Below are 144,179 nucleotides of genomic sequence, written 5' to 3' on the forward strand. Positions count from 1 at the left end.
TTTTTATCACAACCCTTTGACCAGAAAATTGTATTGAAACAAAATTAACTATAATTATCAACAGATAAAATCACCAAACTACTGTTGAGACAACTAAAATAGATGTGTTCGTCAATCTTGTATTCTACGTGCACGTTTACGATATCCGAAAAAAACTTTATCACGAAATCGGTCAGTAATGCAATATTGGTTGGTATTTTTAACTACAAACGTATTTGGAAATAGTTTTTTTTCGGGATTCTTAAAAGTTTCAAATTACGATGGAATTCGTCATTGGTATAAATACTTCATCCCAGACATCACAAAGACGATGAAACCAATAAAAAAGAGTAGTTTCTTTGCCAACTCGAACACGCGTTCTCATTGAATAATTACAAGTGGAAGTGGACACCGATCATTGCTCGTGCGCCTTACGAGCACGGTGAGTGCAATTAGTAGCCTTAATGCCACTTTCATGATATTATTGGTTTTCGTATATGCTAATTTATATGCTCAAAAGGGATTAAAAAAGTCCTATTGGGGTCTTTTTTGAAAACGAACTAAATGAATATTTATGAATGAAGACAATAATATGTACACATTAAATGGGATACTGAGTTTGTGTCGCCTGATTAAAAAATTAATAAAAAATGGTATCGAAGCCATAATTCTAAATGGCAAATTCCAAAGTGAAAATATACCCTTATCACAGAGTCCCTCGTAGCGAGTCGAATTCGAATACATTTATATCATAAGCCCCGAACGAAATCTAAAAAGAACTGCCACACAGAAATACTAATTTCGGAGGTTCAAAATTAGCTGATTTGCTTCAAAATAACAGAAATAAATAAAAGCTTGTTTTTCATCTTTCGATTTAGTTCTATTTGTTTTTGTCTTTAAAAATGGATAATATTGCCGTTACAATAAATGAAGAAATACACGAAGACGACCACTTAAAATGCAACGCAACATTTTAAGGGATGCTTTTAGCCCCTTGGATATTGATGACAAAGTATTTTACTAATCTTTTCAATTTACTTTTCTCTAGCTACTTGTGCAGTTAACTCTGTTTTTACTACTTCCCAAAAGGAATTCACTTCCTCCTTAGGGATTTTCGAAAATCTTTGGGCAATTTCATGTTTTTCTTGAAGCATTTCATAAGGTCTTTGGAACTGAATTTTATTTGTGATAACTTTATTTACTTATTAAAAACAAAACAAAATATAGGTAAACACTTTCACATCAAGACAAAAGTAAAACTTACGTCGTTTTTTTCATATATTTAATTTTTATTTAATTTATCTTCGCACGCTAAATATTTTTTTTTTTCGTTTTCAATTGAGCTCAGATCAAAATAACAGTTCGTAGAAAAAATGCCAAGCTTAAAATTTTATTCGGGGCTATTGATACCACTTTTCACGTACTCCGAATCTCGTAGCAATGATACTTTTTTTCGGGGTTCGTACTACGAATCTATTACGATGGGGCCTGTGCTAAGGCTGATTACACCCATTGATGTGCCAATTCAATTCAAACGCTATCAATTTCCAATTAGATTGGCATTTGCAATGACTATCAATAAGTCTCAAGGCCAAACGATGTCTGCCTGCGGCTTAGATTTGAGGACTTCGTGTCTTTTTAACACGGACGTGTGTGTGTTACGTGGCATGCTCTCGAGTGGGCAAACCATCCAGGTGGTTGTATTGGCGAAAGATGGGATCACAAAAAATATTGAACACTCTGTTCCATTAAGGGATTCATATTGTTTTTTGTATTGTGCAGTATTGTCATAATTAGCGATATGTATATAATTTAAAAAATTAATTTTAATAAATTAAAAAAATGTGTTTGTTGATTTGTTATTTTAATATTTTGTCACCGTTTGCAGTGCTCTATAACTCTCCCACTTAAATATCACATCCTTACACACTTCCAATAAGTTATTTACATCTCGCAAAATATTCTCTAAAAATTATTTATATGACAAAACAAACGAGTGTCGGGTCAGATTGTATTTATATAAAATATAGCTTAAAAGTATTACACAAAAATTGAAACAAGTTAACAAATGTATGGATAAAATTTCATTTAAATTGACTTTAATAGTTCTATTCTTTTTTGACCTAAATCTTCTTATCTAGTATATCACGAATAAGGTTGAGTGCCCCGTCTAAGCTTTCTATAAACGCACTTCCATCACGATTTTGCTTGTATGTTGTCGCTATGGCGCCACATTCATCTTCTTGAATCGAATACCTGCAAGAAAGACATAAATACTAATTCCAAATGAAATTAATTGACTTTACCCAATTCCAAGTCCATCAGGCACAGTTGGTCCAAATGATCCGGCCAAGACGGCTGGCGATGAAAGTGTACTTGTACTTATGATATTATAGTTGATCTTTTTATAACTCTCATCGTTGTAAAGATCTGGAATATCGATTCCATTTAACTTAGCCATGTGTAGTAATCCAAATAAATGTCGATCAAATCCCTGACCCATTGCTGCATCCTTTGTCAATTGTCCATGTACCGTCGAACAATTTTGGATCATAGCCTTCAATTCTTCGTTTTGGCCGTTTCGTCCGATGGCCGATTCACAAAATGCTTTAGTTGCCATCGTACATGGCCGAATGGTTTCAGTTCGACCATGTCGAAAAGCTGCTGTACTGCAGGACTCATAAGACCCAACATAATGCCCGAATGCTTGTCTATATGCTAACTGAAAAGCTAATTGCATTATGGAATCCGGGCTTACGCCACTCCGCTTACAAGATTTTTTGTTTATGCCATTTGTATAACGAAGCACATGCATATCGAGGCTATTGATGATTTGATTATGATTCTTACGGGCATTTGATATTTTATCATGAATGAGATCGTCAAATTGAAAATCAATAGAACAAACTGAGCAGTCATTGTCATGTGGTAAATAGGGAATTGTATTTGGATGCACTTGAGGTGATTCGGTTGAGTCTGTGAAGATTTCATTGAAATAACGCAACACAGCTACCCCATCTCCCCAGGAGTGTTCAAAGTTTACAGCTGAAGTACCATCACCACTCACAATAAGCGTGATCGATTTGTCAAACCACCTCAAATTAATATAAAATATAAACCAACATTACTTCTTTTGAAAAAAGATGGATTTTGCTAGATATATTAATTAAAAATTATAATAAAATTTGAATGAAAAATCTCACCTGTTGACAGCATCTCCAGCCAAGAAATGCTTGATTAATTTCTGAGGGTGGGCTTCATCATATTTAACATCGCCACCATCTAATGCCAAGCAGAATAGAGCCGAATCAATTAACTCCATTTGTTTATAATTTCCTATGTTCAACAAGTGTTGTCGAGTTTCGGCCCATACATCCCTATTAGCAGCAGTCATCACACCAAGTGGATGCGTTTCGAGAACATTTCCAGATGGATTCATCTCCATGATTGCCTTCAAGCGACCAAGAATATGATTCGGTGAGATGATTTCGCCATCGGCATCAATTACATCAACCGCAATAAATTTGCCACCGCGTATAACCATGATGTGACGAGAGTCTTCTGGGGCTTCATAAATTTTATCTTTTCCGATTAGTGGAATTCGTGTAGTCCCGAATAGTCGATTATACTGACTCATGTCAAGGGGAAAGGCTTTAAAAGCGTAAGCTACATAAGTGGCAATAGCTGTCGGTGCCAGACTTGTTATTGTTTGAAATCGTTCATTGTCGCTTTTTTTAGGATTCATATGGAACACCTCGGGCTTAAGGACGTTTTCCTTCAGAGAACGCATGAACCGCAACGAACTTATTACTAGATTCGCTGAGCGAATAAGTTGATTATTGTACTCAGGTTTGGAGTCATGTTTCATGACAAGCAATGGATTGTAATTGATTGGCAGGGGCGATCTATCGCTAAGGTACATGTCAAACCATGGCTGCGATATGTAGCTTGTATGCTTGTTGGCAGCATCTGACTCTTTAAGAAGGTCTTGAAGCTGTTGCCCCGTGCCAGTGGCGAATTGAGACACAATAGATTTAGTTTTATTTAGAGATTCTGGCGATAGAATAGGCTCAATGGCATTAAGATATCGCTCGCAAGTCTTCTCAAGCTCCGGAATAGGAAGACGAGGAAGAGACTTCTGAAAGTATGATGTTGGTAATTTGGATTTGTGAAGATATTGGTAGTCGCCTGCGGAAGTAGTCTTGGTGCGTTCGGTTGAATATTTAAGTTGAAGTTGAAGACGTTTTGATATAGCTGCACTACTAATGAACTTTGAACCGGTTGTTCCCAAATGAGAAAACATTTTTCTGCTAATTTACTAAAGGATTGGAAACCCCAATTTTTATGAACACTAGAGCAATTGTTTTTTTATTCGAATAAAATAAGCTTTACTATTTATAAAATAAGAAATATGCTTAAAAATAATAGTAATGCAAATAAAGAGACATAAAATAATAAAAATAAATGAAAGTGATTAATTGACAACCACCAGAAAATACAAAAGTAAAAAAATTGGTGACACAAAACTTCAGAAGCCAAAGACACTAAATAGGAAGAACAGTAACAGAATCCTACTTGTCATTCTGGTTTGCCTTTAAACTTAAACGCACACATATAAAGTCGAGATCAATTCTCAACGAATTTATCAAAAAATCATAATTGTGTTCAAAAACTATGCAATTGAGAAGAATAAATTTTAAAATGCTGATCTGATCTGATATGGATAACTTTTTAAACGTGTTTCAGAAATTTTTTCTGGGTCAGTTACCGACTTTTTAATATGATGTTATTATTTTCGTCCCGGTTTTTCTGCGTAATTTTAACAAATTTTTTTGAACAATTGAATGGACATTTTTTTATGTACTATTATGTTCAGATTTCAATGTTAAATTATTATATACTTGGTGTATACTTGAATTGAAAAATTGTAAGATTTCTAACATAATTATCCTTAGCAAACCTCAACATTTGTCAAATGGCCCAAATTAATTTTGTACATTTCGCAAAGTGTAAAATAACTTGCTCAGGAATGTTTTTTTGTTACTTTGACGTTTTGTCTATTGAAGAAAGGAAAATTTAAGCTTCGTTTGATTAAGTTGTTGATGTGATGAAAGGCTTTTTTGATTGTAAACCCAGAAAAGAAGTACTATTAAAACTAGATAAATCAATGAACAAAATAAGTAACTGTAACTTTAAGTAGTCTTTTGTTATCAATCAAAAAATGTTTTTTTTTTTTAATGAAAACTTAAAATTGTAGAAACGTTATCCTTATTGTTTGTTCTTTTGTAAATTAGTTTTTCATTTAGATAATCCTTATCAAGTACCAATGGAATACTTTTGTCGGTTCCGAAGTATAAGTACCAATGGAACACTTTTATCGATTCCGAAGTATAAGTACTTCTGGTTGCGATTCCGAATTATTGTATTAATAAGGAACAAAAAAGAAGAATCTTATAAAACGAGTAATACAATAAATTATTTATAGTCATAGTTTCTACCTGGGTTTATTTCTGAAACCTAAAAATTGGGAAAGAAGGTTTCTACCTGGTTTAATTTCTGAAGCCTATGAAATGGGAAAAAGGCGAAAACTCGTCGAAATACGGACGAAAATAAGCTCGATAAACAAAATTATAAAATCCTGGCTTCGGGAAAATACATTACAAATTGAGGGAAACATTTTTTTATTATAGCCAAAACAATGTTTTGACATTTGATGAAGACGGATGTATGGAGTTTTTACAACCACTGACATTTGATGTATCATAAAATAAAATTGCCACCATAAACCCTCAAACTGTAGGAACACAGGTGCTGCCAAATTGTATTTGGTTAAAAATGCCGTCAGACATGTTTACACCAGTAATTTGTGTAAGATTTAAACAAATATTATTTCTTTCCAAAATTCATTCTGCATTAGATCCCAGGAACGAGAACTCACACACATGAAAAAGCAAGCAAAGGATGTCTTGACGGAATCAGAAAATCTTTTAAGAAATACACAAATTGCTTTTTTGTAAGAAGAATGGATAGGATAGTAGTTGAAAATGAACAATTTATGATCGTAACAGTGTATATCAATTGTAAAGAATGGATGGATGAGTATGCGGAGCTTTTTAATTTCCTTCTAGAAGAAGGCATGGACAATTTAATGCTAGTTGGAGAATGGAACGCGAGGGTTGGGAACTCGCAGATACTGCAGATGCCGTCCGACTTCATCCCTTTAATAATTAGTTCAACCAGGTCACAATGTGACGCAACGCTTGACACAAATGGGATAAAATTTATAGAAATGTGTGAATCAATTGGTCTGACCATATTGAATGGAAGAACAAGAAGTGCCAAAACTCGTAACTTTACCTTTTTCAGAGGAACTGCCAACTCCACAATAGAATACTGCTTTTTACGTGGAAAGTGACTCGAGTACACAAGAGATTTAACGGTGGAAAAACTGGTATACTCAGACCATCTTCCATTGGTAATTTCTTGTAAATTCACCAAAGACTAAGAACAACCCACCGAAAGTCTAAAAATCTTAACGAAACGCCAGTGGAAAAAAGCTAGAAAAAATCTTGCAGGCTGCTAGTCAGGGCAATCAATTCAAACTCAGCAAAAATGATGTACCAAAACGGAAATGTGGCTTACACAAATCTCTGCAAGAAAAACAAAAACAATATTCCCTTTCCCTTATGGTAAGGATGAACGCAGGGACAGATTGCAGCTATTTTTGGAAATTAGTGCGAGAACTAAATGGGATACCTTTCGTTAGGAAAACTGGCGGTTAAACAAAAGAAAGAACTTTTGCAGGACGCATTAAGAACTGAGCTTGGAATTTTAGGTGATTTTCCAATGTCGGCAACACTGCCCAAACATTTTTTTACAGATCCAGCAAAAACCACTCGAATAATATAATAGATACGGAGTTGGTTGAAAATTTTTCAATTGTTTCACAATTAAAATCTATCTGGTATTATTAGTTCACCAAATTTTGTTGCACGGATCTGACATAATAGACAGTTTACCAATGGCTATCAAACAGCTTTAGAAAGATGTCTTAGAAGCCCGTCAAAAAAGGATTACAAAATTCTTTGAAGTGGGGTTTATAGAAAAATGTCACGCATCGCAACCAATACCGATATTGTGTATAACATGTTAATATCCTCTGATAATAAATAAATTAATTTCGTCATCTTTAAATCCGAATTCATAACATACAACCACCTGAAGTAATTAAAATGACATTTAATTAAATTGTAAATATTTATTATGTAAAAACTAATATAAAATCACCAAATACATCGTCCTTGAAAGTCTAGAAACCATTGAACAAAATTATAGCAATATGATTGTCAATCTTAACTTAAAACTAGTTTTCATCAATGTTTCCTATCAGAAAAAGCCGTCAATAATACTGGGCAATAATACTGGATGGTGTTAAGAAACAAAAACTCGAAAACTGATTTCGATACTCGATATAAATTTCTATTCTACTACAGATGGCTTTTCCGAAAAAAAGAACACTTCTAAATGTATGATGTGGCTAAACCCTGAGACGAATGAATTCATTCTATGTATGTATAAGCACACACATGATTGTTGAACACAGGTAACAACGGGTCCGCAGAATTAAATGGCTACCATTGCTAAGCATCTCCATATGGTGTTTTTGGGCAGGACTTTTCCTATTTCCGATATTCGAATGATTATTAGAATAGAATAGATATCGAAAATTTCCTGAATAAAAATATACGAGTATACATGAAAAATTGTGTTTGAAAATATTGCTAGTTTTTGTTTCAGTTGTTGGTTTATGTAGCTGTGACTTTCTTTTAAATCTGTAAAGATTTACAAGTTTTGATCCGAGAAGTTTTGTTTTCTTAATTTATCGAATATGAATTGTTTGATTCAAATTAAATAAAAAAATAAAAATCTGTATTGCTGTCCCATCCCTGTGTTGATTTCGTTCGGAAACTGTGCTTGAACACAAAACAAAAATTAAAAACAAAAATAAACTAATGTTTTGTTCAGAACATTGACAGATTTTTGTGAGTTCATAAAAATAATTGCCTGGTAAGTAAATTTAAATCAAGTTAAGGTAGGTCAAGAATAGTTGCGTTTTTAGCAGTACATAGGCCCTTATGTTAAATTAAAAATAAAAACGTATCAGCTTTGCTCCATGAACCATTTTTGTTCTATACATTTATATATTTTGTTAGCAGAATTTAGTTTTCATTCCTGTCATATGAGTTCGGGGTATTTTCAGTTTCTTATCATTTCTCTTCGCCAAAATTAAGCTTCCAAAGCACTAACATCCCTAAAAAGAGCTTAAAATACATTCCTTATAAAATCTTCTCCACGCCTAAAAGAAGTAAAAATAAAACTTGCATGCTCAGTATTCTATCTCATATTTTATTGCATATTTTTGTTTGTTGTAAGTAAACTATTTATTAATAATGGATTTAAAAAAAAATAAAAATTAAATTAATTCAGAATAAGTGTATCTATAATCAGAGTTTCACGGAAAATCAATGAAAATAGGCGAAATAATTTTAATATGAAATAAAGACACAAAAAAGATGTACCTACATATTTACACTTGACTAAGAGCTGTGTGTTATTGTTTCTTGCAAGTAAATTTAATTGTTTTCTTTGATTTTATTCAATCAATTCCTTTATTTTAAAACAAAAATTAAGAAGTTTTAATGCTCGACGAAAAGCAAAAAACTGCCATCTGCCTTTTAAACTGTTTAGGTATCAAGTATACAAAGAATTATTTATTTTATTCTTTTAACTAAAATTAAAATTGAAGTGGATTATTGTAGTTACGTCTTGTATTTGATTTGAATGTTTTTGTTGTTAAGCTTCATAAATTCAAGAGGTGATCTAAAAATAAATTGTAAGTTTTTCTTCAAAAAAAAAAAAAAATGTTTACAAACTGTTGCAATCCATTAAAACCTATTTCCAGGCTCATTTTGGGGCAATTTGTATTGTTTTTGAAACTAAATTGTTTAAAAGAAATGTTTGTTTTAGAGTTAATAAAGTCATTGTAATCTTTACATAACTTTTCACAACAAATTATAAAAGTACTTTCATCCGCTTTTGTCATAGAGGGTGGGAATGATGAGGGTCGGTCTTATACAGCTAGACTTTGTTCCCTCGTGAGAGGGCTTTACTACTTAATTGCTTTCTTAATCCAAGAAACTGAAGGTAGACAAAGCCCTTAACTATCTTTAAGTAACGACTGTCGACGGTGACGTTCTGACCGATATGTCGGTGTTGTAGGTCTTTTCTTGTCTTCATTAACAGCTAAACCCATTTTTGCCGCCTCTGTCTGAATATTCGCAAAACCCACACTGACATTACGGTAATTTCTTTCAAATATGACAATGGACAGGTTCAGGCAACATAAGGGACTTCATTTTTTTTCAAGTGTCAGTAATTTGAAATTCAGAACTTTTCTTCGCAAACCTCTACTTTAAGTTCATAGTACAAAAAATACCAACAAAATTACTGTCTACAAAACACTCCCCAGGCAAGATACAAGTCCACCACGATTTGTATTTTGTACTGTAAAGAAATATAAGTTATTTCTTTTCCAAATTGACAAGGAACCCTTTTACAAAAAGGATTAAATGAAGGTGTGCAGAAAATAAATAAATAATAGAGTAGTAAAGTTACTAGTTATCCTACTATAAATATTTGATCCACCGAAATTAAAGCCACACTAATAAGTACCTATCAAGTTGTTTGCAACGAGCTTTAAATAGTCATATATTGCGGCCGAGAAGATTTTGTGTACTATGTAAAGGCGAAGGATTCTTCTATTAAGGTCTAAAGTTCGTTGTCGTTAAATCGTTTGCTTGGGTTGTCAACAGTGAATCTCTTCAAATCTGTGACTTATTGGTGCTTTGCAACTAAAGAGTGATTTTTAGCTATTATCTTTTTAGCAATACTGCTTTAAACAGATGACGCACGTTTCGTGTTGTGTTTTATTGTCAAACATCTTCAGTTTGGTCTAAGTTAACCATGAATCGTCTTAAAACGAACAATGCTTGCAAATTATTGAATTTTATTATCAAAATGCGTGTTGTTAAGAAAGTTCATCGCGTGCTTCTTCCATTTAGTTTTGATCAGCGACAAAGCTCATTTTTTGTCTCTGACGTAATCAGTCAATAAGCAGAACTGTCGATTTTGGAGTGAATATCAGCCAGAAGCATTGCAAGAACTACCAATGCATCCCGAAAAAGTCAGTTTGGTGCTTTGGTGTTTGGTGGTTTATCGGCAGGTGGTATCGTTGGACCGTACTTCTTCAAAGTTGATGCGAATTGTAACGTAACTGTGAATGGTGAGCGTCACCGTGAGATGATATCCAACTTTTTTTGCCAAAATGCATGAGCTTGACTTGCATGTGGTTTCAACAAGACGGTGCTACATGCCACACAGCACGCGCAACCATGAACTTATTGAGGGGCGAGTTCGGTGAACATTTTATTCCAGGTTCGGGACCGGTCAATTAGCCCCCTAAATCGTGCGATTTAACGCTTTTAGACTATTTTGTGTGGGGCTATGTTAAAGCTCAATTCTATACAAGCCCGCTTTAATTGACGCATTGGAAGAAACATTGAAGCATTTATTCTTGAGATACCGGCCGAAATGTTGGAAAGAGTATGCCAAAATTGGACCAAGTGGATGGACTATTTGAGGCGCAGTCAAGGTTAACATATGCATGAAATAATCTTCAATAATTGAATTATATGGACCGAAAGATTCGAAAGTACAATCAAATAGAGATTTCATGCATTTTTCTGAGTTTTATGTGTTTTTTTTTTAACTTTCGTATAGCTTTCAAAAAGTCACCCTATACTTTACGTGGTCAGAAAATCACACTGACGTACGGTTCTTATCCTGGAAAAAAATCCTTGGTTTGAACTATTTATAAGGGCAAAATCTGGCATAACCGCTAACAGACCTTACCTCTGAGTATGTCATAGAACCCTTTCAAGGTGTTTACTTAATAGTTCAACCTGTGACTGTAGACGCCACCGTTGATTTCATCTCGGGAATTCTTCCGCTACTGTCTGGATAACAGGTAAAGTGCATTGGTATACAAACATCGTCCCCCTCTTTCTTTTGCTACTCAAACAACTTTCCATTGGGGTTGGAAACAAATCTCTAATTAAGGTATTAGACAAGCGGTGCTCACCGCGGGGAGGTGACAAAGGTGAGTTTTGAGAAAAAAACTATTGACACTTGTGTCCTCTTGGAGCACTTGTCTAACTTTTGAACATCAACCATTTCCTTGATCGATGCATTTTGAGTTTCTAAATCAAGCCAATGTCGTAAGATTGCTAAGTGTGTTGAGTTTATTTGAGCTCTTTAATTTTTTGAAATAAATTAAAAGGAAAGTCTACCTACAACTAACTCACTCCGATTGTTTTACTTCCAACTTTCTCGATAAAGTACGAGAAGACATCTGAGGAAGTTGAAAAGTATTGCTCGATGAGAAAAATTAAGGTCAATTCGACAATGTTAGTATTCTTAGTCAATATGTTTCAAAAATTGTATTCATATAAAAAAACCTTATCATGAAGACACTCCACTGTCAAATAAATTCTTAATGTTTTATTAAAAAAAAAACTTTTGTTTTTAAACAAATATTTATTTATTTATTTAAAATCAATAAGATGTAATGCACTTCAATAGGCTTAGAAATAATTATTATTAAACCAAATTTATTATTGAATAAACGATTTCAGTGGTTTGCTTTTATTTTAAGTGAATTTAGTTCTGAAAAGTTATTAAAATATGTCTCTATGCAATTTTAGTAGTTCAAATTCGTAAGAGTTTGTTTTTTGTTTTCAGAAATTCTCGTTTCATCACGAATTAACAACAGAATGCAAAGTTTTATATGTGTTAATAATTCGATAATACAGAAAAGGAATAAATAGGGGACGCAATACAAATTACCAAACCAAAAATAGTTAAACAGAAGAGCCGGATGTCTTCCGATGACGGAAATTCATATCAAAAGAGCAATCATCACCAAACGCACCTCCTTCATCATCCCAGTAGCAGCATCCATCACTCCCAAACAACGCTGCCGAATCCCTCATTAAGCTCAAGTAAATACAGAGGGAGTGGAGGATCAAATAGCAATCGCAATTTGGCCCAAAAACATCACCATCATCAGCATCAGCAGCAATCTTCTTTAAAGCAACAATCAATGTTGCTCTCATCGACGTCATCGGCGGTTTCATCGTCAAAATCGAGTGGAATTATTTCTACGTCTCATCAACATCATAACCAACAGCATTCTCATTCACAAAACCTATCAAATAATGAAAATGCATCTAATTTGGCAAGCAATTCCATCAGTCGACGAAAATCATCATTGACTTATCAACATCAACAAATCATGACGGCTACGACATCGTCAGCATCAGCTGATGTTATAGCAATGGTGGATATCGGCGATATTGATGTGGCGCGAAGCCCCAGTAGTTTTGCTTCTCCCAGCCGCTACAGTCCAAATGCGAATGACGGAGCATTCCATCACATTGGATCGAAGCTCTCTATACATCCAATCGATGCGCGATATGACGATACAATGACATGTTGCCTGCCGCCACCGTCTCCAGCACCGAATTGTGATCGTTTTATAATGGGGATTCCATCGCCATCGAGCTCTATTAATAGCAGTAGTCATTTGAATGATACACAGCCATCTTCTGCATCGGCTTTGATAAGTGGATCTCAATCATCCTCATCTTCCTCCACAACACAGCAGCAACAATCAATTGCGGGAGCGAATATCACACACAAATATAGTGGCGTGGGTATGAATAGCTCGATACAACGCTCAATGTCACCAAACTCGCGCTATCGGTTGCCCGAACGTTATCGTGAAATCTCGCCTAAGTGTGATAGATTTGTGGCATCACCTCATTTTCTATCGAACAGTACACCTCTTGTTTCGAATGATATTTATTTGTCTTCAAATGTGCATACACCTGTCAAACGCTATGTTCCAACTCCTCCTCCAACAGAAGTTTATTCAGATATTACCCATCATTCTACATCAACGTCATCGGCTTCTGCAACTGGCGCAAACTACCACACTCTCGTTAAAAGCCCAAACCTACCTCATCAAACACAATCTTCATCCCAACAAACACAACAACATAACAGTGTCAGCACTTTGCCGTATCGTTTCCGCATGAAATGTTGTATCAACGAGCAGCCAGTTTCCGTTTCCACGAATTTATCCACATTGAGTCAAAATACTCCACATCATGAACGAATTGCTGCAGCAAATAGTTTTGCCACATCACCCCGTGTTCGAAGTGGTTTTAAGTGCTCAGCTACTAATGATACCACTGCCTCTGAACTGTCACCGCAAAGGCAGAATGTTGCAAGCAGTTATCAGCAACAGCATGCAAACTCGGCAATACCAAACAATCTGCGTACACCTCGAAATAGTTCGTGCATTCTCAACGATTATGTTTCGCGTACACCAAGTATAGAATACATTGGCTCAAGTGTTGGACGTATCTTAACTCCAGTAAGCATACTCTCAGAGCCCAGCATCGGAGCATGCTTGCATTGTAATACAATAAGGCGAACGACCGGTGTACATCAGACAACTCAAACAACAGGTCCTGTCAGTCCGGTACCATTGCAGAATTTGCCGGAGGTTTCAGACTTGGCTGAAAGTGCTACTTCAAATGAGCTTACTTCATCCACTTCCACCCCATCCACAAATGAATCGCACATTTCTCCACTGTCCCCATCACAGCACTATCAACAGCATCAAGAACAGTTGCAAGTTTATCAGAGAAACCCAGAAATTATTTGCGGGGAACAACAACGGCGCGTCCACACACACGTCAATCGGAATTTCCAGAAACAACAACTAGACCAACATGAAGAACTTCTTCATTATAAAGAAGCCATTGATCAGCCAAAAGATCTGCTTCAAGAACAACAGCAGCAGCAACAACAACAGCAACAACAGCACCAACAACAACAGCAGCAACAACAGCAACAACAACAGCATGAACATTATTTGCAGCAACCATCGCAATACCAACAGCAACAGTTACAACTTCAGCACTCTCAGCAATATCATCAGCAGCAACCATCGCACAATCATATAAGACACATTGTAACAACGAACAATGTAACAGGCTCAGGAGTTGGAGGTATCCCCAACTCTTTGAACTCTAGGCAGCAATTGCAACATCGATTTTCTCGCAAGCAACGTCTCAATCAATATGTTCGCAAGCAAATATCAAAGTTCTTCGGTGTTGATTCTCAAACTGAAAATGATGAACGTGCCATATGGTTAGGGCGGCAACGACGTTTCGCGATCCGTCGCTTTGGTTCTCTAAAAACTGAAAGTGAACTGAACTCTAACAATGGTCGAAGGCATAATGTTGTACAGCAGCCACCTACAGAACGACCCGATATTCTACCGGCACAAACCGAGGAGTCGCAAGCCCAGTCGCATATTAATGTCGCCGACTTTAACCACGGCCAGCATGTAGAGCGCAAGGCATCGGTTCCCACCATGATAATTTCAGGAATGTCATACATAGTGCAGACGCTAAACAAGCGTCAGCACCGCAACCAGCGTCTTTGGTCACGTAGTTTTGCACCAGCGCATGTTACGGCTATCAATGGTGATAACCCGAGTGATATCTGTGAAGGTTTAACCACGTTGCAAGAAGAGGATGTATTCTTTGATTCACCGGGAAACGATTCAGGAAATTTCAGTAACGTCACTGAAGGACGAGTAGCCAGCGCAAAAATAATAGAACACCAGCGCCAAATTTACATGGGTGAAAGAGTTCATGGATGGCGAACCTCAGCTATTATTGACCAGCAACTTAGCCAGCAACAGCAAACCAATGGTGGCAACGGATTAGGACTAGGAAACGCAGTAGGAATGCAGCACCAAATTGGTAGCCGAGGTATTAGAATTTCATCGCAATTGCTTGATGGAGTTCTTGAAAATTCGAGACGTCCAGTAGCCCGAAAAGTCAAACTGTTCTCTGTGCAGGATCTCGATGATCGCAATGATCACCGGCCTTTCTTCACGTATTGGATTAACACAGTACAGATTCTTGTCCTGATATTGTCTTTGATTTGTTATGGAATCGGCCCCATCGGCTTAGGAATAGAACAAAAAACGGGCCAGGTCTTAGTGCCAAGCCTGAGTTTGCAGACAGTGCAACACCATGAGCAACGAAATGTTTGGATTGGACCAAGAAATAGTGATTTAGTTCATATGGGAGCCAAATTTGCAACTTGCATGCGCAAGGACATAAAAATAATGGATGTTATATCAAAAACAAGGCGTCAGGAACGTGAGACTGCTTGCTGTATTCGGAACGATGATTCGGGATGCGTACAAAGTTCACAAGCCGATTGTTCCGTTCGAGGACTCTTTCCAACTGTAAGAATTGTCGTTATTTTTGTTTGTTTATTTTTTATTTGCTTTTGATTACAATAATTCAAACGTTCAAAAACCGTTGAATATACATTTTTTTATGTCTGTCAATTTAAAAAAGAAATCTATTTCCACATGGAAGAAATGGTCACCGGGAGAGTCCGGACCAGGTGGCAGAATTTCCGGCTCAGTTTGCGGACTCGATCCGAAGTTTTGTGATGCTCCAGCTTCAATAGCTCCATACGAATGGCCTGACGATATTACCAAGTGGCCGATTTGTCGCAAAACCAATTCGTTTTCTCAAAGATTTCGTTTTAAGGACCACACGGCTGAGCATATGGTATGCGAGGTGATAGGCCATCCGTGCTGCACTGGAGTTTTTGGCGAGTGCCGCATAACCACTCGAGAATATTGTGATTTCGTAAATGGTTATTTTCATGAAGAAGCTTCTTTGTGCTCGCAGGTAAGATCAAATCCATTTTTCTGTGAAAATATTTTTTCAGTGGATGTTTTTTCTTGTTTTCGCAGATTTCGTGCCTCAATAATGTGTGTGGCATGTTTCCGTTCTTTTCCATAGAGGTGCCTGATCAATTCTACAGGTTGTTCACATCGTTGTGTCTACACGCTGGCATCCTACACTTGGCCATAACAATTGCCTTTCAGCATGTCTTTCTTGCCGATTTAGAACGCTTAATTGGTCCAATACGAACTGCAATCGTCTATATCGGTTCTGGGCTTGCAGGAAATCTAACAAGTGCTGTACTGGTTCCTTATAAGCCTGAGGTAAACGCACAAATTCGCAATATTCAATTTTATTTTTCTTTGATTAGTTTGTGTTTTATTTTGAGGATATTAAAAAGTAAGGTACTTATCTTTTTTTTTTTGCTTGCATTTAAAACAAATTTGGGCAATGAATCTGATAATATTGTAGTGACCATTAGAACCTAAAAACATAAACTACCATTAGAGTTTTGAATTAATGAGAAGAAATGAAATTTTAAATTTGTCTGCGTTCATAAATTGAAAAGAGAAAGATTCAAGAAAGAGTAATTTTACGGGCTGTGACATAACAGAGCCCTAGAAAAGTGAAGTCCTATAAATGCGGTATTTGAAGAAACATTAATTTTACAAACCAGGTTTTGGGTTCAATCCTTGCATATGGCACATAAAGTTTTTTGGGTACTGCCTCTTGCGAGAAATTGGCAAAGTCCAAGAGTAATTCTTGCCATAAAAATGCTTTCTCAAACTAGCCGTTCCAATTCGGCATCAAAACTGTAGTTCTCCTCCACTCCAGAAATTACTCGCACACAGGAATGGTTGATAATTGTAAGTCACTAGACCCTAGTTCTCTACACACTATTCCGTCACCTATTTTTTGTTTTGTAAATTTACATACACAAGTCGAGATTGATATACTTTCAATTTTTTGTATAATATCGGAGGTAAGTATTTTCTGTTATTGTTTAAAATTTTAAATTGTTTGGTTACTTAATTTTGTTTGTGGGTTGGTTTTACCTTTTTGGGACTTAAAAATAATTTGAATTCAAAACGGATAAAAATAGGGAAAGACTACGCTGTATTAACAGGAGTCTAAATAAGGAAAACACTTTTGTTTTAAGAAACATGAATATAATAAAGATAATTATTTTGGTTTGCTTACCACAACTTCGCGTTCGGTCGGTCGAGCTTTGAGGTTATCCGAAATTTTACCTCAGGCCTTGCGAAGGCTCTAACTCTATGGGAAAAAAATGAACGTAAAATTAGAAAATCATAAGTTCCTTTTTATAAGTAATTAAAGATTCCTGTTCAGAAATCTGGCACCCGGCTTCATGTTTCCCATTTACTTATATATAATTAAATTACCAAACTACCAACAACGGCAATATTATATACATTGTTAATTATTAATCGGTACAAACATCAAAGCTCTCATAGAAATGTTATACAGCGCCAGAGGTTTGAACCTGCAATTTGTTTTGCACAGCGTTAGGCTTTTTGACACATACAATCCTAATACGATCAAACGCTCAATAACGCCGGTTTTGAGATGTGATTTAGCTATAATTTCTCGAAAAGATGATCACAATAGCCCACTGGGAAAGATCGTATGATTTAACAATTACACTTTTCTTTGAACGTGAAAGGTAAGGTATATGTCAATACTCTTCAATCAAGAATATAAGGACCATACATTTGCAAAGCTAACGACGAAATTTATCAAAAGGATATTACATTACATTACAATACATACTACTCAGAACACAAATGTACAGAGTAGAGAAAGAAACATCGTTTTTGTTTAATATACAAATTAAATTATTGATAAACCCTGTGTAAAAACGTTTATTTGAATCAAGGTGGTTATTAATGAATGTGTTGCATTCAGAAAAAAATTAAAAAAATTAATAGCAAAATAATATTAGGTAGCAATTTAAGATCTTACGGTCTATATATTTCCCTTCTTTGTTTTCAACTTTCACAAGTATTTGAGTTAACTTTTTTCCAATCGATAATCGTTGTTTCATTAAAATATTCCGAAAATTGAGGGCTCTATACTGTTAACCTCAAAGCTGTATTCAAAGAAACCCTATCTTAAGAGCGTTAAACGGTAGACAAGAGCGATAGGAAATAAACCGAAAAAATCGATGCGATAAGCACGGGAGCAGTTGTATGATTTGATATTCTAAAGTTTTTATTTTATTTTTATTTATTTTTTTTTTTTAAGTTGTTTTATTTTATTTTTTTTAAACATTTTGTTTCAGTTTTATTTCAACCTACCTTTTAATGTAAGGAATTTCTCGGTCAAGGTTTTTTGATTTTATTTGTGTTCAAGAAAATAATTCTTTCGATGGAAACAATCAACAATAATTACGTAAGTTTTCATTACTTTAATAGGTTTACTATTCACACATTGCAAACATTTGAATTAGGACAAGTTTGTTATCAAACAAATTGCATTGGAACAAAAGAATATTTTTCAGAAAGGCCAAACGCTAATTGGCTATATTATACATGATACAATTTTTTACTACCTACTTTGTAAAAAAAAAATGGTCCGTATATTTATGTTAATGTACTTCCAATACTTTAATTTGTCATATATTTATTCTATATATTTGATTGAATTTATACAACAAGTAATTGCTTTTTAGGTTGGACCACTTGCTTCTCTCGCTGGGGTAATCGCATCGTTTGTTGTTCTTTTGATTCTGATTCACTGGAAGCAACTGCGAAAGCCGCATTTAGCTCTTTTTAAGCTTATTGTTATCGGCGGTATACTATTTGGAATAGGAACTTTACCATGGCAATTAAACTTTGCTGGTCTGCTGGCCGGCATTTTCTGTGGAATATTCTTGACTATTGCATTAGTGCCATTTGTGACAATAACTAAATATGGCCGCAAGACAAAGGTTTGTATTAAAAGTTTAATATTTATAAAAAAACTGGAATTAACTTGCACTTGTTCTTTTTTTCTCCACGACAGATCAATCTCATTTGGACTTGTATATTATTCCATTTATTTATCTACGCGGCAATGTTGGTTATTTTCTATCTATTTCCAACTGAAATTACATCGTTTAATTTTGGAGACGTCATAAATAGTGGTTTCAATTTGAACAGTGGCAGTATTGAAAGTTTCCGTAATATTCATGCAACGGCAAATAACAACAATAACAATCATCATCAACAACAACAACAGCAGCAACATCACCATCACCATCATTCGGATGATATTATAACTAATACGGTGTTAAGTGCACTGACAACAAATAACGACAACAGTGCGGTGAGTTAACCGTTTCCATTGTAATTGCTTAATTGTTTCAACATTATTTGATCAAACGATTTTCTAATGCATAATTAGCTGCAATATCAACAGCAAACGTTACAATCACAACAAAAAACATTTTATCATCGGTTGTTCAATAGTAACAATCACAATCTCACCACCATTAACAATTATTATTATTACAATAATAATAATCGCAGCAATAGTAGAAACAACAATATGTAGAATGATGGGAAACTAATACAACACAATAAATATGGATTACGAAAAAAACAATAACATCAAGCTGGAGAACAACAAGATCAACTACAGGAAAAACAACATCAACCAGGGGCCTGATTATGGGATTCGCGGCGAATCGTTTTGCTTTCGCTTTGTGCCTATAGTGCCTGTCTATACGTGTTGTGCTCACAACGTTGTGACGAGAGTTTGTGGGCAAGCGAGGAGCTGAGTAAAGGGACGGAATTCTCATGACTGGCTGTACAGTTCCTTTCTCATTTCGTTCCGAATTTCCCATTTACCGCGTTTACAAGGAGAATTGAATCCGAATTGAATCAGAATTTAAGGCCGTATAGACCTGGATCGGATCGAAATAGGATTACTCGATCCGATCCCACTGAAAGAGGTGAATCGAATCGAAAATTTGTTTGTAAACCTGAATCGGGGAATCGAGTTATTGGTGTGTGAGGTCTTGCTTGTGTGCGTGCGATAAGTTTTTTCTATCTTGTGTGTTCTAAGCAAAAATACTCCATTTAAATGGAGTATTTTTGGTTATAAGCTGAATTTAATTTGGCGCTCGTCTTTGTGTTGAAAGCATTGTTTTAAAATTTGAAAGTTATTCTAGTAGCAGTACGCACATAAATACAACCCAAATGTCATTTCGATTCCATTTGAATTCGATTCCTCGATTCAGTGCCACCATATACCTGGATCGAAATCTCAATTCGATTCGATTCGATTCCTCGATCTCCTCTTGTAACCAGGGTAATTATTTTCTGTTCGTCGATGTGAAAGGTATCCTTGTTTTGCTCTTCGGCTTTGCACATATTGTATACACTGGGCTACATTGGCCATTTATTACCTAATTTGGTCAAAATGTTTTTCACTTGGTCAAATGGTAATTTTTTATTCGATTTGGTCATATTTTTCGGAAACGACAAAAGATGTTTGAAAACTTGAATAACGAAAACGTTCTTGTAACATACTCACTTGGCTAAATAGAAATACCTGTTAAACTCATTTAAGCAACTTTCTGCATATAATAACTTTATTAAAAATATAAACTCTTGATCTGAATTGGACTTAGGGAACAGAGAGAATTATTTACGCATTACACACGAAGTAAAAATTCTGGAAATCGAAATTGTTGTAAAAACTTATATACTGTGATCTCATGCTCAAACGCTTTGTTTTTATATTTCGTCATCTGTATTTGAGTTCATCTAATTTAATAAAGTATGTTAGGGATTTTGTGAGTTTATTTGTACGTAATTAAAAAATAAATGTCATCTGCATAATATGGAAAATATGTTAAACACAATATGATGAATTCATTAATTTGTGTAAACAAATTTTCCGGACTTGAATTATGTTGGTCATTTATATTTTCAAATTTGAAGAAAAACTTTTTTATTCAAGTGGGAACCGTGATAGTATATAGATGCATGTCGCTCGGTAGTATTACCGGGTCAAAATTTCAAACACAAATGTTTCAAGTTTGTCGTTCCGCATCACAAATGGAAAACGGGTCATGAGTAGTCACAACACATGTAGACACATAATGTTGTGAGCACAACACATGTAGACAGGCACTAACGAATTCGAAGGCGAATTTAAAATGTCATAATGTTTGTTGGTGAGTTGACATCCGACAGCTTTTTTTGGCGGATTAAGAGACAAAAGAGTTGTTATTATTATTCATAAATTAATTGATTTATTTGATTTAAACTAAAAGGAAAAAATACTTCCTCAGTTGAAGGGAGATCTAGAAGAGAAGCTTTGCTTCTTAGTAGTCTTCAGGACACCCTTTCAGAACAATTAAACACCATAATTGATTCCATTTTTAAAATTTAATATTGTCTATTGAATAAATCATCGCAAATTTCAAAAATTCAATCAAAACAAAACAAAAGTGTCAAACCGCTGGAATGAATATTGGAAGAAAATGTCAAACCATAAGTGTCACTGGAATATAGGAAGAACTATTTTCGCTTCGCTGCGAATTCGTTAATAAGGAAATACGACGCGAGTCGAATTTGAATGGTCGAATTGAAAATGATCCGCCGCAAACCTAGCATAATCAGGCCCTAGAACAACAGCAATAACAATAATAACAACTATAACAATAATAATAATAACAATAAATATAATAATAAAAAACGCTGGCGATACATTGCTGCTGCAACATCAGCAAGGAAAACTGCAACAACTAAGCCCTACTGCAGAACAATCAACATCGTTGGTATTTTGAATATATAATTAATACAAATTAAACAACAGTAATAATAATAATTATAATGATAACAATAATAATAATAATAATAATAATAATAATAATAATAATAATAATAATAATAATAATAATAATAATAATAATAATAATAATAATAATAATAATAATAATAATAATAATAATAATAATAATAATAATAATAATAATAATTATAATTATAATAATAATAATAATAGTAATAATAATAATAATAATAATAATAATAATAATAATAATAATAATAATAATAATAATAATAATAATAATAATAATAATAGTAATAATAATAATAATAATAATAATAATAATAAAAATAATAATAATAATAATAATAATAATAATAATAATAATAATAATAATAATAATAATTATAATTATAATAATAATAATAATAGTAATAATAATAATAATAATAATAATAATAATAATAATAATAATAGTAATAATAATAATAATAATAATAATAACAATAATGATGGTAATAATACTTACAACGATAACACTGGTCGAACAAATTAGGTTCTTTTTTGTTGCACGATCAAAAGAATAATTTCTTTTTAAGGATTAGGTTGCACTTATTTCAAATCTCGAATTTAAATTTTTCTATCACATCATCGTTTTAAAATATGTCCCTTTAAAAATGCTAAAACAAACGAAAACGGGTTTTTAAGCCTAAGTTAAAACTCAATGTATCTCTTAACAATATATTGTATGAGGATTTTGAAAAGTAAACATTTTTCTCTTTTAGATAAAATTTAAAGCATTTTAGTATCTTACTAAGTTTTTTGGACATTCCCATTGGTTATGAGTCTTTATTGAGCAAAACTTGAATTTATACTTTAATAGTTAATTGTAGTACCCGTGGCGTGATGGTTAGTGCGTTGGACTGTCGTGCCAGATGTCTTGGGCTAAATCCTTGCCTGTACCATCTAAAGGTTTTTTCACGGGTACTGCCTCTTGCTAGAAATTGACAAATCCTTCTTAAATTAGTCGTTCGGATTTGGCGTGAAGAAAATAGTAGATCTCCCTTATTTCCGACAACATTACTCGCACACAGAAAAGGTTGAGAGTTCCCAACGGCCTGTCGCGCCACCTAATTTATTTTTATTTATTTTTATTTATTTAGTTTTGGGCTTAATATTTAGTGCTGATTTTGAATTCAATTTTTTTTTTACTATTTGCTCAAGCTAAAAAAATACTCGTTTTCAACATTGTTCTTATATTATTTATATCAAAAACTTGATATAATAGAGTAGACAAAAGATTCGTAGAGGAACCAAACTTACTTTAAAACCATGTTGCCTTTTTCTATTGAAAAACATCTTTTGAAGTCATTATGAATAGTATATGAAATATAATAAATATTTCAACTGAAAATTGTAGAAAAGAATTAAAGATTTGAAAAACCAGCACGGAATTTATTGAAAGAAGAACTACTTCATAAATTTAGAGAGCCTCAAAAAGCCCTGTACACATGTTTTTTTTGAATTTTAAAAAGTAATATCTCAAAAACTTGACGTGATACATTAATTTTGGAGTCGGAATTGAATTAAGGCCACCAAAATCCATTGGAAAAGTGCAATTTTGATTCCAGTTATAAAACCATTTCGGCCAGTGTAATCAAAAAGAAGCAGAATCAACCGCACTTGTAATCGCAGCAGCAGCTACCATAACAGTCAAGGCACCCAGAATTAAAAACGAAAAACAATTTCACTAGACAGAGAAGTATTGTTAGTGCATGACATGTATTATTTCATTGCTGAAATTTTGTATGACTATTGTTGTAACTTTATATATTATTAAATTGATTTTAAATTTTAAATTTGTTTAAGAACTATGTCATTTTTGAACCAAAAAAAAGGATGAATTTAAACGTATACATTGTAAATAATTTGTATAAATAATACAATTTGAAGAATGAAAAAAATAGTCTCTTAAGGCTTAATCTTTTGCTGTTAACTTGAAAAATCTGAGTCCATATTCTCGATATGTTTGAATTTTAATTCAGTTTTTTTTTTGTTATTTGGGTTTCTCAATAATACTTAATTCCAAAAACCCTAAATGAAATTTAGTAATTTAAAACCAACATATATATTCAAATCTAAGCTTAAGAAAATAACTTTAAAATATTATGTTATTTTAAGTCGAAGTGAGAACTTTAGTTCGATTAGAGTAAAAATAGATACAAAGAAAAGCAACATTTGTAACACATAATATGCGTTCTTTTTTTCAGTTATACTAAGCTTTTCAAGAAAAATACTTATCCGTATTTAGGAGTCAATGCACCATCATACCTTTTATATAGAACATTACTTTTCACAATCGGAATGTTTTCATCACCTACATTGAATGTAGCTAAAACTTTTTTGCATGAAATAAGTGGACTCAAAATTTTGCTTAAATTATAATTTCCTTTAATTCTAAATGTTAAACAGTGTTCAATAATGTTTCCATATTATGTAATTTTAATTGTATATGAGAATTCATGCAAGATGGTCATTCGCTTTGAACTCTTCTAGTTCTTGACAAACTAACACTTTTTGCACACATCAAGCCAACAATCAAATTTCCCTGAAAAAATCAAATCTATGAATAAAATCTATAACTAAATAAAAAAACAAAAAGAAATAAAAACTATTTAAATGTGTTCAAAATCAAATCAAAATAAAAGCAGTTTGTTGGCTTGAGGGAAACTTATATAATATCGAAATTCCAAATGCAATTTATTTTGCATTCATTATTTTCGAATCTCGAAAGCAAGATATAATATAAAAATTACAACAAAAATAAAAAAACAGTAGAAAATAACATACTATCCGCTAAGTAAATTAAAACTGACTTCAAATAACAAAAATTCATTGTAAGCTATTTAATTTATCATAATTATTGTTACAACTTACTTTACTGATTATATTATTTTGAAAATTTCGAATTAAACTAAAAACAAAAATGAACTGCCATATTAAATAATTTCCTTCTAATTGAACTTATATGATATAACAATGAAGTTCTAAAATATATTTTTTTCTGAAACTTATCAGCGTTGTCAGAAATTTTAATTTTATAAATTTGGGCGGTGTATTTTGGAAATTTTACCGAATAAATAGACTCGCTCCAGTATGAAATAGAAACAATGTTTTCAGGCTAACTTTCTTTTCTAAAGTAAATTTTGCACCAGTGTTTTAAACTTGAACAAAGGATAACACATATTAAAGAATGCGTTTTAAATATGTGGGGGGAATATATATATATATTTATATATAAAAAGGCAATACCTGACATTTTTGTTTGTACAAAACTTTTTATTTTATTATTATTATTATTTTTATTTTTTTCTTTGTTCATACTTCTAGTTTGATATCAAATGGCGCCTGGAATTTGAAATAGTAAATTCCAGGGAGGTATTTGATATCGAACTATAACTATAGAAATTCAAAATAATATTGACGGAGGATTTGATGATAAGTGTAAGTTCAAGTTTGTATGACTGTCGTGATATTTTTTTTCTTTTTTTTCATAATGATGCGGGCTAATTGAATATTTACTGTGATAATGATTGACTAAAACAAATGTTTTCAGAAGAAAAAGTTAATATCTTAATTTTTATTAACAAATTAAATTGTTGCGCTGACTGACGATATCAATGCCATGCTTTAAAACGTATTCAATGTTTAAAAATTGTTTACTTACAAACTATAATATGAGTTCATTTTCTGTTAAACCAAATTTAAATACTCTATAATTTAATTTATTTATTTATGTTGAAATTTAAAAACAAATTGGACGTGTTATTGTTGGTCTTATTAATTTGATATTAAAATACATACAGTTCTTATGCCGAACCTGAACGGCTAATTTGAGGAATCACTTTTCATGACAAGAATTAATCTAATTGAATTTTTTCCACGCAAGATGCTGTACCCAAGGAAAATTTCAGGGATTGAACTCAAGACCTCTGGCATGCCAATCAAAAGCACTTCCTATCGCGCAAAGGGTTAATTTATAATTTTCAATCCATACAGAAGTTTAAAAAACAAATAGAAAAATTTGGCTCGATAAAAAATAAAAACCGGTTATTTCGGGGTAAGCCTAGTTTTTTACATTTAAAAAATTACTAATTTTTAAATGTAAGAGCTGTTTGTCTACTATATTAGGATTGTCTTCAAGAAGGTTAAAAGTTTATTGAAAAAGTTTGATATGCGAACTTAAAAAACAATTAAAGAAAAACATTTCTCCTTCATAAAAATGATAAAACTTGTTTTAATTGTTTCCGTTGTTTAATTATATTCTTTTTAAGAGTGTTTCTTTCAGAAAATTTCGGCACTTACCAAGATAGTGACTGGGATTTAAGTAAAGAAATATTCAAAGCAGAATCTTAGCGAGAAAAGCGACGGTCTTTTAGGAAAATTCTAGCCCAATACATTTTCTAAATAACATATTTTTACAGTAAAAAACCCAAAATTTACTCAGAAACTTTTGATTTTCTTCTGAGACACCCTGTAATCACGCCTAAACTACATAACCGATTTAAATGAAATTTGTTACAGAGATATTCTAGGAGCCTGTGAAAGGACATAAGTTAATACTAAAAGAAGACTGGAAGATGTTAAAATAGGTAATGAAAGTTTGTATAAAAATTGCGATATTTAAAATTTGGAAACAAATTTGGTTATTAAATAGTTCAATAATTTCTGTTTGAATTTGATCAGATAAGAAGAATTTTAGAATTATAATAAAAACCGTAATCCTAACTGAACTGGCAAAAGGAAAAAATGTTTGGTTTCTCGAATTTCAATAATTTTGACTGAGTTGCGAATTCAGTTTAAAAGAGTGCAGCGGGTCCCCTGTTTATGTTTTGGCAACAATTTAAATAAAATTAAAACTTTGTGTGTAAAAATGTGCTAAAATAAGAAATTTGCAGTAAAATATTGTGCTAGTAAGTAGTTTATTTTGTAGCAACATGGAATGCGGACAATCTTTTACTTACAACATGTATCATAATTGAATATCTGTTTAGAAATATAGCAATAGCAAAATAATCGTATTATTATTATATATCAATGTATATGTTATTTATTTAATTTGATCCCAGTAGTAGGTCCGTACAAATTTCTTAAACATTCGATTATTGATTTTCAGTTATCAATCAATAGAAAGCTCTCAGAACAATTCCGATTATGTCAATAATTAACTCCAATTCTACTCTAATTTGCTCCGCGTAAAAAAGCTATGAATCTATTCCTAATAAATAAATTAGGTGGCTTGCGCAGTTCAGAACTAGGGCCTAGTGACTTATAACTCTCAACCTTTCCTCTCTGCGAGTAATGCTGTCGGAGATGGAGGGGATCTACAGTTTTAAGGCAAATCCGAACGAATAATTTTAGAAAGTATTTTTCATGATAAGAATCACTCTTGGGGGATCCTGTTAATTCGTCGCAAGAGGCAGTGCACATGAACAAAAAAAACTTTAGATGGCTCAAAAAGGAATTGAACCCAAGACCTTTAGCATAACATCCCTACGCACTAACCATCACGGCACGAGTACTACAACTAAAGCGAAAAGTTGATTCATATAGTGATTAAATGTGTGCGCAATGTAATGGGTGTTTAGATCCAGATGTAACTTTCAATAAAAAAAAACTTATTTTCTGAAGAAGTGAAGAAAATGAAGCGCCCACAATGAACCAACCATAATAACGCACCCAGTGTAGAATTTAAACAAATGTATTACATAAAATTTATAATTGGATTCGTCATTCAATATTCTGATTTCTAAGGTTACTAAAGAAAAATCGTAAGAAAAGATATGCAATATAGATATATATAAAAGTTATCTTATATATAAACGTGTTTTATTTCAACCCTACAGTAAGTATGATTTTACCTTAAAATATTATTACACCACTAGCACTGTGGAACTTATAGCAAAACCCTGTAAGTTCGCGGACAACTCTGGACCTGGCAAATTACAGACAGTTTTATTCAAGTTTCATTCTATTTGAATGAGCTGACGCTATTGCAACACTTTGGTTGGCCGACCGCCGCCGCCGGATCCACACTTTTGATCAGGGGGGGTAAGTTACACACTTAACATATAGACGAGTTTTTAGTCACCACTTAAAAAAGTTCTGTAAAGGAGGCTAAACAAATTTAGCTAACAAAATAATATATATCTTAACCTTACATTTAAACATTTCAAGGGCTAAAGTGACTATTTTAGTTATTAAATTATTTTAGAACACTTGTCCAGCAAAAGGTATAGTATTACTATTTAATTTTGACGACTCCCTACAAATGAAAGCATTCCAAGATTCCAACAGTTTTCTAAATATGCCATATTTAAGAGCTAAAACCCAATAGTTTAGAAGGTTTTTGTTGCTTTCCCGCAGAAATTTAGAACATTGAAATGTAGCTGTTTTCCAAAAATAATATATTTTCTTTTTTTTTTGTTGCGAAATCTGTTCACGCAAAAACACTACAAAAATTCATCAACCCAGAAAACGAAATATATCTAATATTATGAATTGTCTGTTTTTTTTTAACTAAGTTTTTTCGAACTCAATTTTCGGAAGTCAACAAAACTTAAAAATTATAGAGAGAAAAATGTTTGGTTCTTGAATTTAAGGAAATAAGTGTATTTAACTACATTTTTTCTCTAAAAATTAAATAAATCAAATTAAGGTAAACAAATAAATTGGGAAGAAACTTTTGTGTGGCATTCACAAATTACAAATTTCAGAATCTTTTTCACTTCAGTTCTCAAGAAATTTAAAGCATTTATGTATATATTTATTGCGTTTCTCAATTAGCCATTACTTTAACTAAAGTGTCACTTTGGCGGTTTTTGGGACATTTATATTCTTGAAAATCGTGTGTAAATCTTAGTTCTGGTCTAAAGCAAATTCACTTTAAAAAAGAAGAGTTGTTTAATTTAAAAAAAAATTAAAGTTTTTGTATTCCACAGAAAATTAATTTTGAAAGATGTAAAATGCACGACTTGGTCGCTTGAACTTATATCTTCCAAAAAGTCTGTTTCAAAATATATTTTAAGATTTGAAAATATACTTGTAAAAATTGTTTTAAATCGTATTTTATATCTCAAAGATCCTTGATTTGCTTATTATTTTTTTTGATCAATCGAAATCGGTCCATTAGTTCGTGAGAAAAATTAAAAACAAAATAACGGTTTTATAAGGATAAAAAGCATCCTTCTCGAGCAACAACAAACCTCGAGTTATTTTTTTTTAAAGAATGCAATACTTGCCATATAGTTCCTATATGTGTATCACAAGCAAAAATCACTTCAATGTTCAATATTTATGTGCGTGTGAAATTTAAAACTTTAACTAAACTGCATACCAAAAACATTTTTAAACTAAAATTGAATACATTTTTAAAATAAAGGAAATATTTCAAAACAAACTCTTTGGATACATACGCAAGTTAGTACGACCCTACCGTGTATATTATTTGAGCATAAATTCACTGCACATGATTGGGAGTCCTAAAATAATGAACACGGAGTTTTAACCTTGAGATATTGATGGCAACAATGTTGAAGAAATCGAAATTGTGATAATGATAGCGATGATAATGCTTCAAACTAAAGTTCAAAGAGTTAGTCATTATGCGAAGCTGTATTTTTACCCACTTTTAGTAGTATTCATTTTTTTAGGTTATTATATTTTGTAAGAAATTAGTTGTTACCGATTTTTCTCAAAGTTTTACTAAATGTCAACAAAGTTATTCATCGTCGCATTCAATTTTTTCCAAAGGTGATATCATTTCTAATTCGTACATTTTTCAGGTGATAAATATTTTGTTTCAGTTTATTTAATTTTTTTTTTACTAAAAAACGCTGCCTCATTTACGGTACGAAAATCTATTGGTTCTTCAGCAATTTCAACGATTAAATACGAAAATAAGAAGAAAAACAATGAAACGCAGTTACGAGTTCCAATATTTCCAAAAAAAGTCGTTGCAACCGTAAAATTCAATAACGTCTTCAACAAAAAAACGGTTTTTTTCAATGCATGTCAAAAGGCTTATGAACAGGTCTACAAGGACAATTATTGCTACTTGGACTCAAGGCCGGCCCCAGCCAAACTAGCGCCCTGTGTAAAAATTTGTAGGAAACACCCCTTATTTATATTTTCACACATTAACTGATACACAAGCATAAGCCTTTTCCACATTAGCTAGGAGTTATTCCTAATAGGCCTAGAACAAAACTAAAACGCAGCAAGGAAATGAGCAGAGGGGAAACGTTTTAACTTGAAAACTTACTTTTCCAAAGAATTTAATAATTCCTTTTTATTGGACATTATAGAAAAGCCTACCAATCTCTCTTGAGTCATGGTTGTCTTATGATAATTTTTAATAATTTTAACTTTAGAAAAGACACGTTCTCCTGAAACTTGATACTTGATGAAAAACTGATATTATACGAATAAAGCTGTTTAAATCTTTCTGTAATTGATTGAATGGCTTGATCAAGTATTTTGAAAGAAAAATCTACTATAAATCTTTGTTTCAGTTTTAATATAGTTTCAGGACATTCATCAGCAAAAAGTCTTTTTCTTCGTTGAAATCGCAATGATCAAGCTGCAAGAAACATATTTAGTATTTCTAGGGAACTAGAAATACGCTCGGTTAATTGAACATATTCATTAAATTTTTCATCGGAACGCATTAAAATCAAACTGTTTTTTTGTATTGTCTTACACTTTTATGCCAGTTGACAGTTTAACGGCCGGATTTTGCTTATATTTCCTAGTTTTAATTATATTTTCTAAAATATCAAACCAAATTAGCAGGCAGAAAATAAATGTAAAATCAAAAATTTTATTTCCCAACCATTCCGCAATGTTTTTTGGCTCTAGATCTCCTATTTCAGATATTTCTGTAAGGGCTTCATATATTTGTTCTAAATTTGTTTTTATAGACCTCAATGCATCTAACCTGCTCTCCCTTCTAGTCTCAAAAAGGCGATTCAAAGTAAGACTTTTTCTTATAAATATCCCAATGCTTCTTTTCCTTTCATATTCGAACCATTATCATAACTTTGGTTTCGGCAGTTACTCATTAAAATTACATGTAATTCAAGCTTTATTAAAACCAACTGAGTCAGTTACATTCCGGTCTTATCTTATCACAAAATAAGTCACTTGTATTTAAACTGAAAGCTATTTATTTAATCTTAATTAACCAACAAAGGGAAAAAACAATTAAAACAATCTGCATTTTACACCAGACTAGATATACATTAAAAGTAACAGTCATTGGGCCTTACCAATAATTATTGACTAAACAAGCGTTTAGATAAAAGTCACTTTAAACTTTAGAGACGAGTTTAATTGTGTGTTAACCAATAACCAAATTAAACACGTATTTAACTAAACTGGGCTCTATTATATCATCTACTACATTTGTTGCCAAACAGACAGCTGCTGTCGAAATGACATTCCCCACGTTCGAATCCAAAAAATTTCAGATTTCTTTTGGGCCTTACCAATAATTATTGTCTAAACAAGCGTTTAGATAAACGCCACGTTAAACTTTAGAGACGAGTTTATTTGTGTGTTAACCAATAACCAAATTAAACACGTCTTTAACTAAACTCTGCTCTATTACATTATCTACTACATTTGTTGCCAAACAGACATATGAGTGAATTGCATTGGTATCAAATCTCGCATTATCTAATTGGAAGTCCACTGACAACATTGCAGATATTTCAATGTTCTTTGGGGGTGTTCACCAGTTTCCTTCTGAAACCGACTGAACTTATTTTGCTCCTGGATTGCGTTTTAAAGGCAATAGCCAGTGGCATTTAACATTTCCTGAAAGCTCTGTCAAGCTTCAAATTTAGCTTTGAGTGTTTTTCCATCCTTGAGTTTACTCTCCCCTGTCATAGAAAACGGCTTCACTGCTTCAACCAGCAACTCCTTCATTGCTGGTGTCCAGTTAACGGACCCGACTTCGCTTTATTGCCATTGGAATAACAATTTACTCTGAAATAAATTGAAATGTTACTTATATATTTAAATAAAAAGAAACTAATCTATTTGTTTATTTTAATTGCTAATTTTTATGAGCTCACGGTCACAGCCAAAAATCAATTTGCTGCAGATTAAAGAAACATACGAAAAATTTCTCTTCCTGCCAACTATCAGAATGACAGCACAAACATGACGTTAAATCTTAATCACGAAGTTAAACAAGCGTTGCTCTACTCTTAAATTTAAAGTGACGTTTAGTGTTAAGCTGACTATTAAATTTATTATTGGTATGGTTCATTATTTAGAGTCCACTTAAATATTTAGGTCGTCACTAAATTTGATTATTGGTAAGGCACTTTGTGTATTTGTTGCATCAGCGACATTGCAGATATTTCAATGTCTATCTCAGAGTCAGAAGGTTCTTTAGGGGTTGTTCCCCCACCAGTTTGCTTTTGAGACCGACTGAACGCACTTATTTTGCTCCTGGCTTGCGTTTTTAGCCGATTCCATTGCATGCTGACTATTAAATTGATTATTGGTATGGTTCATTATTTAAAGTCCACTTAAATATTTAAGTCGTCACTAAATTTGATTATTTGGAAGGCCCATTAACTTAAAAAAAAAAATTCCTGCGCAAACAATTCGACTCTTCATAGAATCATCCCTCTTTAATTTGTACACTCTATGCTCCTTTTCCATTATATTAAAAATTTCATCTTCTGTAAATTGGCACTTAAAACTTGAACATCCATTGACCATTTGTAGTACTAGGTAGCACAGCAACCTACCTGGCTCAAAATCACAAGGTTGCACATTTCAAAATTGGTTTTATGACAAAAAGAAATTGCAAGGTAAAATGATGACTTTTAGCTTATACTGTTTTAAAATTTGTATATTAATAAACTTTATTAGAAGTATTTTTTAGTATTAAATACCTAACAGAAACCATCAATTCGGGAATGTTTTTCTAAGTTTGATATAATCAATAAGGACAAAACAAAGCACATAATTTAAGCTTTGATTTATAACATACGTGTATTATGTATGTATCTATATTGAATAAGCAATAATGAAAACAATACATACAAAAACTTCTACAAGGAAAATACGTCAAATCATGTCCGGGAACGTTCCCGAAATGACCGTTCAGGAAATGAAGATTTAAAATAAGAGCACCCTTTGATTATACGGCGGCCATCTTAAAAGCGATCTGACTTTGTCAATAAGAACATATTGAGTTTTCTTTTTTATTTTGAGTCGTAAAAAAGAATTTCATCAATAATTAAATGTAATAAATACGTTCACAAAATGACGGTATATTGATGTACGCTCTACGAATAATGAATAGAAAGGTACTTAATATTTTGATATAATTTATTTGACGAAAAAAACTCTGACAGCAGGCTTTGTTATTGTTCTCTTCCTCGACTGACGTTTGACACCGAATGGCTGGATTTACTTAAAATTATTTTTGATCGATTATCGATATGTTCACTGAAATGACTTTTGCGGTATTGGACAAACTATTTTTGTAGTTAAAAAAAAGAGGCTGGGATGCGACCGACACTGATAACTTCCCATCCCGTCTGTCGATTTACCTTGCTTAAAAGTTTTTCTATATGTACTCGTATCAATTTTTACCAAATTTGCGTACTATTTTTTGTAAATTTTATTTTTTATGAAAAAACGGATTGTTGGATTCTTATATAAAAATTACTGAATATTGAAAACAATATTTTCTAGGAAATAAAATAAGTTTGAAGCCAATATTTAAATTTAGTATTGTTTTTTTTTAGAGTTTTATTTTTTTTTTTAAACTGTCAATTCGAATTTTTTTAAAATTTTACCATAATAAAAATTGTATCAATATAACAATATTTCTTATAAGATAAAATTAGTTTGAAGCCAATATTTTAAAATTTTTGAAGAGATATTTGAGTCGAAAATCAACCAACTTTTATACATTTTTTTTAGGTTTTTAATTTTTTGTAAAAAAACTGCCAATTCGATTTTTTCAAACTTTAACTGAATGTTGACAACAAGATTTTTGAAAGGTAAAAGTAAATTAAAGCCAATATCTCAAAGTTTTGAAAAGATATTTGAGTCGAAAATCAATTTTTACCAACTTTTATAAATTTTTTTTTAGGTTTTTATTTTTTGTAAAAAAACTGTCAATTAGATTTTTCTCAAAATTTTATCATATGTCAAAACATTATTCTTCATTGCACAAAATTGTTTAAGAGATGAAATCATATTTCAGTCGTTAAATTTTGGGGGTGACAAATTTTATTTTTCAGTTTTATTGATTTATAAAAAAAAACCGTTATATTGATTTTTTTCAAAAAAATATAGCTGTTTGGTATGTTTACCTTTTTTTCAAACACAAATTAAATCAAATGGGGTGGCGCAACAGTCCGTTGTGAACCAGGGCCTAGTGACTTACAACTCTCAACCATTCCTGTGTGCGAGTACTGTTGTCAGGGATGGAAGGGACCTACAATTTTAGGCCAAATCCGAACGGCTAGTTTGAGAAAGCACTTTTTCATGATAGGAATTACTCTTGAAGGATTTGTCAATTCCTCGCAAGAGGCAGTACACGCGAAAATTAATTTTTTTAAATTAAGGTGGCACAGGCAGGGATTTAACCCAAGACCTCTGCCATGAGAGTCCAACGCACTTTTTTTTAAATTCATTTTTATTAATTTATATATTATAGAACCTCGTTGGAATAGTAATGCACATAAGAAGATTCGGCTATTCGATATAAGCCGGTACAGGCTCGTAAACACTTCCAATGCATAAGCATTATTGAAGAGTGTGGTGTGAATGTCAATTGCCTCCATCGGTAAATTTCTTAGTACAACGTTGGATATACCATCGACACCTGCTGACTTTTTCGTCACTAACAAGGAACTTGGTTCCGTTCGCTCTGCGATTATGGCATTTGCCAAGGAATCACTGAACCAACTCATTATTCTGTAAAACAAAATTTATTTGAAGTCGATATCTCTATACTGGTTCTTGAGATATGGACAACGAAAAATGCTTTCGAACGTACGAACACGCACACAGAGACATCTCCTTAAAAAGCTATTATTAAAATTCTATGTAGCTTGAAACGTCGAGAAATGTGAAAAGTTTTAATTTGACAATGACTTCCTTTGAGAAGTTAAAAGAAAATGTACCGCATGTGATATTGGGTTTTCGCAAAAAGGTATAAATGTTTATTTTTTCTTAATCAAAATAGAATAAGAACTTTTAATAAATTGATGGTCTATTTCAATAATGACTGTTAAAAAACTGCGAAAAAATAATATCAGTGGTTATACACCGATATAATGTCATGCAAGCCATGAAACAGTTTATTTAAAACAAAAATCGTTTCGCGGTCCGCATTTTATACTGCTTTTAAAAATGTCTTTTGTGTTCTTGCTTTAAGAATTTATGTAAGCTCTTTTGACCAAAACTTGGAATTGACCTTTTAAACCTTATTATTATACCTTGTTTTCTAATAAATAGTTTTCTTTTATTTTTGTTACATTGGCTTTAGGTCAATTAACGTCAAACGTTCATAAAATCAAAAAGAAAAAGATGCAATCTATCATCGTTAATCGTTAACACTACAAGCTTTTTTTGCAGCTTATTTAGTATAACCAACCTTGTTTATCATGTTATCGTGAACACCACGTTATCCACAAAAGAATAAAATAAGAGAAAATTGTACAAAGCTTATCTGTTTGAATCCTTTTTGCGATAGAAAAAGCTTAGACTTAGACTTTTCGGATACATTTTTGCCACCATGGACGAGTATCTTTCGCACATATAAATTCAATAAGTATCTCTCTTCCTTTAGAAGTGTATCTCGTTGATTCCAATACCTCATTATAAAAGAAGAACAACTCTACGTTGTATCTTTCTGTATCCATGTATATTTGGAGTTGTAGTTAATTTTGTTATACTCATAAATAATATAAAAAAAATAAAAATTGTTTTACAAAATTAATTCACAAAAATAATAATTGTAATGGAAAAAAAAGTGTTTTATTATTTGTTTATTTGATTACTTTGCTTTAAAATTGAAAAAAAAAAATTGAAATTGAAATTGAAACAACCTCATCTCCTCAAACTTCTCTCTATTTACGCTTAAGAATAAAAAACGACGAAAACGAAACGAAAGTCAGTTATATTCAACAATCGATTTGGTGCGTTTCGGAGTTTTAATATTCATGTGAATTTATATGCCAAAGTATACAGACGCTTTCATTTCTATAAGTGAGTCCTTCAAGTGAAAAGAAAAAGTTAAAAGTGTAGTATCCTTAACAAGAAAAAACAAATTTGTTGTTTATTTTATGGACTAATGTCATGTATAACCGAACAACTTTTATTTGATTCGAAAAACTAAACCAATTAAACAAAATAAAAAACAAGAAAAGGGGATAAACATCTTTGTAACCATTATATAAGAACAAAAGGTAAGGGTGGTGCTGCTGATGGTGGTGAGTTTTATATACGCGATTAAAATACAAATACTTAAAGTTTAAATTAAAATTAAAATTAACATAGTGGAGATGTATTATTTTAAGAATAAGATATCAATTGCAGTCCTTATTATTCACTAATCTTAACTTAAGTTATTTTATTCAATCGAAGGACCTTTATAAAAAACCATATGATTAAGGAAAAAATAAAATGTTAATATTGTTTTGCGCACGGTTAGAAAAAAAGAGGGTGTGCAGAAGCAGATACATGAATTGGGTCCGATATGTGTATCTATTGGCAGAGTCCATTTGACCTTCCTTTGCCACGAAATGGCATTTTTTTTATTTCCACTCTTAGGAGAAATTAATTTGTTGTAAACCTTTTTTATGGTAGATAAATCTAATATCTTATTCTAATCATTTTTAAAAAACATATATATGTATAGTTATTAGGTATACATTACATAGATATATTTATATTATATGTTTACATATATATATATAGATATATTAATGCACATTTATATATCTAATAAATTTATGTTGTAAATGCAACCAAAATCGATTCTTATAAAACAAATCAATAAGTAAAACTATCATAATTTGCCTAATTTACTTTTTATTGAAGCAATACATTTTGGTTCATCAAAACAGAACATACATAGGTACAACTGAAACATTTTCAAATATGTATTTCAACACTAAATACTTCAATTTTGTATTTTCCAATCATTTTTTTTTCATTTATAGTAATTCGAATTTGATTTTTCGAGATAAAATAAAAATCCTTTTCTTGCAATCATCTTTGTATTAAATTTGAAAGTTCTATGTAAAGCTTAAAAACTAAGCAACCTGTAACATGCAAATGGAAGCTGTTTGAATTAGGGAGCGTAAATTTACCTTTAACTTATTTCTTATTTTATAGATATTAAAAAACTGAACTATATATTCATAAGTGTTTCTGCAAGGCCTAATTGTATAGGTAGAGTAAAAGTGTCCAAGAATTTGTGTTTTTGCTGTTAAGAAATTTAAATTCTTATTGTAAGTATTTTTAAATTTATTTATTTTAGTTTAATTTAAAGAATTATTTGCAAATATTATATACAAACTGACTAATTTAGAAGATCTATAATATTTCTTTATGAGTTAGAATACGTTATGAATAATTCTATCTTAAAAGAATAGTAGCTTTATAAGTATTCATGTCTTCAAGAGACAAGACTTCTGTGGGAAAAGTGGTAGTGAAATTAAGCTGTATTCGATTCTAGACCAGCGCGTCGTGTTAGCTCAAAAATTAACTAAAAAAACCTCCACAATTAAAAATTGGCCTTAGAAGTAAACATCAAGTTATCATATTAAAAAAAAAAGAACATTTGTTCCATTATCTGTCACTGGATCTTTTTAGTAACAATCGAACCTGTTAACTTTTGCATTCAAAACACCCCACCATCAAAGACAGCGACAAGCATCAAATCATCCAATTAACACGCTTTTTAATTACAGCAATAACATAATCCACACTAGAACAGCTGCATAAGTAAAAACAACCCAAGCGTCAATAATGGATACTTTTTTTAGGCTTTCATTAAAGTAATCCAACATAATTTGAAATATTGTTTTCATGCATTATTACGATTTTATAGATTTTCATTATTTTAAATGGAGATCAAAAATCAAAATAATGAAGACATTTGCGAGCTCTTAATGCGGTAAAATTATCGAATTTCAAATAAGGCGGCTCATTAAAAACCTATTAATCCAAGCTATAAAAATCAACATTTATGAGCTCTCAAAAGATTTATGAGTGATCATCAGTATCATTCTCATTGTTATGTTAATTTTTTTATTTGCACGATGTACTACTTGGAGAAATTGTGTATAACATGAAAATTATTTGAGTTATGAGCCCCATAAAAGTGTTCAAAAATACAGCCCTTTGCAAGAAAATTCATTCCAGCTGTGGTGTGTATGTGTATATTGTGTTTAAAGCTTGTACGATGCGCAGAGTTATGCAACAAGATATATCTATGCGTATATACGAGTATGAAATTAATATTTCAAAAAATTGCTATCTTACAAATTTATCGATTTAAAAGTGTTTTCATTGTAATAAAAATGTTTGATTGGTCTTACAAGTCGAGACTAGATAGGGACGAATTTTTTTTTCTTAACTTATAACTACGCTCTTAAGAAACTAAACTACCTAATAAGAAAATATGCAATATAGTAAATAAAATAAATAAAGTTTTCTTTAGAAGAACATAGACGACAACCCGGTTTATTTTAGACCTTCAGTTAAATTCATTTTGGAAGATTAAAATAGGAAAAATATATTCAAAAAAAAAAACTGAAAAGCAGCTGGCGACATGTTTGTTTCAATTAGTTGCGTCCATTTCTCGGCTTTCAGCTAAACATTGAAAAATGGCAAAATTTTAAAAAGTTTCTAAAATTTTAGAACGTTATATTAAAATATACATATGTATATCTATATGTATTGTACATATGTATGTACTTTAAACTATTAGATTTAACATAAGCACTTTAAGTGTGTAGCGCCTAAGCAGTCATTTTTTTGACTAATTTTATTAATCCATCTTAAATTCTAATCTTTTTCATTTTTAAAATAGGTTGCTTACATTCTTTGAATGAATTTGTAAAAATATTTCCTTGCTTAATTTTTGTGTTTTTAACTTTCATTTTAACATAAACAAAATCTATTTTCTTAAATAAAAGCATCTTTAGCTTACATTCATATTAGCTGTAAAAGTAATTATAAACTTACGATGTTTTAATTTAATTTAAAGCCAAATTCACCAGATTTTACAAATTTAAAGTTTAAATTTGTAAAATCAGATAACCCATCACGCCTTGAGAACACCTTCGAAGGCTGGCTACCTGACATCTTTTACAACGTTTCTCCCATATTTTTGAAAAACTAAGATGCATTTTTTGACTTTGTTTTATCTAAACCCCTTTTTACACCCCTCTCAAATTTTCTTTTTCCATGCTTCCAAAGTGTTTTAAAAAGACTCCTAAGCATTTTTGGATTTTGTACTATCTGAAGCCCTCTTTCTATTGGATTGAGATCAGACTTTAAGCTGGTAAAACAGGTAACTTTTCAAATGGTCGATCCATACGTCTTCTGTTGGCACTATATGGCCAACACCTTGCTAGAATTGCCTTCCCAATCAGTTGCATTTTTGCTCCACGCTTTAATATCTTCATTGTGTACCTGGGATTCAGCTCCTAGTCACATAACATTTGCTATCTGATCCAAAAATATTAATTTTAATTTTCCTCAAGGTTTTTCAAATTTCACGATTAAAATTAGTCTTGGTAAAACTCAAAATTTAGTAATTTGTTTCCCTTTTTGTCATTTAAAAAAAAACAATGTTGTACATGACATTTGCCATCTGATCCAAACATTTTAATTTCGACTTATACCTCCATAAATTTTTTAATGTTCTGCGCCAACTCCAAACAACAATTTCAACCTGAAAGGAATATTCCGAAGATAAAAACTTTTCCAAAGTAATTGAAAAATACCCGAATGATGTCTTCCAAAGCCATTTTCGGATGGATCGCTCAGCTTTCAATGATAGTTGACACGTTTTAAATTCACTGATCTATTTATATTATAACTTTTGATAAATTTGTATAATCTCTTATTTGGAAGGAACCTGGACCTGGTCAAATAGGATTTTCTTTCGAAAAATGTTTACTCAAGGAAGCTTTGCAATAGCATGGTTAGTTTTAGTGAACTTTCAAATGTTCCTAGGAGTTGGTATTGAGGAGAGGAAGTTCTAGACAAGAGGCTGAATTGAATGTTTGGTTATATACACTTCCAATCTATCGAAATGTTCCCTTATTTCTGTTTTTAATTCTTTTAATAGTATTAATAGTTTAATTTGTGCGCTAGTAAAATATTCCCTGAAATTCATCAAATAAATTAAATAATAAATAATTTAGAATTTGATTCAATACTTTTCATTGTTTTTTTCCGCCATTTTTGCGCATCAGTTTATCTAGCTTTGCAATAATCAGCAATTGATATTTTAAGTGATGCCAATTATTTGCGTTTATGAGCGTGATGCGTTTGACTGGTTTAGTGCCAATTTTTCCAAAAAGTTAATATGGACCAAATTTAGCAAAGAATAACAACAACTGCTTATTTGTAATGAATACAAAAATTTAAACACAACTAAGCAATTGCAGCTAAAGGAAAGTTAAATGAAATAAGCTTATTGTTGTACTATTTATTAGCTTTCACACACCAATGTGTAAGCCGCCAAAAATTTGGAGCGTAGGTACGCATTTTTATGTATACTGATGCAAAATGATAAATGATAATGATTATTATCTGATTTACTTGAAGGGCGTCTCAAATAAACTAATTAACTTAAATTTTATAAAAAAAAATTGCATTAAATTCTTTAAAGCTAGTGTGTTCGTTGCCATTATTTTGTATACCTTTGTTTATCTAAGTAAATTAAAATTTTATTTTCAAGTAAGAAAATAGGTGAACTATTTTTTTTACAAATAGGTAGGTACTTAACAGAAATTTTTTCTGGGATTCAATGAAATAAAAACCTTACCCACAAAATTAGCAGCCTAAACAAATATTGCCTGTTCTACGAAAAGAATATGATTTCTATATAAAGAATGAAAGATATAATAAGTTAAAATGTGTGTTAATAAAAGTTCTTAAAAAAAGTGACTAAGTACCTAATAAATTTTCTGTGAAACTAAAATAAAGATCAAATTCTTATAGATATTATTGTTAATACGTTTATCTATATTTTAATGTCAATTTTATAAAATCCTTTCTTAATAATTTCAAAAGAAGTAAGCTCTTAGATACTTATATTTTCTTCATAGGTTTGAACATGAAACCCTAAGTTCACCACGTTTCATATTTCTTTACTATTTAAATATTCATGTTCATTAATTTCAATAAGTGCTAGAGCTCATTTTATGTTTTTCTCGTTTTTGGTTTTTTTTTAGAGACATTGTTTTAAATGAAAATATATGTAAGATGCCACTTTAAAATTAGGCTTAATTGAACATTAACAAGCTCCTACTCTTTTTCGAAATCCTGCGTGCGTGTTGACCTTAATATGCTTTTTATTTTACAAGTCACTCTTTTTTGAATATGTTCTATGACCAATTAACCATAATGAAAAAAAAATCGGTTCAAATTCGTTCCGGCAAAAACATATTACCAAACCAATAAAATCCTTTAATTATATTTCAAATAAGTTAAAATCAGGTTCTTAGAAGAACTCTTAAGACTTTAGGCCTTAGAATGTAGGCATACTTTAACTCTATATTCGAATAAAAGTACATAGGTATGTAGGTACTATTAACGTTTAAATGAAAACAAAGACTCAATACCATAACCAAGTTTTCTTAAAGTCAAGTTTAATCAAATTCACAGGTTCCAGTTACATCAAACAAAAAAGGCTAAGTTAAGGTTTTGCAGTTTTTTTAAGCAAGAAAAAAAAGCTTAAAAAACTGCAAAACTTTTCCGAGCTAGTTAATTATTAATTTCTGATTTGTAAAAACTTTAAGTTAGCCTTTTTGTTTGTTATAATTGGAAATTGTGAATTTAATTAAACTTGACTTCAAAAAAGCTAGGTTATGGTATTGATTTTTGTTTTCATTTATATGTTAAAAGTACCTAAACTTAAAACAACTGTTTAGATTGTAAGACTACAGGACTCGTAAACTCTATGTTTAAACATTTTTTTAATGCAACATTTAAAAAAGTTTTTGAATACCTATATTAATGGCAACGCTGAAATTGCGGTGCTTTGAATTTGAGTTTATCACAGGAATACGAAGAATCACCGAGGTAATACGACCGCTCAAGTTTTCTCTCGGCCTCTTGTTATTGCTTTTGCGTTTGTCCATTTGTTACTGTTACTGCGACTGCCAGTGCCAGCCAAGAGCCAACTGCTTGCTGAGAAGCTTAAACAAAAAAGCTTCCTAGGAGTTTTCAGTTTTGACAACTGCGTAGTAGCCTGGTGATGTTTGCGACATGCGACTTCGTCTTTTAACAAAAAAAAAGACAAAAAAAACTGCATAAAAACCTAGACTTGCATTGACCGTGTCCGGATGGCAATTCTAACTCTGTGACTGTGACCAACCACTGTAGAAGTAGATGTGTTTTTTCTTTCGGCAGTGGCTGCTGCTGTTTCAATTTCAACTCAATCAAAAGTTTTCACCCTGCGTATATCAAAATGTATATGTACCATTAAATTTACCTTTTGTATCTAGCAATCACTTTCATTTTTAATCACTCTTCTCTTTCAACTGCAGCATAAACAAAAATCTTAGGAGTTTATTTTGTGCCTTTCTCCTGAGATCGAGAAGAGAGCTTGTCAGGGGCGGTGTTTGAGAAAAGTTGTTGTAGGTATACATAGAAATAAGCTTCGTAAGAAAAATCAAATAAAAAAGTTCGTTCAAGGAAAAATATAATAAAAGTGTCGCATGAAAAGAACCACCACCACAAGTCCCAGCTGGGTCTCGTGTAGTTGTTTTTCTTCTCAAAAACCTTTTATATTTCAAAAACCGCTATCATTTTTTAACCAAAATCTAAAATATAAAATAGACTAAAAAATAAATAATATAACACAGAAGCCACCCCTCACTCGTCCATTTCTTTTACTTTTCGTGTGTCGCCAGAAGCAGCAGCAAGCAGAAAGCAGCAGTCTTCCCCATTCTTCTCACAGCTCGCAGAGTACAAAAATCCATCGAAGAAGAGAATGGAAATCAATTTTGGTGGTGGTAAGTGGAACAGGGGATACCAAAAATAATACTAAGACACCAAGTGCCCTAGTGCCGTTTCAAGTTTTGTGCGGAGCGGTAGTGGATTTATTATTACTTTTTTGCCTATTATTATTTAAATTGGATTCATCTTCGGTTTCTTCAAAGAATCGTTGACAACGTCGACGGCGTCTTCAAGGTTCACTATCTCTGTCTTGTATGTTTAAAGTTTATTTCATTTAGGGAATAAATAAAATGTGGTTGCAAGCTTTATTGAAGAAAAAGCTTAATGAAAAATTAATTATGAAGAAAATTTTAATATGAAAAATAAATACCTTGTGTTTTTGTGATGCGGAATTAAAGAGAATTAAAAGCGGTGTTTTTTTAACTTCCTACTCTTGTTGCTACCGCTGGCACTGTTGCCAGTCAGAAATTATGTACGTTTATAAATCGGTGGCTCGCTCAGTCAGTTAATCGGTCGGCAGCTTTAAAAAAAAGTAAAATTCGAAGTTTTTTTCCCCAAAACCACCCCCTAACAAAAAAAAGTCTCCTCATCCAGCCCCATTTTCACCTCTTTCAATTTTACACGACACATTTTTCTCTTTTTTTGTTTACATTTAACTATGAAATTTCGATAAAAAGATTTTATGAATAAAAAGAGACCATAACTATGAAAATATAGGTCGGTTTGGTAATTAAAATTTCATAGAAAATTCCACAAAAATTCCCGTTTGTTAATCTAAAAAAGTCGCAACGAGAGAGGAGCAGCAGAATGAGAGAGAATAAATAAAAGTATAAATAAATGTGGCAAAGTTGAATTTGTAAAATCTGTCAAGTTTAAATTAAAAAAGAATTCAAATTTAACGGGCTACCAAAAAATAAAAATATTTATTCTTAATTAAAATAGGAATCAGATTTTTTTCATTTGTATACCTAGGATAAAATGCGGAATGATTCAAAATTTCTCACAATATAGGTATATAATATTTTTTAATATTAAATTAGAACATTTTATTTTTGGAGTGGCTAAAATGACAGTAATATATCAAATAACTGTGTCACAGGCAAAAATAATTGTTTTTGTTTTCATTTCGTTCGAAAAGTTTCTAGGGTATTGAATATCGAAAAACAGTTTTTTTTGGTTTGTGTCTATGAGCACATACAAATTCAACACAAAATTGAAATAAAATTAGTTTTGTATATTTTTAAATAAAAGATTTATGTTCCCTGTTTTTATTTATTTTTTAAACGTGTGTGAAGAAATCGCAACCTATATACCTATATTAAATATTTCCACACTATTACAAAATTATTATTTTTTTAAAGTACATATTCCAATCTCTCTTAAAAATTGGACTTTTCACGAAATAATCAAATTTTGTAGTGAAAGCATAAAATAAAAGACCAAAAGCACATGGTTGGAAAAATATTATAGCTAGGTATGTATTTTTTTTTAAATACGATATTAAACTAAAATATACATTTATTAATAAATACTAATTTTGTATTAGTCAAAATGAACTGGGCTAAATATAATTAAACAATAATAATCTTTAACAAAAATAAAATAAAATTATTGAGTGAATAACAACAAATACGATATGTGCAGTTGAAAACACAACGATTGAAATTAATTAATTCTTATGATAAAATAATAATTTACAGCACAAAAATTCCTTCCCCCACAGTTCGATGTCCAACTGGAAAGATCACACCATGGGTTTAAAATAAAAACACAATTTGTGATAAAAGAATTGAGTGCTATTTTTGTGCTCGGCGTCGCGGCGTTTAGAGGAAACAAATTTGTAGATTATGATAAAAACGAAGAGGTAGACCTTAAAGTTTTGAAGAGTTTATATGTAGAACCAACAAAATTAAAAAGAAACTAATATTAGATTTTAGTACCTACTACTTTGTGCTCTAGAGTAATTTCTCCAGTCCTTATTAAGGCAATTAACGAATGACAAAAATAGCACTGAATTCCTCCTTCATATAATTACTAGAGGTTTCTTCCTCGACGACGACGGAAGTCAGGCTGGGAATACCACAAGTTTTGAAGGAAGGAATTCCAGGCTTAGGGGCGAAAGGTATCATTGGTGTTCATTATTGAAACCATTCTTTGGAATTTTTTTGGCAGGTCGTTTATAGCTATCATTAAAAATTTCTGTCATTGAAAAAAAAATCTGTTCAAAGACAAATTTGTACTTACAAAAATCTGTCATTGGATATGTGTTAAATTGGAACATAATCAGATTCGCTTAACTTTTGAATGCAAAAGTATCAGCTGTTAAGGAAAATGATTTTCCATCCGGACATATATAAGTTGCCTTTGGTCTTAATTTTTCAGTTATATCTTTTGTTTGTTGTTGACTGCTCTGTAAACTACAAAAATTTAAATAACAAAAATATAAATTTAATTTACACAGAACAACATGATCAAAAAATGTTCACAGGAGTGGGCCAAGATTAAGATCTAGAAGTATGCAATCATTTTATTTTTTTTTTTCGTATCTCTGTGTTGTATTTATTATAAGCATTTCCATCATACATTATTTATGTTCTAGGATAATTGAAAAGTATTCAGACTAAAATATAAAATGGCCCAAAGCATTAAAGGTATGATTGTTTTAAAGTTGACTTGAGAGAAATATGCTCATAAGCAAAGTCTTTTATATTTTAGTATTAAACAAACTAACACGAACGAGCTATTTGGCTAAGAGCCATTCTGAACCAATTTGGCTCATTGGATTTATAATTTTCTTGACATTTTATGATCGAGATGGTTCAAACTATTTTTATTTTTAGAAATTCGAAATTCAAAAAGACTCCAGATAAACCCATATCGCACGCGGTTGAGAATATCTCCAATTTAAAGTATCTACGTGTATAAAACTTTAAACGGAGAATGCACAAAATTGAGAAACAAAACATACAAATTCAAACAAAATCCTTTAAAGTTCAAAAATTATGTAGACCCCCTTTTTATGGAAATTAAAATACCACATTAAGCTCGGCATAGTTTGATTCACGTTTTGCAAGAAAGTCTTATGATCCAAATCATGTTATTGAATTTTAAATACATATGTAGGTAAATGTAAGCATTTATTTTGATTTTTAAAACATTTTCGACAGGTTTTTAGTTATATTAGGAGTGCAGGCATTATCGTTACCTATTTTAACAAGAAAAACACTGACTATCAACAATAATTAAATAAAACTAAACAAATATTTATTTATTTCAAATGGAAAATGTTCGACGGTCGTTTATACTTACAAAGCATTTTCATTGTGAAATGCCTAACTTGAAGATTTTAACAATTCTGAAAAAGTAGTATTATAGTTCCGAAAGTTTGTGATTTTTCATACAGCGAAGATCTTGAAAACATTAGTGTGACATAAAGATACTTTTTAGTACCAATATTTAGCTTATTTTTTTGTCTTTGGTTTGATTTTAATTATAATCTCACTTCATGACTTTATACTTCATAGGTCTAAAAGACCATCTAAAAGATACCTATTAGATTAGAAAAATAACTGTAATGATTTGATTCAATTGATTTATAAAGAAGTATGGAAGTTTATTAAGTGTAAATATTTGTTTTTCCTGAATCTAAATATTCGAATCATGATTTTTAATTAGTTTTGTTGTTCCAAATTTTGTTGAGATCAAAATTAGTAAATCGATCCCAGCTTCCCACGCAAAGTTATGAAATATTTTAACCATTCGCACAGATTCATCCAAATTACAGAAACTATCACAAAGAAAGGTTCATCACGTTAGGTAGAAAGATAGGATCGTATGGACAAAAATTCGAAAGTGTATTACTAGATCACAAATTAGATTAGCTGGCACGATGGTGTTTTTGGTCCATCTTCAAGTTTAATTATCTTAAATCCTCCAATTTCATACAACTTTTCTAAAACCTCAAATTTCGTATTTACCTTTCATTGGGTGCCTTTGTCTTGGTCATGCACTCTCTTGACCCACGCCCTATATTTTGTGTGCAGTTTTATTTGATTGTTTACAAAAGTTGAGATGAGAAGTATATTTATCTATGCCGTCTCTATATGCATGCTCGCAGAAGACATTTAATTGGCAGCACAATTGTTTTGTTTTTAAATTTTCTTAGATGCACGCGCATAAAAATAAAAAATAAAAAATGTTAGCCAATAAAGATTTGTTAAAATACAAAGATGTGCATGTGTATGCATGTATCTAGTGTAAACATTGAGACATCTGAGAATTGATCGTTTCATTCGTTTTATTAAAAATATTTAAAGAATGTGTGTAACTATGGATATCTATATAGTACTCGTATGCAACGTTACTGTGTAGTGTTTTGGAAAGTTTTTGAGTTTTCTGTGCACATAATGCAGGCCTAGGCTACTTAAACAGGATGATTGGACATCATGTGATAAAGAGTAAGGGCCCTAAGCTAAGGAAAAAAGTTTTTTGAGTCAAATTTTCGAAGGCTGCATGTTTTAATATACTGATTTTATATTTCCCATAAACTATTTTGAAATTATTGCACTTGCATAACAGGTTCAACCTCATCTTCCATTCGATACAAAACTATCATCAAGTGAACACCCTTAGTCGGAAATGAATAATTCTTTTTATTCTTAAATTTAGTCACGTTTTGCGTTGCATTTAGTTAGCTGAAGGGGGGTTGCTAACTAACCCAATTAAAACATCTATATTACATCATATAGATCTATTATCCAAGGCTTCTAAAAAAATGATTTCTTTGCAGGTATTTCAGAAATATCGGTCTTATTCAAATAATTATATATATATATAATTATAATATTATTACGTTACTCTTTGTAACGTTTTTTTTAGTTTTTTTTTGAAAAAAAATCTGAATTTGATTTTTCTCAAAATTTTAGCTGGAGTCAAAATTGCATACAATTATTTTGGAGACCTTTTATTTTGATTTTATGGACCTTTAAATGTCAAAATTTGCAATTCCACAAATCGGACCGATTACAATAAATTTCTATGAAAAGTAAACAACAAAAACAGAATGTTTGCCCTTTGGCTAAAAGAAGAAAAAATGTCATGAGATGAGAGGTTATGGTCCCCGTGTTAGGCAAGTGGAGGGTAATAAGCCAAATCATCGTTTAAGGAACTTGAAAGAGTATGCAAAAAGTAATTGAAATCTTAACTGCTTTTTGTCGGGGTTTTTGGACGTTAAGCCAATTTAATGTTGTTCTTAGTACGATTTTATTTTTAAACTGCCGATTGATTTCAAAAATTTAATACCAATACTTTCAGTTTCTTTTACCAAAATTTTGTAGTTTTTTTCCAAAAAATGTTAACAAAAGTATTTTCTTTTAGGAAGAATAAGTTTTAAGTGAAAATCATTATTTGATCACGAGTTATTCAAGTCAAAAATCAATTTTTATGAATTTTAAAACAATATTTATTTGAAGTCAATATTATCTTCTTTACTATCTTGTATATCTTCTGTTTTTTGTACTCTTTTAGACAATCTAGATATGGCATTTGTAATTCCAAAAAAAGTTCTTTAAGTAAATGTAAATAATATAAAATAAGCATTTCATACGTTAAATCAAAAAAAGAATCATCTGTCCAATTACTAACAATTTAGACTTTAATGAATAAATTTTTTGTTGCCACAAAAAGTAAGTTTGTCAAATAAAAATATTGAAAACAAACAAGACACTAATTATGGCCTAAATAAGAAATTATGTGAAGTACAACTATTTAAAAATGTTTAAAGATAATATCAACTGTGAAAAAATATCTATGAATTATTTATTTTAATGCAAATATATAAAGCAACACTATTTCTAGCATACACTTTTCATGGCGAAGAGTTCAACAGGCTTGCTACAGGCGAGAATAATTGCTAGAGCCATGTATTCATAACTTTTTACTACACGTGTTTAGTGTAATTTCATTTTTATCAGTGCACAAAAACTTATTTATTTAGACTTTCTATTGAATATTTGCTCTGATTTATAAAATTTAAAATTTTGACATTTCCTGACTTTTTAAGGTCTTTCGAATATCTATTACCTAAGTTGTAAATTTTTCACTTGAATAAAAATGTAAATATATTAAGAAATTAGTTAATTTTGTATTTCATTTTTCTAAAAGTTATGTTTAACATTTCTTATTTTGCAATTTCAAGTTATTTAAATTGGACAAAAAGAAATTGGTTAAAAAAAGCAATTTCAATCATAGAAATTAAAACTTAAGCAATTTTTTAATAGAATGAAAAATGCACGAAATATTGCTTCCCTATTACATTTCAAAAGACATTCTTTACTGTGCTTCGGCTGATAGCATTACCAGAATCACTTCCAACTTATCATTGTAAAATGTGGGTTTGGTAAATGAAAGCAATCTGTAGCCAGCTGAAATACACATGAGCACAATAAAGAAAAAAACATTAATGTCTTATATAGGGTCCGCCATCTAACGTTTTTTTTCCAACTAGTGCTTATTTCGTGAACTCGCTAAAAATGGAACCGTCAAACCTATTTCACCTGAAAGGGAGAAGATAGGTACACCGATAGCTACATGTAAACTTATGCTAAAAGAAACAGCTTTTGCAATAGCAAATTCTAGGTGGCACAACTTACCAACATGCGCAGCCACAAAACTCATATGGCCTTCACTAGACCTTTCACTGGACCTAAAGCGCTCTAAAGACTTGTTATCTCAAAGCAGACTTCATATTAGCTCCCTAATAGGTGTCCTTACAGGACACTGTCTTATAGGCAGACACGCAATACGACTTGGCGTAGCCTCAAATGACTTCTGTAGGAGCTGCATGGACGAAGAAGAAGAGGAAACAATCTCTCATCTCTTATGCACCTGCCCTGCTCTTTCACTCAAACGCAAACTTCATCTGGGGGACTACTCTTTTGATAATCCCAGCGAACTAGCTAAAAAGGATATTAAATATCTTCTTCGCTTTATAAAAAGCTTAAAATGGTTCTACTAGTTAGAAGTAATTCTCTAGATTCATGTGGTATCACAATGGGCCTTTCTCTTGGCCTAAGTGTGTGGATTATAAATCCGCAGCCACGTTAACCTAACCTAACCTAACCTAACCTTATTTCGTGAATGATAACACCTAGCTCATGTCTGATTTGACAGTTTTATCCTTCAGCTGAACGAATATGGCTGTGTATACGCTTGAACAGCGCTTAGAGAAAATCATTTTTTCAAGCCAAATCCGAATGGCAAATTTGAGAAAGCACTTTTCATTACAAGAATTACTCTTGAAGAATTTGTCAATACCTCGCGAGAGGCAGTACCCGTGCAAAAAAAAACTTTTATTTGGCATAGGCAGGGATCGAACCCAAGATCTCTCTCATGACAGCCCATCGCACTTTTTTTTGAATTCATTTTTATTAATTCAATCTTAAACCTATCTTAAAGCTAGACAAAAATTCATTAAACTAGCCTAATTATCCATAACTTACAACTACACTAACCATCATGCCGCGGGTACCTATATATTATTTTAACGTTTTATTTACCTCGATAGAAAACATGTTTCAGGACATTTAACATTCAATTGTCTACTATGTACCTATGAAATCCTTCTAAACTTCTTATGGTAGTAAAAAAACACCCTATGTTTTATGTATATTAGCTTGTAATTCTAATTGTTTATTGATACAAATTAATACTAGTCATTTAAGCGAGTAGTTGGTGCACCAAATTGATTAAATTGTATACATTTCGTATACAAAGGAAACCACAGTAGCCACCATGCACCGGTACGGTTGGCAAGCGTGTCAAAGCTTCCGATTTTGTTTTTAAGCAATTTGATTATAAGAAAAAAACAGCCTTGAAAAACATTTTTAAAAATGTGTGTTCCGTTTTTTTTATTTTGAATTCCATGTTATTAGTTTTTTTAATAGAGTTTAATTAACAAACGTATGTTGTATATACACGTCAACAAAATACAAGAGAGCTGCAATTCATTGCTTCGTTTGGTTAGATATTCCAATATCCCAAGCCTCAACTCATCGTGTTAGGCTTGTACTACATATGCTATTAAAAAGTTCTAAATAACTATATTTTATTTTTATTTTTGAACTCAAGATACAAAATTGTATATACTAACTTTATAGGAACCTAATGTTGAAATACATTTTTGTCCACAACGAATTATTTTTAAACAACTTACGAGTAACTGCATATTCAGTGTATTGTTTACATTACAGTCGTAAATTATTCTGGTTTTGAAATAAATATTTAAACAAAACATAACTTTTTAACATATTTAAAATAATAGAATATAAACAAACGCGCCCTTTATTTCATTTCAGTTGAAAAACTGAATTTTGCAAGTAGAATCTTGGTCTTGGGTTCAATCCCTATATTTTTTTTTGCGGTTATTGCCTCTTTTGAGCAATGACTAATCCTCCAAGATTTTGTTATGAAAAGTGCTTTCTCAAATTAACCGTTCGAACTTTGCATAAACACCATAGGTCCCCTTTATACATGACATTTCTATTCTAGCATGGTTGAGAGTTGTAAGTCGCTAGAATCTGGTTCTCTACGATCTGTTGCGCCACCTAATTTATTTATTTATAGACAAAAAATAATTTTACTGTTTTTCTACTTTTTGATACAATTATTTCAAAGACTATATACCTACAATACATGTGTGGAGGAAATAGTTTTAATAGGGAATGACTCGGTTTTCCTGTATGGCGATTTCATTTACCATAAGTGGAGGAACGGAGTTGCAGAGAGCTGCACAGTTCACCACAAAGATAGTCTTCCAAACTTTTTCAAAAAGTTTTATACGAACTTTTCTCCATTAGTAAACAATCATAAATAAACGGTCTCTAGTGTTGGACATGAAAACATTTAAATAGCTACTACATCCAAAAAGTGTTCCAACTAAAAAAAAGCAACCCAAAACTAGCTAAGATCTATTTTAATGATATTTGGAACTAAAAAGGTATAAATTATATTTTTGTATCAAGCCTATACAATTTGAGAAAAAAACAAAAATTACGTTAAGAACAAAAAATAAAGAAAACAAAACATGTGAAAAACTACAAAAGTAAAAAGTATCGCGTCAATTCAGAAATCTTTGTAAATTTAAATTTTCAAAAAATGTGTGTATTTCTGCTATAGGAGTATATATTTTGTTTCATTTTTGTTTTGCTTTAAATTAAAATGTGGATTTTCTCTTTTAAATTTTTTTTAATATGTGTTTTCGACTGAAGTATTTTTAGTCACATTTATGCGATACAAGAAATGCGATATACATACATATGAACCAGTAATAATAAAATAAAAATAAAAAAAGTATTATGTCATTAATTTTACTTTGTACGTTTTATAAAAAAAAATTTGTTGAACGGTTCAAATGTACATACGGGTAGGAGAAATGCTGATGATGATAAACTAAAATATCATTCAAGTCAATTTCATTTTGCATTCAGATACATTCTAAATCTCCTCTATAAACAGAAAAACGAATTGCAATAAAATTACGTTCATTGCAACTTTTAGTTTTTAACCATGATTTTTGTTTAATATTTCGCGTATATAACAGGGGTTTTGACTTCCTTTAACATGTTTAAAGTTTAAACATTTAACGATTAATTAGCATATTCCGGTGCATATTGGTTTAAAGGCTTTAAATATTAAAATGGGAGAGGAAAACAAAAGAAATGCTCTATTTACTAGGGAGGCTTGCCCTAAAGATTGGTATAAAATGAAAGGCGATATGTAACTTGTAATATGAGTTGTAACATTTTTAAAATCGGTCATGAGAAGCTAAGATATTTGAACTTGAATTTATACGTTGTAAATGTATTGCGCAGATTTTGAAATATTTGGGGTTGAGTTCTTCAAACATGTATTTTTTGTACTGAATTTTGTAAGAAAATAACTTAAAAAAATCAGCGATGATAGAATATTTTTTTTAAAATAATATCAAAATTATTTTCTTACCTTTCATACCTTGAAAGATATACATAGGTCGCAATTTGCGATTGTCGATAACATTATTTATTATTATTATTTCTTTGTCGTTTTCACTGTGTCGTTGTCATTAGGTGCGTTTTTTTGGTATTTTATATATAAATAGTACAGTTAGAAATTGCCAACAAAACGATCCGCAGTACCTAGATTTTTGTATTTAAAAATTGGTACAAATGAAAGAAGATCTGCCAGAATAATAATAATAATAAACACGAATAGCAGAAAGTTTTTTGAAAAGCAAATGCTAAAATTAATTTAGCAAAAAAAAATAACTAAAAAAGGAGGGGGTTTGTTCGTACTACTACATTAACATGTGGTGTTGAAGCGAGCTTGAAGATCGCCTCAATTCCTTTTAGACCTGAATCACTTGGAAATGAGCTTGATTTCACTCGATTCCCGTCGGAGATCGGAGTTGAGTCAACATTTGAGAAGAAAAACCTGTGTGGAGGAGTTGGTTTAACAGATAATGCATTATGGTCTGTTTATTTGCATGTTTGTGTACAAAAAATATATTACAAAAAAAAAATGGACATAGAATAGGTAGCATATTTTTATATGGTGCTGAACTATTCAGTTTTCCATTGTTTAACACTAATTAAACTATCTCACTTGTACTTCATAAGAAACATCGAAACACCATTTGCATTTTAGAAAGTCCTGTCATACTTAATCATTTTTAAATCTTCTTGGGAAGTGGAAACACCAAAGGGATTTATTTAGTATGAACTGAGATAAACATTCGGTGGAAATATAGCAAAACTTAATTATCTTTTCTATTGTTTTCTCTTGCAAAATAAGCCCAGTTAGTCCATTTTCACAAACAAAACTAAACAATATCAACAGTAATAGATTGATTTTTAAACCAATGAAAAACACACATGATTCCAAATGCACAACTAGGTACTCAACGAACACAGCCATCGAGATACAAATGCAATATCAATCGTACCAACATTTGAGAACGAAATCACATAAGATGTATTCGAGACTCGTATGAATGCCAAAATCCCATTCATAGTAAGATTCTACTCTAACTTTTATCGGTGTTATCAATGGATATTGTTTTTGTAATTCGTGTAAAATCCTACTATACTAAGGATAGATTTTCCAACAAAACACGGGTATTATCGCTCAACCACAATTCTGGTCCACTCATTTTAATCAAATAAATATTCAAATTTAATAATATTCGATTCTTCTATTCGATTAATGATCGACAACGAAAATCGGGGCCATAAACAGTTATTTCGGCGAAGAACAGAAATGCTCTCTGTACAACTCTTAACTTGAAATTAAAATATCTTAGCTTTTCCATTTAACCAATATCATCCTTCATTTAACACTGAATTCGTTTGTATACACTCTTAGCCAGAAATGAGCCAAATGATATTTCGCATCCTTGATTTGCAAATATTTGTCCTTTAAACTTAAGATCACGCCCGAAGTTGAGCACTACTAAGGACCGGTTATAGCTATCAGTACAATCTTTATTTTCGTAAGAACATAAATGCAATAAGATGACATGCTTATTTTTCGTAAATACATTTTAAAAATTTTAATATTGAAAATTGAATTTTACCGAACAGATGAACGCGAACTTCTAGTAAAAATTAACTGAAATAAAATGCAATACTGGGTCGCATGAACCTGCTCTCGTGTCCAAAGAGTCTGGTTCAAAATATTTTCTGTCTTTTAAAATTTCAAAATGAACTGCAAACAAAGTTGTTTTTTTTTTCTTTTCCAAAAATTTAAATGCTATTTGATTTCTCAAAAAAGCTTACATTTTGAAAAAATAATTCAATTTTAGTTTAAAAATATTAATTTCCAAATTTGAGGTCAATTGACCGAATAGTTTCGGCTATAGTGGCTAGGACAGACAGACAAACGGAATCGGGGGACCAACTTTTTTCGACTTCTCTACTATCGTAATGCTTAAAATAAATAAATTGGGTGGCGCAACACTCCGTTGAAAACTAGGGCCTAGTGACTTACAACTCTCAACCAATCCTGATGTTGTCAGGAATGGAGGGGACCTACAGTTTATATCCGAATCCGAACCACTATTTTACGAACAAAAACATAATTGTATGCATTTTTGACATTTGTTCAAATTTTGAGAAAAATCGGATTGGTAGTTTTTTGTACAAAAAAAATAAAAGTCTACAAAATTACTATGAGTTCGAATGATAACGTTTTTGACATTTGTTTAAATTTTGAAAAAAAACGAATTGATACTTTTTTTTAAAAAAAAAAAAAAAGTCTACAAAAATTACTGAAAGTTCGCAAAAATTGATTTCAGACCAAATATCTTTTTAACAAATAAAGATATTAGCTTCAAACGAATTTCATCTTGTAAAAATATTGTTTTCAAAATTCAGACAAAATGTAGGTAAGATCGAATTGACAATTTTTTCACAAAAAATAAAAACCTAAAAAAACATAACCAATACTTGGTACAAATTTATTTTCGACTCGAACATCTTTTCAAAAATTTAAAACATTGGCCTTAAATTAATTTCAACTTATATGAAATAAAGTTCTCAACATTCAGTAAAATTTGTGCAAGATCGTAAAATTGGTGTAAATTGGTTTTGGCTTAAAATCAAAAATCAAATGATGAAATCATCATAGAAAAATAAAAAATATGTATTCAACTCAAGTATTAGGAAAGCAAAAAATTTGAAATTATTTATCTCACACACAAAATATTGTTATAAATATTTTGTTAAACTTTTAAGAAAGACAAATCTACAGATGGGATGGGAGTTATCAGGACGTACGGTCGTACGAACGTATGAAAGTACGAGAGTCAGAACGCACGTAAACGCACACACAGACATCTTTTCACATCAGAATGATTACAAAAACTTAATAAAATTAATAATTTAATAATAATTTTAAGTGCACAAAGTGTTTTAAAAACCAAAATTATTATCAATAATTTTTAAATAGCAAAACAAAGTTTCAAAAATGCAAAATAACTTTGCGTTTTTAAATTTTCGAAACTGGGTTGAAAAAAAAAACATAAATTTGAAAAGCTTAAAAAATAAAATTTTAAAAGAGTAGATTTTTCAAAATTAAATTTCGTAATAAGAGTGTTTATCCAGTAAGAATTTTAATCACAATACCATAAAGCGTATCTTAAATAAAACCAAGTGAAAAATATGTACTTTCAAGTTGGTCTTATTAGGCATAAACAAGGGGTCGCAGTTTTATTTCTCCAAATAATTTTGCCTTATCTCACTATGCTAAAGTTGATAAGACAAACTATCAAAATTTGCATTTCAAACAATTTATCTAAATTGTGAATGTCAGTATATGTACCTATGTGTGGTCAAGAAATGACAAAGTTCCAAAGCATACAAGGTTTTCGGTTTTTTTTTTGTATTATTATTTTCTTTGATGTAGGTGTAATTGCAAAGTAAAAAAGTTTTGAAGTCAATTAATGCGACTTAACTGAAAAATGTGTGTGTCACAAAATTTATAAATACTTTTGTTAAAAATAACCATTGAAATAATTAAAGAAGAGAGAGTGCAACAAGTTCTGTTTCTTCCCAAATGTCTGCCAATATGAGCTTCTTATCGAAATTTTTCTTTTTACAAGCAGCTTTATTATGTGATTAAAAACAGACACCAAGATGCCCGCAATAAAAAAAAAAACAATAACAATAACATGACCAATATTTTTGTTTAATGTTTACTTTGTACAATATTATCTCATTAGGAACAGGTGTTATTCATCTTTTATCATCAAAGTACAATGTTTCAAATCGAAAACAGCTGTTTGAAAAGTATACATGTTTTAATTACCAGCGACTATTTGCTTAGTTCTTATTCGTCTTAATCCTAATTGGGACTTGTATCTCAATTTCAAAATTTGTTTTTGTTTTTAAATCATATTTCAAACTTCTAAATTCAGGTTCTGAAAAGTTCTCAACTGATTAATGAGGCATTGAGAGCAGTAGTGGCGTAACACTCATTTTTTCAATTTTGAGTTTATTACACCAACATGACCAAAATTATGCAGAAGTGGCGTAGCTCATGTTTGTTCATAAACCTACACAAAATTGTTGAAACATTGTTTCTGCACGCAATTTTTCGTAGGATAATGTATTTTTTCAAACACATACAAAATTTCTGCAACAAAATTGTACAATAAGCGAAATCAAACATGAACTGCATTTTAAAAAAGCGGAGTCGGCTAGAAATGGCATTAGAGATAATCCGGCAAAAGCAAAGGAATCTAATGACATTTCCGTAATTGCCAACTCCAGTCATTTCAAGGGGCTTTGGCAAAATTGTCTAGGTATCCATGACATATTAAAGAGCAAAACTTACATGTATTTTAAGGATGAGTCGGCTGGATCAAGAGGTCCCCAAAAAATTGGCAGCTGCTTATTGTATTATATTAAACATTTTATACTCACAAATTTAATTTTGTACACAGACCAGTGTGGTGGGCAAAATAGGAATATTAAGTTGTCTGTTTTGTGCCAATATATTGTTTCGCATAGTGAGTATCTTGTAAATAAAATTGATCACACATTTCTATTGAGTAACCACTCTTACTTACCTTGTGATCAAGACTTTGGTCTTATCAAAAAACAAAGGCCCTATGGACTGGTATAAGAAAGAATGATCCATTTAAAATTGTTGTTATGATGGATCTGTGATGTTTTCGACGAAAAAAAATTAAACAAATAAAACAAGTCCAAATGGCTTAAGATTCAATGGCTTCAATTTTTGAAAGGGAACCCCTTCAATATTTCTAACAAGTACAGCAAAAACGAAGACGTGCTTTTTCAAACTGTGATATTAATAATAGAACATCTACATAATCACAGATCGCGAATTATTGTTTCCAAAAGGGAATGCTGTAAGTAAAGCTAAAAAGAAAGATTTACTCGACTTGCTAAATTTTATTCCCCCAAGTTACCAGAACTTTTTTAAGAACTTGACAACTGTTTCTACAGACATAGACGTTAGTTTAGTTGAATACGTACATGATAATGATGAGTGATAGTTTCATAGCAGTCTTAACTTATAACTTGTTACTATTTTGTACTTAGAAAGTCATAATAAAAAAAATTTAATAACTTGTATTATTAAGTCTTGGTGTAACCAACTTACTTTCTTAAAATTATTTCTGTATGCAGAAAGCAGAAGTGGTGTAAGCCACATAAAATCCAGTAAATCACACATTTACAGACAAGATTAAAATCTAAAATAAGAGATATTCCTCCAGATTTGCCATAGCTGAAATTTATTAGCCATTTTTTATAATAGGAAACCAATGATAAACAAAAGTTTTTCTTTAATTTCTTTAATTTTCTCAATTATTACAATTTGGGGTTACGCCACTTCTGCTCTCAATGCCTCAAATGATCTTTGGCAGAACTTGTTAATAAAAAGCAAAAGCACAGGCTCAGCTATTTTATCCATGATTATATCGTTTAACAATTGACTATCTATAGTATTCTTTCTATATAATATTGACTGCAAATGTAAAGTTGTGAGATCCAGTTGTTTATATTAGTTAAATTTGAAATCGTATTAATATAATTCTTGTTAATTATGAATTTAAATTTTTGTCTAAATATAACACAACAAATTCGATGTATTGAAAAAAATGTTTGGTCATAAATTTCATAGCATTTAATATTCGAAAATTACGTTGGTCGCCAAAATTACATATTTTTCTGTTACAGTTCTGTTTGCCGCTTTAAATATTCTAAAAAACAACCAAAAACGGGGGTTCTTAAGCCTAAGTTAAAACTAAAATTAACAATATATTGTATGATGGTTTTGAGAAGTTCACTTTAAGTATCTTTCTTACTTTCTTAATCTTTGGAAATTCTCATTAGTTATTAGTCTGAAGAAGAAAAAACTTGAATTTGATACTTTAATAGTTTTGGAAATACGTTGACTAAATTTTTAGGACTTAATTCGGATCCAAATTCTAATTTTAAATATTTGCTCAAGAATTCAAAATTTCCGATTTCAACATTATTTAAAACGTTTTTTAATGTATGTATTCCGATAATTTGATATAATATAATTGTTTAGACAGCAGATTCGTTACAATTACTTTCAAACCTTTTTGGCTTTTCCTGTTGAAAACCATTTAGCATTTAGAGTATCTTTTAGCTTTTTGTCTGACAGGTGAAATCTTAAAACTATTATATGAAATAATATAAATATTTCAACTGAATATTGAAGAAAAGGATTATAGATTTGGAAAACCATCAAGGATTTTATTGAAAAAAGCTACTTCATAAGTTTAGATAGGCTACAAAGCCTTCGATTTTAACATTTCCAAATCCCATCTGAAAGATACCCTTTACTTTTTCCCTTTTGAGTCCGAATTCCTCGTCCCTTTTAATTTTAATTCTAATAAAATCAAAATTATTAGTTCTTGTACATGTGGCCCTAAGGCCCACGTGATTTAATGTTGAAAACTGATAACAATAACTTACAAAAAAATGTTAATTTAGTGTTGAGTTAGGTTAAGTTATGTTAAGTTATAGCTTGTATTAAGCTTAATAAATAAATAAAAAGCCTTGTACACATGTTTTTTTCGAATTTCAAAAAGTAATATCTCAAAAAATTGACGTAAAACATTAATTTTGAAGTCGCATTTGAATCAAGGCCGTTAAAGCCTATTAGTTCAATTTTAATGCCAGTAAGAAAACCTTTTCTACCAGTTTTATTGGGGCCTTTGTCTTCCTGAATATAATCTTGTAATCCCAATTGTACGCAACTTATAATGTTGGCTTCAAAATGAAGTTGCTAGTTTATCGGCCTATTTTTTTAAGATGATTCGGATAGAAGAATGATTCACGTTCAGAATATTTGAAAAGTTACACATTTTTAAATTGATATGTTTAAAAAAATTGAATTATATACAACCATATTTTTCTTCTCATTTCAGATAACTGCATTTGTAGATTGAATAAACAAGGACTTCGCGTTTAGAACAAAAACACGCAGTAAATTCACTAGCGCTGACATAGTTTTACCATATTAAAGTTTTATTTATTTTGTGTTTTTTCCTTTCTTAAATATAAAAGTTACTAATTATTTAATTTATTAGTTAATAAAAGCTTGATAAATTACCAAGACAATATAGTTTGATAAATAAAAAACAACATACATTATAAGAATAACTAAATACCAAAGGAAATACTTGGATATATATTAGTGTCAAAATTTGTCCTACTTACTGCCGAAATAGATTTCTTTAAGTGTGCTATCGCGATGGCTGCACCAGCAGCCTGTACGCGTTTCTCTGACAACTATGATATCAAGGAGGAGCTCGGAAAGTAAGTACAAATTTTAATTACTTTAAATATCAATTATCCTTAGTCTATTTTATTGTGAACAAGAGTCTAAAAAAATAAAGTTTATAAATATTGTGTATTTTAAAGAAGCTGGGCTGTAACCTACACTGATAACTTCCATTTTTTACCAATTCTAGCAGTTTTTTTATTTTTCGTAAATAAAATGTATTGAATTTTTTCGAGCTTATACTTATGCGGTAGCCCCTTACAATGTATAATATAAATTTGAATTGGAGTCGCTAGCGCCGGTGTCAACCAAATTTAACACTTCTATAATTTTCTATAGTAAAAAATCTACCCACTCAAATTTTGTGATAGTTCTTTTAAAATATTTTGATCTTTTTATCTGTAAAACAAAATGTATTTGAAGTCAACATCTCTTTCGGTTCTCGAGATATGGCTGCCGATAAGAGATATCCCAAACGTACGGATGTGCGAACTCACGAAGACATTAGGGTTGTATTTAGTGGGCTGTAAACTATAGGTAATAAATAGATAAACGAAACACTGATTTATTTAAAGTCGAGAAAACTATAAAACCCCTATTATAGGAACATTTTACTACACTATTTCTTAGGTGGTTCTGCTGAAGGAACCGCCGAACTGTACTACTGCACTTTCCCTCAGAAGGAGTTCAAAACGATCACCGATTAAAGCAAATTATAAACATAAGATAATTTGCATAATAACCAATAAAATGAATATATCTATACACATAAAGTTGATTTACAATAATAATAAATTATTTGATAGTCATTCATCTGTTTTGACATCTTAAGCGACTTTCTCGGCTTCCATTTGGATGATACATATCTTCTGTAAGAGGCGTTTCAGCTTGCCTGTTTCTATCCAGCGCCCAATGTACCGGTGGGAGGTTTTCATTCGCCACTGTTTCTAACTGTCCAATCTGAAGTTTCTCTTTCTGTAATCTGTGCTCCATCTGGCCCAGAAATGCTTTAGCATTAACTGCCTATCTTTAAACAATCTGACTCCTGTTGAGCTTGGTTTCTCAGGACATCGAACGGCGAACCGGCAAGATCTGAATCCGCCTGGAGTTGAGCATGGCCTCTATCTGCACTAACAGCGTTAAAAGTTGATCATATGGGAGCATTTTCAGTCCTACCACTCTCTTCAAGTGATATTTCATCGATTTTACCGCAGCTTCATAGTTTTGAGTGTGATATCGTCTCATCACTTCTCCATTTTTCTATGGCTCTCTTCAGTCCTGTACTGGTACCTACGAACGTAGTACCGTTGTCACTACACACGCTTTCACATCTAGCTCTACGTGCTATGCAACGTACCAAGCAATTAATGCAAATGATGTTAAATCTATAACTAAGTCGAAATGTACGGCTCGAGTTTTGAGGCATACGAAAATAACGAACTGCATAGGAAATATGCCATCGCTCTTGTTGTCTCTTCTTGGGATTGAAACTGTACTTTACCTGTACGTGTTCTTTCTCTGATTCATAAAGTTGGATTCTCGGACCATCTATCTATAATTCTAACTAATTGGAATACTCCAAAAGTGGAAGTTTGTCCTTTGAATGTTTAAGACCTATACTTAGCGTAGACTTAACTGATACAACTGTTATTACATTTACCTCTTCCTGTACTTCTAACGTTTCTTCTATACAAAGACCATTCTGTGTGCGGTAGATGAAGCCATTCCAGCCCTTCTAACCATAACCTCTTGTTTACTAAAGCAAACGCCTGTACACCTCTACTTACTACATCTGCGGGATTGTCCTTTGTGTTGACATAGTGCCAGCATCTCTCATCAATATTTGTCTGAATGGATGACACACGATTTTCAACATATGCCTTGAGATCACGTGGCAGCCTATTTTCTAACCTGTAAACTTGACAACAATTCTGCTGCCGCTAGTTCCAGCCTTGGAATGGTGATTGCCTTTAACGGAGCTATTCTTGTCTTTGACATGAGTAATCTGCATACTCCTGTACCTGTGCGTCTGAAAATCGGTGTATCTGTATCGTTTTTCCCCTCGAAGTATCTTACCTATCTGTCCGCAAATTCTGCAGAGAGGTTACCCCGTTCCCGAATACTTTCCATTTCTTTTATATTTCTTCGTACACCCTTATCTTTCTTTTGGTTGGTAGTGCCGTCTATAATTGGTGCTTTCACCACTTAAGTAAATTGATCTGATACTATCAGCTATTTTAGACCTAAAATGGATGGTATCCCTTTCCCCGTGAATACAAATTCGGCAGCACTTGCGCCAGCATTCATCTCACGCATGAAATTTTCAGAGTTTGACTTCCATAATTCAAAACCGGTTACTTTCAATATTTTGCGTATCTTTCGCTACTTGAATAGCCTTAACTCGTTAATTTCGAGCATTGCACCTGTACCTCTTTCAATAATTTACTCCCTATACTTTACTTTATACTCTATACTCTGTCGAGCACAACCGCATCGTGAAGATATTTTACTCTATATAGTGCTAATTGTATTGTTTTATATCCTTGTTGCGAACGCACGCTTGAATCTAGAACTGGTGTCACATAACTCGCAACTCATGTTCAAGAGCAGTACATTCAAGAGAATATAATAGCTCAATCTGCAAATGGTATTAGCAAGTGTTTGCATGCTCATTCATAACTCGATGAGCTCAAGCTAGACACTGCAAATAGCCACTGCTATTAGCTCGGTCACAATCTGGAAAAAATTATCTACCTGTATACGTACAAAATCAGAATGCGCTACACCAGTATACATAACTCGATGCTTTTGGCTCAGCAATGATCTACCTCAAAAACCCGATGCCTTTTGACACGGCAGTAGTCTACCTATACATGAAATCTATTTAATTGACATTTTGATATTCCCTTAAAAACTTGCATTATTATAGGCTTTGTTCCTAGGTGATGATAATATAAGTGTGTGTATGTGTGCGTATTTTGTATTTGTTCGGATGAATTCAGTATCTGAACTTTTATGAACTGTATTATGTATCTAACAAACTGAATAAATCTGTTCATTGATAAATATCTTCGTCTGTTTTATTTATCTGTAACATGTATTTAACAAACTGAGTAATATATTAATAAATATTTTCGTCTGTACCTACCTACTGTTTATCTGTACCGGTTGCGATTTATTTTTATTATTGTGGCCTCTCGATCATAATAATAACACTTCGTTCCAACAATAAATTTAATCCGTACAAGCATGCTTATATCTATTCGGTTTTGTTCAGTCTAGGCAACGATCTGATTCTGACTGCGCTTGGTATTGCTTTTAGTCTCGTGGTTTATTTGTTTATATTCATTTTAGCAAACATAAGGGCAACCTTCTTGGATTTTCTTCCCCCATGCCACACCATACTTAACTCATGTTAATAAATTTCTACGCTTATCATATCAAGTCTTATAAAATGTTTGAGGTTTTCTGGGAAAAAGAAAGTGAATGCGTTTAGAAAGAGTGCACGTGGTTGAATTTTCATAATTTTGAATTTTTCAGTGAATGCATTCTAAGTGAGTGAACGTGGTTGAGTATTTAAAATTTTGAATGGATAAGCTTACAACTAACTTTGGTCGCAGTATTTTGTATTTATGCCAAAACGCAGTAGATCTACTGGTAAAAGATTGAAGTGGCAGCCCTGATCTCTATCCTTTTTCGCACGCGTGTATACTTGACGTATAAACTTTATTCTATTTATTGTTAACACATTAAATTTCACTATAAGGACTCACCGCTTTCCTGTACAATGCGATATTTAAATATTGTTTGTCCTTCGTTTTTGTACTGTTTTCCTTTTGTATTTTGATGTTTTTTTTTTGTATTCCTATACTGACTATAGCCTGAATGGCTACTTATTAGTTTTGTTTGTTTTTTAAAATTTTAAAAATTCATATGTACTTTTCCTGCTTGAGCGACTTGTCGCTTTCACTATAAGAAGCCAACTTTACTTATCTGAGGATTTTTTCTCTCGGCAGGCAGTCTTCTCCTCTGCTATTAGTAGTGCGAGAATGTATGCGTATATGCATATACTGATGCATATTTTAACACATATATTGCGGGGCACATACTTATTCACTGTGGCGTCTGTACAAATAACGGGTTTTCTGTTTTCTGGAGAGATAAACCAAACTAAATGGTTAACATTCTTTCACATAGGACGCAGCTGTGTGTCGGCGACAAGGAACCTGCACGACGCCACGTAGGCCAATTTGAATTGGAAGCGAGAAGCGCACTTTTGTTTTCCTTTCTGGTTCATTTATCCGGCTCAAAGGACCAAATGAACTCAAACGAACTGTACTTTCGCTTGGAAGGAGTTTAAAAGCCATGACCGATCTGGAAGACTGTATAAATTGTCTTAACCGCTAAGTTTTAGAGGATATAATAGATAAGACTCATACATTAACAATATATTGGAATTTTCACAAATAGTAATGAAATCTTACATAGCGTTCGATACAAGGGTGTTTGTAAAAAATCAAAGCTAATAGGAACCTCACAAAATGTGCAGCTTATTTCTTCTTGTTTAGTTGGTGTTCAGGCTTGGCGTTGAAAACCTTACGGGCTGGAGCTTCGATGTTCATTCGGTCGACATGCCTTGCCATCTTAAGCGTTGAACACGCAGATTTAGTGGCAAGTCGCTGTAAAGCTCGTATAGCTTATGATTATATCTTCTCCGCTGGATTTTACTTTGCTTGTCGACACAAACCGCTCCATAGACCATAGGCAATCGATGAACAGATGGTGTGTTTCAATTTTATGTTCTTGGGCCTTTTCCAGGATTTGGAGTTAAGTGAAAATTTGGTCGATGGTAGATTTTCCAGGCCTGAAATCACACTGGTAAGGGCCAATTAGTTCGTCAGTAAATGGCTTCAGGCGTTTACATTTACATAATACGCTTGACAGGATCTTGTATCCGATGTTTAAAAGGCTACTGCCTCTGTAGTTGGCGCAGAGAAGGCGATCACTTTTTTATGGATCGGGAAGATGGTGCTTAAGTTCCACTCGTCGGTCATGCTTTCTTCTGACAAAATTTTAGTAACTAGCTAGTGCATGCTCCTTGCCAGACCTACTGCTCCAGCGTACTTAGAAAGCTCCGCCTGCTGACCCTCATCACCGGCCGCTTTGCTCGACTTCAGCCTGGTGATACGTAGTTTGATCTCATGTCTCTCTCGTGTCCTTCTTTACTACCACAATCTGTATGCCTCCGTTTTAGCTTTGTTTGCTTGATCAATTGCGGAGTCAAACCAGGAGTTCCTTGGAGGTGGCTGTGAGAAACCTAGCACGTCTTCTGCAGCATTCCTGATGGATTGTTTGCAAAGCTGCCAGTGATTCTCTGGACATATCTCGTCCGTTGTAGGGTTTCTTGCAAGCTCCAGGGATACTCGGTCGGCAAAGGTATTGGCTGTATCCTCTTGCTGCAGTCTTCCAACGTTGAATCTTCTCCTTGTGATTGTTGTTTGCCTAAGATCTTCCATGGATATTCGTACGCGCAGTTTAGCACGAACTAGGTAGTGGTCGGAATATATGGCTGATTTGTAAGTACGAACGCCAAGTATGCTAGAGGAAGGTCTTCCCTCAATAGCAACATGATCGATTTGGTTGCACGATCAATCTACGTGGGACCGCCAAGTGGGTATCTGGTGCTACTCAACACCATGTTTTTCTCGTCTAGGAAGTCGGTAAGCTTGAATCCGTTTCCAAATATGATGTCGTGTAGGCTATGTCTTCCGATTGACCTACCAAAGATCCCTTCTTTACCAATTTTGGCGTTGAAATCTCAATCTCAGAACAATCAATCTCCACATTAGCAATGTCATCCTCCCATCCCTGGAATAGTTGAGAGGTGCAAGTCACTAGGTCCTAGCTCTCTACGGACTGTTGCGCCACCTAATTTTTGTGGTAAATTAATAATCTTAACGAATACGGGAGTTTCATTAAAAAAAACACTACGAGTAAACCGACAAAAAATATTAAAAAACAATTACCGTGATTCACTTTATTGTAAATTGAAGCAATACAGTATTATTGTACATATGTACATATTCATACGTATACACTCCGCTTCAATTAAATACGCACAAAAATTTTTGAAAATACTTTTAACATTTAATCCAAACATTGACGGGTATTGTGCCATCTTTTGGTGCTAATTACTCCCTCAAGATGTTAAGAAAAGAATTATCCAAAAACAATCTTTCTAATCCTATCCTCCTTTCTTAACTGCTCACACTGTGTTTAATCATTATAAGGGATTTATAGCCCCTTTAGTGCGCGCATAATATAAAAAAACACCCGTTTTTCTTTCGCACATTTTTAAAGCTTTCTACTAGGATAACTTGAATATTTGTATGAGTCAACTGAATAGAAACAAGTTTCTGTTAAGTTGGTAGATCAGATAAATAAAGTAATGTCCAAGAATTTATTATGCACCTAAGTTTCTGGATCAAAAAATGTTAGATCAATTATTAAAATGTCTTTCCTTAAAATTGCTCGTCCTTAAGCTGTTGTTTTTGCAGTTTTTTTTTTTGCCTCCTTTTATGTTTTGACTTTTTGAATCTTTATTTTTTAAGTATCTAAAAATGAAAGCTATTAAAATTTTAATCAATTTTATCAGCTGCTGTATACGTCCTTACGTATGAAATACTTTAGAAGTGGGCAATGACAGATGTCACAAAACCGTCAATATTTGGAAAAAATTTAAAAAGCATATTCGAAAAAGTATTGTGCGTATTCAGTTGAAGCGTAGTGTACATATGTACATTCCAAATCAAACAGGATGTTTAGTTAGATAAGCATCTGCTTATTAATACTTTCCATTTTATTTACGTTTTGATGTTATTTCTAAGGTGTAAGGTGTGTGCTTCGATACTAGTCTTGGCCAGATATGACATTGTCATCACGATCTCAAGCTTAAGAATGCAAACAAATGTTTTTTTTTCTGTTTTCGTTTGTAACCAAACGTTGATAACATGAGTACCTTAATCATAATACTCTGTCCAATAAATATGCCCAGTACAGCCTTATAGGAAAGCTTTCCTCCGCACAAAAAGCACACACTTATCTAAGTCAAATCCTCATAAATTTAAAATTCAAACACTTTCAGTATCAGTATGCACATTTTCTTGTAATATGCGTTGTGTGCGGCAGACGCCGCCCGCCCTAAGTCCATATAGGAACTGCTCATATTGCAAATGTTGCATGACGTTACGATGGTAGAGCAGTAGAAAAAATTGGGTCCTGTATGCCTTGGCCCTACAGCGCAAACCATTAGGACGACTGACTTCAAATTTGGAATTTAAGATCTTGAGCCGATTTTTAAAGTTTCAAATTTTTTCTTAAGATTAAAAATAACAATTGTCCCCATAAAAAATCATTGTTCAAAAATCGAAATCGAAAATAATTGGAAACGAAAAAAAATATTTTTGTATTTCTCCATACAACCGTCATTTGTGTTTTAGTTTCTCGAGACATAATGAAGCGATTTCAATTTTTGTTTTTCTGTATAAGCCCTTATTTTGTGTTAATAATATTTGGCTTTTAAAAAAAGAATTATTATTTTTTTTTTTAAATGGATCATCATTTTCTTACGAAAATCAAACGAAAAATGTATACGGACTAAATAACTGCATACTAAATTGTTTTTAAACTGAAATTGAAAAATTGTTTATTTACAAAATTATTTAAAAAATGAGGCTGGGATGTAACCCATCCATGTCTTACAACTTTAATACAATTTTCAAAATAATATTATGCGTGTGATAAATAATTTTAAAGAACATCTTTCTTTATTCTGCTATTATGTATACTTGAGTCGAAAACAATTTCTTGTAACTTTTGTTGTTGTCTGTTAAATTTTTTTAAAAGATTAACTAAAAACTATCAGCAATATTTTGAATATGGTGAAATAGTTCGATTCTAAGCCTAAAATAAATTTTGCCAATTTTAGTGGCATTTTGAAAGTTTTGGATTTTTTAATTAAGATTTAGCACGGAGTGCAATCATTTTGAAGTCCATACATGCATTTATTCACGAGATATCAAGAATATAATATCAATTTTTGGCAATAGTTCGATTTTGGAGTAAATACCAGCCAGAAGCATTGCAAGAGCTACAAATGCATCCAGAAAAAGTCACAGTTTGGTGCGGTTTATGGACTGGTGGCATCATTGGACCGTACTCTTTAAAGATGATGCCAATCGTAACGTAACTGTGAATGGTGAGCGCTACCGTGAAATGATATAGGTCAATTCCCCGCCTAGATCGTGCGATTTAACGCCTTTAAAATATTTTTTGTGGGGCTATGTTAAAGCTCATGTCTATACAGAAAAGCGACCTTCAATTGACGCATTAGAGGACAACATTGAAGCATTTATTATTATTATTGAGATACCGGCCGAAATGTTGGATAGAGTTTTTCTGAATTGTATGTGTTTTTTTTGAAAAACTTTCCTATAGCTTTTAAAAAATCATCCTTTATTTTTTTTCGATTTTTATGAAAAAACAGACAGTATGATTTTTATAAAAATTTCACTGAATATCGGAAACAATATTTTCTATACGATAAAATAAATTTGAAGGCTATATTTTTAATTTTTGAATATTTGAGTCGAAAATAAGTTTAAGTAATGTTTTTGAGGTTTTATTTTTTGTCAAACTGTGGATTTGAATTTTCTCAAAATTGTACGAGATGTCAAAAACATTATTCTTCGTTGCATGCAATTATTTTGGAGATTGGATTATTTTTTGTTGCTAAAATATTTATTTATTTATTTTTCATTTTTTGTTGACATATCAACATAACTGTTAATTGTTTTGTTTTTCTCAAATTGATGCTAGTTTTGTATCGCGTAACTTTATATAACCTAAAATAAGATTCAAGTCGCTAGCGTTATAAGTTTGCGAGTTGGGTTAACCAACATTTTGACTTTTTTTTAATGTTGTCATAGTAACGAAACTCCCACTAAACACCTTTCTGCATCATTATCTGTATTACAAAATTTATTTGAAGTCGATTTCTCTACTGGTTCTTGGTACCGCAAAAAAGCTTGCCACACGTGCAATAATAAATAAATATAAAAACGTCAATATCTTTTAAAAAAAAACATAATTTTACTAAAAATACTGTTACGTTTTACCACATTATTATCCAAGGTTGTCATATTGGTAAATTAGTAGGATTTGTGTTCACTTTTTTATTTTGCAGGTCCACAGGTTTCTATTTATAAAAAGTAATATTATTTAAGAATTAAATTGCAGAAGTCCAAAATTTGAAAAATAAGTAAATTGGTCTTCAGTGTCCCACATTTGATTGATTTTAAAAACTTTCCCAAAGATTTTAATTTAAATTATAAAAAACTTTAATCAGAAATGAAATACAACTGTATCATATGAATAATTAATGTACAATTTATTATGTATGCATCTTAATTAATTTTGTGTATATAACATTTTTTGGTATGAGTTTAAAAATAGTTTCAATATTCAATTATTTATAGTTTATTAAATATACGTTCCGCATTTCAATTTTGTAAAAAAATGATGATGACAAAAAAAAATTACTATTTTTTTTAAATCAAAAATAAGAACAATGACATTTTTGATCATCGATTGAGAAAATTAAAAAATATCATTTATATTGGGGGTTCCGTTCTAAAGCAATACAAAAATATTTTTTATATTAAAACAAAATATTAGAGAAAATTAAAAAAAATGTATTGGTTCGTTTTTGAGAAGATTCGAATTCTCGATTGTTGACTACAAAATTTGTATGGGGACTACTGTTCTTTTTAGTCTTAAACAAAATTCATTTGTTCGACTTCTCTACCATCGTAATGTCGTGTTAGATTAAAATCTTGAGTTCGAAATTTTGTACGAATGCAAAACTTTCCATATAGTTCGTGAAATAAATTGAAAGAAATAATAACAACATAAATCTGAATGACAGATCACTACCTGTTAATTCAAGAGGACAAGAAAAAGGAGTGTATTTTCTTTATTCTCTGCACTGTCAAATTTGTGGAACCCACAGCGCCCGTAGCGGCTACTGAGAAAGTTAAATAAATTGCTCGATAATTGTATTTTAAGCCCTATGAACAAAGGTGTCACTGATATCTTAGTATTTTAATTTGATCACATTTTTCGATATTTTTTTAGTATGAGCCGATTGATAGTTCCCGATAGTTCGTTCTTTTGCAATCTACATTAATTTTAAATCAATTAATGATCATATTCTTGTTTATTTTTCACAGAGGTGCTTTTTCAATTGTGAAAAGATGTGTTCAAAAATCTACTGGCCTCGAATTCGCCGCAAAGATAATAAATACAAAAAAGTTAACTGCACGAGGTAAGTTGTCTTCTGTGCGTTTCAACTAAAATAGAGATTAAACAAAGCATAAACCATAAACTACCACGAAAACTGCACTGTTAAGTATTTAAAAAAATATTTATGATTTCGAATTCTTACAGATTTTCAAAAATTAGAAAGAGAAGCACGAATTTGCCGTAAACTACATCATCCTAATATTGGTAAGCAAACAAATCATTCAAAAAGCATTATTTTAATATTATTTATTTATTATTAAAACAAAAAAATGATTATTTAATGGTTACGCTTTAAATAAGAATCCCTATTCTTTTATTTTCGTAAAACTTTCACATTGCACTTAGCAATGTAAGAGATGATCAAAGTTGAACAATAAGAACAGCTGTACACTTATAGATTCTTTAAATAAAATAAAAGAGAAAAACACTGAATTAGAAATTTAAATTTAAGAAAACACACATATTTGTGCTAAAATGTGTAATTTTTTTTCTACAATTTCTCTTTTAGTACGACTGCATGATAGTATACAAGAGGAAAATTGTCACTACCTCGTGTTTGATCTGTAAGTTTTGTCCAAAAGAGAAAATTGCAAGTATTGCATTAAATTTAAAAAATAAAACTTAAATTTAAAAAATACAAAACCTATTAATTAACAAAAATTATTGCTAACACCCTTTCAACTTTTTCCCTTTCCTTCTTGTTTTTAATAAATTCGATCAAAACCTAAAAATCTAACAAACAAAATACGAAACTCGATCTATTAACCGAAACCAAACAAAAAAAAAAATAAAAAAAAAACTACAAAACAGGGTTACAGGTGGTGAACTTTTCGAAGATATTGTAGCACGTGAATTCTATTCAGAAGCCGATGCATCACATTGTATCCAACAGATTTTGGAATCGGTTAACCACTGCCACCAAAATGGTGTTGTGCATCGTGATCTTAAACCAGAGAATTTACTATTAGCAAGTAAGGCAAAGGGTGCAGCTGTTAAGTTAGCTGACTTTGGTCTAGCCATCGAAGTTCAGGGTGACCATCAGGCATGGTTTGGTTTTGCTGGTACACCGGGTTATCTATCGCCAGAGGTTCTTAAGAAGGAGCCATATGGTAAATCGGTAGATATCTGGGCGTGCGGTAAGATCTTTTGTTTATATTTTTTTAATTAAGGAATTGTTTCTTAAAAATTGGCTTTTATGTTCTTTAATTTCATGTTGACAAAAAAAAACCATAACCACCATCATTTGAAAAAAACCAACCACCACCCACCACACCCATCAATCTCAGGTGTCATTTTATACATTTTGTTAGTTGGTTATCCACCATTCTGGGATGAAGATCAACATCGATTATATTCACAAATCAAAGCTGGAGCGTATGATGTAAGTGTTTTGTGTAATTTTTTTTAAACAACCTTATTGCGAAGATCAAATATTAAAAAAAATTTGACTCTAAGTAAAAATTTTTAAATATTTTTTTTTTTCAAAATAATCTCAAAGTGGTACACAACAAAGTATAGTACACAGTAGTTTGCAGATTGGTAACGTTAATGCACGAGAACGTTGAACTCGCGAAAGGATTTTGTTCCTGTATCTAATACAAAGTGGATAAATATAGCTTAGGTATAGGTAGAGAACAAACTCCAGAAAAGGTGCACAGAAATTATATACACTAGTGATGGCTCCAACAGACTGTAAAATTTCAGTGATTTCGGAAATCTGGCCATTTCCACAAAAACTGGATAATTTTGTTTTTAAATTTTATAGATTTTCTAAATATTTATTTCACATTTTTTCCTCATCTGTGAGCGAAAAATTCACAATTTATATTTCAATTTGTATATTTCAATTGAAAAATTCTATTAACTGGAAATTGGTTCAAAGCTTGATCTTCGCAAGATAATGGTGTGATTTTTGTTCTTCTAGTATTATTTTTCATATATTTTGTTTAGTATCCATCGCCAGAATGGGATACCGTTACACCAGAAGCTAAGAACTTGATAAACCAAATGTTAACAGTGAATCCAAATAAAAGGATTACTGCAGCTGAAGCACTTAAGCATCCCTGGATCTGCGTAAGTAATTTGTTTCTACTTCCATCTATTTTAAAGAAAATTATTTCGTCGTTAAAAACCACTAATAAGGATTCTAAATGTATTTACAGCAAAGAGAACGCGTGGCTTCAGTTGTTCATCGTCAAGAAACAGTCGACTGCCTCAAAAAATTCAATGCTCGACGTAAGCTTAAGGGTGCTATTCTAACAACAATGTTAGCCACGAGGAATTTTTCAAGTAAGTACCCCGAAGTTTGAGTAAATCATAAGCATACCTTTTTTCCTTTAGACTTTTTATTTTAAATTTAAAAGTCATGGGCAAAATAATAGAAAAAAAAACATAAAATTGCTGAGGCACCTATACAATATTGCGAATCATGGCAATCCGCCCAAATACGCATTTCATTAGTCGCATTTTTTTGAGCTATATAATCTTCAAAAAACTCAAGCTGAAATCACACCATATTGGTTGCTTGTGATTACGATCCTTCAATTGAGGATGAACTAGGTGTCACGATTTGCTGTTCTATTGTAACAACTAATGCATTTATGCGTTATTGATGATAAGTGTGCGTGGATTCGAATAGCGTGGGTTATGGTTCACCGTTCGAAGTAATTTTTCTTATACTCAAAAAAAAAGGGTTGTAGGAAGTACTAAAATCCCGAAAAGTCAGAATTAAGAAAATCCAAGATTCCAAAAAGCCAACAAATTTGTATTTTATATATTTTGTCGGAATTTTAATTACTGTGTCAACATTTTCGGAAGACCTTCTTGTTTAAAATTATATTAAAATTAGCTAAAAAGCTGTAGCAAAATGTTTGAACATTAATTTGTATTTAAAGTCCAATTACGAATAATAGTAAGTACCCATCACCCATAACAAAACTAATTAAGTAGTTTGATTTTCGGGGATTCAACATTTTGTAAATTTGGGTTTTCAAGATTTTGAAATTTAGGTATTTTCGCTTTCCGGAATATTGGAATTCAGGATTTTTGCTTTTCGGAATGCTGGAATAACTCTGGATTTTCAGGTTTTGGAATTGTGAATTTTCGGGATTGTGTCCGCCTCTCATCAACCAGCTATAAAAATGAGTAATGCAAAAAAAAAAACAATTTGCCAAAACTTCCAACTTTGGGTCTTACTATTTTGACAAATAAAGCCGTGAATTCAAAACTGCCCAATATTCTTAATGTTCAGATGTATTGCCTTGTATTTGATGTATTCTTGTTTTTAAATCATGTTTACTTTTAAGTTTATTTAAAATAAACTTTAAAATAAACATTTGATTTTTGAAATTGATCAGGGGGTCTTCAGTGATTAGAACCAGAAAGTGATTAGTTTTTCAGTTTCTTCAAAAAATCTCAGTCAAAGAGCACACAAAAAAAAACATTTTCACAATGCGACGAGTTTAGAAAATTTTCAATTTTTGAACGTAAAACTTGTGATATTTTAATGCAAGAAATTTAAGCAGCATTAATTTCAAATACAAATATAAAAACTCTGCTACGATAATACGGTGATAAGAGAAATTGTTTGAGTTCAGACAACATCTTTTAAGGATGACGTTGTATACTAATCTCATTACCTATAGGTATTTCTTGTTCTGCAACTCATGGAACATACGATTAGCATTATACCTGTGAAGACTTATATCATTCAGTTCATTGAAACTTTACTAACAAACGTTTTTACAAAAAGTTAAGTCATGATATTGCAATAAATTATTACTTTTTTCAAACTAGTCACAACTTAAATGCAGTCACTAAAACACTTTAATCTTTCTAATTTAATGCAATTTTAATGTGATACTACGAAAATATTGTGAAATTTTTTTAAAGTGCTCACTTGCGATTATTTATGTCATTCTTCTGTATTTTTTGGAAAGTGCATAAGTGGAAAAATATTTAAGAAAAAGAGAAATTCGCTTCTGTATTTGAAATAAAAAACTATACATTCTTATGCTAAATATACTCTTGGAATCACACCAAGATCCTGAAACGTCAGGGGATCGTTTAGAATGATTCTGGATTACCAAATAAAATAACATAACTGTTAAGCAGTGTTAATGCCGATAAACTTTTTAAGTAAACTAGTTCGGCTGCTCCAAATTACTCCAGTTATCATCCCGGAGATTGTGTTCCCATGGATCTCCCATATTGCTACACTGCTTTGACATACCTGTTCATCCAAAAACGGAGTCAATCGTCAAGAATTTCTAGTTTTTTTTGTATTGTATTACACTTCATAAGAAATGTGACGCGATTGCCGAATTTATGGAACAAAATTGAGCAACACGTATATTTTGCATAAAGTATCATATTTTCTTTTTTATATATAAACGCAAACAATTTTTGTCTGCAGAAATAGCTTTTCAAATCCATGTATATTTCATTTTAACATTCATGGCGTTTTATCTACATATCAAACATATAACTTGACAAATTTTATCTACTTGCGTTGTGAATTAAACTTTTTTGTTTTATATACTATTGATTGTAAATATTTTATTTATCCATCTGTTGGACCATGAAGTCTCTGTATCTAAATAATTATTTACTTTTGTGCATTAATTCCCGTGCAGCAACCGAGGAAAAGTTCTGTAAATATCTAAAGTTCAAATTGCTTACTATTTGATAGATTTGTGTGTATCATTTAGTTACGAATATTATCATATGCTTGTGGTATTGCTCGGCTGAAGATTTTTGATTGTTATCGATGCTGTGCCACCTCGATGTATGTACAAATAATGAGGAGTACATTCCTAAAAAAACCCTCATTAACAACACAATTGCAATCAGCAAAAATAAATATAAAACAGGTGAAAAGGAACTCTTCCTCGTTATCGTGTTGCATTTAAATATTTATCAAGACCTTGATCTTTTAAGATGTCTATTTTACGGGATATAGCGAAACCTACAGAGCTGATTTTTTCTTAAAATAGATTTGTTTCAATTATAAGTAAAAAATATAAAAACGAGTGTCTTAATGTAAAAAGTGATATAAATAAAGTAATAGATTGGTGCAAGCAACATTTCATGGAAAACTATATCGTTTTATAGGTTAAGATTTGTGTTTGTTTTATATCAAAAAGATATTGTTCAGAAATTTAGAATCCATACGCAATTTAAACCACGGGCGGATCCAGATTATTTAATTTGGACGACTCCCTATATATGAAAGCATTCCAATAGTTTTATAAATTTTAAAAGCTGAGATAGATTTTTGATATATGCGTCAAAATAAGATGGAATTCAAGACGAGTTTCACAAATTTAAAGGTAACTTATTCAAGGTTTCTTCTTAAGACCCTAAATATTTGTTTTTTTCTCCCAGAAAAGATCTTATAATAATTTAAAGCATTACTTAAGTTTTTCCAAATTCAGTTTTTGACAGCATTCGCCCATTGGTCAAAAGTTGATGAATTTTTGCTGAGCGATTCGAATAAGGCTGGATTACTGATTCATATCATGTTCTTGGTCCAATCCTCAGTTGAAAGTAGTAACAAAGTTTAAAGCAGCAAAACACAAATTTTATTTTCATATATAAAAAATAATCATTAACGCAATACGATAAGTTTTGATATTAGGGGAATTCTTACGAAAATTATTAAGAAAAATTGCCAACACGTTAAAGAAAAAAAAATTGTCACACAAAGCCTAAATTTAGCAGGTTCATAGATACTTAAAAACGATAACCAAAAATATATAGTCTACCTTGAAAACCTTGCGATCCTGTCAATTAATTTGGTACTTTTTTGCAATTTTACCACATTGAGAGTAATTTTATTGTTTATTTAATTTCAATTGAAATCCTCTTAATATCTTTTTTGTTGGATCTATCTAGATACAAACACTAATACTTTTGCTGATTGAAAATAAAAAGCTCTACAAAAAAACTTCTGATCAAGTTTTTCATTTTTAATGATGATATTTATACATTAAATTATAGAGTTGCCAGCATGCAAAGCTGGCCGGTAGACTTCGCTTTTTTAATATAAAATTTTCAATTTTTTGGAATTGACAATTATACTTGTTTTCGAACGTTTGACCAATTTGGACTAATTCTTACAAGGCAGGCTGGCTGATAGACTTGCATCTTCGTTTTTCGTAGGACTCAACTATCATGTTAAAAATATTATTTTTTTAAAAATGATTTCATCAAATCTTCCGCTATCTCTCGTACTAATATAAAACTGTTCACTTCATAATTTGACGCAGCAAAAAAATGGATGATTTCAACTAATTTGCATAAAACATTTCCCAAAAAAAATAACCAATTAATTTACAGAGAGACAAACTCATCAAAAAAGTAAACCTTTCTAATATTTTACTTTGTTACCTTAAAATTTCACAGTCCGTGTGCTTGCAAATAAAAAATAGATCTTGAAACGAGATTAACATACCTAAATTGAGCTAAGCAAAGCAATCAAACAAATAAATAAATCAGATAGATAGAGAATCACAACTCCCAACCATTCCTTTGTGAGATTCATGTCAGAAATGTTAGTGGCCAAAGCAATGCAAAATAAAAACCTTTGTTCAACTTGAACTTCCGTTTTCGATTTTACACATACTCAAAAGACCCTAGAGTAAATTGTTACTTATAATAATTGGGAGCCTTCAGCTAAAATGACGTTAAGATGTTTACGAAAACTATGTTTATGAAAATTATAGAGTCGGAAAACTGCATGTTGTTTCTATACATCGTACATTCATCATCTATCCTGTATCTATCATTTGACATCACCTTATAGACCTTTCGATGAAGACAACTATGTCCTTGTCTCTTTGAATAAAAGTTGTTATTGTAATTTATAAATTTCCTTACCTATGTATTAACTTTTCCTAGCAAAAAAAAAAAAACAAACAAAAGCACATCTTAAATATCATATACGAGTAGCCCTTTAAATACAGAAAAACTGTGATCCAACCATAATATCGTTATTTGTTATTTAAAATATTTTTTAAGATTCTTCATTTCTATTACCATTTTTAAAAAAAACATTATTTTTAATATGATTTCCAAAAAAAGGCAGAAGTATGATTACCAAAAAAGGCGAAGGATCTCAAGTCAAAGAATCAACCGATTCATCAAGCACAACTCTAGAGGATGATGATGTCAAAGGTAATTAAAAAAAATAATTAAAAAAAAATACGAAATCAATTAAAATAGACTGATAATATAAGTAATAAAGTTATTATATTCTAATGCCTAAATAAATGAAACCCAATAATACGAATACCCGTTTAAAAACAAGATATTCCAAAATATGTTTATATACTTTATATTCAGTGGTTCAATAGAAAGTCAATACATGCATAAGTAAATTGCTTATGTATATATTAAACATTTTATAAGATTAGACAAAATAAGTATAAACAGAAAAAGTGACGAAAAATGAAACGCAATTTTTTAATTTCTCAACTTTTTTTATTTAAATTTAAATAAAATTGTTTTTTTTTCTCATATTTTCGTTCTTAGTTTTTTGTCTTTCCGTCTACGAGTAGTGTATCTTACCTATGTCTATTTCTACACTTCAAAATATAGTTTTGTTTTCCTCCCTTCTAGAATGTATGTTATTTTTATACTCAGCAGGCATTTCCTGTGATTTCATGTGAATGTAATTTTTGTTTTGAATTACGATTTTAACTTTATTTATTTTTCAATTTATTTTTCTGGTATGTTGTTATCATTCCAAATATTTGACTTAACATTAAATATTTTTCTTGCTTCGAGTTTAAAATTCAGTTTGATTAAAAACCCTTCCTTGTATTTTTGAATCCTTTTGTGATTTCTTTAAGTAGATTGAAATTTATAAACTTATAAAAAATCAATGTTAAGCAAAAGCGCAGGTAAATTTCTGAAGACTATTTTTTCAGATTATTTTAATTTAATTTTCTGTTTTTTTATTGTCATCGTACTTTTGGATTTGCTATATGTCATCAATTTAAATGTGTGTAATGAAGCTACAGAGTATATTAAATTTGTCTTTCATAGTTCTTTTTTTTTATAATTTATTTCACCAATCGGTTGTATGTTTAAACTGACTCAAAATAAAATACTTTTATATAATGCAAAATACTTGCAGGTGCATACCTAAATATAGTGGACTGATTTTAATACTTTTTGTCCATGGTTGTTAAAAATTTCCCTTTTTTTTCATTGTTCAGTGTTATAACTTATAAATAACTAAGATACTTTAAATCCAGGAAAGCAAATCACAGTAAAAGTTATTTTGTTGTTTTTTATTTGGTTTCTGGAGTTGGTTTATGCCATCTCTAATAGTCCAATCATTTGGTTGACATATGTAATTAAACAAAAGTCATTAGTTGCGGACAGTTGTGAAAGTCGTGCTACAATAATAAGCAACGCGTTTGAAGAAGCAGAGTCTATTACAGGTGCTCAACGAGTTTGACTATAAGGTTTTGAAAATACAACTTAAATCATTGTGAGGTCGGCTCTTAACCAAAAGAACCAACATCACAGATTGCGTTGCAGCCTTTGTGCGGTCAAGACACTTGTTGTTGACAACTGATAATGTAAAAAAATACAACTTGACAACGAAAAATCACATTAACTTTTCATATGTATTTAGACGCAATATAAAAAATACATTTCAAATTTTCACTTTCATGGCCAAAAAAAACTATTCCCATTTTTGGCGATCGATTCAGTGCTTATATAAAGTTTATTTCTTGAAAACTTATTCCTTTCTATTCTGTCGAATGAATTTCCTATGAGTTGTATTTTTGGATATATAATTTTTTTTTAAGTGCAGTTAATTTTTAAAACTCAGTGACGCTTTTAAAACTTATTTTTATAGAAAATTATCACTTTCCTCTTACTGTTCTTAACTTAAGAAGCTTGACTTTTTTCAAATCTATTCTTTAAAGATAAAACATGAATTACTCATATGTTTTTATATATATCAAACTTTGAATTAATTGTTTCCTTCATTTCAATTTTTTAAAATGCTTTTTTTCTATTCAAATAAAAAATAATAAATTTTAATTAACACAAACAAAAAATACAAATACAAAGGGAAAACAAATTAAAGTTAATTAAAGCACACTAAAAAAGTCTTAAAATCTACTAAAAATGTAGCGATTTGTTTGCCCTTGGAAATATTTTATTTAATTTTATTTTCTTTTTGTAGAAGATAAAAAAGGAGGTGTTGATCGCAGCACAACTGTAATATCTAAAGAGCCCGAAGGTAAATTTTAATATTAAAAATCGAACAATAATATTCTAAAAATGCGAACAAATATATAAACACATACATTTGTTATTAATTATTAAATTCGTTCTAATGTATGTAGGAATTGGGTTCAAAACAATTTCAAAATTATGTGAAAAAAAGAAAACAAAACCAAATTGAAAGTTACTGGTTTCCATTTTATTATTTGTTCGATTTTTGAATTAATTTCGTAAAATATTTCGGTCCTTGAATACTCTTACTTATAATAATTAAGCACGATTAACACTCACATGCTAGTGGTTTATATATTCCTTTTTTTTTATTTGATCAAACTAATTTTGATTTTTTTTTTTTAATAAAATAAAATTCATGCTAACAAAAAATCTAACTCGAAAAAAAATATTTAAAAAAGCATCAGAAAAATAAAACTTAAATGGAACCATAAATTTTTAGTTTAAATTTTATAAACTAAAGCGAAACAAAAAAAAAAGATAAAATAAAAACAACAATATTTAAAAAAAATCGTTGTTTTTCATCTCCCCAAACTTCCTCTAGACAAATGTTTTAATACTTTACTGTTTTTTTAATTTATTTGAAACATACAAGAAAAACATATATCACAGGTTTCTAGAACTTCTTTTTCTATAACTCATATTGAAACTGATTTTCTTTGTTCGAACTCCTTAAAAGAAGGAAAATAGTCAATCTTATTCATAACCAAAACTGAATTGAAAATACAAGATGATAGGATATTTACAAAGCACCTTATTTGAAATTTTTTTTAAATAATTTTTAAACTTGGAAAAATTGTGACCAATAGATACAAGTACAGAGCACTCTTTTTGTAATAAGATGAATAAAAAGTACGTTATAAGTGAATATTTATCATATTTATGTATTATTTCATTTGTAACACTTTGAAATTGAACAATTTTAAGTTTATATTATAATACAAAAAATATGAAATACTGGCAAAAAATACATTAATAGACATGGTTTGTGTTTTTGAACTAATCGAATTAAAAAAAAATATTTTTTAGATATACATATTTGTTTCCCAGCATTTTATATTTTTTGGAGTGAGTTCTTTTATACGTAATATTTGGTTTTGGGATGAGCTAAGCAAGGTTATGAACAGTGTGGTATGTTTTGCCTCGTATGTGGTGGCAACGCAGTCCATCATTTTTGAAATTTGTTTGTATATTTTTTTGTAAATGTTGATAGTTATGTTGGCATAATTTTGATATCACACTTCTTTTCCTAACTACTCTCTCCAAAAGAAATTTAAAAAAATCCTAAAAAATTGCGATTTTTCGTTGAGTTGGCTTCATCGTTTATGATTGTTTTCAAGTGCTGGCAACACTTTGAGTGTTTTTATTGTTATTTGATTCCTGACCTACAATTTTAAGAAAAAATTATAGATCTGCTTAGAGACCAAGGCATAACTTGGCGATGCCAAAAACCGCAAGTCTTTGCATACTAAAGGATATTTTTTGAAAAAAAAAGAGATCTGTTAACTTCGTGAAAGCCAAGAAAAACTTAGACTTACTACAGAATGCTAAAGACGGTGACGTGTTGTAGCAATACGATAAGAACGATTATCTAAGGTAGTTGTTTATGTTTTAAATTTAGGATCAGTTAAATCAAATTCTTGCAACTTGTGCTTTTGCTTAATTTATGAAAAGCACTTTTGAAAATGAAATTGATCCAATTAATTAGTTTTAGTAGTAATGTTCTATAATAACCTGTATATGCACTCTAGATACCGTAAACGTTTATATCATTTCAAATTCTTCATTTGTTGCGTACATTTTTAGATAGCTTTCCACCAAGGATTGCTTACGATTTTTGTAGTGTAAACAAATCTTAATAGTTTTTTATAATGTGCGCATTTTTTGACTTGCGTTTAATTTGCTATAATTCAGCAACAGCCCTTTCAAATAATATAATTCAAACTCATGAAATAGAGGATGTTTTAAGCCTTTCGATCCAGATAAAAGTAATTTTTGATCAGCTTAATTTTTATACTCAATAGTAGCTTTATAACATAAAAAAAATTCATATCCATTTCCCTTTCCCCTTAAAATGTGTTTGCGTTCGCTATTCATTATTTTGGGGCAGTTCTGATTTGAGCTTGAAACGAAATTTCAGTCTTTTGAAATTTAAAAGTATCGCATTGACTTACAGAAAAGATTAAAACAAAATCAACAAATAGTTTTCTTCTTTTTAAAGTGTCTAAAATAAAGTTCCTCCTAATTATCGTCAGATTGTTAGCAAACTATCAGCTTAATAAACCATCAGCATTAATAATACATCAGGAATACATTCCATGTTTTTTTTACATTTTTGAAGCTCTATAGAAGCTCCCCGCACCGAATTGTATAGAATTAGTGTTCTTATTAAGCTTTTACCATTTAAAATGTAATATTTTGTTGCCTTTTATAGAACAATACAAAATGTTTGTTTTTTAGACGTATAAATAAAATGCATATAATTTAATGTTATCGCCAAGAACTTAGATTTAGGGTTTGCCATTATATTTTAAATTTTTTTTAACCGCGCTGCCGAAATTATTCCTTTTGCTCATAAAGGATACCAAACAAACAACAATGTCCTATAGATCTCCCTCCAAAAACGAAAATTTATTTAACGTATCCATTGAAACTAACGTGCAACGAGCTGATGGCCTTGGTTTTTTAACAGTTTGAAAACTAGTGAATTCTTTCTTATTGCCCGGAATATATGTGGAATATTTCATATAATTATTTATAATTTTTATTATTATTACTATTTATTTCTGGAATAATTGTTTATTTTAATTACATAATAGTTAAATGGATTCGAATTTAAATATTTTGAATAAACTGTTCCTCGTATATTTGGTTGTCCGTGGAATTTGGATGCCCGTTCTTAGTTTATTCGCCTTCCATTGATAGAAAATTTTCATGACAACTAGTCGAGATTTCTTTTATCTCTCTTAAACTTATATAAACTAAGGTGGTAAGTACCCCGATTGAATGTTCTTGAACATTGTTTGTCGCCATTTTCGAAAGAAATTTAAGAAGGAAAGTGCAATGTTGCATTCTAGAAAAAATGTTCAAAAAGCGTTTTTAAATCTCGGCTTAAGCACAAACTCTTCAGATGCACTTAATATTTTAAACGATTTAAATTCGAATGGTATAGCATATAAGGATTTTTCTAAACCAATATTTTCGTATTAAATATTCATTGTTCGTTTTTTTCTACTTTTTTTGTTTACAGACTTTTTTCTACTTTCATGTTGTTTTACGAAAGCACATCACACAGAAAAATAACGGTTATAAAATGCATTTTTGTTGTTTTAATTTTGTATATTATATTAAAAAAGTTTGACATAATATTGTATTGTATGTTCCTAAGAACGAACGGAAATACATCAGAAATAAAAAGACAAACAGTATTTTATTTTATTTTTTTATGGGTATATTATCTTCTAATTGTTGTTATTTTGTCTCTGTTATTATGAAAAAAGTCTGTTTACGTTTTAATATTTTTTGTTGTTGATATTCGTTGGCTATAATTTAAGTAAAAAAAATACCTAAATCCAATTTAAATGAAAATTTTAATGCAAACGCTTTTTTAATTGTTTATAATTAGTCATTAAGTAATGAAATATCAAATAAATGTATGTTAAAATAAAAATTATACAAAAGGATTACTAAATGTTATAATACCATACAAACAAATTTCCAACTGGCCGAATAGTTTAAGAAAATGTCGAAAAAACCTTACGACTATTAGTACCTTAACCTAATGTCAAACAAAAATATACCAGTAGTAGCTCAACTTGTAAAGTAATTAAAAAATAATTTCGTATTACTTAATAATTAGAAATAATAGAACCATTTGCTAAGTTCCGCCCATAAATGTTTAAAATATCGTTAGTCTTTATTACCCAAAGCATTTTTCTAGGTATTGACTTGAACGATTAAAATACTAATTTTTGTTCTTAAACCTTCAGAACTGTATTGAATCTTTGCGAAATACATATTTGTTTTGTAGCCATCATATAACTTGATCTAATAGAGTCCTTACCATTTTTCCCAACGAAAAGCTTTAAGACATTGTTGTGAATGCAACAGACGGTCAAAAACTTGATCCAAACTATGCCATAGAAATAGGATAGGAAATATAAAATTGTAAACCTTTTTTTAAAGTAATGCTATCGTTTTTTTCAATTCTTACAATTTTTTTTCTTGTAAATGTATTTTTCGACATACAGTGCCATTAATATTCGGTTTTTTTGTTTCTTTCCATAAAAACACTACTTTTCACTTTAAACTTTAAAAAAGTTAAAAACCAGTTTTTCTATCAAATATTTTGTATTTAATAATTTCAATATACATATATAAATTCTTGAATTAAAATAGCAAATTAACAAAATGAAATAAATAAAGAATACGACAACTCAAAAAATAACAATTCATCATTATTCGTTTTTTTTTTACATTCTTATATTAACTTTTTAATTAATCTTTCTTACCATTGATCTTAATATTTTGTTGGATACCCTTGATTGGATAAAACTCCTGCCAGTCGCTTGGGCATATTTTTTATAATTGTTTGAAGGTATTCAATATCTATTTTGCTTCATTCTTCTTGAAGCCGTTGCTTTAGTGCACTTATTGAAGAGACAGGGTTTTTGCGAACTGGACTGTCCAATTCATCCCAAAAATGTTCGATTGGATTAAAGTCTGGAAATTGTGGAAGTGTTTGGATAACTTTTGAAGAGTTATACAGAAGCCATATACCCTTACAACATGCACCTTGCGGTTCGGGTCATTGTCCTGGTAAAATTTAAAATTCCTTAAAATGCCCATTTTCTCAGCACTTTGCCTTAAATTTTCTTTTAGGATCCTTAAATGGTATTCCTTTTTCACTATACCGTCGATGATGCCATGCCTCTTTCCGAAATACACCCCCAAACCATGATGTGCCCAGCAATTTATTTTGTATGTTTCACCTTTATTATGGTGAAAAATAATATTTGCATTTTTTCCTTTGAGCCCCATGATTAACTTTTTAAGTAAAACCAAACGATCATACACTAAATTGTTTTAAAAATGTATGCAAACGTCTAGTCAACATTTTATTTTAACGGTACTATTGAATAGGCAAACTGTTAATCGGAGCAAATGTCAAACTCAGCTAAGAAAACAAAAAACCGAATATTAATGAAGCGCTTACATGTGTCCTTTTTGTGTTGTTTATCGTATATCTTAATGCAGTTAAGTGATTACAAATTTTTTTTAATGAAATATTTAGGAAATAACAAACTAATCCATGAGATAAGCAAATAATCAACTTTTAGTACGAAAAAAACACCAAAAGGATGTTTAAGAATAAAAACCGAATATTAATGACACTAACTGTACCCTAAAGAAGTCATCTGAGTTTGCTTAACTTTTGATCCTATTGATTTGCCTGTCACTATAAACATAGAATTCTTTGTACAAAAATTCAAATAGAGTGCTTTGTAGATGTGTATAAAATGGAACACTTAATTAAAATACAAAAATCAAACCTAAATTGAACAACAAAAGAAAGACAACAAAAACATTAAAGTCAAATTAAAGACCTGGCATTGTTGCTATGTTTGCGTGCTAGGCTATCGTGCGCTGGATTTCGACAATGAGACTTCTGGCGATTTTGGATACAAAACTGACGGTGAGTTATAGTTCAATTGTGAGTCTATAAAAGAGATAAAAAGAAATTAAATAAAATAACAAAAATAAAATAAGCAAGGCCTTAAATTTATATAAAAAAACATTCTTAGCCAACATTGAAAATAAAGTAGCATAGTGATTTAGGCTTTATGATGAGGCGAGCTTAAACATATGAATGATAATCAATCTATCAAAATCAGATTCAACATCATACAAAGAAATGATAAACTAGAGATGTTTTCCGCAAGTTCTATTCGTATTTGTCATGTTTTAATAATCATTTTTTTTTTTTCAAACACTTACTTCCATTCATTTTGAATACAAAACAAATTGTAATACCGATCCCTAAAAAGTTGGTGTTTATTGGCCTCTTTAAGAATTGGAATTTGGAAAAATTTAAACTGTACAGTCCTCTAATCATGTCCAATATGTTAAGATCATAGTCTTTAAATAAACACCTTCTTGAACACATTGAAAAGAAACTTGGAATAATAATAAGGAAAGATTTTCTTAAATTTTATGTTTATATTATGGTTCATCTACAACGATACATTGATTTACTTAGCAATGAGGCAAAAAGAAAAATCAGAACATAATTAGAGTAGGAACATTTATTAATAAACATTTTTCACAAACACACGCAGCAACGACTATTTTTTGTGGTTGAGCTTTATGTGGCTTGAGAATGTTTGCCGAAACGAACACTTAATGTTATGCCTGGACATTTTCCCCATATTTAACATTCCGAAAAAGCCAACACTTTTTTTTCGAAATTGTGAAAATAAATCTTTAGGTCCCAAAAATTCTGTTCAGCAGAATCTAATTTTCGTGTACGCCATTCCATCTCACTATATGAGGTATTCATAAAGACAGTAGTTGCAATACAGATTTTCATTTACCAGCTTCTGGATGTAACGAACTTGTAATTTTTTAGGACTTAAGTTTACAAACTGAGTTAAAAAAAGTAATATATCTTCCTAATATAATTCGGATTATCAGATATCTATATAAACATATTTACTTTCTTACTTAGGGTGGCGCTACAGTCCGTGGCGATTTCAGCGCTGTTGTCGTTATCTGTGTTAACTGCATTGCGGTGCCTAGGTAGACAAAGTCCTTAACTACCTCAAAGTTATAGCTGTCCATGGTGACGTTTTGTCCAAGACGTCGTTGTTCAGTGTCCTTTTTTGATGACAGCATATTGTTGGCCTTGCCATCATTGACCACTTAACCTATCTTCTTCGGTTCCGTCACAATGCTCAAAAACGCTCTACCGGCATCACGCTTTGATCTTCCAATTATGTCAATATCATCTGCGTATCCGAGTAATTGGATGGATCTTTGGAATCTGGAATTTGGTGTGTATCAGTTTGAAATTCCTGGTTTTTTCCAAGATCTGCCGTAGTGTGAATATTTGGTCGAAGTCACACTGATAAAGACCTATCAGGTTGTTGACGAACGGCTTCAGACGTTCACATAATACCTCTGAGAGGATCTTATATTAAATGTTAAGAAGACTAATCCCTCTGTAGTTGGCGCAGTTTCGAGGGTCTCCTTTTATATGTATCGGAAACATACTCAACATTATTTAGTTTGTACCTTAAACTTTAAATATTATCAATTTTTTGGCATTAGTTGTATCTCTTCTTCATTTATTCCTTTTTTTTTAAGTAACCAATATGAGTCAAATAACTTGTGAATAAAACAATAATATAAAGTTTTATGAATTTACATATGTATAATATACGTATAAACAATATTTGTATGCACCTTTTATGGTTAAATTCATAGAAATAAATATACCCACATTAGAACTATTTTCTATAAGTTAGGTTCTTATAACAATAATTTTCACAAAGTCTAAAACAGAAATCTTGCTTAAATAGCGCACTCCTTTTCCCCGGTATGATTCGAGTTTTTGAAATGGTATCCAGTTTCCTTGTAAACTATAGTTCTCTTAGGAAAATCATGCTTTGGTGATGTTCCTTAAATAAGTTTAAATATCTAATTGTAATTCATTATTTCTATTTAAAGAAACTGGACAAAATTTCCTTGGCATTGAATTGAGCAAAGCTGGTAATTGCAATAATTTGTAGCTAGCCTACCGAATACATGCCATCTAAAAATGCAATTGTTTGTACGTGCCCAACACTTGCACTCATTATTAATTTAAAAAAAAAAGAAAACATACGTCTGTAAGCAAAAATAAAATTATATTGATTTTGGTATCATGAATTTCAGAATTAAATGCACATTGTAAAAATATCTTATCTGTCAGACATTGACAATTTTTCCAAAAAAAAACTTTAATTAAAACGACCAGGTGGTGTTTTTATTGATAACAAAGATGCTAAAAATGAACAACTCAATCCTTAAAAACTAGACTAACTCACTACTACACCGCTCTACGAATAATTTTGAGATAAAAAATCCTTTAAAATTGTAGGTACCAAACCTATACATAGCATTTTTATATTTATGGAAATGTGAAAGTATTTGCGAACCCTAAGTAATTCGAAATGAAGGAAGATTAAACTTTGTTTATGAGCTTACACAATAACAATTAAAATTGCCTTAAATTTTAGTTCCATTTAATGCTTTTATTAAAAATAAAGAAAAAAAACTATTTGTTTTATTAATTCCAAAATGAAGCGATCATGAGCGCTTGCAAATTAAATTAAATAAAATCACACTATGTACACAAATTTTATAATTAAAAAAATATGTGTAAATTAAAGAACAAGTTAAAATTTTTGTCAAATATAAACTGTTATTAGCAACTTTTTTTTTAAACCTTATTCATTTTATTAATTTGTTTTATTTGAAAGAAAAAAAAATATAACATATTTATAATCAAACTATTTTATTTTTTGTATGTTGTTATCCTCCCGAATCGCATACCAAATCAAACAAATAATAAATAAAATTATATAAAATAATACCTACATTTTTGTGAAAAATATAAAACACCTTGAAAAACAACCTTCAATACAATTTAAACATATTTGATGCGAATTATATAACGTGTCCTTCTCCATATACAAAAACAAAAATAAATAAAAACAAACAAATTAGAGATAAGGATTGTATGCCCAGCTAAAGCTTGCCAACAGCTCTCCACAAATTCTCAATGCTCAGGTATGTATTATTTTTTGAGAATAATAATTAAATTATATTTATACATATCTACATTATTATTATTGAACCTATATTCAAATAAACATTTTAAAATTTAAAAAAAAAAATAGCAAAGCTACTTTTTATGTTTATCAATTTTTTTTTTAACACGCACTTTAATTGAATATTTGCACATAAATATTAATTAAAGCATAATTACATGAGATTTTCACTATAAATACGAATATTTATAAAATTATATCCTATTATTCATTTACTTCATCACAATTAGTTTTACTACAATGTTTTGTAAATAACATGCGCTACTTCATTTTCAATCGAAATATTGATGTACTGTTCACTTAAACACTAGTTTAACGACCATAAGACAACATTTTTTAGTTCTTTCAAATACAATATTATTTGATTCAGAAATCTGATTATGTATTATGTCTTATTTTCTAAATTTTTTATTTTTATCGCTACGCTATTGTAGTTTTTTAACACTAATAGAAATAGAAATAAAAATATGATCCTGAGGGCAAGGGTGTTAGAAGGATTTTGATCAGATAGTGCTAGGGTCAAACTCTTCAATTTTTTTTTTAATTTACTATCAAAGAAATTTGTTTTTTTTTGGCAAATGCATTAGTTGCAAACGCATATTTTAAGGACATATTTAATATTTTAAGGATCATTTTAACAAATTGAGAATTATATATTGGCATATCTATGTAAGTAATTGCACAATTTTGAAAACTAATCATTATTATTTTATTTATTATATTATTTTTGAATAATTGCTCTCTACTTCTTTAAAAACGATACTGGCCACAACTTTACAGTGAATGGTGACCACTATAGAGCCATGTCTTGACTACTGACTATTTCTTTTAAACATAATGTGCATGAGATGTGGTCTCTACAAAACGGCACCGCAAGATTTGCCACAATGGAGGGCTCCATTCGCTACGTTATTTTCGATATATGGCCAAAAATGTTAAAAAACCGTGGCTGTTATCATCTGGCTTATACCATTCTTGAAATATAATGCCAGAAGATTATCTTTCGAATAGGTACTTCAATACGCCGATTGCAGTGCCGTGATATTTCAAATACAATCTCAGATTAATACCAATTTCAATTTATATAGGTTTAAAAAAAATATGTATAATTCAAGTAAACTCATATTCAAGTATGGAAATATATTTAATTTATTATTGTTTACCCTATACCAAAACATACGCAGAAACGCATCTAAAATTAATTTTTAAATGAACTTTCGGGCTACTTTAGTTATTTTTTTTTTAAATATTCAAACAGCACTGTATAGTTATTGAATAAGAAATAAAAAACATAATTCAAACGCCCTGGGTTGTTTTTCATATACTAAAGTAAGAATTATGGAATTATTTAAATGCACATTTAATTTATATTAACATAAAATATGCTTTGAACATTCTTCTTTCTGCATCAATTCATTTTTAATATATAAAAAAAGCAACATTTATAATTTCTATGTGCACTTTTGTATGCCACCTTTAAAAAAACTGCATAATTACATACATTTTCGGTTTTCAGAAAAATTTTAATTTAAAGTATTATAGACGAGAAAAAAAATAAATTATTCGATTTTATAATATTTATAAGTCAGATTTAAACAATTAGAATAGAAAAGGACCGTGTTCACATTGATTTCATCTTTTCTACTTCCATCTCCATATTTAATAGCTACCCTGGTGAATCTTGCTTTAGAAAATCTAATATTCACTCTAAAATAAATTTAGTTTACATTTAATCTGTGATTTGAGCAAAACTTTGAGTTTAATACTGTAGATTTGTATATCCGCTCGAGCAAATGAATATTAAGTTCAGAATTGTAAACAAACCATGCTCGGTAAATTGTATTTTAAATAGATAATATACACAATTTAAAGCGCATGCAGTATTTTTATTTTTTTTCAAGTTCGTATAAAAGTGAAAAAGATTTTCGTGGGTACTTTTTCGTAGGTAAGCTCAATTAGACACCCGCTTTCACTTATTTTTATCTATCTATCTACCTTAATACAGATTTATTAAAAAAAGTAATACAAAATTCAAATATCGGGCAAAAAACTGTAAAAAAAGATTGTAACCTCGAATATTTTAAAAACAAAAAATGATCATCAAAATAATGTAATGCAACGATGAATATAATTTTGAGAAAAATTAAATTCACTGTTTCTTACAAAAATTAAAAATAACATTACTACAACTAAATTGATTTTTGATCAAATATCTTATATAAATTGAAATTTGTAAAAAAAAGTACACACAGTTGCTTAAATTTGATATTTTATTCTCGATATCTCTTGAATATTTTAACTCATTGTGTCAAAATGATTTCATTCTGTGCAAAATTTGCTTAGAAAAATCCAATCTGTATTTGTCTATGTAAGAAATAAAAATTTCAACAAATGCTACTTAGATTGGTAAGACTTGGTTTTCGACTAAAAATCTCGTTACCAAAAATAGATTTGAATTATAAATGTTTCATTATATGCAAGATACTATCGGTACTTTTTTAGAAAAATTTAAGTGACAACTTTTTTTAACAAAACACGAATACAAACAAAAAAAGAACTAATAAATAGTTTTTGACTCAAGTTTCTTGAGGAGTAAGAAAAAAGATTTTAAAATTATTTATTTCACATAAAGTATTGTTACGAATATTTTGTTAAAGTTTTGAGCAAAACAAATCGACAGACGGTTAACAACTTATAACAATTTTCGTTATTAAATGATTCTTACACATTGTAACAATTCTTAACAATGTCACTTTAACAATTTTGCTTACATAAAAACAATAGTTAGCAGTTGTTTAAAAACTAACAGACCTAAGTATGACCAGTTAACAGTTTTTTACTTCTTAAATTGTAACTGACAAATTAAAATTGCTCTTAGATCACATTAAAATTTGTCTTTGAAATAAAGTACACATCTAAAAGACATTTTATATGTATTGCAAAAAATGTTTTGAATAAAATATATTTTGTAAAAAGTAAATACATATGAGAGATATGTTAGCGCTAGTTTTAAAAAGTTTATAAATTTGCTCTTCAATGGCTGGTCAGAATGTTTAAAGTGAGTTAAAAACTATTTATAACTTTACTTTTAAACAAAGTGTGTACTCTTTATTTGTTTTGTGTTGCCAGGTGTAAATTCAAAAATTGAGGAGCTTGAAACGAAGAATGACATTCCCAATTTCTATGATTTGTTTGCATATAATTTATACCTCTGAACTACATATATTCTATCAATTTCCAAGTAAAAAAAAGAAACAAAATTAAAATTAAAAATTAAAATAAGCAATGCAATTTTAAATCGAAAAGTCACTTCGGGGAGAAGTTTGTATTTTCATTCCATTATGAAAATTAAATTATCAGTCCTATTCTGCTATTCATCGGGGGGAATTTTACTTAAATTTTCACTATCATTATTCTTCTATTCATTCGAAGTGAATCTGTGTATGTCGGTAACGTCGGTAATACTGCGCGATATTCTTCTATTCACGTGAAAGCATTCATTCTATACAATTCATATAAAATGCAACGGATTTTATATTTGATATCTGCTGTTAATTGTTTTAAGCAAAATGTAAGTGAAACTAATTTATTGCAAAATTTAGAATTTTTGTTTTATAAATAAAAGAATATTAACATTTTTAGGGGAAGGACGACACTTTTTAACATTTCTCCAAAGCTCTCTTTTTGAGGATTGCTTTATTCCTCCGCTTATAATTGGAATAAAAATTCAAGTGCTGCCCATTTCCAACAATTACACAAACTATTCTGTTTAGGTGGATTGATTAAACTTAATTTTGTTATAAATCAAAACAATTTATCCAACATTGTCAAATTGGTTTGGGATAATGTTTTTCTCCCGATGGATAGCAGAATGTAAAGGCAGTGTGAAAGGGAATCGAATGGGTGAATCGAATATACGATCCACGTGAATGGCAGAATAGGGCTGCATGTCATTAATTAATAATTTGGTCCCATCATGTACATCTTGGGGTTTTCCATGAGTAAATTCAGATTGGAGCATGGAATACAATTAAATCTGTTTTTTGTTTGTCATTATATTTATGTAGCTTCATGCACGAGCTAGTGCGGCAATGAAGTCAAATTCCTGGCTAATCTTTTTTGAAAACTATATTAGTATTGGTGCAAAGAGGGGTAAATCTTCCCAAAAATCCTGATCTGCAGATTTTATCTTAAATCAAAAATAAATCCATATATTTTTCCCCCAAAGGGTAAATTTGTGTTTTGACGGATCTAAATCAAGAATAATTTGATTAATTTTGCCTATGGAAAACCCGATAAGTATTAGAAATGTAGGTTATATGTTGTGCCGAACAATAATATTTTCATAATGTAGCTCACGAGGAATCAGGAATTAGTATAGAAATTCTTACTCGTAGTGCTTATATATATTCCAATGTATACCTATGCAAGAACAATGATGCTATAAGGAGCAGGATATAAATTTAATAAAACAATTTAACAATTTTTTGTTTTAATTACCGAAATATAAATATCCTAATTTTGTTTTTCTTACTTTCTGAAAAAAGGTTATTAAGTGTAAATGTAATTTGTTTTTCCTACGCTTCTCAATTGTTTTCAAGAAACTAGTGAAATAATTTTGAATCAAGTCTGAGCTAAATAATTTAGTTGTTTATTAAACGAAAAAAATAATATCTTGAATATTTAGAAATGCGTATAAATAGATTGCCGTTTTTATTTGTGTGTGTGTGTTTTTTTAATCTATATGTTTGTGTATTGTTTGTCATTTTCCATTCTTTCTTTTAATTAATTGTTTTAAATAAATTTCAATGTAGAGGAAACTTTTTTTTTAATTTTAAAATGTTTGGATGGTCCCACAAGTGCTTACCGTTACGTACAAAAAAAAGTTATGCGGTTAAATGTTTGTATTCTCATTGCTTATTTTAATCTATGAAACATATTTATAAGTTTGTTTCATATCCGGCTTACGTTATTATCAATATTTGGGTTTAAATTAAAAAGTGAAAAAAGTAATAATGACAAAGAAAATGATTCTATGTACTACGTATTCATTTCGTTAATCGTTGTAGCTTATATACGGGTTTTTTGTTTTTATAAATTAACTATGTATGAACACAATTTAATAATATGTAGGAACAAACAAATCTTTCTTTGACCATACAATCGAATAATTTAATAAAAATAAGAACCTAATTGCAGTTAATTATTTAAAAAAAGTCACTCTTTCCCTATTAGCTACATGATAAAGATCAATTATTGTGTATCAACTCGATTGTTTTTAATGTTAAGCAGAAATAATTTTAAATAAAACAAAACAAGCTCACATAATTTAAACATAATAAATATAATTTAATAGATGTGGTAACAAAGCAAAAATAATGGAAGTAATCACTTATTTTGTGTGTACGCTTTAGAAAACATTTATGGTGGAATTTAATACATTTCAATTTTAACCTTCAAAAACAAATAGATACCTAACTAGTGACATTTGTAAATTTAATTTGTATTATGTATTTGTATATAACTACTATTTTCACATATTCATGTTTTTTTTTTTTTCTTTCACTTTTTTGTTTGTTCTCTTTTTGTGCTTTCGCCGCATTCAACTTGTTTCATCTGTAAATGAAATTGAAATAAATCTAAAAAATTAAAATTAGCACGCCGACAAGAGATAATCAAAATCACGGAGCAACTGATCGAAGCTATTAACAGTGGTGATTTTGATAGTTATACGTAAGTTTTTGATAACATTTTTTTGTATTGTATATCTTAAAAAATACAATATACAAATTGTTAAAAACTACTGTTTCTTTAATTGTTTTAGAAAAATTTGTGACCCCCATTTGACAGCGTTTGAGCCAGAAGCTTTGGGAAATCTAGTCGAGGGGATCGATTTTCATAAATTTTACTTCGAAAACGGTAATTTTTTCTCGAAAATTATAAAATTCAATGTACTTGACTTGATCATGAGATCAATATTGATTGGTTTTGGAAATTCAACATTCACATATTGAATATTGGAGTGATGAAACTATTAATCAAAATTTACAACAGAATTTCAGATTTATTATCACGGTGTAGATGATTTTTCTGCTAAAATCTATTTATTTATTATTTTAATAACTTTGTTTCATATTTAATAAATTAACATGAATCTCTTTTCTCTGTAGTCCTCGGTAAAAACTGCAAAGCTATTAATACAACTATTCTCAACCCACACGTTCATTTGTTGGGAGAAGACGCAGCGTGTATTGCATATGTACGGCTGACGCAGTACATTGACAAGTAAGTTAATATTTAATTATTTTACATGGGTGCTTTTGGACTTGTACTTATTTTCGAAAATAAGAAACTTCAGTAGTGTCGAATTTAACTCACGGAATTCATTGACATCAAAACATAACATTTTATTTATGACAGCCCGATTATATAATCAAAAAGTTTAATGTATTCATATAAATATGTAGTGCGATAAAAATGTCTGAGATCCAGATCCATAACATAAAGATGAGTTTTTGAGCACAGTTTAAAATTTTACTTTAATGTTTTCTAAAGGAGGCTGGTAAAATTTAAATAACATAATGTATATCTTAACCTTAAATTTACATATTTTTTAGGACTTAAGTGACAACTTTAGCTATATGATTATTTTAGAAAACTCTCCCCACACATGAAAGCATTCCAAGATTCCAACAGTTTTCTAAATATGCCATATTTAAGAGTTAAAACACAATAGTTTAGAGGGTTATCGGTGCATTTCAATCAGAAATGTTAGAAATTGCAAACGTAACTTTTTTCCAAAAATAATATATCCTGTTGTTGTTGGCATTTAATAAATACGAAGAACGCTACTAAAATATAGGTGCAAAAAACCAAAAAGAAGAAAGTTTGCCAGAACTTTTTTCGTAGGAAAAGAAAACAGATTCTAATATGAAGTATTTTCTGTTTTTTTTTGTGTATTCTTCTGACGATTCCTACTATTTTCAGTCTGCTAAGTCGTATATTGCAGCTGATGCTAGTCTAGGTCTTGTACTGGGGATTGGCTCAGTTACTAAGCATTTTTCGAAAGTTAACCCTTATTATACTTGATGTCCTTTGAATGAGAACCCACAACTTTTCTAAAGGACCCCAATCTTCTTAAATTCATCAATGTTTGTTTTTATTGCACTTTCATTACCCGTTCTTCAAATTAGAACAAAAAAGGTAAATACTCACTAGTATAGTAACTTACAAGATTGGGAAAGAGTTCTAAACGCATTCAAATGATTTTATATTATATATTTTTAAGTAATCATAAGACTTCAGTTCCATTTTCTATATCTTATTTTTATATTTTAATTACAGACAAGGCCATGCCCATACACACCAATCTGAAGAGACACGCGTGTGGCACAAACGTGACAGTAAATGGCAAAATGTTCATTTTCATCGGAGTGCATCAGGAAAGATAAGTGGTGCAACTACTTTCGATTTCATAAATCAACAAAAATAAATGTGTCGAAAAGTATCTTCTTCACTCTAGGATAACTCATTGTATTTGAATTTATTTGTACTTAAAAAGAAAACAAAAATCTAATCTTAGTAAAAAAACAAAAACGAAAAGAAGCAGAAAGAATATAATAGTACAATTTTCGTATTTCTTTGAAAAAAAAAAGCTTTTACTAAAATTTTATCATCACATAATTTACCTTTCCTCATTATACACAATTTTAACTTTCATTGTCATTTAAGAAAAATTAATTATAGAAATCACTCCAGTTTAATAAAACAAAAACACGTAGGGTCTATTTCTACTATAAATACATATATACATGTATAAATATATATTATGTATAAGTTAATAGATATATATGAGGAAAATAAAATAAATTTAAAAAAATTAAACACGTTGAATAGATAAATTCTTATACCCTAACAACAACAACCAAATTTATTGTTTTTAGTTATAAAATTTTAATATATTCATTGTTTTTGACAAATTATCTAATAACAAAGTTTAATACTGAAAAATCATTCAAAACTTTAAAACGTAATATATATATAAATAAACATTAACTTACAACTACCTTAGACGCTTAATGAAAAAGTCACTACAATGTATTTAAACAAATAAAAAACAAAAAAAAAATCAAAATAAAATATATCTCTTATATTGTTTTCATTTTACACACAAGGAGGCAAATAAAAGATGTCAAAGTACCATTTCTCTATTTATCTATAAATTAATAAAATTTAACTTAAACATAAAGAAAACAAAAAAAGCTAATAATATACCTTCACAATATTTTTTGCATATACATAAATATGTTTAAATTTTCAGTAAAAAAAGTGTTTGGATTTTTATTGATTGTCAATGTATACCTATATAAAAATAAATTGTTCCATACCAAAAAAAAAATAATCGTCACGTGAAATTAAATTGTATTTCATAAAAAAAATTCATAAATAAAAACAAAAAAATTATTATCGATTCTTTATTCTTTTCTTCGTTATCGGTATAGGTTAATATAATAAATATTTAAATAAAGATAAAGATATATTAAATAAATTAATAATGAACCTAAAAAATACATAATTTGTTATAAATTTCATCATAACCTAACTTCAAATAAATAAAAAGTGGCTAAGATATTTTCATTCGTAAATTTTTCAATCTGTTTTTTGCTTAAAATAAATTAACAAAATATCAACAAAAAGAAAAAAAAAACAAAACACAAAACCTTTAACCTAAGCGAAATTAAATTAATTTTTTTTAAGAACAAAAATCAATATATACATTTAAAATAAAAACAAAATATAACGAATTCTTTTAATATATAATAAATATAGAAAATAAAAAACAATGTCTATCTGTCATGGTATGTTCACAGGGTTGTAAATGTTAACTAGTATTTTTTTTATTTTTAAATATATGTTTGGACGATGTTTATTTTAAATGTTTGATTCAAGTTTAAAAGAATACTATATAATTTTTGCTGTACTTATAATATTCAGTTATATATTTCTTGGTTTCTATTTAGGAAATTGATTTGTTGGTTTTATTTTTGTATCCTGTTTGATTGAATTTTATTTTTATTGAGAAAAAATAACAAAAGTTCGTTTAATTTGAATATATGATTAAATAAATATGCAAATAAAGATAATTTTTATGAAAACCACCATATACTTGCATTTTATATTTGTTAAACTACATTGGAAATAAACAACTTTATTTAGAATGACTGGATCTTAGATACATACATTTGTGTAATTTTCAAAAACAAAATACTTGAGAAAATAATTTGACCATAAATACAGCTCAATTAAGTGTTAAAAAATCCAGTTTTATCGGGATTTGAGGTTTATTGGAGGATTAAATAAAAAAAAATAAAAAACGGGAATAGTTAATAATATTGACAACTTTTAAAAGAGCTTTAATTTTACGATCTTAAGTGGTACAAAAGAGGTTTAAAATACAACCTTTTTTGATACACAAGGCCGACATTTTATATTTTTTGGATAAACTTCCATTGTGAGCTGTGTCTGAATGAGTTTAGCCGGGGGATAGGTTAAGTTAGGGTAAATTGTCTGTCCCTAATGGAGTAGGACGCACTTAGGCCAGTTTAATATCACATGAATCTTGAGGCTATCTTCTAATCTCAATGAAGGCAGTTTGAGTCCCTCACGAACGTGAAAGACTGATTATGTTCATATGATTTAGATCGTTATAGAAGAATTCTACTGGTAAATCTTGCATTTTGGAGCTAGGGCAGGGCATGTACAGGGGAGATGAAAAACTGTTTCTTCCTCTTCCTCATCTGCTTCTGCAAAAGTCATTTGAGAATACGCCTAGCCGAGTGGAGTGTTTTGCTATCTGCTTAGAGATAACAACCTGAACGTTGGTCTTGTCGCGGCTTACAGATAGGCAATATTTAAAAGTGACAATTCTTGATTAAGTTTTGCAAGGCAAGAAAGAGTGATACGATGTACAGAAAGTTTAAGACCACGTGTCTTAATTTTGATGACTTCACTGCAAAGTTTGCTTAAGGCAGTACCGAACCGTAAGCTAGTAAAGATATGTAATCTAATCCTATTGATAAGCTTAAGCACAAAATAAGAAAGTAGCACGTAAGGTTTTAACATTTTAAAGTTTAATTTTTGTCATAGAAAACATTCCAACGAGCAAATTCTAAACTTCAAGGGTCTTATTTAAGAACAACCATAACGTTTAACACACATAAATCCAATGATAGTACTGGAATTATTTCCTTACGAATTTTACCACGGGTCAAAAGATTTTCGGTGTTTTGGCTCAAAGAAGCGTATAAACAGAGAGGTGTTTATGCACATATTTCTGAAAGTGAAATAAATCCAAACATATTTGCTACGCCTTATTGATGTTTTCAGTTTTTGAGCGATCTGAGATTTTTTTTCTATACAAATTTAAACTCAAAATGTAGCAGTGCCTAAAATAAACAAGAATATTGTTAAAATAATGCTTTAAAATTGATTTTGGCAATATGACATTGATTTTGAACTCTGGCATTTTCTTCTGAAAAAGTTTTTGAGAAATAAAGCAATATTTGGGCGATATGACGATTTTAATAATTTGGCGTTACTTTATCTTTTTATTTGAAATTTCATAAATCCCAGAAAAGTTTTAACGCATAAATGTTCTGTAAAATTGTCCAAACAGTACAACAACAAAACATTGTGCTTTATCTTAATTTAAAAAAAAATCAGCGTCGGAGCTAAGATGCTGGCATTCCATGCGTAGTTTTCCAAACTTTCAATCAAATTCTTTTCTTTTTTTATAAGAACACTGCACGATTGCACGAACTTGCTCATATATCCAAAGAGTTTGTTTAAAAATATTTTCAATATTTAAGGATTTAAAAATGTACCTGCAAAAAAGGTTGTTTTCTAAAATTAAAACGTCATTTGGCTTCTTAAAAAACTTAAATAAAAAAAAAATGTATTTGAACATCTTTAGAGCGGTTTCTTAAATTAATTTTGTATAATATAATTTTTTAATTTAAGTTTAAAAACGTTTTTGGTATGCAGTTATTTTTATAATATAATAATTATTATTATAAAAAAATGTTGAATAATTTTTTTATTATCAAACATTATTGAGACAATACAAATTGATTAGTTCTTGAAAGAACTTAAAAACATCTTATAAATTCTAGAGCAATAGAATAGTTTTTTTTAAGAAGCCAAATTAACAAAATCAAATTTAGAGAAAGTTTAAAAAAACTATCGGTTCGTTTTTAAGAAACTTCGAATTTGTGATTTATGACCAACAAATTTGTTACTTTTAGTTTAAAAAAATTGAAGAAAAAGTATGATCACGAATTTTGATATTATTAAAAACTTTTCCTCGTTCAAAAAATTTCTCATGTTTCCGAATTTTGTTCAAAACTTTGTAGAGTCCTTAGAAGTTAGTTCGAAAAAAATCTGAGCTCGAGATTTTAATAAACATTACAGTAGATAAATCGAAAAAAGTGGGTACCCGATTCCCCCCGCCTATTTTATAATTTTCATGAAAATATAAAAAAAAAATTTCAGTAAAATTGTGGATACAAAAAAAATCGAAGGAAATTTTGTTTTAACAAAAGTTTATCTTAGTCGATTGAAAAAATCAAGGGAAAAATTTAATAACCAAAGAAATATATTGCGAAATGTGTTGAATGGAGTGATATTAGTTTTCTTGGGACAAAATTGTATCCACACAAATTTTTATAAGTAAATGAAATGAAAAAAAAAATAACTGAGGAAAATTTTTCCAAGTTTTAAACGCAAGCTGTTTTTTTATTCTTTTCATGAAAATATTAGGGAATACATTTTATTAAACATTTTTCTAAATTTGAATCGCAAGCGGATATTTTATTCTTATAAAAATATAAAACACACAAAAAGGAAAATGAACACATTTTTTTCTTAAATTCGATCAAAAAAAATCGAATTAAATTTTTTGTTTGCAAATTTTTCTCAATCGATTAGAAAGTTCGTTTTAATTTTAAATTTTAAATCCTATTCTTTCCAGAATCGTGTTCATAAAGTATTATATTTGAACCAGGGCCGGATGTAGAGGTCCAGAGGCCTCGGGGCAGTAAAGAAGCGGAGGCCCCCTCTCCCCAAATTTTATTCACTCGAGTTTTTCAATAAATAATTTATTGTGAAACCAATAAATAAAAATAAACGGAAAAAAGAATTATCTGAAATTAAATTTTAGGGTTAACGATAGGAACCTTTTGACGTTTTTTCGCCGAAAAATGTTTCATATTGGCTGCTTCCTCGTATTTATCAAAATCATTTCGTTTGGATTCCACGAATGATTTCAATGGTTCTAGTGCACGCATTGCCGATTCAAGAATCATTTTCGAGTCTTGCAGCATCTTGTTTGTAGCGTTGAATCGCTCCAAGATATCGTTCCAAAATGTTGCAAACAAAGCGGTTTCGAGAACACTCATCTTCTGTAGAAGGTGCGTTGCTTCATTCCTCACGATGTCTTTTTGCTCTTTATTGGAAGATTTGCTGGTTAGAGCTTCTTCGATTTCCGAATAGCCGTTGACTAAGGCTTTCGTAGCTTCACCTCGACAAGACCAACGAGTGTGTCGCTAAGCTTTTTCAAGACTAAAAACTGACAGCTTTTCGTCTCCGATAATTTCTCAATCAGAATTCGGTGTTTCTTATCAGGGCCATTTAATATTTTGATATTTCACTGATTGCCAGATTTGAGTGAACGAATATAGATCAATGATTTCTTTTATTTAAGATTAAAATAATTAAATAATCATGTATGTACAAAGTACTGTAGGTTGTAGGTAAAGTTAAAAGAGCAAAAAAAAATACATATCTAAATGAAAGATGTTTACTAGTGTTTATTAGTTGGAATTTGAAACAAAAATTTTCCGAAGGCTTTATGGTCTGGTGGGGGACCCCTGTTTGTGGAGGCCCCGAGGCTCCCGCCCCGGTTGCCTTCCCCTAAATCCGGTCCTGATTTGAACTGCCGTTTTTGTCAGCATTTTTGAACTTTTCGATAATTAGTATTTAGAACCAAAGAAATATTTGAAAATTGAGTATAAATGGTTTGGCGTCTCTTTCAGATTATTTTTTAAGAGTGGTAAATCTAACAACTTATGAAGATTGTTCGAATGTCATATGAAAAAACCTAAATATTTTAATATTTTTTTTTTTTGAAAATTGAAAAATGTATTATGGATTTGGTACACAACCACAAATTCTACTGGGAAAAGCTACATCATAAATTTAGATGCCCTCAAGAAGGCTTTATGATTTTTCAAATTTTAAAAAGTAATACCTCAATAATCTGAAATGATTTGTTAATTTTGAAGTCGGATTTGAATTGAGGCCATCAAATCCTATTAAAGAAGTGCAATTTTACTGCCAATAAGTAAAACGTATCGGGCAGTGAAATTAAATAAATAAAATACTTAACAATATAAAACTTTTCTAATGTCCTTATCATATCGAAGTTTGGATAAATGTATTTGAATTTATTAATAAATCTAAGAATTGCTTGTGTCAAGTCTCTATCTGGCTACCTACAACAACTTAACTAACAACATTACTGTAATTGATATATGTACTTACTTATACTTTCATTTATCATAACAAACAACATGCGATAAATCTTCATCATCAATTATACACCACGTTTACTATGTGCGGGTGGTGTTTTAAGTGATTCTATTGAATTCAGACACTTTCAAGTATTTAGGTCTTGAGCACTTGTGAAATTTTTGCGTATTTATACATAAATATGTATGTATTAAATGATGTGGGCGATTGGTTTTCAGGATTTTATTGTGTACAACTTAAAAGGTTACTTTGTTATCGCCGTTGTTTCTAAATTATTAACAGTGTAAATATTAACATACATATAACATATGTATGATTCAAGATTTGGGGGAGGGACGATACATAAGGCGTTTTTAAATTACGATTACGATTATAACTTTACATCTATAAATTAACACCATTTTTATGTAATTTCATTGCCCAGAGCTCCAGAGCTGAACAATTTCTTGGAGGTAGAAATAAGCATGGCTTCTTGTCAATATTCTTAGCTTGGTATACTGAATTTTACAACAACTCGTCATACCGAAATACTTTAGATTGAAGCCGAAAATTAGAAAATTGTTTTTCTCAAAAATTCTTAATAGAACAAGGCTTACCGGATTGAAATAAGAAAAAAAGGATTAACCATGTAAAGAGGAAAGAACATGGTTTCAAAATTTCTTCTAATTGGCTAGAAAAACATCCGTTTTAGTATCTATAGAGATATATCATTAAAGGGTGCTTTTGCTCGAAACAATTGTCGAAGAACTAAAAAAGAAATCTTTTTTAAACGCTGTGCTCCGTTAATAAAACAGTTTTCCAAATACATTAATAGCACATTTCAATTCGAAAAAATCGTAATTTGAATTTTTTATAATTAGAGAACACTAAAAGGGTTTTATATACCTTTAATATGCCAAAGACACAGCGTGAGCATTAGGAAAAGAGAGAAGGGTTGGATAGGAGGTGTCGGTGTACATTGATTTTGAATTCCTGAACATTGCAATGATAGGGAAAGATAGAACGTGGCAAGGCGTTTCATATTCGCGTAGTACGGCAAAAAAATGTACTTCACAGTACGGCCGTAGTTGGGCTCAAGGGTAAACTGATGGGCATTTCTAGAAGCGGGGGTATAACAGTCAAATTGTTTAAGTTGAAGAATGCAACTGCCTATTTCACTAGAGCATAATCCGTTAAAACAATGATAAAAAAGGGTGAGACAAGAAACCTTGCGTCGATGTTCGAGTGACGTGATCGAGTTGATGATGTTAATGTCACCAATCATTTTAAAGGCTCTTCTTTGAATACTGTGCAAGAGGCTTAAATAAGTTACTGGAGCCCAGCCCAGAGATGAGAGTTATATTCAAGTTTCGGACGTATTTAGGATTTGTTAATTGTAGCCAGATCAGACAGAGAGAAAAATGTCTTCCACGTCTCAAAAAACCTAGACATCTTGCGGCATTTTTGGCAACATTACGAATGTGATCGCTCCACAAAAGGTGGTTGCTGATGCCCATTCCGAGGATGTCGATATTTTCCGTTTCGTTGATGCAAGTACCACTCATAGATAGTGGCAAAAAGGGTTTATCTCGATCGACCTATACAAGAAAGCATTGAGTGTTCGAATCATTAAATTCCACACGACTTTTTATTCCCCATTGTACAATGCTGTGTAGGTCGGAATTTAATGAGCTAATCATATTTTGCGGTAGTACCCGTAGCGTGATGGTTTGTGCGTTGAACTGCCATACAAGGGGTCTTGGGTTCTATCCCTTCATTCTAACTTTTTTTCACAGGTACTGCCTCTTGCGAGGAATTGACAAATCCTCCAAGAGTAATTCTTGTCATGAAAAGTGCTTTCTCAAATTAGCTTTTCGGATCCGGCATATAAGCTGTAGGTCCCTTCTATCTCTGACAACATTACTCGAACACATGAATGGTTGAGAGTTGTAAGTCACTAGACCCAATTTGTTCATACATGAATAAAATATAAAACCACTTGAAATAAAAATATAGTAATACTTTATTTTTCAAAGAAGGTCTACTTAATAGAAAATCAAAATCAATACAAATTAAAATTAAGTTTGTTTCCTTGACGCAGCGGGTTATTTTATTCGTGTAATTTACTCTGTTTATATCTTCTCAAAACAAACAATGTATTCGAAGTTGTCACGATGGAGCACACAAATTTATTAAAGACAACCAAAAAGAGCATTTGATATGATATGATAAAATACCACTTACAAACATCACAGAAAACATTTTACGTCTATTTTCAAGTTGTTGAATAGCTAAAAGTTGGCATCTAGTTTTGTATGATGGAGTTTCGATGTTCCACCCAAATTTTTGAATACTGAATCTTGTACATTTTTTTTGGACCATTTCAATTCTTTTAGATTGAATGTTATAAAAAGGGTTCCAGGTTACACGACAGTATTCCAAGATTGGTCTTACATATGAGGTAAAAAGCAATTTAAGAGTAAAAGGGTGTTTAAAGTCTATGCTATTGCGTTTAATAAAACCGAGAATTGAACTTTCTTTGGTTACACTAAATTCAATCTGCTTAACAAAGTTATGTTTAGGATCTAGAACTTGATATTGAATTTTGTATTCAAAGATGATTTCAGAAAACATGGATATTTAGCGACATTTAAATATAGTTGGTTTTTCGTGCACAATTGGGATAGTTTCGAAATGTCGTCTTGTAAGAGATGACAGTCATTAATAGATTTTATGCAACGAAAAAACTTTAAGAGCAAAAAGAATTTGACTAGAATTGAGGAAAATATTAGATGAGTCATTTATAAAAATTATAAAAAAGAAGGGGTCTAGGATTTCTACCTTGGTGCACACCAGATGAAACCGAAATTGGTTTTGAGAGAACTTCGTCAATGCAAACAAATTGAACTCGACCCTTAAGATAAGATTCCAACCATTTCAAAAACTTAGAATGGAATCCAAAGTTTCTTAATTTCTTAATTCAAATAGAGTGACTTACTATCTCCAATGCCTTTGGAAAATCGCTATAAATTACATCAATTTGATGCCCTTCATCAAGATTATTTAAAATGATCTTCCTGCAACGAAACCATGTTGTAGCTGTGAAATGTTTAGCTTAACCAAAAATTTTAGTTTGTCATACATCAATTTTTCGAAGAGTTTTGGAAAACACGACAATTTACAAATCGGACGGTAGTTGGATATTTGATGTTTAGACCCTGATTTATGAATAGGGTTTAAAAATGATTTCTTCCATCATGGAAGAAATTCGCCATTCTTTAAAGAGTTATTAAAAATTAGGAAAATTTCAGCTAGAGAAGCAGCACATTTTTTAAGAACAATAGGTGGAATTTCGTGTGGACCTAGTTTAGGCATGCATATAATAAGGTAAAATGGCTTTTCAAATTGTAACGTCAATATGAACCTTCATCACCGGAGATATCATTAGCCAAAAAGATTTTCTTTTTATTTAGGAAAAAAGTTATTCAAAAATGAAATCGGTCGAATAATTTTGAGCTACGTAGTACTACGCATTCGATTTGAGGTTTTGAAATTAGAGGAGATTTCGTTATTCCTAGGATATTTTGGGTTCAGTTCTTAATGCACGCATCTATTTCAAAGCATAATCTTGTCCGATCTTATGATTAAATTAACCCGCCAAAGGTCCTTTCACTGTTTATTATGTTACCCGTTTATAACACATTGCAGTCACTGGCATTCTCAGGTGCACTAAGGCCTTCAATGTTGTTTTTTTCTTTCTTTTGGCGATCTTTGCTTTCTTTTTGCATCAGAGTCGGGTTTTAAGTGCTTTATTTCGTTTAATCAAATAAGATCTTGTGGAATTACTTCAGAATGATTGAAAAAAAGAGACTTGGGTGCGACCCACACTGATAATTTCCCATCCCGTCTGTCGATTTGTCTTGCTTAAAAGTTTGTGGGGTTGGGTTAGAAAAGTTGTTAGTTGAATTATTCTTAAAAATTTTAAAATTACCAAAATTATTTTGTATATAAAGAAATAGTTTCGTTTGAAAATCTAGTTTTGTTAAATAGATTATTAGTCTAAAACAAATTTTTACCAATTTAAGTAGCATTTCTTAATTTTTTACAAATCAATCAATACATCAACTTTTAGCAAATTTGTGCACTATTTCTTGTAGATTTTATTTTTTTATGAAAAAACGGAGATTTTTATAAAAAAAAACTACTGAATATCGAAAACAATATTTTCTGTGAAACAAAAAGTTTGAAGACAATATTTGTAATTTTTGAAAAGATATTTGGGTCAAAGTAAATTTTTACCAATTTTGAGTTATGTTTTCTTAGGTTTTTGTTTTATTTATAAAAAAAAACTATCAATTTTTCGTTGCACAAAATTGTTTTGTAGATTAAATCATTTTGTATTCGTAAAATTTTCGAGTTGACACATTTTTGTTTCAGTTTTTTTTTATTTATAAAAAACGATAATTGGATTTTCAAAAATATATTTGTTTGGTATCATGTTACAATTTATAATATGAAATTTAATTCAAGTCTCTAGCGTTTTTGGTTCATGAGATATTTAGGGTTAACCAAAATGTTCACCTTTTTTTAAACTTCTATGGTAAAAAACCACCCACTAAATTTTCTTAGGAGCCCTATCTGCATCTCTTCTGGTCCTTGAGCTATGAACGACGAAAAACACGTCGCGAACGTTCGGACGTACGTACACACGCACGCACAGACATCTTTCTAAAAATCTTTTACTTCGACTCAAGAGACCTTGCAACATCGAGAAATGTAAAAATTTTCAATTTGACAAATCGGTATTTCGTCCACTCTTTGCAAAGATTATAAACTTATTATAGGCAGTACAGTTTAAGATAATCATTCGCAACATCAACAACACGGCGGTGAGCTTTAATTTAATGGCAAGCTTTTAAACTTGCAGTCCCTTACATTGGCTTTTCGCTTAGTTTTTGAAATTTGCTAAAAGTATTTCATAAGATTCACCCTCTCTTCTTTGGAAAATGTTTCGACTGAGTTCTTTTTTCTAAGCTACCAAGACTTTGTTAACTTTTGGTCTTGGTTTTGTCTACCTAAGTATTGATTTTCCCGGGATAACAATAAAAAACCAATACAGTATGCATATTAAATAAACCACAGTCACCACGGTACTCTTACAAGGAGGCCATCCCATATATGTTCATGGAATTAACAAGTTGCTGTAATATATCCCGTGGTACCACATCTGCAGTGGTGTGTTAATTTAGGTCTTTGATGTGCAGCCATCTAGGAAAGATAACCCTAGAAGCGGCCGCCCGGTTTCATGTGGGACTCAATCCACCGAGCTTTATCTACAATAACATCATTTTTTTATAAAATGATTTTACTTCCACTCCAGACTTTTTATCTTATATGAAATACCAACTTAATTGTCGTTTTGTATGTTTACTGATTTCTATGGATATTTTTATAATTTATATCAGTAAGTCAGCCTCGAATCCATGAGACAGGATGAACGGTCCCTCGTTACCATCTTTCGTAAGATTTAAAATCTTGTAAGAAAGTTAACTATAGCTTCTTGCGTTCGCTCACCAATCATCATGGAACTACACTGATTTCTCTTACTTGTGCCTAGGGGCCACCACGAGGAGGTGCAAATAAGCTCATCTTCCTTTAAAATTATAGACAAGCATATAGCTTCCCTATATCTACATGGAAGTCACCCATGGGCAGTACAATTTTAAAATGGATATAATATAACAATAATAAAAAATAATACAATAATTGTACATTTGCAACTATACACTTCCAAAGGTTGGGTAGCCACCCAGTAGAACTTCTTTTTCTGCAACAATAAACATTCAAGCCGATTACAGAATTCGTGGAACCAGTTGCAGGTAATCGGTCCGATTTGTAAAATTGAAAATTTTGCCATTTCTTGACGTTACAAAGTCCCTAGAATCTATATAAAAGATTTTTGGAGAGATATCTGTGTGTGCGTGTGTACGTACGTCTGTTTGTTCGGAAGCTTTTTTTGTCGTCCATATGTACATATATCAAGAACCAATAGAGATATTGACTTCAAATAAATTATGTTATTCGAAATAAAAATAGAAATTGAGTGGGAGGTTCTTTACTAAAGCAATTTTTAAAAAAGTGAAAATTTTGGTTTACCCTAATAAATTTTTTTCTTTGAAAATCGTTAGAGCGTTTTTTTAAATATTTTTTTTATATTTATATAAATTTTTTGGTTAGAGTTCGAAAATATTTTTAGTATAGTTTTTTAAAGCTTATGAATAAACGTTTAAATTTTAATTTTGCTAAGATATGATGAGATATCAAATTTCGAAAAAAATACATAATATTTTTTTTAATCTAAGATAAAAACAATGACATTTTTGATCATCAAATGTTATTCCGACATTATTGAAATCGGTTGATTAGTTCTTGAGAAAACTTAAAAACAAACTAACGGTTCTCTGGCGGCCTTCTGGAGCAACACAAAAAATTGTTTTTTTTTCCCATTGAAATAAGCCAAACTAAGAAACAAAATTAGGGAAAGTTTAATCAAAATCTATCGATTAGTTTGTGCGAAAATTTGATTTTGTGATTTTTGGCAAAATAAATTATATGGAGACTGTTATTATTACAATTAACGCGAATCGCGTCCAAACTTTAATTTCCAAATTTGAAGTCAATCGATCCAACGCCTTAGGCTGTAGGAGCCAGGACAAACAGACAGGCCGACATACGGACGGAATCGGGGGACTGACTTTTTTCGACCTATTTACCATGGTAATGTCAGTTTTGATTGAAATCTTGAGCTCAAAATATTCTACGAATGCAAAGCTTGCGATATAGTTCCTAATTATTGGCACTTCCTTTAGATAAATTAATATATAAAAATTTAAAAATAAAAAAGTTGAGTGACAATAAATTTTGTCATCGCCCCTAATTTTTCGAACATATCCTTGATACAATTTTACGAAGTGAATTGAGTTAGTTGATAAATTCAAAATTGAAAGCTGAATATTGAATTTATTGTAATAAAATGATGTTGTGCAGTATTTTTCCTATAACAACATTGAAATTTCGTTTGCTAACACCATAATATTTTATATGAAAAAATTAAAACAGAAAAAGTCTAAAAGCTTGTGGTAGCCTTGTCAAACGTCTCTCCCTACAATTTATGTATTGTTGTCTTTCCCGTATAATCATGGATACAATTTCAAAACTACAAACATAAATATGTTTTGAACAGTAAAACGTACGAAGGTTTCCCATTTTTGTAACTAATTGTATTGTGTTGAATTTAATTATATTTTGATTCATTTCGCAGAAATGATGCTTTCCGACTGATTCATCAAATATATTTTTCCTTTTCGACTTTATCATTAAAGACAGACTTTGACACCAAACTCTTCCCAGAAGTTCGTTAGACTTCTCATCGCTAGATTCTTCAGTTTCATCGACAGGGGTGTGGTCGTGTATTGGGCTAATTTTTTGATAGGTAGCTTTGATGCGAACCACAGCCACGCGAGGTTGTTTTTACACACTGACTATTGACATGACACTCGTATTTAGAAGCAAGGCCAGCATTAGGCGGTAAGCGCTTGATGTGTAGAAAAAGATACATCTCGAGGTCCCAAGTTCTTACAACATCCATCATAAATCATGACTTAGTTTTAGAAAATAAGTACCACTGCATTCATTGACTGTTAGGCGCTTTAACTTTTGTCGGGTCGTTTTAAAGTTGATTTAAGCAATATTTGAAACCACATAACTTCATTAGAAAGTAAAAATACTTACACATAAACTGTCGACGTGTGTTCATATATTTAACAAAAAAGGCGAAACATAAGAGCACATTAAGGTCAAAGCAATAAAACGCTTTATGCATTACTGATGCTTTCCATAGGAATACAAAAGTAACATTATAATAAGAAAAAACAAATGTACAATTAAAAACGTCTTGACACTTCAGAACCATCACAATCACCAGAATTTAAAACACCATTCACACAGCATCTATCAGTATTTTAAATATTATCAGGGTTCATATTATACTTCTTTACGCCCTAAACCTTTCAATAAAGAAATGAAACAATCTTTTGATGGAATGATGGTAGAAGAAACCAGTGTATATTAAATGTAACGTATGTATATACATATATGTGTCTGAATGTATTCGTGTCACCACTCATAAGCTTAAACTTATTTGTTTGTTTTATCTTTCTCGTCATATAAGTTCCACTTATAATTTGCGTAGAATATACCCAAAATAGCTTTTAACAACATATCCTTTGCTTCTCGTCTCAATTCGGTTATAAGCAATTTAGTCTTCATCGTCATGCATCTGTTAGCCTCTGGTGCTCATCTTTTGCAACCAACAGTCGACCATCGCAATTTCCATTGCATTTGTCAACATGCTTACATCTTGGGCTCGAAGCCACCTTACTGATCGGCCATAATTACCATTTTACCATCAACCTATCAACACTTTAATATCACCCACTATTTTTGAATTCTAATACCAATGCCAACGAAACACCCATACAAACGTGCGATATAGATTGTATTTACTTCCGCTGTTAACGAATGATACAAGAATACCCTCACTGACTGAGCGCCGCGTCCGTCGCAGGCTTCTTTGTGTCAGTCATGGTGGGTGATTTTTTTGTGAAAATCTTAACACCCCCGACGTAACCACTCCACAATCAATATACCATTAGGTTCATAATGGCAGTATATGAATTCCAAACCAGTTAAGTCCTCCTCTTCAAGTGAAGCTCCCTCATCGAATGCCTATACTCTACCCTACCATCTTTGTATGTATGTATGCAGGAACCTATGTATATATTTGTTCTTTTTCACATCGCATCCCAACGCACTCTTTCATGCGATGGTCAATGGTAATATACCACCAACTGTTGAAAGTGGATGGATACTTCTTTTTCCTTACCACCTATATAAGTATGGCGAGAATTTTCCGAATGCTGCAGTCGAACAACAGGTCTTCAAGGACCATTAACATTGTTAGAAAACCGGGAGTGATTTCCTTTTAAGTTGAGAAAAAAATTAACAAATATATCAATAAATATAAGATTTTTTAAAATATTAAAACAAAAATTAAAATTGACATATCGCTTTGTAATTCGTTTGAGTTAAAATAAAAATAAATGGTAAGTGATGCTGATGATTATTTTCTGCTCATTATTCTTTTTCTGGTGTCAAACGATTGCGATTTCAAGTTGATACTTTAACTTTGTCAATTGTTTCTACTCAAGAATTGTGAAAATAATTTAATTTAAAATTAAAATTTGTATTGGAAATTAAAATTTTGCATTAGATATTAAATTCATTAATTTAAATTAATACACATGGTACAGGCATCTTCAAAGACTTAATCCATTTGATTGAATGAAACTATTATTTTTTTAAGTTTTAACATATTGGTATGTGCAAGAAAAAAATGCATTTAAAAGTAAAAATAAATTGTTGGCTTACGGTAAAATCGTGGGTAATATTTTAAGATGGTTCGTAATGGCTTATTTCGATAGATTTTATTCTTTAAAAACAGTTAAGTAATGTATACTTAATAATGTGTGAGAGGTTGATAGGAGATGTCGGTGTACATTGGTTTTGAATTCCTGGATATTGCAATGGCTGGGAAAAACAGAGTGTGATAAGGCATTCCTTACGTTAACACATTTTTATACTGGATGAATCTAGTATCAATGGTGGATCCAAAGAAGAGGGGACATCATCCCCTGAGCTATATAAAGTTCATAGAGCTTATTTGTAAAAATAATAATAGATTTGTAAGTTAGTGAGAAAGAACTAAGATTATGTAATATCGTTCAAATTATTTCCCAAATTCAAAACATGGAAAACCAAAAATTAATTATTAATTATTATTAATTATTTCATCAATATCTGTTTTGTTTTGCATAAAGATAAAAGATCGTCGATTTGATGTCATATGTTTTATTATTAAAAGCACGTGTTGGTTCTAGATCGTGAAAATTAAAAAAAGTGACATTTTTCATTTTGGATTTCCTTTACACGAACTCGATTTGCCCTTAAAAAAAAAATGTACATATTGTAAGGCCGTATCCCTAACATCCTCGGAGTGAAGAATTCTACCACTTCCAGATAAAAAATGCTGTGTTTGATTTGACTTTAAATTTAAACGGAACATACTTACTCCATAAGTAGAGTTTTTTTTGACTATTTTCGTATTAGAAATATGACCAATTGCAACGCAAAATAAATCAATAAATTGTACTCACAATTTCTATTTATTGTATTCATACAAAATTAATCACAAAAATAAGGCACCAGGTTCAAATTTTGTATTATATCAATTTTAAAGTTTATAGCTATGCTCGTATACAAATAAACGTATTTCAAAACATTCATCAGCTTGTTTGCTACCCATATTACGTATATACGAGTATTTAAAAACATATTCAAAACTTTTGCCTTTCTTAAAGAGATTGTTTTCTTTATCGTTATCACAAATCGACAGAAAAGTGATCTTTTCCTTTATCAATTCAAACCCACACAATTTAGATATGTTTTCAGAGTTGCATGCTTTTATACAAAATCTAATATCGATCACTCCATGGTATGATTTGGAAAAAATAAAATTTTATCAAAAGCCTTCAAGTGAACATTTTTATTCAACTAACATCAACTATATATACAAAAATGTAATTTTTACTTATCAAGAGCACTCTTCAGTTCTTAACTTTCCAGAGGAAGTTATTGTAATGGGTCCAATTTGTCAAATTGAAAATTTTGACTTAAAATTTGTTAGAAAAATTCAACTAACAACTTTTTTAACAAGACCCGAAAACATACAAACATTTTAAGCAAGACAAATCGACTGACAAGATAGGAAGTTGTCAGTGTGGGTCGCATCCCAGACTCTTTTTAATTTTCCTCTTGATATTATAAACAAAACTGATAACACGCCATCCGTCTGTTTACTTGTCTTACTTATAATATTTAAAAAAAAAAACATACTCGTATATAACAATATTTTGTAGAGATAAATAAATTAAAGTCAATATGTTTCTTCGTCCTTGTTTCTTATCAGTTTTAGTTGTTTTGGAAGGCTTACGTGTTTTTTTTTTAAGTTGTCAGTTGGTTTAAAATTCCAACAATAGTTTGTTTATTATGAATTGGATTTCAAAATCTATTTTTGTTGAAAAGATTTTTATTCTAAGCCACTTCGTTCTTAAAAGTTTTGATTTCTTACATAAAAAAAATAAAAATTAGATTTTTCTAAGAGAATTTAGCACAAAATGATATCATTTTGAAGTCAATACTGTAATGTTTAATTTAATTAAAGTACAGTATGCAAAACTGAAAACTTAAAATAATTTGAACGTGCAATTTAAATATTTTAGCAACAAAAAAAATACAGTATTTATTCATACCGTACTTAAGATTAAGAACATAATTGGAAAAGAGAGCTTTTTTAAAACAAAGAAACAATAGATTTTAAGCTCTGTACATAAAACAGTCTAAATATTATTCGATCTATCCTTGAGTGATAATTTTGTACATTCTTTTAAACATTCTATAATAAAAGTATTTGTTTAAGCTGAAATCAGCGTTGCATTGATACATTATTTGTATTATTTAGATAAAGTCTAATTGTAAGCGATAAAGTTCCTTACAATACCTTCATTTATTCACGAGATATCAAGAATCGAACATCAATTTTTTATATAAAGGATTTATATGGCAAGTTTTGCATTCGTAAAAAATTTCAAAACCCAAGAATTTAATCAAACGTCACAATACGATGGTAGAGAAGTTGGAAAAAGTAGGTCGCCCAACTTCTCCTGTCTGTCTGTCTATCCTCGCCACTACAGCTCAAGCCATTCGGTTGATTGGCTTCAAATTTGGAATTTAAGTCGATTCGCGTTAGGCGTTTTTTTAAATTTATTTTTTAATTTAAAAAATAAAAGTAGTCCCTATACAAATGTGTTTTCCAAAAATCGAAAATTCGAATTATCTTAAAAACAAACCGATAGATTTTAGTATAATTTTCGCGTCTTCTTAATTTAGCTTTGTTTAATATGAAACAAATATTTTTGTATTGCTCCTTAAGGATCCCCCATAGAACCGTTATTTTGTTTTTAAAGTTTCTCAAAAACTAAAGAACTGTCTCAATAATAAACATTTAAAAAAATAATAATTAATTAATTGTTTTATTCAAACATAAAATATTAAACATTTTATTCGAAATTCGATATCTTGAAAATAGGTCATCAGTTTTTTTCCAAAATTGAAGTGTTGAACGTTTATTAATAAGCTCTAAGTAACTGCATACCAAACATTTTTTTAAAATAAAATAGAAAAATTGTGTGTATACAAAATTGATTTAAAAAAAGAAGTTCTCTAGAGATTTTCAATTAAAAGTTTTGCCAAAAAAAAATTTTTTCTAGGAAATCAAAATACGTTTAAATTCTTGAACAAAAATTTTTCGTAGGTGTATTTTTAAATATTAAAATACAGTAAATATATTTAAACGGACTCTTTAGAAAAATTGAGCAAGTTTGTACTACCGAGTATTTATTATTGTACCAATTTTTCGTACTTAGTTTTTATGAAAAAAATGACTATTGGGTTCTTATAAAAAATTACTGAATGTCGCAACTAGATTTGAAGTCAAATATCTTAAATTTTTGAAATATATTTTAATTGAAAATCAATTTTTAACAAGTTTTAATAATTTTACAGATTTAATTAAAACTCAAAAACGTTTTGCATATAATTGTTTTGGAGATAAAATCATTTTTTATTGGTAAAATATTCGAAGTGACAGTTATTAATTTCAGTTTTTTCTTTTTGATTTTTTGGTTCTTGAGATATGGACGGCGAAAAAAGATTCCTTGAAATACAGACTTACATTAGCACATGCACTAATATCTTACTTACAATCTTTTAATTAGATGCCAGGGACCTTAAAACGTCGAGAAATGTCAACATTTTGAATTAGACAAATCGGACCGATTATAATAAAAAGATTTTTTTTTAGTTTTAAGCAACTTACAATTTTCCCACGCATAGTTAAAAAAAACTTAGTCATTCAATTTTAAACAATTTAGTAAAATGTTAAAGACAATTTACTAAGCCTAAAAGATGATTTACCCAATTTTAAACGATATAAACATCTTACTACCTTTTTACAATTTGCTAAAGTTAAAATCACAGAATGGCTACAAATTGTTAAATCCATACGGCATCTGTAATATTATTTTTATAAGAGTAGTCGATGAAATGGCCCAGTCAACAGTTGAAAATTCCAATTAATTGATCCGTATTTGCGTTTTCAGAATATTCGCTTTTTTCAGAGCTTAATTTAAAAAAAAAGTATTTGGAAGGGACCTTCTCCGCATGAATTATGTTTTGGTTCATCATCTTCTAAACCGTGTGTAAGAAGTAGGTATTTCCCAAATATGTTAAACAGATTGAAAATAAAATGCTAAAATACACTTATTTTAACCCTCTCCTTAAATCATATCCATTACGATTTACATTGAAAATGCAACCTTAAAGGTATCGGTGCACACGTCACACCACTTCCAACTAACAGATTTTTTAATGCATATACATTTGTGATAAATTGAATTATTAGTTTACTTTTAACTTTTATATGCATATAAAGAGGGTTGCAGAATTATGTCTACATATATATATATATATATATATATATTCCAAGTACAAGGCCGATAGAGCTCATGGCCTTGTACTTGATGTAATTTATTTCGAAAAGCTCAGCACAGGATGCGGTTCCTGGTGGTGGTACTATATATTTCAAATCATGATTGAATCTCCGGCTGAGTTAAGATTTTAAACATGAAGGGAGATAGTCAATTTGTCTGTGGTGTCAAGTGCAAAAATAAAATAAGTAATGAAAGGCTAGATTGAGCACGTTATTTGGTTGCAAAACATTTCCAAAATAATAAGTAGAGTTTTAAGTTTGGAAATGTGTCAATCAGAAAAATAATTATATGTTTATATCGTGACTGTTACACACATAAGAATAAAATGGGTAGTCAGAAGTTCACTCGATCTAACCATTTTAACTTTTGCATCGAACTCGGTTGAGCTCTAACTCATTTCTTAATCAAGTTTTGAGCGTTAGGACTCTGATTTAAACCTCAGTCTGAGATAGAATTTCGATTTAATAAGCCTTCGAATTTGGGGGTCGGCCCCAGGCAATCTTGCGCCCTGTGCAAGATCAGTAGAAAGCGCCCTTTTTTTATTTTCACACATAAACTGATACACAAACATAAGCCTTTCCCACATTACCCAGGAGGTAGACTTTCAGACATTCAGTGCGTTTTTTGTTATTGAGGTATCCCAAGTAACCCGAAACCATTAACCATTAACTAAAACGCAGCGATGAAAACTTACTTTTCTGGCCTTAAATTTTGCAAATTCAGAAATGAGATCATCAAAGTCCAAAGAATTTAATAATTCCTTTTCAATGCACTTAATAGCTAAGCCTACAAATCACTCTTGAGTCATGGTTGTCCTAAGAAAATTTTTAATAATTTTAAGTTTAGAAATACTACGTTCTTCTGAAGCTACCGTGGCCGGGATTGTATTAGGGATTTGGAGAGCAATCACTAAATTTGGAGCAAAATCTTCAAGGTTTGAACTACAAATAAAATCGAACACATCTAAACTTGAGCTTTGTGGTGTAACAATCGGGGATATTATGGTTAACTCTTGAAACAATACTCCTCCATCTAAATCTTCAAAACTACCTAATATAACATTCTGCAAATTAATTCTGCAGGTTGATACATGTATGTATCAACCTGTTCAAACCTTTGTAATTGGTTGAATGGCTTCATTAAGAATTTTGAAAAAAAATCTACTTTAAATCTTTGGTTCGGGTATAATATAGTTTCAGGACATTCATCAGCATAAAGTCTTTTTCTCCGTTGATATCGCAATGATGAAGTTTCAGGAAACGTAATTAGTATTTCTAGGGAACTAGCAATACGCTCGGTTAATTGAACAAACCTACCCATTAAATTTTTTATCGGAACGCATTAAAATTAAACTTTTTTTGTATTTTCTAAAACTATTATGCCAGTTGACAGATTAACGGACGTACTTAGCAAATATTTACTAGTTTTATTTATATTTTCAAAAACATCAAACCAAATTTGCAGGCAGCAAATAAATGTAAAATCAAAAATGTTATTTCCTAAAGGTTCTGCAATGTTGTTTGCGTCTTGATTTCCTATTTTTATAAATTTGCCTTTAAAGGCCTCAATGCTTCTAACCTGCTCTTCCATCTAGTCTCAGAAACGGGTTTCAAAGTAAGACTTGGAATTTTTTTCTTATAAATATCCCATTTTCATCCCATTATTTTATTTACTTTTTAGGCGCTTTATTTTAGTTGCATACATACATATTTTAAGGGTAAGAGGACATTATACATATTAGTGACTATATTGACCACGATTTTCGATTCTTTAAATTATGTCGAAAAATAACATCCAATATAAAATAGTCAAAATTCTTATGGACAACATGACCAGATAAAAGTGTAGATAAAATGTTTATAGAAGACGTTTTGACATTAGGTGCATCTGAAGATTTTGTATCAATATTGTTGCATTTTACATCTCCTCTATAATATAAGCTCAATCTCTTTTTACACACGACTTCGTGAAACTTCACAATATTATAGCTTCTATCATTTGAATTGCATGCATCATATGATGTTTTATAGAGATGTAGGACTTTAATATCTGAATATCTAAAAAAATGAAATCGAAACAATCGAATAAAGATAAATTCTAGAAGGTTCAATGCAACACGAATGTGGTTAGATTTATAAAAAAAATGAAAAAATGCTCAAATTCAAAATATTTTTAAAATGAAGTTCGAAAGATAAACCGAGAATTATCCACCAAATCGAATTTTCAATTGATTTTAGAGCATCGTCACGAAATTGGCCGAAAGATTACTATATTCAAATTTTAAAGGACAAAACACAAAATAAAGTTTTCAATAATAGAATCGTAATATAAAGAAAAGAAGCTACTTATGCGGGTTATCCACTTAAGCGAGAGGCATTTATCCAGGGAAGGATTTCGTTTTTTTTACTATGAAGCAAGAAATTGAAAATAACTAAAATGCACTACAGTTAATATTTGACAATTGAAATCACCAAGGGGTATTGTAGCGTGTAAGCATGCGACAAGACAACGACGCCAACCATAAAATAAAAAAACTAAGTATTGCAACAGATCGTAGAGAATCAGGTCCGAGGGACTTACGAATCTCAACCATTGTGTATCAGGAATGAGAAAGACATACAGTTACCGAATCCGAAATTATGATCGAAAATTAAAATTTGAATCAATTTATGAATAAAAATATCTTCAAAATATTAGCAAATCGATAAACTGCAAAAAAATTCACTTTCAGAATAGGTATCTTTTAATAATTCTTAAAAATAACATTAAAAATTATTCCTTACTTGTTGATATTTAAAAAATCAGTATTTTTAAAATTCTTGATTTTTTTTTAAATTTAAGATGGTAAACCAAACAAGGCAAACTAAAAAAATAAAGAAAACCACAAAGTTGTCTTCAATGTCACATTACATGAATCTGCTTTTGGTGAAACTTTTAGTAATGGCGTTTCTAAGTGCCAACTTGGGAGCTGCTGCTTACGCCGAATCCAAGGAGTTTTTTGAAGATGAAAGTCCACTTGAAGATGTTGATAAATACTTAAACGATCCAAGTACATCAAATACAATGGAAAAATTAAAACGTTCTTGGAAATCTCTGCAAGGTTCTTGGGGGAAACGAAATGATGAGGGATCAATTGCAGAATATTATGATAGTGAGCAGCCTGAATGGAATTTGATTAAACCAAGTGAGAATAGTAATGAAAACGATTCAGAAGCATCAGATTCAGAACCTAAGGCTTTGAAGTATTATGTTATGTATGCCAGCAGTCCTAATGTACTTGCTACTACTGTTGGCGCAGCAGCAGCTTCGACAAATAATCTTAAAGATTTAGCAGCTATGGATTCATCAGATTCAAATTTTGAGAAGAAAAGCTGGAAAAATATGAATGTAGCTTGGGGCAAACGGCGTTCGGCGGTATGGAATAAATTTAGAGGTAAGTTTCAGATTCATCTACATACACTACGTGAAAAATGTTTTCAACTAAAATTGTATTATATGTCTAACTTTTTATTAGGTTTAAAATCTGTCCCTTAAAATCTTGTCCTAAAAATAGGAACAAGAAAAAACTAATACCCAACTTGCACCCTTTACTCAATAACGAGAGTTGTTTTCAATAATTCAACCTTTATTTGATGGGTAGAACAGACTATCCCCTGCGAACGACCAATTTTTGTTCTTAGATTAGAATCGACGAAAAGTTTAACTCTTTCCCAAACCGTATTCTGCTTGACATCTGATTTAATTTGATCCCACGCATTAGGCCCAAACTTTATAGAAGAAAATTTTGTCTGTAAAAAATAATATTGACTTTATAACAAAACCAACCACGTGGATTTGAGATGTTGTAGCCTAGATCCAGCAAAGTCGATGTGAATTTTATTCCAAAAAGACAGTCACACTGTTCAAGAAAAGCCTGGAAACACGTAACAGGAAATGCGGGATTTATTTAAAGATAGAGAGATAACAAATATCCCATACTAATATATTTTCTTCTAATAATAATTGCATGTTATTAATTAATTTATATTTGTATTTATGTATGCATTGTTGAATTTTAAACATATGTTCACTCCACAGGAGCATGGGGGAAAAGGGAACCCGCTTGGAATAATCTTAAAGGAATGTGGGGAAAACGATCACCAAAAGATTGGAAGAAGCTACAATCGGCTTGGGGCAAACGCAGTCAAAGGCAAAACAGAAAGTAAAGCAATTTATAAAAACGAACCAACAAAACAGTTCTATAATAAATAATACAAAAAAAAACTAAAGTAAACCGATGTTAAATGATCAGACATTTAGTTTTTGTTTGTATTTGCGTGTAATTTTTAATTTATAAATATAATAATATGATAAAATTAATGTTTGACTTGTTGAAATAAAAAAAAGAACTTAAATCCAAACAAAACAATAAAATGTATAAGAATTAAATTAATATGTATTTAAGCTGAAGACAAAATTAAAAACAAATATTCTTACCACCGATAAATGCTTATTTAATTTACTATTTATATCTTTTTGCTAAATTGAGTGGACTTCACAAAGAACATGGAGCTAATTTTTAAAAAACGTGACTGTGAGTTGTCAAAAAATTTAAATGATCTAAACCAATGATAACTATAACTTTGTTTAAATTGAAGTTTTAAAATTATAAAGTTTTAAATAAAGCATTAAATAATAATAAATAAATAAAGCAAATTTGCTGAATTGTGACCATTAGTAACAGAACAGGACTTGTATTCCTATATAAGTATCCAGTCATTACTTAAAACGTTAATATCTCCGAACACGAAAATATTCTATTCAAAACAAGTAGTGGAAGTTATGTTTATGATCAAAACCCAACTCCTGCCACATCAATTGAAAATTCTTTATCTTAAAGTATAAGTTCAATAAACGTCAATAAACAAACATAAAAAAATAAATCAACAGTCCGTTGAGAACTAGGGCCTAGTGACTTACAACTCTCAACCATTCATGTGTGCGAGTAATATTGCCAGGAATAGAGGGGACCTACAGTTTATGTGCCGAATCCGAACGGCTAATCTGAGAAAGCACTTTTTCATGACAAGAATTACTCTTGGAGAATTTGTCAATTCCTCGCAAGAGGCAGTACCCGTGAAAAGACTTTAGATGGCATAGGCAGGGATCGAACCCAAGACCTCTGGCATGAAAGTCCAACGCACTTATCATCATGCCACGGTTACCACCAATAAACGTCAATGCTAAGTCAAATTTCACTTAAGTTCGAAGAAGTTTTGATATGGGTTGCTATAATTTTGATAGTTTTTGAATCTAACTTTTTGACGTATTGATTTTCAATTCGGATTTATTTTTTGAAAACAAAGTCTTAGATTGGGATACAAGTGCTCAGGTTAGCTAACAACCGGCCTTATTGTTTTAGAAGCCTGGGTGGCAATAATAAGGTGGATCTGATATTTTTGTTGTCTTGAGTTTTTATTTAATAAAAATTACTCTATCTGATTTGTATGGGAAAATGAAACTCTGTTAATTCGATAACTGAATTTTTCTAACGTACAAATTTCATAAAGAAATGGTAGAATTGATATTAAATTACAAAAGATTTGCCTAAAGATTAAGCAAAATGCTAATTACAATGTTTTGTGTGAGACACAAAATTTAAAGTTTATACGTTTATATTGATAATAAAATTCAAAAGATTTACCTAAAGCCTTAACAATATGCTAATTACAATGTTTTGTGTGAGATACAAAATTTAAAGTTAATACATTTCTTTGAGTCGAAAACCATTTCTTGTTAGTTTTTTTTGTAGGTTTTCGTGTGTTCTAAACAAAATTAGAAATTTTAAATTTTGTCTTAAGAATATTTTTGGTATGCAGTTATTAAGTGCTTACAAATATACATTTTACAGTTGAATTTCGTCAGCAAATAACCCACTTTGAGATATCGAATTTTGATAAAAAATATGTATTTTTTTTAATTTAAACAAAAAGCAATGCAATGGAAAATATTGAAATCGATTTCTTAATTCTTGAGAAAACTTAAAACCAAACCCTTAAACCCTTTTGGAGCAGTACAAAAAACTTTTTGTTAAGCAACAACATTTTAGACAAAGTTTAATTAAAGTCTATAGGTTCATTTTTGTTAAAATTTGAATTCTTAATTTTAGGACAAGACATTTTCATGGGGGCTATTGTTATTTTTAGTCTTAAAAAATGAAAAAAAGCGTCTGGCGTGAATCGGCTTAAGACCTTAATTACCAATTGAACTCAATCATTCCAATGATTTGTGGTGTAGGGGCAAGGGCAAACAAATAGAAGGGCGTAATCACTTTTTTGACTATCCTCCCATGCATCGTAATGTCATGTTTGATTAAGATCTCGAGTTCAAATTTAAAACAATCACATTGCATTATATATTTAATTATTTATTTTTATATAAGAAAACAAAATTTTTATTTTGTTTTAATTCCTTAAACTCTGTTTGCTAAAAGTTCTACTTTTAACTGAGGACTGGGCCAAATTCAGCCCTTTTCCAATAACGTAGCACAAATTCATCAATTTGTGACCAATAGACTATCCAATGGGAGGTATATGAGAAATAAAGCTTACACAGTTAAGTTGTTTAATTAAAGATTTCATCTAAAAATATGTTAGTAATTGAACGACATTTTCCAAAAAGTGGTTTGCTGCCAAAAACAACTTAAATTTTCGTTTCACGCGATTTATAATTTGGAAAAAACTTAAAATTTGTTTCTAAGAAAAAGAGCAAATATTTAGGTTCTTAAAAAGAAACCTTAAATAAGGAATCGTCGAATTGATATTTTGAGGTGCCTTTTTATTCTGGAACTCACATAATAAACGTTTCATATCTATTGATATGAAGGCTTTAAATCTCTTAAAAAGTTCAAAGTGTAATTTGTAGTGCCACATAAAAGTGTCTTCCTTATTTGTTTACCTAAATTTGTTTTTATTTATTTTTTAGGAAATAGGTGCATTTAAGTACATAATTTACTAAATTAAAAAAACAAGCTTTTTTTGTCTGCAATTTTTAAGATTTGTTTACTTTTAATATTATCAGATCCTCTCTCATTTTTTTCGCATTAATAGAAATAGCAACAAGAAAAGTATATAATATTTTTGGAAAAAGCTACGTTTCAAAACAATTTATTACATTTCTAACTTTCCAAACTATTGAGTTTTAGCTTTTAAATATGGCATATTATCCTGTTGTAATCTTGGAATGCTTTCATAATATGTAGGGAGTCGTTCAAATTTAAAAGTTAGACCATACCTTGCTGTACAACAGTGTTCTAAAATAATTCGATAACTAAAGTTGTCATTTTAACCCTTGAAATGTGTGAATGTAAGGTTAAGATACAAATTATGTTATTTAAATTTTGTCAGCCTCCCTTACAGAACATTGAAAAATATTTGTAGGCGGTGAGTAAAAACTCGTCTTTATGTTTAGTGTGTGACCCCCCTGATTGAAAGTCTGGTTCCACCCTTGCCTAAAGCGTCTAGAAATGTCAACATTTTCAATTAGACAAATCGAGAAAATTGTAACACCTTCCTAAAGAAAGTTAACAATAATCTACAGCAAAAAGAAAATCATTATATTGATTACAATAACTAAAGATTAACTTAACACCCTGTACCCCTGATGTAAAATTTGCACAGAAAAATTATCTTTCGAAAAAAGTAAATTTCAAATCAATTTAAAGAAATAATTTTCATTTTATTCTATTACAAAGCCTTATACCTAAAAAAATGTTTTTTTCTCAAATTAGAATTTCCGAAACTATAGGAGAATTTCTAGCATATTTTTCACAATTTTTCGTTGATATTTGAGGTTTACTTGGTTTTTCTGTCTCTTACTGATCGTATATATGACATCTGAAAATAATATTTTACATTTTAATTAAGATGACAGTAGAATTACTTTTCGCCATTGAAACTAAAATTATGCAATGTTTATTTCTGGTCACATGGTCACATCTTTTTTATTGTATAATGTATCGAAACATATTTCTTAGTGAATTTAAACATCACGTTTCACTTAGGGGCCAGTTATAGCTATCATTGAAATCAATCCGGACAATTTTTTGGATATATATTTGACTGTGTTTCCCTTTCATTAGGAATGAAAACAATATTTTTTGAGAAAAAACAAATTAATTAAATAGTTTTTCTATTTTTCACACGAAAATTCATTTTCCTTAACAGCTGATACTTTTACGTAAAAAAGTGAAATGATTCTTTCCACTGATTTGTGTTCTCATTTCTGATATAAACGACTTGCCAAAATAATTCCAATGATTGGTTTCAATGATAAGAACTAATTAAAGCCTCTTACTTCAATGGAATTTTTGTTTAAAGAAATCAAGACTTCCTATAATCTGTTCTTTTTGTCGTTCAAAAGATTTTCTTCCATAGCTTATAAATCGAGATAAATATTTTTTAATTCTGCGTCGAACAATCGAACAACGAAACTTATTTATCATTTACTTTAAACTTATTCTCGTTTAGTAAAATGTTAAGTTTATTCGAATGAAGTTTATATTTTTATTAAAATATACTTAAAAAAAAACTAAGCATATTAATTCTTTTTGTTTTTATATAAACTTTTTATAAAGACTTTTAACATTAAATTTTCTTACTAATTTTAAGCGTTTTGTATTTATTTTTCCCGCATTATTTTAGATCTATATTTTATTTTGCTAAATATACAAAGATTCAAACTAAAAACAAAACATAAAAATACAAAACACGGACTTTATTTTTATATAACTAACTAACAGATTTAAAGTACGAGTAATTTTATTGATTTTCTTACTTACAAAAATCGAATTATAAGATAATTATTCGAATTGGAACATAAAAAAATTTAAAATAAAATTAAAAAATTATTACATGTATTTTTGTTTTTTTTTTTTTAATCAGAAATCAGGGACGACTAAACAAAAACAAAATAAACTGAAATAAAAAGCAGAGGCAAAATGTTGACGATTAATTTCGAATATGAATGCAGCTTAAGAAGGCGTAGAAAGAAGGGAAAATGAACTAAAAGACTCATGAAAACAACACAATCTAAAGTTGGGTTCCTGGTTTTCGTATTGGCAGACGCCTCCTCTGTGTTAAAAGTCCCAAGCCACGTGCTTGTTTTGTTGTCGTTTCTGGCAATTCGGTATTGTCTTCGGACTTGACGTCCTCAGTCGTTGACGAGTTTGAGTCAGAGTCAATTTTTTCGATTGGACTTTGGCCAGCCGCTTCTTCCGAAGGCTGTTCTTCAGCGGCAGCAACAGATTCTGCAAAATATGCCAATGAAATTAAGTTGAAGTTGATGGAGTTTTATTTATCAGAAAATAAATTCGTACCTGTCGTTGATCCTCCTAGTGCTAGTTTCCTTCGCGCCAACAAAGGATTGGGTTTTCTAGCGGCAGCAATCACGGGTGATGTTTTAGGTTTGTTATCAGTCTTCGGTTGAACTAGCAGTCGTGGGCGTGATTTGATTTTATTTAGTCCTCCAGTGGAGATTGTTGTCTCAGGTTCGCTCTTGGCTTCACTTCCACTCTCACCCTCTCCTTTACTTTCGGGACTAGTTTCGTCTGATGATTCTAAAGATGCTGATGGTGTTGTCGATGTTGTACGTAATGTGTTAAGACGTGAACGTGGTAAAAGACGGTTAGCACCAGGTGCACCAGATCCTCCTGCACGATTTAGATTAAATCTTGATGGCTTGCTTTGAAGGGAGGAAGCTGAAGAAGGTTTTTCTTCGCCAGCTTCTGCAACCGCAGAATCAGGAGTAGCAGTCTCATCGTTCTCTGTTATGACTGGCGATTGTGTACTAGCCGCAGGGCGAGCTCCAATGCGACTTCGACCACGAATGTTTAGTGTTGGGCGAGCACGTAGTGAACGAGCAGTGGTACTCGAAATTTGGTTGATTTCATCGTTCTGTTCCTGATCGGCACTGGGAGCTGCAGCAGTAGTCGTTGTGATTTGACCACGGAGGTTAAAGCGATTGCGGGCTAAATAAAAGTGAATAGTGAAAATTTGGAAATATTAAGTTGCGTAGTATGTAGTTTGAATCATTAAGAGGGACTGTTCTCTTTCATTCTTATAAATAAAATTAATATACATAAATTTTGAGTTGAAGTCTAGAAGATTTGTAAACTCTAACTTTGTAAGCTATATTTTATTTATACAAGGATTGGGTAATATACGTTCTTAGAGTTTCTTGTTAAACGTAACAAAATAGGGGTGAAAGAATTTTGTTTTAGTTTTCAAATTTATATACTTATACTTACTTCTGCCTCGAAGTGGCGGCGATGATTCAGCTGGTTTGTCAGCTTCTTTGGCAACAATCTCTTTCTCAACAGCTTCAGGAGAAGAAGCGTGTGCTGGCGTTATAGCAGCCTTACGGTTTCCAAACGATGGGCGTTGGAAGCGATCTTAAAAAAAAATCAATAATGCACAAACGTGTTACTTTAAGACATCTCACTTTTGGCAACTATATTTCAATTAGATAATTTGTTTAAGTGTTTGATTTACTGTGTTAGATCATACAAAAACAAAAGATATGTACTTTCTTATGATTTATCGTCAGAATAAAATGTATGAACCTATTTTCTTTGCATGTAATTTTTCCCTTATTCTTATATAAATTTATACTCACTTCTTCCCTTAAGTCCACCTGGACTTGAACTTTGTGTTTCTCCAGCTTGTGAAGCGGGAGCCTCTGTGGTACTCGTTGTTGTTGGATCAGCAGCTCCTGATTTCAAACGGAATCGGTTTCTTCCGGCTGTAGCTAATCCACCACGACGACCAGCTCCAAACAAAGAGGCAGCTTGTGTTGTGGTTTTAGGGGTGCTAGTAGTGGTAGTTGTTGTTGTGGTTGTTGGTGTTGTTGTTGGTTCAGTTGTGGTTGTTGTACTTGGGGTTGGTGTTGGCGTTGTGGGAATAATAGTCTCGTTCTCAATTTCAATTGTTGTCATAGCGTCTTCGTCGGATTCTGTTGGCAAAATGGTAGTTGAATCTCTATCCATATCGGTGGTCATGTCCATTTCTAAATTTTCATTTGCCAAAATGGCATACAAGTCAAGAGCAGCTTTCTCCATTAAAGGTGTTGTCTGTTCGACTTCTTCCAGCATATTTTCATCAGCGTTACTCTTTTCACTTTTTGGTTCACCTTCAGCTGTTTCACTAACCATTATTGCAGTTGGAGTGGTTTTTTCAGAATCTCCATTCCTTGGTGATCCTTTAGTTTGCTTTTCATCTGTGTTAAATGTTTCACTATCTACCAACTCAAGACTAGGGTGCTTTACACTTATCTTCTTGCTCTTTTCATTTGAAGCGCTGGCAGTATTTTGGAAATTTTCCAAAGAAATTGTGGGTTGGGCGTCGTTGTTATTTCCACGCGATGGGAAGCGAGTTATTGCTGGCAAACGACCGCCATCTACATCGTTATTTGTTGCTGATGGCACATTAGCACGTCCCTTAGCCTTACCGCTTACAAGAGCATTATCAGGGGCAGAAGTTGTGCTACGTTCAATATTTGTGTAACGAGACTTGCCCCGTTCCAGTGGCTGAGCTCCTCGCTTGCTAGTTTCTTGCACAAGAGATGATTCAGCTTCTTGCTGCTTCTTTCCTATGCTTCCAGCACCACCTCCAAGACCCTCGTCGTCATCGTAATAGTAGTAGACGTATTCGTATTCATAATCCATTCCGTTCGGGCCTTTTTTAATTTGAATTCGAGACTTTTGATTCTCAGATCCAGCAGCGAACAAGTTAGTTTGTGTATCATAAAGATTACTATTTGGTGCATTTTTCATCAAATTGTTTTTGGAAGTTGTCAAAACAATTGGCAAAACTTCTGTTGTTAATGATACATCTACTAAATCTTCGTTTTTATCATCGGCAGCTACATCATCAAGTTGTTCCTGTTCTATGGCGCGTTTAGCTTCTATGCTCTTCATCACATCTTCGTTAATCAAGGCACTTAATATCGGATTGAGCTCTGGTCTTTCCTTTGTTGAAAGTAAATTTTGTGTTTGTTGCAATTGCATCAAAGGGCTTACATCATTCTCATCATCGTTCTCCATTAGTTGATGTTCTGCCTTTGGATGTTTTGAGATCTTATGTGATGTTTGAAATTCATCGGGAGGGTTGGAGATCTTGTGTGCTGTTTCAAATGATGAAGCTTCATGGTTTTCTCCTTCTTCTGTTATTTTTTCTGCAAGATCTGTGCTGTCCGCACTGCAGAGCAAGATCACGCAACCTAAAAAGCACCTACAAAGAAATTATGCATAAATAATAGGTTATTATTATCTTTTTACAATTTTGTTTTATTTTAATTTCAATATTGTTGTCGGTTTACATTTTAAAATCTCGTTACAGATTCATAATACATTTGCTTTCACCACGTGATATATATTTGTTTTTTTTTTTTTTCAAAAGTCAACTGCCTACAACACATAATAAAGGGTTTAACTGTTTACTTGTAAGCAGTTTGATAAATATTCATTTATTTAATTTTTTTAATTTTATAAATAGTAAATTACAATTTGCCTTTTATTACAAAAAAAAAAAACAAGTATAAAAACATGTCTTGACAGTGACAGTTCGTGAAAATAAACAACTACGCTACCTATTTATTCTGCCCTATTCTCCCCTAACTGAATAATTGTACAGATGTCATATGAATTTAGCAAATTTCCAAAAGTTAAAATAGCCATTCTGAAATTAGGCAAATCATTTTTTAAGCTTAGTAAATTGCTAACAATGCAATGGTTTTAACATTTTACTAAATCGTTTAAAATTTATCGCCTGTCTTTCTATAGAAGGGGAAACTTCATAGTGATTATGCGAGCAAAACAACAGTTATGTAGAAGCAGATTTAAAACAAATTTTGAAAGAGTTTTATATAACAGTCGAGGTGGTTTTGATCAAGAGGTATATGAATATGTCAAATTCTAACAAACATCATCACATCCACACTCAGCATCACTGCTCAAATTCGGTCTTTGACATTATTATAGTTTTGGTCATATGTGAAGTGATTTCAGGAAAATCTTAAAAAACAGCTTAAAATGTTCTTCCCAAACTACATGCACCTAATACAAAACGGAGATATCATGCATTGATTTAAAATTGACTAAGTACGTTTGTAGAACTACCTAAATCATCGAGTCAATTTCTTGTTGTTAACATTTACCGTATCAATCGATTCACACGAAGTGTATTTTTTACATCATGTTTGCTGTATCTAAGGAATAAAATTGGTTAGATAATTGATTGGCTCCACGAATAAAAAAGATGCATGATTATGAACCTGTAGCTGATGAAAGCAAAAACACACCTAGCTTTTGTACATCTTTGTTGACGAACAGTGACTGTATTTTGTGCCACGCACACACACAAATACTTTGTATAACTTTCGTAAGTCTCAGAAATTTTCGTGCCAACTATGTGTGTTCATTAAGCCAAGTCAACTACCTACGCCTACTCGCCAGTTTTGTTGTTATGAAAAACATTGGAATTGTTGGGTAAAAACTGGAAACAAACTAACTGCATCGTCGTCGTCGTATTTCTCGTCATCTTCTTCAAAGTCGTAGTCGTAGCGTCTGTTGTCACCGACTGCCGTCTGCCTCCACTGCTAGCAACTTTTTCGAAATCTTGATTGAGATAGGTCGGGTATAAATGAAAAGAATTTCGATTTTTGGTTCATAGCAACTATAGTGCCACATGTATAGCTTCAAGTTTGAGGGTTTTAATTTTTGTGATGAATACCTAACCTATCCATGTGGTATGTCGTTATGTCTGATTACTTTAAGCAAGTATGGTCTTGGTTTCAACGATCCCTCCACTTTCCATCAATAACTGTTTTTTTTCTTAATAAACAAAAAACTCGTTTTCCCCCATTAAATTCCATTATTTTTGCATTTCAATATGAACTTCAAATATTTTTAAAGAAAAGCTTTTTGTAGAGCTTCAGGCAAGCTCAAAAAGAATATGATTCAATATTTAAGGTACAAGATTCGAGTCCACGAAAGGTCATCCAGCTATGTGGATGAACTGGTTATTGTGTACAAGGTAATTAAGTTCATACAACAAATGAGATGCATGACATTTTAATGGAATTTACTTCTAAAATGTCGTCGAATATATAGATACGTTAAGCATATAATGGAGCCTAACAATCTATAATATACGGTGATCCTGTCTGTTTCACTTTTGCTATTTGCCATTCTTTATTTAAGTTAGCAAAAAATTGGAAGCTTCAAGAGAATCAAGACAAAGAAAACACCTACCTTCTACCATTTAAAAAAGGCATATGGATAAATCCAATATTTCCTGCTATAGCTTGCTTCAAGTCTTTGCCCTTTACGTACATGGTATATTATGTACGAGAGTATATGTTTTAATAGTCAAGTCTCATAAGCCATCACCGTCGGTCGGTATATAAGTTTATATTCTGTAGACACCCGGTTACTGACAATTTAAAAATATAAATGCGTGACTGGCCTTCTTAAATTGTTGCTTTAACAAAAACCCAAAGAAGGATTAAAAGCTATAAAAACAACAAACCATATCCGGGTCTCAACTCTTTGTTTTAAAAGCGGATGAGATAGATTAGATAGGTGAGTCGGTTCTCAAGTTTAGTTTTGAATTACACGAACAAAATTATAGCATTGTTCATTTTAAAAATCTGTTGCACAAATATTAGAGTTACAAAATAAACAGGAGTCATATTTAAACGTTATGTCTTGTGTTGCAAGGAAGTCAAGAAGTTATTCATTTTTTTAAAGACGTTTGTGTTTGAATTTGAATGTTGATTTGAAGAAAAATAATAAAAAATGTAAAAAAAGACTTTTTAAGGACGTTTGTGTTTGAATTTAAATGTTGATTTGAACAAAAATAAATAAAAGTTAAATAAGCTTTAATAACTGTTTAACGATTTTCACATATAGTATTATATAGTATTTAAGTATTTGCGTGTACAGCTTTATATCATTTAATTGGAAAGTAATACTAAGCCAAGGGTTTTAATTATTGTGTTAGATTCCAACAGAAGCCAGGTTAAAAATCTGAACTACAAAAGACGACCTAAAAGCTGTTGGCCAATAGCACAGTTGTCAAAGCATTCACATTTTATAAATACTGAATACATTTTTAAAAACTTAAATACAAATGAATCAAAAATCTAAGATATTCGATGGGAAAATTCAAAAAATTGTTTGAATGGGTCCTTGAAAGGAAAAGTCAAACAAAATTAATGTTAAAGACAAAAACCGCTCCTGCTAAACAACACCAGCAAATTCAACAAATTAGCATTTACATTCGTAAAAAATATCTTCCATTTGAATTTTTAAAAAAGACGTGCTTCAATTTTAATTTTACAAATTTAAACCCATTGCTGAAACACTGTTTGAACCATTAAAATAATCCCAACACCTTTTATTTTGTCGAAACGTATCCCATTGACATATAATAAAATATATGTGTACATACATATGTATATGTATTTAAGGTACAAATTCGGCTTATTAGTTCCGTCCAATTTAAACTTATAGTGAAAATCTTTTGTCAATTAATTTCTTTTGAGTAAGAAATATACATGTTTTTCTTTCTATTGTGCGCCAATAATATAATAAAAACATTTAAAAAATTGACACGATATCGAGTTTTCTCTAGAGAAACTATTAAATAGCCTTGCCAACTTTTTTTTGTTTTTAACTAAACAAATACCTTTTGCTTAACATATTTATCGTAACATTTTGTGAAAAAAGTACTTTTATGCATTACATGGCCTAAAGGTGATTTCTCGTCAATTGTTTGTATTGTGAAGTGATGTCGTTCATTCATTCTATTATTGACCATCACATTATTTAACTCCACTTCAAGACCATGCATTGCATATTCGTATGTTTACTGTCATTATATAGATATGTACAATTTAATTAATACAGGTGCTGTACTCACAATTTAAAAAGGAGCATGCTGTTTTGATGTCGTCACACTTTCACTTTTGTTTGGTGGTGGATACAAATAATATATAAGAACTGGTTGCTTCCACTCTGCTGATGCGGCTTCCAACTGCTAGCAACTTCCAATCCGATGATAACTCTGTAAATTATAATGGTCAGACTATGTGTTTATAATATATTTCTCACGGATACCATCTAGTGGTAGTGCTAGTGGCATGTAAGTAAAATGTAAAAACTACAAGAAAAATGCGTAAATTTTTTGCAAGGCCACTCACAAAAAAAAGTAGCTTAATAGTAAGATACTATTGTAATAAAGGAACTTTAGGCTCTCTCAAAATAAAAGAATACAAAAAGTATAAGATCACAGAAACGGAACAAAACTTGTCTGCATTTTTTTTTATTTTGCACTCGAATCTGATACGGCCCTGAGTTTGAGTTTGATGAAGAGGATGAGTGTGTTGATTGTTAATGTCCTGCAATGTGTATCTTATATAAATTGCATCCGTATATTACCAACTCAAGGCTGTCAGTTCAACTCAACACAAGCGCGCTTAACATTCTATAATGATTATGATTATTAATATATATGGAACTTTGAATATTGGACAATGTCGAGCCAAGCCGAGCCGCAACAAAAAATAAATAAATCCAGACTCACTTTCAACTTGAAGGTGAACTTCTAGAAAATATTGAAAACCAACCAAATGTACCGGTTTACAATCTTGGAAGGCTTAAAAAAGCTCTATTATATGAATAAATATATCGGGAAACAAGTATGGTAGAGTCAAGAAAAGCAATGTATTTGTATCTGTAGTTAAGTTATGCGTTAAGCAATTGGCTGATATTAACTTTTTGTCTTTGTGTTTTTGCTGTCGAATAGTCTCCGTATGTATTTATTACTTTATTATTGATATTTATAAAATTTAAACAAAAAATGTGTAGGCTGATTGATTCGCTGTTGAATGAGAATTCTGCAAAGAAAGAAAGAAAAAAAAAAGTTTATAATTTCCATTAAATGTACACCGTTAAAAAAGCTTATTTTAAATGTCATTTATTTATATCTTAACTTATACTTTGTATCTTACTTCACAATATTGAAAATGGAGAAATAAAATAAATAGTTACTTAATTTTAAACCGATCTTTTTTAAAGTATTTTTGCTTATTTTTAAGCTTTTAGAGTATTGGTTGAAATGAAGGGTGTAGGGACAAGACGATGAATTTTAGTGTGCTTATTTTCATTTGACCTCGAAGTTAATTGGAAAACTTTGAACGCTATTCAGGACATTCTTAAAATTTAGGCTATGACAATTAATTTTCGGTGTTTCTTACCCACTTAATAGTAAAATTATTTAACTTTGCAAACCAACAGGGATGGTCAATTTGTAATCAATTTTGTACTCTCTTTAGATCAATGAGTTAAATCAAAAAATCCTGCCATGTGCCAGGGAGGGGGTTTGGGAGACGGTAATTTTTAAATACCGAAAATTAAAACCGATTTTTCGTATTTTCTAAGTTAATAACATTTTCTGATATAATCTTTTTACACAGTTTTAAGACATGATTTGGTTTGAATAAATAGTATATTACATTTTTAGACAAGCGAAATCGATGGACATGAATACAAAGCCTACCAAATATTCTCATTGCTATGTGAATATATTTTTGCTTTGCTATATTTTTTTTATTAATTTGCACGTGTAAATAAAATAAAATATGAAAATTTGATTAATTTTAACTTCCTTAACATAAATTACAAAATTTAAAAACACGTTCATGCAAATTAAAAGACACAACAATTAAGTGCCAAACTTTCTACTACTCTACTATCTTGGCTAGAATTACTCTTTAACTCTTCTAAGACGTTTTTCGAGCCTCTATATTTTTGAAAAGTGCATTTATTTCCCTTTTAGATTTCATGCAAGTACATTCAAATAATGTATTTCTTTTGGTGGCAAAGCAACCAAGACATATAAGGTATTGTTTTAAGAAACAAATTCTTTAAATATGTATTTGATTAATTATTAAATTAAATGTAATCTTAAATTCCTTGTAAATATGTACATATATATCTTATTATTAGCTTAATTATTTTGTTGCAATTTTGTAATTAGCAGATCTTTGATCAATTGATGAAAAACATAAATAAAGTAAACGAAATTAAGTTAGAGGTGAGAAAGTGTCTCGACACACTTTCAAAATATTTCTTTTGAAAGAGTTGTATTGTTAATTTTGTTCAAAAAGTATAATTGATATCAAGTGGGGTCAAAAAGTTAAACTTTGATATTTTGAATAGATAATGAGGAGTTTACCGAATCCCGATAAAAAAATCTTTTTTTAGGGTATTATCAATTCAAGAATTTTATTTTTGAAATCGGACACAATCTGTCTCAAATCCATTTTTTAAATTTTGTTATGAATCTCATTTATCTTGCAGGTGTGTGATAGTACGAAATTTCTTGTCTTTTTCCTGAATTGTAGTTTTACGTAGAAACAATATCTACTCGTTTATTAACACTGATTTAAGACGTTGCATTTAAATAGCTATTTTCACTAACTTTAGACCTTAGAAATTAAAAGGTGCAAAAGTAAGTTCAAAAATTCTGAACATCATCACTCAAGTGTGCAATTTTAAATTTTACCCAGTTCTGATTTTCAAAATATGTTTAAAATAGCACAGCTTCAGTGAAAAAAAAATTAATTTTTGTTCTGGGATTACATAGTCACCAATGTCAATGATGACAGAAAAATTAAATAAACAACTTGAATTTAGTCTTAGGAGGAAGCCTTATGGCATTCAAAGAATATGATATGAGTTAAAACAAGGAAGAGGATAGATTAACTTTGAATAACAAAATAAATGATTCTTTAACCCTAACACTTAAAAAAATTACTGCGTATAACAGAATATTGTATGTCCATCCAATCATCAAGACAGTAATTAACTGTTCTTAAATGTATCTTTTCAAAATTATATTTAAAACAGGAATCAGAAATCAGAGAAGTGAAACACAACAAACGTATTCTCCTCCGGTTTTGATGAAAACTCAATACTCAATACTTGACGTTTCCCTCTTTTTAAAGGTTTAAAATCCTAACGCAACCATACGCTAACATCCCAGTAACTCTTTTAATGCTCATATATGTGCCCAAACAAGGATTTTGGGTAACCTTAAAATGATTAAACACAAACCGGACAAAGAAAATACCAATAAATATTTGTTTTGAATGATATTACAACTTAGAATTATTGAGAAGGGCACTTTCGGACAAAAAAAAAACTCTACATAAAATTACGTCTAAAATACTCTGATGAGCATTTATAGAAGTTCAGATCTAACGGTTAAATTGTTTAAGGGATGAAAAGCAACATATGATTATATAAAAAGCGTTGAGATAATGCCATTAAATTAATCCCAGATCCCTATTGAAGATATTCCAAAAATTAATATTTCTTTGATAGCTTTTTTGTTAAAAAATTAAGTCTGTTAAGTTCATTTGAACCTTGATTGTTCAGAATGGTAAATATTCTTCGCCCCTACAACCATTCAAACTTGGAATTTTAATTTTTTTAAGACCAAAAGTTTTAGTTGAAACCGATAATTTGATTTTTCTTTTAGAAACAGCCCGATAATTTTTACTTGAGACATGTAGGAACTATATGTCATGACTAAAAATAACAGTAGTCCCCAAACAAATTTGTTGGTCAAAAATTAAAAATTCGAATTTTCTAAAAAAAAAAACAATCTATCGGTTTAATTTTCTTTAAATTTGTTTTCTTAATTTAACTACTTTCATTATACAAAATATTTTTTTATTGCTCCAGAATTTTTTAAAAACTCGATAGCTCTTAAAACGGTTAATTATGTTTTAAGAAGATTCAAAAGAAAAAATCGGTTTAAGTAAAATTGAAAAATTTTAGCATACAACATTAATTTTAAAAATAGAGCTCTTATTATTCTCGAAAAAAAAAACTAGAAAATCAAGTTTTCTTTTATTAATGAAATGACATTTAAATTTATGAAGACAAACGGTTGCAGGTATTCTTTTAAATCTTAAAATGTAGGTAATATTTTTAAACAGACTGAGGGGGAGGGTTGGTGTCGATATACATTGATCTTAAATTCCTGAACTTTAAAATGACAGAGAAAGATAGAGCGTACAAGGCGTATTATAAAGTACAAATTAATCTCTGTACTTTATAATACGGCTGAAGTTGGGTTAAAGGTTAAACTAATCGGCATTCCTAGTTCTAGTAAGGATACTCATGTATACTATATAGTCTGTAAAGAAAATCTGCTCATACATAATGTCTTAAAGAAATACCTTTAATCCATGTGCCTACAGTCTACATATGTAAATAAGATAGTAGTAGCAGTTAACATAACATTAAAATAAAAGCGGAAACAAAGCTAAATGTATCACTGTTATGTTAGCAGGTATTGTACCCTTTATTGATTAAATCATTTGATCCGGTAAATCTTTAGTCATTCAAATGGACACACAAATACTATGTATACATACAAATTTGTATAGATGTTATCTTAAGAGCGTTATACTCTCAAACACGTTTATTTTCTTAATATATTTATTTCTTTTAATCAACGCAATCAGGCCAAGATATTCAAATTCGCAGGCGATATCTTATTTTCAAGGTTATCACTATGCTTTTAACTTCTAAGTGTGACTTTAAATTGCTGTTTATTTTTTTTTCATGAGCTATTTTAGGTTTATGCAATCGCAATAAATGTATGTATGGTTTGGTTGTTTATGAATATGATAATATTTTTTATTAATTGACCTTTTAGCTCATAGACAAAAAAATGTTATGTATTTTAAACTTTTAATATTTATTAAACTATATTACGTATTAATATCGTAGTTTAGCTAGAAGCCAGTTTTATTTAGTACCTCTTATACGTTTACCTATGATACTTGAGCTGGAATCGGCTTATTAAATTTGAATTTATAATAATTTTACATAAGAAAACATTCACGAAAATATGTAATTTGGAATTAATTTGGTTGTATAGAAAATAGTTAGAGCTTATTTTTTATTTGACAGAATTAAAAATTAAAAAATCGAAACACCGATAAATCTTTCAATGTTGGTCCTTGATATTCACTGTTTATGGGCTGTCCTACCAACTATTTCCCAAAGGCAACTTCCAATCAAATCATCGCACAAATATAAGACCTTAATTAATATCCGAAAACAGTCCAATATTTATAGGTTTGTAAAGAGGATTACAAAAAGAATAAAAGCATTATCTAAACAAAAACAAAAGTGTTTGAGATACAACAAGTCTTTCTACCCGGTCTTGAAAAGAAGGGTCTTAATTATATTTGCATAAACTTCCAAGACAAAAAAAGGTTTACCCAGGTAAATTTGTTCCTCTGGATTGGATTGTTTTTAAGAATCGTTTACCTTTCGACTTTTAAATACAAATTTGTTCACATGTATAATTTGAATATAAATTTTAATTTTTCAATTGAAGCTAAAATACAATTTTTTGGTGAAGAATAAAAAACTTTAGGCAAGTTAGTTATATTTATAACAATGAATAAAATAAGTTTTAAAAAAATATGCACACGGAAGTGGTGCAATTCTTTAGCGCTTAGATACGAGTACATGTTTAAACTAATTGAGAAAAAACCAATAGGGTCAATGCACTTGTTCTCCCAGTTTACAGTACTTCAACTGCAAGCTCAAAATCAAATTAAATGCAGTCAGTTAAACGTCAAAAAAACATACAGGGGCACAAAAATTATGTTTGATTTCTTAGTTCTATCTCTGTGGCAACACACAGTTATAGATTGTTAGATAACGTTTGGTTGGATTTTAATTTCCACTTAATCAACTTTTATTTTGAAATGTGATAGAAACGTGACTGGACAAGACAATTTTTTTTACACACCTTGCTCGAAAGGCAGCAGCAGCTCCAGAGTCTAGACGTACATACCAAGGTTTAATTCAAGTTGCATTATCTCATGGCTTATGATTTGAATGCCAAACACGCAGATTGGAAACAATCATTTTCATCTACCTTTATTTGGATCTAATGCTAATAACCTCAAGATAACCACTGGCGGTCTTGAAATTTTCTACTACTGACTCGTCACCATAATTCAGTATCCGAAAGAGCTTATGGAATTGGAGGAGTATATGTATACCGAAATACCAAGAACGAAACGCTACTAACATATACCATAACGCGACCATAAACACATTGCACAGACACAAAAATGGACTTTTAACAAACTCTTGTAATGACATTTAAGTCTAATTCCAGTGACACAAAGTTGTTCAAAGCTTACTTCCGTATTTTAAAATCTAGAGAATGACAGATATCCGAGACGTACTTCCTAAAGAAGGCAAGGAATTGATATAAAAAACGCAGTCTTAAGCGATTACATCTTTGTTAAAGAATTTCCCCAGGAGCAAAAGCAGATTGTGGGCTTGTTTACAACAAGTATTTAAGGTGAATGCAACAGAAAGATATCATGCAATATCGATTAGATCTTGATCTTACCGGGTTTAATGAAGATCACTCACCGAACGTTATTATCTTCGAGCGAATCGATGTACGAGTAGTTTACTTGTCTGTTTGACAGTTGATTTGGAGTCTATATCGTCTCTATCTAGAGCTGACCAAAGACTTTATATGGTATACCACTTTGCTTTATGACATGCTTAATAGTAGAAAGTTTAAAAAAAACATTAATCCGATACAAATATTTATCTTTGGCCAAGAAATATCGATCCTATTAAACATTTATACCAGCTATCTAATAAGAAGCAATCTTGTATGCAGCCAAAACAAAAAAATTATGAAAACATTAAAGGCTTGCTACGGTTTTTCTAGTTTTTAAGTATTTGTAATTAGCTCAAGCTGTTATGTTAATTTGCTAATGAGCCTTAAATTAGTCTAATTTGGAATTGAATTTTGTATCAAAAATTAAATTATGGTTTTTAATTCTTGGTCAAAATATTGAGGAATTTAAATTCTAAGTTGATTATAGACCGATAGACGTGTTAATAGGTGTATGGTTTAACTTAGAGTGCTAGTTTAATGCCAGAAGGTTAGGTTTATTATAATAGTAGCATACTTTTTTTAATGCTTATCAGAATATGATTCAATAATTTGAAGACTTAAACGAGTTATTTTCTGTTTGATTGCAAGTTTGAAAAATCTGCATTCATACAACAGCAAAGATTCTTAGATTCATATTCAATGGAACGGCGAATGTTTAGTTTATGGCTTTAATCTGCACATGACATAATTTGTATTTTATTAGTTTTCTTCTAAGGACAGCAGTAACTAGAATTACTCATACTTATTCATTTTATTGACATTGACCTCTCAGATGTATGTATTAGTAACACATATAAGTAGTTTGAAAAATAAAAATACATAATTTACTTGATTAAATGAGTAAGTTAAATTGAATTAAGTCGTATTAAAATAAGATACCCATTCATCTTTAAAAAATCACAAGGAAAACACTTAGAACAAATATATACATTGTATGCCCAAATCAACTGGCCACTTCTTTGATGTGTCAAAGAAATAACTTTTGCCCATAATATTAAAATTTTGGCAGCTGAATTATTTCTAATTTCCTCCAACAAAAATAAATAATAAACGTTCTAATATAGACCATGATCAAAAATACTAGTTAATCAATTAATATCCCAGTTTCCAATCCACTATAGTATTGAGAGTATTTAAAATATTTTGAAATGTATTGAACGATTTTGATATTTTTATATTAGATTGGCTAGCAGCAATTAGTGAATGGGTCAATATAAATGCAACAAGTTACTTAACATTTTTCATCATCAATCACCATTGCATTTAGATAACAATAGGGTCAGAAAAAGAAAAAAATGCTCAGTCTTTTTATTATAAGATAAGTTGAACATAATTAACATTTAATTACTGACTTATAGAAATAATAAAAGCATATTTATTACATTTATAACAACTACAATTGCAAACAGGAAATACTATCAAAGACTGATTTTTTAAAAACTCTACTTATATTAACGGACGGATATGAATACAAAATACTTTGAAAACGAAATAGTAAATTCAATTTTCGACATTTTCTAAATCATATTAAAAAAATGCTTTTTTATATTTTGTGCACCAATAATTTATAATAAACGTATATATTTACCTTAAATTGCATCTACGATCACTTTTGTTTATAATCCAACTTGCCCACACACAAATTATTAAAATTCCAGAAATACCTCATATAATTAATATGCAAAATGAATAAAAGTCGGAACGAAGATTATGCTATTTAATTCAGTTACCATCGCGTATGCAGATTGCAGATTAAGTGTGCATTCTTAACACATTTTGTTTTGTTTTCTTTGAGTTGAGAGAATAAGAGAGAAAGAGAAAACTAGAGAAAGAAGGAGGAGGAAGAGGTCTTGCAAACAATTTAAATGCAATATTTTTCTTCATTATTTCACAAACATTAATTTTTTCTTGATTAAGTTTTGTATGTTACCTTAGTTGAAAGGAAACTATTAAAACATTAACATATATCCACAACACTGTTAATTCAAGTTTAACTATAACTATCCACTGAAGGATTTTTTTATTTTTATTTTTAAATTTATTTGTTGTTAATGGTTTAAACCAAACCACATTTGTAGATTCGAAATAAAGCTAATTAAATCACCGAACAAATAAAGGATAAATTCGTTGTCCGGATGCGTTGCCGTTGTTATTCGTTCGTAACGATCAGCCTCAAGGGTATAATGTGACTCCTTTCACTTTAAGCACTGGAATGGAATATAAAAACAAAGTGGGGCTATATGTATACGGCGCTCCCACCTCAGATTTAAGTTTGTTATATTTTTTTAACAAAACGACCACAAGTATACAAAACACAATAATAAGGTACGCGTACCTGACTTGATGGCATTTGCACTCACTGGTTATTGTGGCTCGCAGCTATGGCCATTCCTATATAGTTGAGTCTTTTATGTAAATTCACGCTCAAAAATTGAGTGGAAAGGCAATTTCTTATCATCGTAAAAATTGTGTCATTATGCGATCCTAAGTACGATGACGACAATGTGGACAAAACCGGCCACCCATCATCATCAGAGTAAAGACATAACGTGTATAGTGGTTTGATGGTTAAAGACGAAGAGTAAAAATAAAAGAAGACAATTGAGTGATTTATTTGTTGTTTTTTTTTTTAATATTATTATTTCCCGAATGAGTGTTTTTCAAAGTTTATAATTTATTTTAAGCCGTTGTTGTAACGCAGATGAAGAAGCTTAAATTTATACTTGTTGGATGTTAAGATTTAGCCAAAAGCCTATGGGTATGGCTTTAATTTGTAGACCATCAGTAGTATTCGGTCGTCTAAAAGATAGAAAAAAGTGCGATTTCGATGTTATGAATGCAAAATAAATGGAAATCCCATGAGGTGACGGTGAGATCCCCTACGTTTTACCCCCTTGTATGACTGATGCAAACGTATGAATATATCCACTTTGAAATAAGTTGGTACCTTCACGGAAACTATACTAAATAAAGTTTAATTTTAACGCTCCAAGAAAAAAAATACGTTCTTAGTAAGAAAAAAGATTTTATTTGACAAGAAGTAGAATCAGCACTTAAACTTTGAGGCGATACTCAATTATAGATAAATTATATAACGTTTAAGATTAAAAATCTTACTTTATAATATGTATTTGTACTGGTGTATAATATGTGACAACATGTTTCAACTTATTTCCAGATTTTAGACCTGGTTTTATATTTCAGCTGAACAAAATTTATTTTAAGGGATATTTTAAATTAAGTTAATCTTAGATTTTAACTTATTTATTTATTTCAAAATCAATTTACTTACACATTTAGATTAAGTATAGCTTAAAAGTTAATGATTAATATAATATAGCATATGGAAAATAATAGTTGCACAAGGATCAATAAAATTATTTATACATTTTTTTTTTCAAAAATAAAATAAAACAACATAAGATTTATTCTTCATACGCGCACAAGAACTTTATTAAGATACATAATATGTTTTTGTTAAGATCTCAAAAACCGTTCCTCCAAATTTGATTTATTTCCAATATTAAATAGGTTCCTATTTGTTCCTCACACTAATAACTTCCCATTGATTCTTTTTGTATAATTTTGTTTTTCAATAGATTGTCATTTTTGAAATTTAATTGCTTTTTGTCAAAACTGTTTGGCACTTAAACCAATTCAATTTGGCATTTTGGTAGGATTTAATTTTCTTGAGTTTTAAATTAACTGATTTTTTTATTTAAGACCAATATTTTGTTTACGATTGAATAAGATTTTGCTCTGATTTTGATTGAAGCATTAATCTAAAAGTTGTTGCTTATTTTTACAATGTGTAGTTAAATATGCAATTAAAATCGAATCAATAACAAACGAATATTTCCCTTTTTTGAATTTCTACAATAATAAAAATAAACTTGAAAGTCCTTTCTGTATCTGGAAATCAAAATTCATTCGAAGTCACACTGCTTCCTGAGGTATGTATGTTAAACAAAAAAGGTATCCTGAACGTACATCTACACGCAAGAACAGGCATCTCTTCTCTTGAAACGTCTAGAAAATAAACCTCAATTTGATGAATTGGACCGAATGCAATAACTTTCAATGGGAAGTTAATAACAAAATTTAATAAAGAAAAAAAATAATCTTTCTAAAATTGAAGAACAACCTATTTTATTAACATAACTCATAGTCGGAACATGTGCCTATGAACTATTAAAACAAATTATTTATTAATAAAAGTTTCAAAAATCCAAGCATATCACAATAACACATTTAAAACCATACTATACTAATACCATATTATATGCATCATCGGACAGCATAATTCTGACTACATTCTAAGTAAATGAATAAAAATAGAAAGGAATTATCTAGAATTTTAAATCTCAAATTACGATTTACATACATAAATATTTATATATATATATCATATTCAAGGTCGTTTGCAAGTTAGGATAGAACTGTACAAAGTCATTAGGTACCACAAACAAATTGAAACTAAATGAAGTGGATAGCTATCCAGACCAATATATTTAATAGACTCCATCAAAGGTATGCTCTGGACTGATCTCGCGTTGCAGAAAACAGTCTGTTTACTTTGGCACGCGAATAAGAGGGACTATCTCGTCATTAGCATGTCTAGCCATCAGATACTAGCTTAACAAATTGCACAGGTGGCACAAAATTTAGAACTGTACTTTTATTAGAAGAACTGCTGGTCAAGTAATTAGAGAAGCGGTTCATTATTTTGAAGCAAAGAAAACCGGACATTTGTGAGTGCCACACTATAGTTTCTTCTTAACTTATTTATTTACCTTAATTTGTTTGTTTTTGGTTTTTAGAAAAATGATGTAGCAAAATGCATCTATTTCTTTAAATTCGAGAACCAAACTCTCTCTCTCTCTAACTTAAAAGTTTTGTTGACTCCTTTTTACCCAAAAATGTATCTTTATGTTAAGTTAGTGATAACAGTCACAGTTTTCTAAAATTGAATTCGAAATTACATTTTTTATACAAATTAAAACACATTTCCAGTTAAGATTTCGTAACTGAAATGAACACCCCATCAACTCTGAAACCAATGCAAGGATTTCGTTTGCTTGAACATTGATATATGCAACTTCAAAAAAAAAAAGTTCGAACATCAACTCTTTTGTTTACTGGATATGTGTTTATATAACCAAGCAAATAATTGGGTCAAAATCAAAAATTTAAAAAATAATGTTATAAAAAATATATGTATATATATATAACATACGTTTAATAATTAAATATAAAAAAAACTTATTGAAATTTAACGAAATGTTTTTAAATCTTAAAATTCTGTTCCTTTACGTAAATATCTGATCTTTTAAAGTCGTCATAAACTTCACAAGTGATTCATCATTAAAATGACATTTCAAAAGAACCTCACAAGACCTGCAGAATTATAAGGCCTTCAAATTGAAGGTGCTCTATGACGCATGTGTTTAAAAAAAAAATTAAAGCAAAAACCAATTCTCAACTGCAATTATTGACATTTTCGTTATTAAATTTAAACGACAACGTACAAAAAAATTAAAGCCACATATACCTATAAGTCACAGCCAATATTAACCGTAATCGTGGTCGTCAGGT

General features: G+C 30.6%; 5 protein-coding genes and 2 long non-coding RNA genes across 17 annotated transcripts; 4 read left to right on the top strand and 3 right to left on the bottom strand.

Moving 5' to 3' along the window:
* Positions 1-1,976: 1,976 nt before the first annotated feature.
* Positions 1,977-4,499, bottom strand: LOC129953394 (carnitine O-palmitoyltransferase 2, mitochondrial). The gene is made up of 3 exons (XM_056066560.1): positions 3,183-4,499; positions 2,286-3,074; positions 1,977-2,235 (listed from the first exon to the last, which is right to left on the bottom strand). Exons 1-3 carry the CDS (start codon positions 4,280-4,282, stop codon positions 2,103-2,105), a joined length of 2,022 nt encoding a protein of 673 aa, XP_055922535.1. The 5' UTR covers positions 4,283-4,499; the 3' UTR covers positions 1,977-2,102.
* Positions 4,500-7,636: 3,137 nt separating this feature from the next.
* Positions 7,637-20,494, top strand: LOC129953392 (inactive rhomboid protein 1). Of its 4 annotated transcripts, none has more exons than XM_056066554.1 (7): positions 7,638-8,046; positions 11,839-15,433; positions 15,549-15,890; positions 15,956-16,210; positions 18,580-18,837; positions 18,912-19,214; positions 19,293-20,494. In XM_056066554.1, the coding sequence occupies exons 2-7, from the start codon at positions 11,975-11,977 to the stop codon at positions 19,440-19,442; spliced, it is 4,767 nt and encodes a 1,588-aa protein (XP_055922529.1). In that variant the 5' UTR covers positions 7,638-8,046; positions 11,839-11,974; the 3' UTR covers positions 19,443-20,494. The 4 variants fall into 4 exon arrangements, 3 of the variants coding, with proteins under 3 accessions (XP_055922529.1, XP_055922531.1, XP_055922530.1); XM_056066556.1 differs by having other exon boundaries at positions 15,570-15,890; XM_056066555.1 differs by lacking the exon at positions 7,638-8,046 and adding an exon at positions 8,248-8,407.
* A 22,156-nt stretch (positions 20,495-42,650) lies between these two features.
* LOC129953404 (uncharacterized) lies at positions 42,651-43,446 on the bottom strand. Of its 2 annotated transcripts, none has more exons than XR_008782516.1 (2): positions 43,291-43,446; positions 42,651-43,223 (listed from the first exon to the last, which is right to left on the bottom strand). It is a non-coding gene; the product is annotated as an uncharacterized LOC129953404 (long non-coding RNA). The 2 variants fall into 2 exon arrangements; XR_008782515.1 differs by having other exon boundaries at positions 42,651-43,240; positions 43,291-43,442.
* Positions 42,679-97,895, top strand: LOC129953397 (calcium/calmodulin-dependent protein kinase type II alpha chain). 5 transcript variants are annotated; one of them, XM_056066562.1, is made up of 16 exons: positions 42,680-43,172; positions 60,043-60,271; positions 70,526-70,620; positions 70,743-70,802; positions 71,107-71,161; positions 71,409-71,734; positions 71,885-71,979; positions 72,549-72,671; positions 72,761-72,887; positions 77,682-77,774; positions 79,807-79,863; positions 88,629-88,691; positions 94,390-94,465; positions 94,557-94,651; positions 94,903-95,017; positions 96,077-97,895. In XM_056066562.1, the coding sequence occupies exons 2-16, from the start codon at positions 60,207-60,209 to the stop codon at positions 96,222-96,224; spliced, it is 1,593 nt and encodes a 530-aa protein (XP_055922537.1). In that variant the 5' UTR covers positions 42,680-43,172; positions 60,043-60,206; the 3' UTR covers positions 96,225-97,895. The 5 variants fall into 5 exon arrangements, with proteins under 5 accessions (XP_055922540.1, XP_055922537.1, XP_055922539.1 ...); XM_056066564.1 differs by having other exon boundaries at positions 42,680-43,154; XM_056066563.1 differs by lacking the exon at positions 42,680-43,172 and adding an exon at positions 43,315-43,452.
* LOC129953405 (uncharacterized) lies at positions 95,026-95,569 on the top strand. The gene is made up of 2 exons (XR_008782517.1): positions 95,026-95,294; positions 95,350-95,569. It is a non-coding gene; the product is annotated as an uncharacterized LOC129953405 (long non-coding RNA).
* A 13,401-nt stretch (positions 97,896-111,296) lies between the features above and the next one.
* On the top strand, positions 111,297-120,486 carry LOC129953402 (allatostatins MIP). Its single transcript, XM_056066593.1, has 3 exons — positions 111,297-111,462; positions 118,867-119,458; positions 120,103-120,486. Exons 1-3 carry the CDS (start codon positions 111,460-111,462, stop codon positions 120,228-120,230), a joined length of 723 nt encoding a protein of 240 aa, XP_055922568.1. The 5' UTR covers positions 111,297-111,459; the 3' UTR covers positions 120,231-120,486.
* A 4,298-nt stretch (positions 120,487-124,784) lies between these two features.
* Positions 124,785-140,800, bottom strand: LOC129953393 (mucin-5AC). Of its 3 annotated transcripts, none has more exons than XM_056066557.1 (6): positions 140,515-140,800; positions 131,985-132,128; positions 126,679-128,291; positions 126,311-126,454; positions 125,381-126,031; positions 124,785-125,311 (listed from the first exon to the last, which is right to left on the bottom strand). In XM_056066557.1, exons 2-6 carry the CDS (start codon positions 131,999-132,001, stop codon positions 125,094-125,096), a joined length of 2,643 nt encoding a protein of 880 aa, XP_055922532.1. In that variant the 5' UTR covers positions 132,002-132,128; positions 140,515-140,800; the 3' UTR covers positions 124,785-125,093. The 3 variants fall into 3 exon arrangements, with proteins under 3 accessions (XP_055922532.1, XP_055922534.1, XP_055922533.1); XM_056066559.1 differs by lacking the exon at positions 140,515-140,800 and adding an exon at positions 132,648-132,785; XM_056066558.1 differs by lacking the exon at positions 140,515-140,800 and adding an exon at positions 132,503-132,641.
* Positions 140,801-144,179: the final 3,379 nt, after the last annotated feature.

This window comes from Eupeodes corollae, chromosome X, assembly GCF_945859685.1.
Source record: "Eupeodes corollae chromosome X, idEupCoro1.1, whole genome shotgun sequence".
NCBI lineage: Eukaryota > Metazoa > Arthropoda > Insecta > Diptera > Syrphidae > Eupeodes > Eupeodes corollae.

Bases quoted from the DNA above. Each gene is read 5' to 3' on its own strand.
- LOC129953394 (XM_056066560.1), bottom strand. From the start codon at position 4,282: ATGTTTTCTCATTTGGGAACAACCGGTTCAAAGTTCATTAGTAGTGCA. The intron at 3,075-3,182 runs GTGAGATTTTTC...TATTAATTTGAG, and splicing joins GCTGGAGATGCTGTCAACAG to GTGGTTTGACAAATCGATCA. The intron at 2,236-2,285 runs GTAAAGTCAATT...TCTTTCTTGCAG, and splicing joins CCTGATGGACTTGGAATTGG to GTATTCGATTCAAGAAGATG.
- LOC129953392 (XM_056066554.1), top strand. From the start codon at position 11,975: ATGTCTTCCGATGACGGAAATTCATATCAAAAGAGCAATCATCACCAA. The intron at 15,891-15,955 runs GTAAGATCAAAT...TTGTTTTCGCAG, and splicing joins AAGCTTCTTTGTGCTCGCAG to ATTTCGTGCCTCAATAATGT. The intron at 16,211-18,579 runs GTAAACGCACAA...ATTGCTTTTTAG, and splicing joins TGGTTCCTTATAAGCCTGAG to GTTGGACCACTTGCTTCTCT.
- LOC129953397 (XM_056066562.1), top strand. From the start codon at position 60,207: ATGGCTGCACCAGCAGCCTGTACGCGTTTCTCTGACAACTATGATATC. The intron at 77,775-79,806 runs GTAATTAAAAAA...TTCTTTTTGTAG, and splicing joins AGAGGATGATGATGTCAAAG to AAGATAAAAAAGGAGGTGTT. The intron at 94,652-94,902 runs GTAATTTTTTCT...TTTTCTCTGTAG, and splicing joins TAAATTTTACTTCGAAAACG to TCCTCGGTAAAAACTGCAAA.
- LOC129953402 (XM_056066593.1), top strand. The intron at 119,459-120,102 runs GTAAGTTTCAGA...TTCACTCCACAG, and splicing joins GGTATGGAATAAATTTAGAG to GAGCATGGGGGAAAAGGGAA.
- LOC129953393 (XM_056066557.1), bottom strand. The intron at 126,455-126,678 runs GTGAGTATAAAT...TTTTTTTTTAAG, and splicing joins AGGTGGACTTAAGGGAAGAA to ATCGCTTCCAACGCCCATCG. The intron at 125,312-125,380 runs GTACGAATTTAT...CATATTTTGCAG, and splicing joins ACTAGGAGGATCAACGACAG to AATCTGTTGCTGCCGCTGAA.